This window comes from Rhipicephalus sanguineus, chromosome 7 (genome assembly GCF_013339695.2).
Source record: "Rhipicephalus sanguineus isolate Rsan-2018 chromosome 7, BIME_Rsan_1.4, whole genome shotgun sequence".
NCBI lineage: Eukaryota > Metazoa > Arthropoda > Arachnida > Ixodida > Ixodidae > Rhipicephalus > Rhipicephalus sanguineus.
This window is the reverse complement of record NC_051182.1, coordinates 163,938,246-164,082,424: the sequence shown is the minus strand read 5'-3', so window position 1 is coordinate 164,082,424 and position 144,179 is coordinate 163,938,246. Positions and strand designations below refer to the sequence as shown.

Below are 144,179 nucleotides of genomic sequence, written 5' to 3'. Positions count from 1 at the left end.
TGTGTGTGTGTGTGTGGGTGCACCGTATATGCTTTGAATATTCTTTCTGCGCTTGCTTATACTTTCTTTCACTTTTATTCCCTGCAGCCATAGGTCGGCAAAAAATGTGGAGCTCACTCAGAATCACCCATGGAATATATTTAGCCCTTAGGGCTCACTCGGACTCACCAGAATTTTCGTCAACTGGACTCACTCGGACTCAAACTCACCTAAATATTACTCACTCGGACTCACTCAGACTCAGACTCACGGCTCGATCTGAGTCTCAAGGCCCGCCTCTCGTCAATAAATATTGAGCTGGCGTATGAAGGCTAGTGTGTTGAAGTATCTGTGAGTAGAAGTGAGTATAAACGTGAGCCATCATAAGGCTGATAGTAATGCATAAGTTGCGTAGTTATTAATGCTGTTAAGTTATTAGTTAGTAATGCTGAAGTTGCGTAGTATCTCAGGTTGCACGCCCCCCCCCCCCCCCCCTCTCTCTGTGGTTGAAAGTAAAGAAGCTTCGCAATGGATGCAAAAAATGAAAGCGGAGCGTGGTTCTCGCACATGTTCCCACGTCGTCACAAAACTACGACGCGCTTCCCACAAATGTCCCCGGCAGTAAAGGTGGGAAGTAAACAGTTCTTGGAATGCAACATCAGGTGCTACTTCTGTGAAGGCGCGTTTCGCGTTGTACCGATTCCTATAACTGAAGGATCAGCCACGTTTCTTTCTTAATAAGTAAGTTCATGAGCTGCACAGACGTGACAGGTCTGTGGGGGACCCCATACGGTCACCTTGTGTTAAATCACAACCGTGGAACAAAAGCTCTATATTTCAAAATCGGCGTCCAGATTACAGTCACTCTGAAGATCGGTGTCGATATGTTTCTCGAAACCTGACGTAAAATTGCCTTCAGAAATGACCCACATATGAGACCTTTCAGATGGCAACGTCAGCTGCTAACATTCTGTTCGAACACCGATGCCCGCTCCAGCCTTCTTCACTATCCCGGCCCATCGGGATCGAGACTAAATTTTGTAACTGCAGCCCGCTAGCTGATGTGAGTTTGAGACCCCTGGTATTGCTAAATAAACGCTTCACATATTTAAAACGATAAATGCCGAAGGGGCCCGAGCAAACGCTTGCACTTGTGAGGAGGCAGCGTTATGACGGCAGTCGTCTGAACGGCGTGATAGTTGATACAATGAAACAACGTCAGAGTTCGGTGTGTACAGGGGACGTTCTAAGTGCATCCACTGTCTCATGTCTCATGGTCACGCAGTGGTTAATGCAGGCCTAAGCCAAGGTTAACATTGCTCAAAACCAGTGCAAAATAAGCTAACAAGGTCTAAAATATTATAAACTAGAGAAATAACCGTGAATTAACCGCAATAATATACCTAAAATCGAGGAAAACACTTCTGAAGCATCCGCCTGATAGCCGCGCCGCGCAAGAGAGGGCGCCACCGCTTCGGCAAGCGCGCGATTGGCAAGGGAATCGCTGGGTTGCCCTAAAGCTCCTCCATCGTGTCTGCTGCGGCTTTTTTAAGTAGCGCCATTTCCTCGCCGCCCATTTCCGGTTCCGGAGCTTCCGTAAGGAAGTTCTTGAGCCACTTCTTTCAGCTTTTTCCTTCCATCTTGTTTCTGCACATGCATGTGTACACGCGAGAAAGCAAATATTCCCTTGTCCATTTCGCAAGTGTTGTTGTTTTGAGGTTCGTCCTAAACTGCCGGCCACCGAGTGAGTTTTCGCTCGGTGTTTCTGCGTCGCGAGGGCATGGGCCGGTTTGGGGCGCGTGCATGAACCGGAAAAGCCGCAGAAACATCATGGCGGCACTACGCATTTCCTCAGGCTTCACGGTAGCGGAGCTGCATGAAGCGCGGGATTTAGAACTACACCGAGACCTACACAGGAACTACGTTAATGCTCCACTAAATCAGCGCTGGATTGGAGCAGAATTAGCGCTACATTAAGCGCCAGATTTAGAGTTTCTTTTGTTGCGCGGGTGGAACGAACTTGCAGGCGGCCGAGTTGACCGTCCCATAATTAACCATCCAGACAGACCGAGTGCCAGCAAGGTTCGGAGAATATGCGCAGATGGAAGGGAACTCCGGTGAAGTAGGAGAACGGAGAGGGATGCCTGCACGGGAGCAGCTTTGCGTTGGGGCATCGTCCGACAGATGTCGCCTTTGCAGAAGGGCGGCTTCGTTGGATGCGTGCAGCGGTACGCGAGGCTGTCGATGTGAGCGCGGTTGGGAGTGAAATGCGTGATCACGGCAGCGATTACCTTGAGTGCGAGCCAACAAGCAGATATGGTGGCTCTCAATTCAGCACCGAACAAGCGGCACGCGTGGTTTTTCCGAAGATAAATCAAGGAAAGCGGAATGCTATACCGAGAAAAAAGATCTGGCACTAGACTACCAGTTTGTGTTCAATTGCTCACCATTTTTTTGTTGCGTAATGATAGTGTATAATAGGGCTAATTGCATTGTTTCAAGTACATATATTCGTGCTTTTGTACATGCAAGCTTTTTCAATATACTTGATTGCATCCTTCCGCCTCTATACGAGTTGTTTCAACTAATGACCAAATAACCTTATTTTACATGATGGTGACGTGAAGAGTGCAAGACATACACCAGAAAAAAGAAAGAAGGTGAAAATACCGCTTTTTTTTCATACTCTTTTGTCCTTTTTTCCTTTTTTTTTCCAAAGTCGATATTGCGCTGTCGACGTCACCATCATTTACTACAACTCACTCGCCCAGGGCTCATTTTATGGTTGATGTGGATGGAAATAACTTTATTTAGATGTCATACAGGTTTTTGAGACCCAGGCTCAGGTCTCCCGCGACGGTTTGTCGACAACTTTTCTGATACATTAAAAACATTTAGAAAACAATGTCAGCTTGTCACGACTAACATGAATTAAATCGGTGCAATGATGCGTGTTATCCTTCTACGGTGGACAAAAAAGAAGAAAAAAAAAGAAAGCTTCTTAACGGGACACTGTAGTGAAACAACGAATCATTTTCCAGAACAATTGTTTTTTTGAGAATTCCACTCTTGTCAATTTCACCATCATAGGTATTACTAATACAAGAGAAAATGACGGTCAATGTATCATTTTTAAATTTCACGCCGAAATCTCCGCACATGAATGCCAGCGTGACGTCGCGGCTTTCAAAGTATTTTTTTCAGTTTTTTGGCCACATTGGCTCAATAGAATTTCCTTAACCTTTTTATGTCTCTTGCCCCCTCAGAGGTCAATGTAAACCATTTTTAGCGATTAGGAACTATGTTGGTCCTAATAGACGCTGTCAAAATCTGTGACGTTACAGCGAGTTAGCGCGGCAACTTTATGCTGGCGTTGCCTCCTGCATTTTATTTATGAGCATTGGCTTGCTTACCAAGCATCTTCTCGCGACAAGAGGTCTGCTTTTGGTGTTGTGAAAAGGTAATTTACTAATAAAAGGGACTTTTCTTCTCTTTACTGTCCATATAACGATTACCGATATCTGAATAAGCACTGCCTCTCTTGGAAGTAATAAAATAGATGGCTTCAGAACGGCGCAACAAGGAAGACGAAAAGACGAAAGATCACACGAACACAAACGCCGACTCACAACTAAAGTTTATTTTATATCACAGAGCAGATTTATACACGCACGTGGCTACACACAACGCAAAAAGGATAACCAAAAGCCAAAGCACGTTAACCACTCAGGTACAGGATTTCTTTATCCTGTAGCGCAATTGAGGGAGAGCTGATACAAGACTGTTTTTTTTTTTAGTGTTCAATGCTTCGATTATTTCCCGAGTCGTCTTATCATGAAGCCTCGAAATAATGTTTGTGAGGCTAAACTGAGGCGCGCAGCCGCACTTCTGACAGTGCTGAGAAATGTGCGAAAAACTATCACAACGTACGTCGGCCGCGTGTTCCCTTAATCGCACGTTAACACATCGGCCCGTCTGGCCTACATAAGCAGAGCAGCAAGACAACGGCAGACTGTAAACCACATTCGTGGCACAACTGATTGCCGGATTCTTGTGCTTGACACCACAACCTTCTTTCTTCTCTTTCTTGGCCTCTGCCTGTCTCCCTAGTCCCTACACGTTCGCAAATAGCCCCTAATTTGTTTGGTACAGAAAAAAAACCACTTCTACCTCATATCTACCTGCGACGTTTTTCACACAATGGGACAAGGCATGAACATACGGTACAACAGCAACACATTTCCTCTTTTCCTCTTCGATTAGTTATTTTTTTTTCCCTACACTGACCTTGTGTTACTGCTCGAATTAACTTTTCACAAGTTCGTGTCAAAACGTGATCCAGGAAACCCGCACTTTTTAACCTACCCACCTGTCTTGACACACTCTCATTTATTCTATGAAGGCACGTCTTATTAATAGCTGACCGTAGAACAGAGCCAGCAATGCCATCTTTTACAATTTTTGAATGGCCAGAAGAATAGCTCAAAAATTCTTTTTTTGAACTTGGCCAAAACTCCCAACAAACGTTATCGGGAGAGGCGGACAACATCAAATCAAGAAACTACAGCTCGTTTTGCTGAGGAACCTCATACGTGAATTTTAGACCCCTGCCAACCCTCTTGAAAACGTGAAGTACGTCATGCAAAGTTCTAGAGTTTTTGCTTTCATCTACGATTACAAGACAGTCATCTACATACCTAAAAATTTTTACACCACACCCACCAAGTTCCTGTTCTATGTCTTCATCAATGCAACCAAAAAATATATGGCTCAGAACCGGGGCAATCCTCGACCCGATACAAATACCCTCACCTTGCAAGTACAGCTTACCCTCAAAACCTACAGCAGTGGATCTTAAATAACACCTTAATAATTCTAGGAAGGAACTGACAGAAACACAGCACTTATTAACAAATTCACACTCATCATTGTACAAATCAAAGCATCTTTGCACACCTCCCATCAATTCCCTCTGTGGTATAGAAGAATACAGATCTTCTGCATCAATACTAAACATACGGTATTTTCCTGGTTTGCAGTTTGCCAAGTAATGCACAACTTCCTCTGAATTAGACACCATGAACGGATCCTGAACGTGTGAACGTGCGATTAAGGGAACACGCGGCCAACCTACGTTGTGATAGTTTTTCGCACATTTCTCAGCACTGTCAGAAGTGCGGCTGCGCGCCTCAGTTTAGCCTCACTAGCATTATTTCAAGCGTCATGATAAGACGACTCGGGAAATAATCGAAGCATGGAACACTCAAAAAGAAAGAAACAGTCTTGTATCAGCTGTCCCTCAATTGCGCTACAGGATAAAGAAATCCTGTACCTGAATGATTGACGTGCTTTGGCTTTTGGTTATTCTTTTTGCGTTGTGTGTAGCCACGTGTGTGTATAAATTTGCTCTGTGATATAGAATAAACTTTAGTTGTGAGTCGGCGCTTGTGTTCGTGTGATCTTTCGTCTTTTCGTCTTCCTTGTTGCGCCGTTCTGAAGCCATGCATCTGTACCAACTGGCCCAATTGTCAGTGCAATAAAATAGAACTTCGTCGAAAATTAGAGCCTCGATATGGACCACGGCTTGCACATAACAATGACATCGAAAGGAAAAGAATAGGGAAAAAAAAAGCCAAAGAATTTCTTTGTGGTGTAAGACTTCCGACTTATCCAAGTGCGCGTAACAGCAGAGCGATAGTGGCGAGGGAAAAAACAAACAAAGGAAAACACTGCTACTATCAGCTGCCAAAGATAATTTCCTGATGCTGTAAGTGATAATCTACGTTCTTGCACATCTGCTTCACTGGTGTATATACCAAATGTAAAACGTGTTGACTATACTTATTTCATACTACAACTTCAGTCCGCCTCGGTGGAACAGTGCTTACGGTGCTCGGCTGCTGACCCGAAGGTCGTGGGTTCGATACCGGCCGTGGCGGTCGCACTTTGATGGACGTGACATGCTAGAGGCCCGTGTACTGTGAGATGTCAGGGCGCGTTAAAGAACACCAGATGGTCGAAGTTTCCGGTGCCTTCCACCACGGCGTGCCTCATAATCATATCGTGGTTTTGGCACGCAAAACACCAGCCAATTACATTATCATGGTAGTAGCACTTACGTACAATTTATATCTGTACAGCGCAGTGGCGTAGCCAGGGGGGTGTTGTTGTTCGGGGGGTTCAAGCCCCCCTAAAATTATGCCATTTTGCATGTGCACATATACCGGTACACATACAAAAAGGGGCAGGGTCGGCCCCCCTCCCGCGCGCGCAAGGTTTTCTGATTACGCCTCTGGTATACAGCGCATATCTCCACTTCTCATTTAACACCCTTTTTATTAGTGGTATTCCAGAAAATAAAATGAAATCAAGTAAGGATCACGCAGTATGTGTACTGTACTGCAGACGGCGTTTCCTCAGCACTGCACGGTAATTCAGAGCGGCTGCCACGGAGGACGCCGTCTGTGCTGCGACGCCGCGGATTTACGGCGTCATTTATATGAGGACGTCATTCGATCATCCGCCTCCAGGTGGCGCGCCACCTTTTCCTGCGCCGCTCGTGTCTCTATAGCGTATGCACCACATAGCTGTCGGTCCAGTAGCGCGGCATCGCAGACATCCCCTTAGTTTGCGTGGGCCACGTCGTAACCAACAACCTTTATGTGGTTGACCTCTAACGACCCCGCGCGAGTGTTTGTCAGTCGCACGGGCGTCTTCTCTTCGGGCATCATGCCTCGACTTGCGTGGCCGTTGGAAAAAAAAAAAAAGAACGATTGAAGGCGCCGCCGCTTTGTTCTCTTTCGGCCTGCGGACGTCCGACACGACTTATGCCGTCGAACGCCGCGAACGTTCAATGGAACGCGTGTCGGAGGTCGCCGTAACAGAGGTCAGATCAATGACCGTCTGCGCGGCAGACGTTAAGTCAGGGTTAATGCCTGCTACAGTCTATGTTGACTCTGGAAAATAAATACTACTCCCGGCGCTATTGCATTTGGAGTAGTATATGTGGAAGGAAGGGCCTTCGGTTACATCATTTCATTCCTATAGGAAATATAAATTTGCTACAAATAAATGAGCAAGAAAGATTATTACAAAGTGATCAAGCATATTTGCTTACTAGCGTTGAACGTTGGGCGAATTGGTACGCCACTATCTTCTTAGCAAACTGCTCAGCAAGACAGGACAGGTCAACAAAAGTGTGCGTTCGTCTGTCTCTTCTTTCCTTGTGTCCTGTCTGGCTGAGCAGTTTGTTTGCTTATATCCTCCGTGATTCGGCCATTGGTACAAGTGGACTGCTTTGTTTTATTAAAGTTTATTAAATGCGAAGCATTTCTTAGCGAACCTCAGGCACTTTGGGCGTTTCTATCTACGTATCTATCTATCTATCTATCTAGCCGCCTACGTCTGGGCGCTCTCCCGGTCGTCTCCATAGGTTGTAATATACCAAAATATGCATAGCATAGGATGAGCATATGACGAACTCGATTCACTGGTGACGACATGAATAACCCAAAATACCTGACGCGTACGTCATGAAACCCTTTCCCTCAGTCACGTGTGGCACATACCCGCATACCAGAGTTCATGCTATGCGGGTATGTGCCACAGGTGATAGCAGAGTCTAATGAACCCAGTAACCGCGAACAGACACATTGACACGGAAGGAAAGTGATAATAATAGTAATTGCTGGGCCTCTATAGCATTTCAACTCCATCTAAATGCGACCGCTGCGGCTGGGATCGAACCCGTGACCTTCGGGTCAGCAGCCGAGCACCGTAACCACTACACCACAGCGGCCGACCCAAGGAAAGTTAGCGAGCTGACGAAAGAGCACCCCTAGAAGACGCTGGGCTACCATCCACACGTCCACGTGGTCCGCAACGTCGACACGTGAATTAAGCAAAAACCAGGGTCAATGCTTCCTACAGTAACTCTGCCGAGAGGACCACGTCCTTCATGATTACCGGTGACTTCAGCATTGATTTATCAAAACCCAACCACGCCTGGTTCTTAGACGGCATGAAAGAGGGCTTCGATGTGGGCAGGGCATCACAAGATTTCGGTGCACGTCCAGGACAGGAGGCATCATAGATCATTTCTTCGTAAAAGCCATCCGCGGTTTCCACCAGCTCTACTATACCTCGCACTTCACAACACTTAGAGCGTTCGTAGCCGCGATAACGAACGGATCCAATAACAAGTCCTGTCCAGCTGCTGGTGTTCACTGATCACGGTGATGATGACCTTATTCAAGAACTACCAAGAACCCCTTCCACACATGCACGCGGGTTCGTGAAACGTGCGTGTGTTCTCCGTCATAACGGATAAGTATTAGCATAACAACTGTAACGCAGCTCAAACAACTGCAACTGTGATTGTAACGTACGTGCACAGTGCGCCTGGGCGTGCCACTCGGCTGTGTATATATCTAAGGAAAATTTTCTGAATAAAGCTTAGTTGCGAGTAGCACCTGTCCTGTGCATCCGTGTTCCTTCATTGTCCTACTCGAATTCGCGCTATCCAGTGTTGAAGGATATAAGCACTACATATCAGCTTACTGCGTCTGGTGTTGGTAACACCTATGCTGCTGTTGGCGTCGTTAAGCAACTGCAAACTAATTATATAACACATGTGCGACTCTTCAAAATGTGTGTGTGCGTATAACATTTGCACACTTCTCTAGCGTCCTTCCGTAACGTTTCGCGCAATGTGAAAATTTTCGACACAGTCACCTTCCTGCACATGCTTCGCATAACATCGATTCCCACGGTACGTGGGATCTGCCAAATTTTTCTCTCAATACTTGTGGCATATATGCAGCATACTTGAGAGACGCATGTCTCAGATAACTGCAGTGATGATCTTCGTGGTTACCCGCTGTGGTAGCCTAGCGGCTAAGGCGTTAGAGTGCTGACATCGAGTACGTGGGTTCGATTCCCGGCCACGGCGGCCGCATTTAGATGGGAAGGAAATTGATAAACGCCCGTCTAATCTTGTTCCAACATGTCTCAGGAATTTTGAAGACAGTGCCTATGCCGCTTCCACTCACATTGTGTAACGGATTATGATGTCGATTTTGCACCGAAATAAAGATCAAGAAAAGCAAAGCTAAACAATAAAAAGGAAGTGATGTAAAGATACAGACATCAAGAGTAAAAAAAAGAGATGAAAAAAAATACAAATGCGACGAGGTTGCCGAAGGCGACTAAAAGATTGAATATTTCAGTTGTCTGCAAATTTTCAGTCCTCTATTGCTTCACCGCAGTTTATGCAGGGTGCCCCAGCTAACTTTAGCCAGAGCTTAAAAACATGACGACGCGACCAAGTGCATGTTGCTGGCTATTGCACGGAGTAAGTAACACTGTATTTTGTGTTCTGCCTAATTGCTTAATTAGACAAGATTGACTATTGTTACGTTATTGCGCACCGCTTTGAAGACGCGAACACAAGCGCGAACTTTCAACGGCATTTATTGGACGGACACGTTATGCTTTTATACAATCGCGTATCATAGTTACATACAAACAAACCCAAAACATTTATAAAAAAATGATTTACAAAAATTATAAATAGTACAATACCGATAACCACTCATGCCGAGGAAACACGCACCTATCGCATATCCCTGCATTGCGAATTCAGATACGTTATTTTCTTCTGCGTTAGTCCCAAAGATGCCATACTGACGCAGTCATCCCCCAGGCGAACAATCTCGGACGCCTCAAAGATTTCGCGCGTCATCTGATTATTGTGCCCAGCGACAACCTTGGTTTCACGGAACTTCGGCTGGCATCCGCACTCTCGACAATGCAAGCCTAGGTTTCCTTGCACAGATTTATGCACATTGTTGTTGTGCTTCCGCAGTCTTTCATTCAGGCACCTTCCTGTCTGGCCTACGTATTTCTTTCCGCATGTGAGCGTAATCTCGTACACCACTTTTTCGACGCAATTCACAAACTTGTTTCTGTGGTTAGTTGTGCAAACACTTGTTCCCGTCACCTTTTTCTTTTGTATGTTGCAAAGTGACGACAACTTACGGAGTGCCGTAAAAACCACTCGCACTCCGACACAGCCCACAATATTTTCCAGGCGATGGGAGATGTGAATTTACGGTGTCGCAGCGGTCCTACGAAAATTCCCGTTCTCGCTCTGGGATTTTTTCTGCACTCGCTCCTTGTGGGTCTTCTTGACTGCCTGCAATAGAGCGTAACAATGAATAGATACCAACTGGTCCAAGTACCCTTATAAGATTGATTAACGAACTTTTGGAGGAACGAAGCTAGGCAAAAAATTCCAATGAGAAAGTTTAAGATTGGTTTGAACAACGTCCAATTAGACAGTTTCGAACATTCTACCCATTAAGAGTCAACACAAACGCAAAGAATGAGCGGTCCACTTTTGTTTAGGCGACTTGCAGTTTTTTCTGACCATATTCTGCTGCGACGCGTCCTTTTTCAAAATTCGTGACAAGAACTTCCTGTCTGACGTAAGACAGCGGCCGCATTTCCTGCGCGCCCGGGGCGCTCACTTTTGTATCGCATGGATCGAGGCCTTCGCTATCGATGATTAATATCTCAAGTGGCGTGTGTTTTTCTAGATTTCTGATAAATGGGTATGCTGTCACGTCCTACAACTTTTCCATATAAACAACTTCCCTCAAGTTCTCAACTAAAAAGTTAATGAACGAGTTTTGTTAATTAATCATTTTATGGTAACTTCAGGTGTGGCAAAGTATTTCAGACTCGACGTAGAGCTCTTGCGCGAAGATGATAGGTGTCTGTTATAAAAGATCTGTCAAAAAAAAAAAAAGACAGCCTGTATAACAGCCAGATGCGTATCATCTCGACTGTCCGCAAATAAGAGAATATTTTTAGCATAAAATAAACGTGGGAGCTGCTGCACTATCATCAAGCCGGCCTGTCTGTGTCACAGATTAAAACCAATGTTGCTACCTTCTAGCTCTCTTTCTATTCTCACCATTGGCAGACAGCATGAATGACAGCGGGTACAACAGATATCCCTGCCTCAGCCGCTTGGTAATAGCAGCGTTATTCGCACTGCTCAACGCTGCTCAACGTTATTCCTTCCCATTCTACGCAAACTCTATTTTCCCGGCGTACCTCCCTCAAAAGCTGTGTACAGTCGTCGCCTATGCCCGCTTCTTTCAATATATCCCATAAGGTTTCCCGATTAGCGTAATCATGAGTACCATTGATGTACAGAATTCTACTGAAACGTCCCGTGTGCATTCCAATAATTCCTCACGCTGTCCGTAAGATAGTTACGGAAATTTAATGGAATTAATATGGAATCTGCGTATACTGCGTTCAGTTATGAGGCCGTCGTACATACTTGCTGGAATGGCCAGCGGAACGTTGTAGTACGGAAAGACCTCGCATAAAGGTCTGTTTTCTTTTTTGTATATTTCCTTGAAAACACTAGGCGTCGTATTCACAGCGCACATATACTGGAATGAACATGTTAGCTATGTTTGTTCGAAGATGCGATAAGTTGTCGGTCTCTTAAATCGCTGCCGAAATACATTACCCTTTAAAATTAAACGCCTCGTTTATCATGCTCTTTCCCATTCAGTTATTGCTCACTCATAACACCACCGCGTAAAATATTCAGATGCTGGAAATAGTTCAAAAGAGAGCAATTAGAACAATAGCAAATGTTTCTTTCTCCGAACATACGAAAGAACTTTTCCGGTAAGTCAGAATAATTAAAGCTGGCGATATGTGCAAACTGAAAAACTACAGAGCTACAAGAGTGCTATGCTAGGAAAACTAGATCCATTTCTAACCCTTGCGGGTCTACATGAAAAAATGCTTCGCATTTAATAAAAGTACATATTCATATCGCCGTCAGGCGCCATGGCAAATTTATTTTTCGCGCACTAATTATGGACAACAACGCCTTTGTCACATACTGCCTTCCCTACTTAACCACTTTAACAAACAAAATATTGATGTGTTACCACTAAACAAAACTAACATGAAGGACTTCCATATTTCACAGCGCAAGACGACAACACAGTAAGGAACACAAGACACACGGAGCGCTCCGTGTGTCTTGTGTTCCTTACTGTGTTGTCGTCTTGCGCTGTGAAATATGGAAGCTAGAAACCAACTCGCCCAACATATAACCTTATGAAGGACTTGTTCTTGTAGCAGCTTATTAACATGTAATCAGAAAAAAAATTAAAACGATTTTTGATAGTATGTTGCTCTTACTGTACTTTTCTTTCTATGTTCTGTAATAAAAAAAAAAAAACGTTTCTCGATCGTATTTTGCTGTTGCTATATATTTCTGTTTTAATTTATTTATTACACTTTCATTCCTACGTTACGTCACATGCAGTTGAAATGCATTGTATTATCGTATCGCACTACACCATGTAACACGCTCTTTACCATTTTACTGAGACCAACTTCACCACTGTCTACCTGGGAGACCGCAGCGTTTTCAAGCCAAACAACTTTCGGATTTTTTTCCAGTTCGCCCTTTTTCACCTTATGTATGTAATGATGGAAAACAAAACATTTTGTTTGATTGATTGATTGATTGATTGATTGATTGATTGATTGATTGATTGATTGATTGATTGATTGCAGCTGTTTTTTTACCGCTTCCGACAGTGATTATTGTTTGCTGTTTTCGCCTTACTTTAGTAATCAGACTAAAGCCCCATCTGGCCCTTTGGCGTTGCGCTGTTTGAGGCCCGTGTACTTAGATTGAGGTGCACGTTAAAGAACCCCAGGTGGTCGAAATTTCCGGAGCCCTCCACTACGGCGTCTCTCACAATCATATCGTGGTTTTGAGACGTTAAATCCCAGATATTGTTATTCTTATTATTTCGGTAGCTGGTTGTGAGATGTGGCACGACAAGCTCGTGTACATAAAGGGGCAATAACACGAATTGTTAGTCAGGGCTTGTGACGGCCTTTATTGCCTCGGTCCGTCTGCAGTTTTGCCTATGTGAACGGGACACTAGAAGAAACGATTTTTCTCATATTAGTAAACTACACTCTTTCACGATTCCATAATCACCACGCTTGCCGCAAGAAGACGCTTGGTAAGCGAGAAAACGCGCAAAAAGAAAATGCGGGTGGCGACGTTACCTTGAAATTCCTGCACGAAACGCCATGACGTCATAGATTTTGACGGCGTCTGCTAGGTCCTACATAGTTCTTAATCGGTAAAAATGAAGTGCATTGACCTCTGAGGGGACCATAGACACACCGTACCAAGTTTCAGGAAATTTCGTTCAGCCAATATGGCCAAAATGCGAAAAAAAAAAAGCTCTTTGAAATTCGTGACGTCCAGCGCGAAGATTTCGGCACGAAATTTAAAAATTAAATGTTAACCTTTGTTTTCTCCTATGTTTAGAGGCCTATGATGATGAAATTAACGACAGTAGAGTTTTCAGAGTACAATTTATCAATATAAATCGGTTGATAGCTTTCCTTTAGTGTGCCTCTAACAGGGAGCTTGGCGTATCGTAGGGATAACCGCGTCTGTTCAATCTCCCCGACGTTCTTTGTTCCCACTGACTTCTGGTGCGCGGCCCTCGGGCTCAGTGTGGCGAGAGAAGGATGCGGTGAGGGCGGGTGAGAAAGCGGTCAGGGCCCCGGGCTCGGAAGAAAGCCAGGGGCCTCTCGAAATGCTGGCGTCAGCGACTGCGGGATGGCCGAAGAAGAAAAAAATATATGGAGGAAACGGAGTGCGAGGTCGCGAGGTTCAAGGAACCCCAGCACATCGCGCCGCGATGCGGGGACAGATTGAAACTGGCGGGAGAGAGAGAGCTGGCAACGCCTCCGAGATCCAAGGCTGGAGCGGTATATCGTGACTTATCGTTGCTAAATGTACGGGACCGAATGAGCACATGAACGGGATATTCGATAGCTTGATGCTTTAACAAGCGCATACAGTGTTTTTTTTTTTTTTTTTTCAGGTTTTATTCGGGCGCTCAGGGCACTTGAAATTGCTTAAAACCTGGTTGGTTCATGATAGCTTATGGCAGCGTGCATCAAAAACACGGACAAAAAAGAAAGAAAGAAAAAACAAAGAAAAGATAAACAATTACGTCAGCGCTTACGTCATTGTCTCTCTTTTGTGTGTGTGTGTGTGTGTGTGTGTGTGTGTGTGTGTGTGTGTGTGTGTGTGTGTGTGTGTGTGTGTGTGTGTGTGTGTGTGTGTGTGTGTCCGTTTCGTCCTTGTTTTTGACGCGCGCTGCCATAAGCACTTAAAGATTGCCGGCGAAGGGTGCCACGTAGCGCGAATCTTTGAGGTCGTATAAAAGGTGCGCGTAGAAACGAAACCGCTGGCGAGTGCCCACTACATGGTTGAAGCGAGATGTTTGTTGCTTCGAGAAGATCCCTGCGACCATTTCTTTTTGAAGACAACTAACAGTGACGGAAGCTGCGATTGAGCTCATGGCAGAAAGTAATTCCTTATTTCGTGAGGCTCTCGTGTTCTACACATAGTTTCGCACACTTTTAATAATTTTGTAGCCATTACCTGTCGAAAGCTTCGGGCACTGTATGATACGTATGTACTTACGATGTGCTTGTGATCTACCTGCAAGCGTTGATGTAATCATCTTTCTATGCAGTGTGGAGCCGTTAGCTCGATATATTTGCACTCAGCACGGATTAAAAACAACGGGAAACACAATACACAGTGAAAAGAAAACGACGGAACAGGCTGGCCTGTCCCGTCTTGTGTTTCCCGCTGGTTTTTATCCGTTTTGACAATGTACCAACTAGCCCAGTCCAACGCCTTGATATTTGCACTATGTGAGAAGAATTTAGTAAACAAGCACATACGCCTTAGAACTTGAACGCACATAAAATACAGTTAGGATCGGGGGGAAATGGCGAAGACAGCGAATAATTTGCCACAGAAGCATTGACATTTTGACTAGTTGGTTTATGATTTGAGTGGAAACGGAACGCAATAGCACCGTGAAGACACCACAAACGCAATATGCGTTTGTGCTGTCTTGACTTCTCTCGTGTGTCCGTGTTTGCACGCCCAGTCTTTATAGAAACACCTACTAACTAGCTCAGCTCTCTGTTAATCATAGCACCGTTGCCCGTTTCTTTCCTTATACATACAGCACAGACGATGCGGGAGCAGGGGCTGACGCCTCGCGGATGAATACTGTACCGCGGATATGGCGCGCTCGCTCTCCGGATTGGCTGGCGTCGACACTGAGCTTCCCAGTGGCAGCGTGGCTTAGGCGAGCAAACGCAGCGAGCTCACCGAGGAAGGAGCACGGAGAGCGACTTCTGTCTTTCCTCCTCGGCGCAGCATGCGGTCAATGCTCGAGAACTCCGAGGCCGGGCCCCGGTCAATGATCGCGTCTAGACTCGTTAAGCAGGGAACCCGAATGGCTTCAGATGGGCGTGGCTCGTTTGGAAATACTAGTTCGAAAGCGCCTCTACTCTTTGGGCTAATGAGCCTAATTGATTTCCGCGTTACTGCAGCGTCGGGTTCCCGACTCACGTGTGAGTTTGCCATTGCATGATAGGCTGGCTCAAGTTACATCAAGCTAATGCGCTCCGAGGCTGTTCAGGCGCCAATTATTTGCTGTTGCATTAGCGCTGCTTCCGCTAGCCCATTTTGGTCTTACTGCTGAGCTCTCGGTTCACTTCTATGACGTAGGTCACCGCGAAAAACCTGCCCGCTAAAGGGGCTTCCTTGTTGGCTCCTCAGTGACGTGGCGCGATCCACCATGGGGGAATCGGCTATGAATTGGGCGATACAACGGTTCAGAAAAATGAAGAGTAATATAAATTTAAACAAAAATGGCCGAATAGTAAATTGCAAAGCGTTAAATGTTTCACGACGAATGTCTGTAGTAATTACTCGTAACAGTTACGAAAAAAAAGAGGAAATTGGTGAATGAAAAGAAAGATGAAATTTTGACAAGCTTTAACACTTTTTTTTTTTTGAAATGTAAGGTGAGACGACGACAACGGACAGCTGGAGAGTCATACACAACGGAGAGGCCTATCTCTAAATGAAAAGGCTGATGCGCTGGCGAAAGCGTCGTTAGACGGACCAGCTATTAATATTATCCCTACACCAGCTTTTATCGTAGCGGCTAGATTTCGGAGGCAAATGATGATGCGAGAATTCTCTATACCGTCTCTAAGAAATGTCCCGGATTGTAATCACGTATTGACGCCCTGGAAAAGTACATCATGTAATACTAGGGGTCTATAAGTTATAATTACTAGGCTATGCTGTCGTATACGATGATTGAATATTTATTTATACAGAGCTGGTTTGGCACCCTCCCCGCTTTGTTCTTATTGTAGGGAAGATGAAACAATAGAACACTTTCTGATCTCTTGTCGAAGGTTTTCCGCATTGAGAGAGCGACCTATAGAAACACCGTTACGCATCATAGGATTAGATATAACACCTTCAAGTTTGCTACATCCCTCGGTGCACTGACCCTTGGGCACAGCAACGGGAAAGTATTCGAGGCCGTTCAAGATTTCATAGCACAGTCAATGAAGGAAGGAAGGAAAACGGGAGAGAGGAAAGACAGGGATGTTAACCAGTTTGGCATAACCGGTATGCTACCCTGTACAGGGGGAAGTGTGTTCCCCTCTCTTTCTCTATTTCTTTACTCTTCTTTCAATCTCCCACAGTCAATGAGATTTACACAATAACCACGGTTCCAAAGCTTCATAGTTAACCAAAGTAGTCTCCATTATATTTTCTTTTGTGTTATTAATATAATTATTATTTTCAAAATAATAATTCTGACAAAACATCTTCGTATTAAACAAAACGACAAATTATTGTCTTTTCTATATTTTAAATGTTTCGGCTAAACTACCCGAATCTTGGCCAATCCCCAGGGTAGGTGTGAGCCAACATTTTAGGATCTGCAGCTACATCTACACGTAGCCAACGTTGGCCAACATTCGCGTGTGCTGAGGAGTGCCGATAATTGGTTGGTTGGTTGGTTGTTCCTTGACAACCTGGCGCAACCTAATGCGGGGGATCGGCAGCTAATTATGCGAGCACGCAAGGCGGTCCAAGTGAAGCTCACACTGTTCCTCAGAAATCGGACATTCCTTTCGTTGATCCGCGCCGAGATCTCGTGGGTGAAGGTTTGAGTGAGCGAGCAAACAACGCGACCAATCAACGATCACTCTATAGATCCCCCATTAAATTTATATTTACACAGAGCTGGTCTGGCGATATCTCCCCTCTGCCCATTCTGCGAAAAAATAGAAACTATACTGAACATTATTTTTTATCATGTGGCAGACATTCATTACTTAGAAAAAGACTTCTAGTTATTCCGTTTTCGAATGTTGGTTTAGGTTTAAGTGCGGAAACTGTGCTAAACTTCGGTGCCTCCGTTTTGGGACACAGTGACGTATTTGATTGCGGTATGCAATTTTATTCAAACCACTATAACGTATCCCATTTTAAATCTGTACACTAATACAATAAAGAGTGCTTAACAGCGCAAACGACAGGAGGGGATGGACGAGAGGAGACAGAACGCTGATAAATACTTGTGAATACTAATAAATACTAATAAATACGCTAATAAATACGCTGATAAATACTAATAAATACTTGTGAAGTAGTTTTAAGAATGCGTTAAAATGTAACCCATATATTCCAAGTTGTGCGAGTCAGGTCTGGTCTGTTCAAAATTTCAGAATTTAATTATTTAGGAGCTGTTGTTTCCTTTTTTTTTCTCTCTCTGTAATTTGTTTACATATAATTATTAATATTTTTATTAATATAATAATAAGCGCCGTTGTAGTTCTCATCCAAAGGTTACAATACGTTTCTTTTGCCAATCCCCCAGTGTGGGTATGTGCCACAGGCTTGAGGATACAAACAAACAAACGAATATCGCGAGCTCGTGATCACCGTGTCTCGTGCTTCGAACGTTCTCAAGAAGCAGCCAGCAGCTCCCTGCATTCCACGTCTCCTTTGGACAGGTAAGACCATTTCTGTCGGTAATGCAGCGAGGCGATGTATATTGCTCCTGGTGTGTCCCGAAATCCACGGGGACGCTTTCTAGCTAAACTTCTTCAGATTTAGCCCGTGCCTAGCCGCGTCGTTAGGACGATAGTGAAATGAACTTGAGCTGGACAAACTCGAAAAGGTGTCACAGCAGTGCCACACAGCGTTCTCGGGCACGCGGATGAATGCATATCTAATCATTAGGTGAGCTTGCGCCAGTCTTAGCAGTAGCACTTGGGCGAGTTTGCTCATACCTGGTTACGTGCAGCTTGAAAATAAGACAGAAGACGCAGACAGATTCGAGCGCTGTGTCTTTGGTCTCCGTGTCAGTCGCGTTCCCTTTAACACACATTGCTAGGCCTAATTCCGGGTCCAGATGCGTCCGATACGAGCGAGTCTGATGAACTGAGTGAGTGCAAGCCCCCGACGTTGCGAATCGGTGGGAAATTTTAATATCTTGTTCGTACAGTCAAACCCGCATATGTCGGCCTCGCTGAAAAACGGGAATTAGTTCGATATATCGTGTAATTCGATACAAAACTTTTAAGGAATTTGCCGTATTTTCAATGCGAATTTTGATGCGCAAGTTGGCCTCACGGCACTGCTTTACTGCCGCGACAACGAATCATAGGAAGAAGCATGCGATAGTTTCTACTCGCTGTGCGCTGCACCCTCCTATTCGCACCGCTCACGCGTTCTGCAAAGTTCCTTTCCGTGAGAAAAAGTGTGAGGGAAAGCCAACATTTTGGGACGTATCGCATTGCCCGATGTTTGGTATATCCAGTGTTGCGGCTATTTTTGTTCAAGTAGCCGTAAATTTTCCTACGCATTGACGTTAAAAAATTGTTGTTTTCGATAATAGTTCGATATAGACGAGAATTCGATTTATCCGAGTTCGATATAGTCGGGTTTGACTGTATTCAGTCGGCTTATGCTTGAAACAAAATGAGACCGAAGGGATCGCAGCGGGTGCGTGAATGAGTTGACGTTTTCGCTCTTCCCTTTGCCCGTGCCTGCATGCCTGCTTTTCAGTGACATGAATCATTGCGAACTTGCTCAATTCTAAGTCTTTCTCAATTGGAGCGAGCCTGGCTGTGCACTATGTGCTATCCGAGTGAGTCCTGAGCTCTGTATTGCGAGCCTCGGGGTGACTTGCTTGTTTTGCCGACCCGTGTTCCCCGTCGCGTATTCCTAAACAAGATTACGAAGCCTTTTGAGCGGTTATGAAGCTCATGCATTGTGGTCGCAGGCAGTGACAAAACGAGCGCTCGAGCAAACAGTGCTTTCGCGTAAAATTCACTGTGCCTGAAACCATGAACTTGTAGCAACTATAGCACGTTTCCACTGTTTGCAAGCAGCATTGTAGAAAACTGCGCTCGGTGTGTCTTCATTCGACTTGTTGGTTTTGAGAGGCGGGACACAGCGTTGCCAGCTGTCTGAGATGTTCGTTGCCGTAGCGACGCAACGCTAGTCGCTACAGGCCACAAAGACGGTAATGCGTTTAAATCCAGACAACAACGAAATTCGGCAACGTGAAAGGACAAGTGACCTCGATAAGAGATCGGATTAGAAACGGCTGATCGCCGACAAGTCCATGATCGAGTGAGCATCAGTTGCTGGAAAAGGGCGCATTCCATGTGGCCGGCGCACCTTTGAGGGCTGTGTACACTCGCCGGGTTTTTCGCGTGCTATGCCGCCGCCAACGAAACCTGTAACTCGACATGAAAATCTCGAAAGCGCGTATTAGGTCTGTAGTAACGGGTAAATCACGACAGCGCGTTAGATGACCGGAGCAACAATATTCACAGCATTGTTCGCCCGGTCGTCCAATGCTCCGAGAATTGCTTCGTGCGGGATACTCGATGAATGGGATTACCTGCCCGCGACGTCCTCAATTCTTCGCACTCTCTCGCTTGTGATTGTCTGACACTGCGTTGCAGTGTCGCATCGGTGATTACGTCATAAATTCGGTGATTACGTCATCTCAATTGCGTAGTTAACTGTAATCAGCTCTCAATATTTTTGTAATTTTTGTATTCAAAATTTATTTTTTTAAAGATATGACTGGTAATGAAACGAGTTGCATTTGTCACGTTGTGCTGTTCATTAATCTCGCTATTTGATATTCCTGTTTTATCACTTGCTTTTCATTATTTAAGCTGTAAATTTTTGTTCACTAGTGAGTATTACCATTAGGTTATGTGTTGATTTTATTGTCATTGTTAATCGAGATTATGTTCACACGTCGATATATCTTTGCTGTACTATTGTAATTACCCCACTCATGTAACCATGCGAGGTAACCCTGTCAGTTTCTCCGAAACTTTGGGACTCCTCCTGTAAAATGCTAACCGTGTAACTCAAATGAAACATTAATAAACTTTGACTTGACTCGTTGACTTGTTATATGTTGTTGAAACGATGCTCAATTTGCCACCATCCCACAATCGATCATATCCCACTTCTTCAAGTTTGCGGGAAAATGCCCCGTTTGTGGTTCACTCATCACCTTTTAACTCACACACTAAACATACCGCATCGCTCAGTACTCAAGCAGCTGTCGCCCAGAATTTTTGAAAGAACTGAAACTTTCAAACAGTTTTTTTCCGCGGATGGTTTCCTACTGGAACTGTATTTCTGGGGTCGTTTTGCAGTCCTCCAGTTTCGTTAAACCTACAGAAAAAAGGTTTGTTTGTGTGAACGAATTTTGTATATTTACGTATATTCTGTTTTATTTATAACGATTTCTTGAACCAGCATAATTTTGTGCCATATATTTTCATTCATTGTATAGCCTCTCCTGATATTTGATGAAGCAGCGCACAAAAGGACACGATCACGCACACATAAAGTGGCGCAAACACAAGCGCTGTTTGCGTCATTTTATGTGTGCGTGAATATGTCCTTTGGTGCGCTGCTTCATCAAATATCGCGGCTCACCAACAAGCCCATCAGCACATATTAAGCCTCTCCTGCTTAGCCAGAACTCTTGGCCTGCACTATCTTGAAATAAATTAATAAAATACTAGAGAGATTAGCCCAGCGTTGTCCCCTTTCTTGTTCATCTTTCTGTACACAGGCAAACGGCTCGTTGTACTTAGCTAATTTTGTTTCATCTTGCAGCAAACATGCAGTACAACCCCGCAGGTAGGTCGACAATACAGATTGCATGCACCATGTGAAGCGGTTCCTGCAAGAGATAACTATGGCGCGGTGACCGTTCGGTTGCCATGGAAATTATGGGTACACTACGTGCACGAGTCTTCTAGGCGTTCTCGTGGCACGCTTCATCTGAAGTTTCAGATCAATCGCAGTTTTCTCGGTAGGGCTTGGCTTCTGTGCATGTGCTTAGTGGTCGGGAAATGTGGCATTCAAACGCGATAACGTGTTGAATATTAAGAATTTGGAAAGTCAGAAAGCCGTTTGGAGTCAGAGGGATAAACGCCCTATAGACACTAGCGACACCCGAGTTCGCTGTCGCGATTTCCTAGTGATCTGTGTACCAGTAATGTACCCCTGTCGTCTTTTCTATTTTCTTCGTCTATCCGTTTTCATATTAGCACGTACACTAAAGAAGCGATGAATTGAATGACTCTGGAGTCCTCTTAGCCCGTGCTCTCTCTGGAAATGAAGTTAGCGTGAAAGCAGACGTTGCGATTATGCCCGTACAAGCGAGGCGCGCTTCTTCAGGTGACTCCTCTGAAAGCATCAAGAATTGGTCCACCCTGCAGGCGATCTCTGCAGCAGTGTTTGGTAACATCCTTTGCCAAATGACGTCGATGAGGATGATGGACTATTTTCTACTGTGGCAACTCAATGTTCCGAATGGGGAAAAATAAAGACAACAGCCTAATTTCTCTATCGTTATCACATCGTATGGAAAAAAAAATAGACAACCTAATTTCGTAGTTGTTATAAGATCAGAAAGCTGCTGTCTTCCTATAGAAAAGCCGCTTCTATACATACTATGTGCGGCGTGTCCTTACATGTAGCGATAAATGAAGGCGCACATATGTGCCTTGAAATGATATACCTGGCCATAGCGCGTAAGACGGTCGTTAAAGTGACATAAGAACAGACTGAGTTAAGTGACACCAACACTTCTCTGTGGGCGCGTCTAAGGAAAAAAGGACGAAAGGAAAATTGCCAAATTTTAGCGAAGGACACAATCACCAAGGAAGCTTCAGCCTTAAAGGCTAACGGTAGATGTACACCAAAGCTGGATCGCGGGCTTGCGGGTTCTAGCTAGCGCCCGCAAGCCCTGTTAATGTTATATGTGCACAGAAAGTTCGATACAGTTGCGCTATGCGGGAGCAAATGAGCCACTGTACAATCTAACAATTGTGCAGGAATTGCATGTGCTGAGGTATGTGGACGTATGGAAGGGAATGAGGCAAAAACTTACAGGTAATTAGTAGATTTAGGAAAAAAAGTTTGTTTGGTCGATACATCATGATACATTATGATACTCAAAGCCCTGAACGATACACTTGGCAAGGAAGATAATATTACCATTACAACAAAATATGATACAATGAAGCCAAGAAAAAAACATATGCAAAGGCCGAAAAAAAATATGTGCACAAAGAAAATGAAATGAACGGCTCTACATAAAATCACTTTTACACAACGTATTTTAAAGGGCCCATAAACCACGCAGAGGTCGAAATTTAGTTGTGGAGTTGCTGCTGTACACGAGCCCAGAACGAACACGTAAGCGTGCGAATTTTTCGAAATCGGGCCGTAATAGCTGGATTACACGCGTTTGATGCCCTCACTCGTTTCGCTCTTTCCTTCGCTAAGCTCCGTTCATCGGCTCGTCTTTCCTCCTGGCCGAGTACTCCTCCACGCCGTGCGAGGAGGAAGAGCGGCGGGCACGTGTACTTACGAGCAGACAAATAGGTTCTTTTTTGTGGGTGACATGAGCGGACGAGAATGTTGACGTCACGGCGAGCGCCGAGGGTTACCGAAAGGCCCGGAGAGGAGAAGGGATTATTTCTTGGAATTTCGTAGCGCTATCGCGTTTGGCATTGTTGATCGTGACGCCATTCTGAACTCGAAGCGCACGTTTTCTTGAAATGTTAAACAATTATCGGAGGTGGTTTAGGGGCCCTTTGAGACGAAATCAATGCGACATTTGAATAGATGAAATCTGAACAGAAAATGCGTACTAAAGCAGTCGGCCATGTCCTCAAACATGGGAAAATAGCCTCGAATTGTAATGTAAACCAAGATTATCGGTGCTATATAAGAAAAATGATATTCTGAACGCGTAGCACAAAGGTTCATTAATTGTAATTAAGGATATACAATAACGAATCAGAGTAACTTACTTAAGAAAACGCTGTCACCACAACACACCGAAACGTGTGATGCCCAAGATAAGAACAGTTGGACAGACATTCTAAATGTTAGGTATTCTGATAAGCAACCATCTGTAAAGCACAACTGGTGCGGCCCCTATAGACCTGGCAGTGTAGATGTCTGAATGAATAAGTTGCATGCGTGTGCCAACGCGACGGCTGACCAATGTGCTCTTCTTTTTTCTTCAGGCCACGGTGCCGGCTACGGTGGCGGTTACGGCGGCCCGCCACAACATCAGATGGGAGGTTATCGTGCTGCAATGCCGCATCAAGCATACGGCGCAGTGCACAGCGACTCTTACGCCGCACCTCAGCATCCAGGGGCATACGGCGTACAGCATGCTCGTGGGTTTTACATTTTCATTAGCCTACAATCAACGTCAAAATATTCCACGACGCACACAAAAAAAAGCCGAATATTCCCTCTGATTCGACTGGCAGCCTTGGTTTTAGATTTCCGGTCTGTTCTAAAACGCGCTAGCATGTCGACCGAACACATTCGCAAGTTCCAGGGAAATTCAATTTCCTCAGACCCAGTGGCCTCTAAGCTTTTTGCACCGACTGTACGTCTTTTTTTGATAAGATAATCACCTCCTTCCCAGGATGCGGGGGCATCCATAAGTTGCGCCATCTCTCGTCGGCGGCAGCGCCACCCTGCGATGACTGAACAGGAAATAGGCAAAAAAAAAAAAAAAGGTCAGTGGAAAATTACCAAGATTGATTCCCGGTTCTGTACAGTAAATGCCTACTGGAGCATTCTGGTAATATTCCAGCTGCGTGGCAAAACATACTTGGTTTACCAGAATGTTGAATATTTTACAACGGGGACCGCGGTTGCTCGTATAGGTTGTTTTCCAATGTATTGTAAAGCCACGCGCTTTGTATTGCGATACTGCAATCTTACGAGAATGTAGCAGTGGGTCTATGCTGTATAGAACCGGGAGTCGATTTCCTTACCTTCATCCGTGTCCCGCTGTGAACCAGAAGGTATGCATACATTCCAGCTCGGCCAGCTCTGCACCTTAGTACACGGGAGAGAGTATATTTGCACCGCGACAGCTTGGGATCACGTGACTTGAGCAGAAACGTCACGTATTTATTTATTTATGTATTTATTTATTGACCCTCAGGGTCAATAGGCATTACAGAGGAGAGTGGTTATACGTGCAAGGAAAGTGGTCATTCCTATTTATACAATAATAGCTTAAAATGAAGTTGCGCATATACACGCATTAAAAATACAACATAGCACAGTGAGCAAACCGCAATAGTGTTATACAATGACATTTGAAGAGCAAAAGAAAAAAAAGAAAATGAAGAGTAATACAATAAAGCAGTGAAAAAGTGAAGTACCGCCGTACACAATGTAAAAAGAGACGTAGCAGTTACGCTGCGTACACTAAAGGCAGCAAAGAGTGGTAAAGCACGCACGGACAATTCAAAGACGTGGTATGACATCATGCCGTACAGTGTGCATGAAAGGCAAGGTTCTCTCTAGCATCGTAAAAACATCGCTATTTTGCCAGTGCGAGTGGTTTGGCCGTGTCACTTCGCGGTTCTCGCGATTTTTCCCGCATCACTGCTGCCAGAACCAGGGTCGACAGCGACCTCCCGCTCTACCAGTGACGTTGTACGTAACGTTTCTGCTCTAGTCACGTGATCCCGAGCTTTTGAGGTGCAAATACTATCCCGAATCGCTGGTATTAGGCCACTTCAGCTCGGTCAGTTTTATGCCTTAGTAGTTAGTAGAAACCGTTATTACGAACGAACCTTTAATTATTGAGTATTTACGTAAGCCGAGAAAAATTACTCGAGGTTCGAGCGGAAACCAGCTTAGTACGACAGTGTTTCACAGGTGAAGGGCATGCGGTTCCGTGGGCGGAATTGCTGCAATTTTTTCTTAGATTGTGACCGAGCGTGCTGTGTCGTGCGCCGATGACAGTGTTGCGTTCCTTTTTTACTTCAGCCGGCTTCGGTCCATCCTCATCGGACACTGACGATTCGGGTAAGCGAAAATTATCGCCTATTGTTCATCGGTCATTGTACTGCGCTCGATATTTCTCTGTCTCTGCATTCGTGGTTTCCAATTTCCCAATTTTGAGCATTTAATATTCAGTCAATAAGGTGGAACCCACATATATCGAACTCTCTAAAATACTTGAATTAGTTCGATATATTGTATAATTCCATATAAAGCTTTTAAGGTATTTACTGCATTTTCGATGCGAATTTTGGTGCGCAAGTTGGCTTCACGGCACTGCTTTACTATAATGCAAGAAAAGCGGCTTACGGCAATACCGGGGAAGTTTTTTAGTTTTGATTTTTCCGCGGTTTGTAGTTAAGGATGCGGGTTATATGCAGGGTAGGTTGTAGGCGAGAAAAAGCGGTATTGATGTAAGCAGTTACTCAACATCTTTAAACGCAGCTGTGCGTACTCGTCGGGCACCGGAAGCCTCGACTACTTTGTTGTTTTACATTTTGTTGTAACAAAGTTGTTTTACATTTTGACAGAAATCTGTCTGGCTGGGTGGAAGATTTAGGAGGTTGAAATGGCTCCAGCCAAGTTTGTAGAGAGCCTGACGTTTCGGGACCGATTCGGTCCCTTCCTCAGGGGGTGACTGCGTTGGTCATGGAAGCAACTCCCCGACTTGTTTCCCCACGGCTCCGGATTTCCCTTTCCCGCATTGTTCCTAAGGACCGGTCCACATTTGCCGGTGTGTTTTGAATGTGCCACGACTGCTGTACGTAGCGGGGACGTCAGACTTTTCTCAACGTTCGACTGCGTCGATTATCGCCAGCTTCGTGGAAAACAACCAGGTTCTTCGGAGGAATCGCGGGAGAAAGCGCGCGATGGCAAGCGATGGTTTCTACTCGTTGTGCGTGGCACGCTCCTAATCACACCGCTCAATCTCCCAAATGCATGCGGGAAAATACACTACCGTAAGGAAAAGCCAACTTCTTGGGGTGTATCGCACTGCCCGATGTTTCACTCGGTGCGTTTATTTTTTCACCAAAAGAGACACAATGGCAAAAAAAAAAAAAAAAAATGGGGAGGCGGCAGAAAAGCTGCAGTTACTGCCGCTTGATTAAGCGCCGTCCACCCTGCGGCATCATTGACAGGGTAAAAACAAAATAGAGATGCGAAAAATAATAATAATAAATATAAAAAATAATAAAATAAAACAAGTAATAATACAAGCAAAAGGCGAGATAAATCACAGGCCGAGATATGCAAACAAAAAGGAATATTTCATAAACACATGAACAAAATAAATCGTAGAGCGTATATCATCGCTTTTGTACATAAAAAGAAAACACAACGACATCGTAGTTCTACACTTGGTGAGAAAAAATGATGCAAAGCAAGACAAAGTGAACAATGTAAACAATGCACACCTACAAAAATAATGTTAGTACATCGGTTTTTATGTCTTGCTGCTCATATGAATTGAGTGGTAACACGTGGCCAAGCCTCTGGGTGCCGTAAGTGGTAACGGAATTTTCCAAGGGGGTTTATATCGATGGAAGTGAATGCTTTGAGCGTGTTCAAGATTTGCAAGTGTCAGAAATGCGTCGAGTTTCCCTCGGTTTGCGCTAATGTAGGATTGTAGCAGCCTGAATTTGTATATGTCGTTTGCCATAACAATTTTGTGTTTCACAAAAAGTTGTCTTGTGTGCTCAAGGTATGGTTTGTGTCTTCTATTGCCCTAATTGCCCTAAATGTTGCGGCTATTTCTGTTCGAAGTAGCCGTACATTTTCCGACACATTATGACGTTAAAACGTTGTCCAGTTCGAAAACAGTTCGACATAAGGGATAATTTGATTTACACGAGTTCGATATAGTCGAGTTATACATACATTGCTCATGGTTGCAAATGAGTAGGGCATGATCGGCGTCGTGAGTTTCAGTTGCGACATTTTGTAAATTATTGCATTTCTGATACGTTAATTCTATACCCTTGTAAATTAACCGCATGGTGATTATTACGGGTGCTCTTCAGTAGGAAGCTAGATAAATTGATTTTGTGGCCCGCCTTATACGCTAGGTGTTTTACCCAGCCTATAATTAAGCGATCAACGATGATATACATTCCCCCTTTCGTTCAAAGTTATGTTAACGGGACACGGAAGTGAAAAAACAAATCAGTTTAGAACGATTAATTACACTTTGAAAACTGCATTGTCGTTAATTTCACCACCGTAGGTTTAGTAATATAATTGAAAATGAATGTCAACGTTTCATTTTTAAATTTCGCGCCAAAATCTCTACATGCACACGACGCCACAAATTTCTAAGTTTTTTTTTTTCGTATATTGGAGACATTGGCCGAACAAAATTTCCTGCAACCTGGTATGTTATGTCTCTGGCCCCTTCAGGGGACAACGAACTTCACTTTTGCCGATTAGGAACGACGTAGGCCCTAGTAGACGCCTTCAAAACCTATGACGTCACGGCATTGTGTGCGGAAACTTCAAGGTGGCGTCGCCACCCGCATTTTCTTTTTGCGCGTTTTCTCGCTTACCAAGCGTCTTCTCGTGGCAAGCGTGTTGATTTTGGTATTGTGAAAGAGTATTTACTAATACGATAAAAATCGTTTTTTTCTTCAGTGTCCCTTTTGGTATATTCATGCAATACATGATTTGATTAATTCATCTATTCATTGTAGGGCGCTAAAAACACAGGTAAGAGAGACGATACAGGCGCTAATTGCGTCTGCATGTAACGATAGATACAGGCGCCTGTATCTATCGCGCCTGTATTAGCGCCTATATCGATAGCGACTGTAGACAATGCAGGTGCTGTAGCGCCTGTATCATCGCTCTTGCCTATGTCCCTGTGTTTTTTGCGCTATTCCACAACGCGTTCATACCAAGCAGCTCGGATTTCCTTACTACTTCACTCATCTACAACGACCTCTGATGGTTTCAGGGATACCGTACTACCCGGACCAGTACGGGCCTCAGGGTGAGCAAAGCATTCCGTCTCTCTTTTTTACGTAGCACGTGCATGCATTGTTTGAGAAACACGTGCCATAGCGATGAATGAAAGGGTGAAATACTCCTCTGCCTGGTTATGACACGGAAAGAAACCCTTACGAATTTGTTAAAAGGCTAAAGGAGTGACAACGTAAAACTAATCTGTTGTTTCTGTACCGTACCTCCACCCCGTGATTAATCGAAATCTTCGGGGCCGTGCCCGATACGTTTGTTAGTCACGGGATGCAATGCAATTCGCGAAAGCGCCCCATCCATGGGCGTATGCACAAAGTGGGAGTGGTTGGGGTGGGGGCGCTGCAGGGGGCCCAGGACGGGGCGGTGAGACTCCCACGCCGGACGCCTGCGGCCCCATCGCCCCAACATGCCGAATAAAATTGAAAACCTTTTCGGAGTGGCGTAAGAATGCCCCGTTCCGAACGTAATGCAAGATGACTGCTCACCGATTGCTCTGGCGCTTGGTGCGCGTATAGCTGGCTGCAACAGTGAATTGATTTCGCGTATAATAGTATTTCGCGTGCTTGTATAACGTCCCTTGACTTCATTGAGGGTGAGATTCACCGCCATTTTCTTCTCGTTTTTGGAATGGGGACACTTGCCGCCTATTCTGCACATTCTTCAAGTTTGTTCGATTGAGAATAACCTCTGCGTATACTGGTAATTTTGACGTCGTCGGTTTTTGCGGTTGCCGCTTGTTTGGCAGGCAACATGAGCTCGACACTTAAATTCTCGACCAGTGAGGCGAATTTTATATAATGACGAATTCAGAATAAGGGGATGGTCTGCTTCGGGTGCAAGCCTTACAAACGAGCAGAGATGGTTTCGTGTGCGCCGTTTAACTGGGTGTCTAGATTGCTCAGAGGGACACTAAAGTGAAACAATAAATTAGTTGCGACTGACAAATTATATTCTGAAAACTCTAGTGTCGTTAATTTCACCTTGGTAAGTTTATTAATAAACGAGAAAAAATACCAATCAAAAGTTACACTTAAGTTTCCCATGGAAATGTCCGATGTTGACGTCACGGATTTCAGAGAGTTCTTTTTCGTGTTGAAATATTTGCGCAGGTACACGGGGACACAGAAGAGACACACACACGTTACGCCCGTGTGTGTGTCTCTTCGGTGTCCCCGTGTGCCTGCGCGAATATTTCAAGATGAATATGTTCCAACTAGGCCGAATCGCAGTTTTGCTTCTTTTTCGTATTTTCGTCAAATTGACTTAACAAAATTTCGTGAAACTTTGTGTGTTAAGTCTCTGGCTCCATCAGAAGACAATGTGTTTCATTTTTGCCAGTCAGTAACTACTAGGCCCCAGCAGACGCCGTCAAAATCTATGACGTCACGGCGACTGGTGCGGGAACTTCAAGGTGGCGTCGCCACCTGCATTTTCTTTTCGTGCGTTCTCTTGCTTAACAAGCGTCTTCTTGAAGCAAGCATGTTTTCTTTTTTCTTTTTTTCGTATCATGGAAAAGTAATTTACTAATACGAGAAAAATTGTTTTTCTCGGTAGTGTCCCTTTAACGCATTTCATTTCGATGAAGGGGCAACGCGATGCACCATGCTGTGATGGCGTGTGTTAGCGGTCGAGTGACGTCTGTTCATCTTTGAGCGTGCTGCATTAAGGTTTTTATTTAGTAAGTGACTGTATACGGCGCTATACGCACAGCTGATGAAACCACGAGCATTACCTTGTTCGCTTGTCTAATGCGCTGTTATCGCTTTCGGCCCGATAAGTGCAACCACGCGACTAACTTCTTTAATGTGATTTCAGGTTACGGAGCCCAGGGCTATGGTGCAGTGCCGGGGCAGCGTGAGTAAAAGCCTTTAAGAATTTGCATAGCGTCAAACAGCTTCACCGCTCTGTTTTAGCGTGCCAAGTTTCGGAGCTGCTCTTTGCCCTGGTTAAGCTTGTACTAGTTAACATTGACGACAGAGTGCTTTCAAAAAGAGCAAACCTTAGTTCCGGGCACCTGTGAAAGACTTCTGTCGCTGCAACCGAAGGTTTCACCTTCGACAACCTACCTAATAAACTCTTCGTAAAGGGGCCATGACACGGTCGCCCAACAATTTGCGCTTTTCAGCGAAAAAGAAAAGTAGAGGGTCCACTGTGCCCATACGTATATGAAAGAAAGGGCTGTAAGAGAATAATGGCAGTGCAAAATAAGCCCTGGAACTCGCCGGTTATAAGCCCCGCCCACTGTCAGCTACCACCATTTTGCCATGGCGTGTGTGACGTCATGTGCTGCATGGAGCGGAGCCGTCGTCTTCTACCAAAGTTTCAGCCGCTGCTTATGGTTAAACTTCACTGCCAAGCTGAAGAAAGCTGAAATAGCTCGACTGCACGTGCCCACGGAACACAATCATTCGCCGGAGTGCAGACGATCGCACTGCAAGCAGCTTGTTACGTCACTGCTCGAGTGTGCGCTAGTGTTGCCAGACTCTCGAGCCGATCGTGTGTTTATAGACATATTTAATTATAAATTAAGTGCTCGAATAAACGTGGTAAAATTTTGCTGGCCTATTCGCGAACGCACAAGGATTAACCCACATAACACCGATTATGGTAAGAATTGGGTGTCATGACCCCTTTAACATTGGAACACTACATTTCTGAATTTATTATGGGCTGTGAGCCTGAAGTGTTCGCTCTCATCTATGCACAAAGTGTGGTAATTGCGTAATACACGCGGTAATGTTGCAACGAGCGTGTCTTGTTTTATTACAGAGCCGCAAACGGGCGCAGATTACGACCAGTCATGTAAGTTCCCCGTTTTGCGTATATGAAATGTCTTTTGCTTTCTATGCCAGCCGAATAGCTTTGTGAAGTGCGAAGATGAAAACGACTTTTCCTTAACACATTATTAGCCGAGCACGTGGTGACCGTTACGAGGTGCGTGATAGTGAAGGTGACTGCGTGTACTTCAGCATGCCGCTTACGTGCGAACCAAAGAAGGGGAATTTAAGGGCTCGTTCACGAAGTCTGTTAGACACAACCTTAATGAAAACCAACAGGAAAAGAAGCCGAGGAAAGTATAAAGAACGTTATTTGTAGTAATTACGGTGTAAATGCGGATAAATTAAAGTGGACGAAAAGACAACTTGCTGCCGGCAGGGGCCGAACCTGCAACCTTCGGAAAACGCGTCCGATGCTCTATCAATTGAGCTATAGCGACGGTCGTCCTCCCGTCCACTTTGCCGGGTATATATGTGCATTTAAACCTGGGGGTGTTAGCGCCGCTCGTAGCCATGACGCGAATGTGGAACACTTTTTTTTTTGCCTGCGGGGGTGACGTAGCGCGTGATATTTTTACGAACTGGCAGCTGACCTACAAGGCATTCCCAGGCTTGCATGCACAGAAATACCCCTGTCAAGTGGACGGAAGGACAACCGCCACTGTAGCTCGGTTGGTGGAGCATCGGACGCGTTTTTCGATGGTTGCAGGTTCGGTCCTTGCCGGCGGCAAGTTGTCGTTTCGTCCACTTTAACTTCTTCGCATTTATATCATAATTACTACAAATATCGTCCCCTATACATTCCTTGGCTTCATTGCCTGTTGGTTTTCATTATTACAGGCTAAGAAAAACTTGTGCCACTTCAGATATATTTGGGCTCGTGCAGACTACACGTTGGTGTGCTATATTTAGATTGGTGCTGCGTTGCGTGAGGATGCGTTTTTCAAAATTTTAGCAGCACTGCCTTCAGAACTTGCCCGTAAGCTTCAGGACGTATATATGCAAGAGCTAACGCGCCAACTCGGCGTATTTTTCTCAGACGCTTGAACACTGACTGTCTCTGCTCGTTTCTTCCTTTGCAGCAACGTTATACGGTACTAACCAGGACCTCTACGGAACCCAATGTAAGGCTGCGGCGCATGCATTCATTTCAGTATCGACTCAACGCTCGCGCTTCGATTTATATTTATAGTTCAATTTCCTGAAGCCAGCAAGATGGCGAGTTGGGCTAGTTGGTTTGCGTTCATCTTTGGAAAACTAGGTTGAAGCGCACTGAAAAACCGTGGACAGTAGAAGTGAACCCTAAAGGCCCCTCGAGTGCATGATGTAGGGGGGAGTCAATACGCGGGTGTGACAGATAAATGGAAACATAACAGTTACGCAAAACAAACTGGCAGAAAAGGGTTTAAAAACGTGAAAAGGCATATTACAGCAAAACAGTATACAAGAAAATAACGTGTTTACGATGCATGTGTATGTATAAGGGCAGTGAGGATAGTAACGAGATGTTTATGCGCTAGTTAATGCAAATTATACAATATCAACAAACAGCAGGAACGACAGTGAACGTAAACCAATCAAACCAGTTCTGTGTGCAGCAGCTCCAAAAACTTGCTTATGCTAGTTTCAGCGGCGATGTCATCATGATGTACCAGCCTGTAGCGTAGCCAGAAATTTTTTTCGGGGGTAGGAGGGGAGGGGGAGGGTTCAACCATATTTTATGTATGTTCGTGCGTGCGTTTGTATATGCGGGTGTATATATACATATGCAAAATTTAAAAAAAATTGGGGGGGGGGGGTTGAACCTCACCCCTGGCTACGCCACTGGACCAGCGTATTTTTCCTGGGAATTTACGGTTCTGTTTCTGGTTTTCAGCCGCGTCTGCAGTGCCCCGCACAATGGGTGAGTGCACTCGAGAGTTGTAATTGGGAATTAAAGTTAACTCCTAATATACAAATTACTTCTGGAACACTTTGAATAATGCTGCAACATGTGCGCACATGATCGTTTATTATACCTACGTATGCCTTGCAGCCACCGAGTGGCAATGCCTAAGGGTGTTTAGGGGCGTATTTTATACGAACACGTATTTCTTGTACTTGGTATGCCTTTGTGTTGTGTTTTCACTGCAAATCGTGTTAAATTGGTATGCACTTTGCTCGAGTTTTAATCCCTTGTTGGACACAATGAGGGAACAAATGTTATCGTGCTAAAAACATTTCTCGTGAGGTACTGATCACTCCTTGTTGCCGAGAAAGCCAATCCGAAAGTCGGGAAGTGTTTTACTGCGAACAAAAAAAGGGGGACTCATATGTCAAGCAATTAGCATGTAGTGGAACGTTACATACAATGCACATGTACTTCGTGTGAACTTCTTTTATGCTGGTTGAGCACCAGCGGCACCGCCGTCGCGTGCCAGTCAAGTTCGGGTTGTGAGTGTTTCCGGGGAACCGATGCTCATTTGGAGCACCAGTCATCGCGTCATCAATGTTGTTCTCTGGCAAGCTCCAGAATAGCTCAAATGCTTTCTCAGCAGTAAGACGCCTCTTTCTATCTTCAGAAAAAAAAAGAAGAAAATTGGGCCAGCTACGCACTAGTGGTGCGAAGACTGAGAAAGCAGCGGAGCTGGTGGCGTGGCCCTCCTCCTCACTTCCCTTTCCCACTCCTTGCTGTGCTGCACTATAGAAGGCTGTTCTATGCTTTACCCTCTCCCCTCCTCCTCACCCTCACTTTCCTTGTTCCTTTCCATCTTTTTCTCTCCCTGTCTACTTTCTCTGTCTCTCTTTTTCTCTCTTTCTTCTCTCTCTCTCTCTCTCTGTACTGGCTCAGGCGCTTTCAAGCGAATTTGTAGACTTAAAGCTCGGGCCTGTCCGAATCCTTGCGTTTTAAATAAGACGAACTTGCCGGCTGTTTTCTGTGCTGTCGTCCTCACTTTTTAGGTTGTGATTGAGTTTCATTTCTCCATCATTCGGAAGTGAGCGTTGTAGTTCTCTGTTCGCATTGGTGTCGACCAGGAGTTTGCGCGTGTGAGACACTTCACGTGCTTAATGCGTTGAACCTTTTTTCTTCTCTGCGTCCCAGCAAGCAGCACGATGTCGGGAGGTGAGTACACTGCGCAAGCTATATTAGTGAGGCCGCACTTCTTCATAGTGTACTGTCCTCAAGCTGTGCAGCTGTTTGGAGAGGGGGTCTTGAGAGACACTAAAATGAAACAATAAATAGTTTAGACTGAAAAGATTTACTCTGAAAACTCTATAGTGTCGTTAATTTCACCACTATAGGTTTATTAATTGATGAGAAAAGCACTGTCGAAAGTTTCCCTTTCAAATTTCCCGCCGAAGTCTTCGATGGTGACGTCACAGATTTCAGTGTTTTTTTTTTTCGTGTAACTAGGTATGTTAAATCTGTCGCACTCAAAAGACGATGCACTTAATTTTTACCGATTAGGACCGACGTAGGCGCTAGTAGACGCCGTCAAAATATGTGACGTCATGACGGCTTGTGCGGGAACTTAAAAGCGGCGTCGCCACCCGGGCTTTATTTTTGCGCGTTTTCTCGCTTACCAAGCGTCTTCACGCGGCAAGCGTGGTGTTTTTGGTATCGTGAAGGAGTAATTTATTAATACGAGAACAATCTTTTATCTAGTGCGACTTTAAGAGACACTAAAGCGAAAAACTATTTTTCACGTATCGGTGAATCGCCCTGTCACAACACCAAAAAGCATCACTCTTTGCGGCGGTACGCTTGCCAAGAGAAGTGTACGTTTGCACCTCAACAGCTCGGGTTCACATGACCTGAGCAGAAACGTCATGCATGACGACGTCATATTACCACCCTACAATGTGAATGAAAATCAGAAACGATTTGTATTGCAAGAGACAGACACAAAAGATGAGGCGACATACGGGCGCTCTCGTCTTCTTCTGTCTTTGTTTCGTGCCCTACGAATTGTTTCTGATGCACAACCAACAGGCTCAAGGTTCCGCCTGACATTGCACAAGTATCGCTATTTTGTCACTGTCAGTAGTTTGCCCGGGTCACCTTTTTTGAGGGGTTGGGGTTGATTCACTAGACGCGAACAGACGTAGTGCGATATTCTTGCAGAATCGGTAACTGCTTAGTTTGATATTTTATTCATCTTTTCACGACAATTTATGAATTACGGGCTTCACCTTAAAGCTATGACTTTGATAATATATTCTAGCTGTCCTCCACCGCCCTTGCTAACTTTATTTTTAGCACTTTTGTGGAGCGCACCGACTCCGGTGCCAATTTTCATGTGCGACTTTCCCCTTTTCTGATAAATAAAAAAGAAAAAAAAGGAAAAGGTCAATGGCTACAAACCGGGCGCACAGTGTTTGGCGATAATTCCCATGCTTCTTGTAAAATTGTTTTTACGTCGTTAATATAATTTTCTTGAACTCTACTCGGCTATCTTAAGTTATAAATTGTCAGGCTGCATATAGCTATGCTGTATCGTAGTTCACTGCTATGTAAATGTATGATCACAGTTTCTTGTTTCGGCTGTACTGCGCAGGCACATGAAACGTTTCGCATTCCTGTACTCGTTTCTCTGAAGCCTGCTTTATCACGCCATACGTTATCGTTTTGACAATAAGGCCACCTGTTATGATCTAGATGCAGAGGTTGGCAGTATTGAAGATAAATAAACATAACGCGCCTGCCAATCTTCGACAGGGCCTTCTCGCGTAATGCACCACTTGAAAGTTCTAAAGTTCTTTTGTTTTGAATTTTTCAGCTACCCAACCGTCATCGTATTCAACACAGGTTGGAGGGACGAGTATAGGTACAGTATGCTGTTAAACATTCGCAAGTGCTTAACTTGACACTTAATTGAAGGGCAGGTTTTGCATGGAGACACTAATGTGTGATCTGGGCATTTCCTACCTATTACCATGCCTTTGAGCTGCGCTTAGCGGACCACAGACATGAAAACTTCAAACACGAGACGTTTGTCTACATGGCTCCTATAGCGGAGCTACTAAAGGAGTTAGTGTAAACGTTTATAATCGAGCTACCTAAAAAAGTTACTGCAGATGGTTCATAAAGGAGTTGCTATATAGGGCTCATAAAAGGGCTACTCTATATGAGTTACTGTATATGGCTCCTAAAGAAGCCATGCACAGTAACTCTAAAAAATTCCTGCTTGATGCACACTCAGTGTCGCATCAATAAACCTGTTTCATTAACGTCTCGTAGATTTACTTGTCAAAACACTGGTATAACATGATAGAAAGTTCACTGGTCAGTAATACGAGATGTAGTAATTCTGGTGACAGTCAGGATATATCCGTGTACGAACTTTATAAAATGTTGAGCTGTGGGGAGTTTGATGATCGGGTTTTGGATTCCTGTTGTTAGATGAGCTGTTTTCCCTGTTCCCAATTTCTTGCTGTAAGGAATTCGCCCATTTCTATTTGCTGCTTAATTCGATATTCATTAATTACTTAGTTGCCCCGTTCAACCTTGTCGCAACGTTGGGAATCCGTGGAACATGCGCCGATACCGCTGCATATGAACCCACACTTGACTAACTTAGCTACTTCAATAAAGGCAAGAAAGAAGATTTTAAACTTATTGGCTTTATTGCTATAGCTTGATATTCTCTTTAATAATAATAATAATAATAATAATAATAATAATAATAATAATAATAATAATAATAATAATAATAATAATAATAATAATAATAATAATAATAATAATAATAATAATAAATAATTTATTGGGTTTTACGTGTCAAAACCATGATATGATTATGAGGTGCATATTACCCGTGGACTCCGGATTAATTTTGACCACCTGGGCTTCTGTAAAATGCATCTGAAATGCACCACGGGTGTTCTTGCATTTCACCCGCAAAGAAATGCGGCCACAGTGGCTGGGAGTCGAACCCACGTCTTCGAGCTTAGTAGCACGGCATCTTGCCCGCCAAGCTACCGCAGCGAATTGACGCTCTCTTTGACCGCTCTGTTCACAACACCAGCACCACGGGTGCGCACCGGCTTTTCGGTGGGACTAATGAACGTGGGTGTTCTTTGTGAAGCGTAAGCTTTGTGAAAGAAGTTCAAGGCCGAAGTAAAAAAAAAAATCTACGGCGGAAACATCGCGCCTTGGGTAGCTCTTCCCAGATGCACGAAAGGAAGGACAGCCCAGCACATTAAATAAGGATACGTTCGCACTCAATGTACACTCGAGCGTGGTAGTTGACAACACAGCTAGCAAAACGCATAATGGCTGAACGCAAACAAGCTGAACAACGCGAGGATTCAGTGGTGGTCTGTTGTCGTGCTTCTTGATAGGCTAACGAGAAGTGTTGTGTGTATTCTCTTATTTGTAATCAAAGCGAAATAATGCTTAGACGTACCACAGTGAAAGATAAACTAAACTGACAGACGTTTGTGGGAAATTTGATAGAGTATACACAGTGCCATGGTATATTATACTGGGAGCACCAGAGGCGACACGTGCCAGTTCGTCGCCCCTTCTCTGTGTGAAGCCGTGTCGTGTGTCGTATTTCTAAATAACGCGGAATACAATAATGCCCCTGACACACGGGCAAAAGTAAAGTGCTTTGAAGTAAACCACTTTTGTCGCCCAAAGGGACCATTTGCAGAAAGGAGTTGCGCCGATGACACACGGCGCTGGACTACTTCTTTAGGTGGTTTCTCAGAAGAACGCTGAAAATAAATGGCGCTTCTTGTGCGAGCGATGTATTTTTAAAAAACCTGCGCACGTAGATCACTTTTAGCGATACCAGAACTCGAAAACGTTTGTTTTTAATGTTTGACGGCTTAAACTGCTCACGTTCGTATATTTTCTTTTCTTTTTTTTGCATTTTAGCAGCGACCTCGATTGGTTTTGCAACTATGAACAGCCGGTGTTTTGGTACCCACGTTCTTGCAGTCCTTCCTCACGTTTGTGTCAGTGCCGGCGTGCCGCGTTTTATTCATAGCGTTATTCACACAACTGTGACCACGTGATAGATTAGCGAAGTAATTAGCGGTAGCGATAAAGGAAGAGTTGCGGAAACCCTGACGCTTGTTGCTCTCGGATTTCTTGATGGTTAGATTACCGCAGCGCAGGTGAAAGTCAGACGACTACTCGCCAGCGAACAAATGCACACAACAGAGGCAACCGAAGCCAGCGCACACCCGACGCACTTCTCGCTGAGCGCTCTCGTGGGACGCGGACCGCGTATGGCAAACACGCCGATGCGCGTCCCTTGCAGCTCACTCGCAGGTAGCGTGGAGTCGCGTGTTCCTCGATAAGCGAGTTGACCGTGCAGATCGGGTTTTGCAGGCACGGTGATAACAACACACACTGAAGACGCCAGCGTGGCGGCGCCAGTGACGTGATGCGGCCGTGCGAGAGTATAGCTATACTGTAAACATTTACTGTTTAACAAATCGTTTCACTACTGAAAATGAAAACATTCTCTCGAGGGGAAGAAATCACGGAGCAAGCTAGCGTTGTGACACGCTGTCTTCTATTGATCAGCTCTGCACACTGTGTGCGAGAGTACTCCCTTACTGCCAGAAAAGTAGATGCGGGATCTGCTTTTCGGAAAAGAACCTTTGCCGGAAAGGAGTTACTCCTTTGTCGTGTGTCACTGCGCCTGAACGCCTTTCCGGAAGATGTCCCCTTGTCTAAAGGACTTTAGAGTGCCCGTGTGTCAGGGGTATAACTCGGGAGGCAGCGGTTTTTATTCGCCAAATGCACGCCACACGGCACCACAACACTTCAAGGAGCTCAATGACGTCTGCAGGAAGCAGCGTCACTATCGCCATGTACGAGAAAGGCGGTGGTTTCTCTTATCTTGTCTGCAGCTTTATTTATTCTTGCGTCGTAACGCTGTCCATCTAATTGCGTGCCCTGCACGACTTCTAAATACACTTATGATAGCGTGGCGCTGTTGGTACTCAGCCGTATAGATACAGACAGCTGCTCTGCGATAAACTGTAAGCCCACTGGAAATTAGCAATCGTTGACTGACTCGCTTTCTTTTGTTTATTTCAGTGAAAGAAGCTGCCGGTAAGAAACTCGTTGCTTTTGCTTCCTACCACAGTTTTTTGTCTGTGCGTGCTGCCCTTTTCTTTTGCTATTTTTTATATGTCCTAGTTTCCGATCTACAAAAAACGATGTCATGATTCAAAAGTAAAACAAGATGGCAATCAGCTGATGAGGCTGCATGAATGACCTTGGCGTACCTCAAGTGAATGAAGTAAGACAGTTACGTTTAGCAAGAATCGACTTAGTGCCTCTGCAAGGGCGGTGTCGTGAATATGGTCCCGTACAAGAGGTCGTATGCAATGTGACGATACGATTGATAATCATTTTACTGAATGAATAACTTCAAGAACATATGTTGTACTGACGTTTCAACCAGCAATGAGAGCACAAAATTTCGTTGCAAGCTTTGTACAATAGCACCGTCGAAAAACAAACAGCAATATTTGTAAATCCATAATACCATTGTAGCATATGAAATATACTCTGGTATAAAATTTCATGCCCATATCATATCATGTTAAATTATATATGTGTGTCAAACGGTAGATGAGAATATTGAATGCCCACATAAGGTATATGAGAAAACACGTGTCTCATGGGAGTTGCATTGCTTCGTAGGAATTATCCAATATAGACATATTTTTGCGATAGAGTAGCACCGCCTTCGAGAAGGGCTCTCAACGAGCCTTAGTGTAGAGTGCTGCTCCAGCTAGGTTGTTTGTATACTCTGTCCTCGTATAGAAATTTGCGCCCGATAATATTATGGCAGCACTTCCGCTAAGCACGGGCACTCTAGTTGTGCGTGTGTATCTTATTATAATGCACGAGGATGGAGAAATTCAATGTTCCGATCAGGCTACTAGTAGCGCTTATAAGAAACGGGTTAAATTGCATATATGCTTTCTTTTTATTGTTGCTACCAGCCTTTTACGAAAGCAAACTGATCAAATTTAGTTTGCGACCCTCAACCCAATAATAATAATAATAATAATAATAATAATAATAATAATAATAATAATAATAATAATAATAATAATAATAATAATAATAATAATAATAATAATAATAATAATAATAATCAATCAATCAATCAATCAATCAATCATTTATTTAACGTGCCCAGGAACAACCGTAAGGTCTTTGTGCAGGCGCACGCAAAAAAAAACAATAAAAATAAACTATACAATACAGACAGTCTTCAGAAATAAAAAGAGCAAATACACGTAGACAAAGAGAAATGAACACAAAAGGGGAGGAGTAAAATAAGACAACACGAGAAATATTGAAGGGGAATGAAAAATTAGATTGCATATATACAACTATGCGGAAAGACGGAGAAGGGAAGACTTTGTACATTGTGCCATACTATGTCAAAACAGTACAAAGCTCGGATAAAAACAATGATTGTGGACTATGAAAAATGTCAAGATCAAGAAAATTAACATTATAGAGACTTTGTATTCTGTGAACGGTAGAGTGTTGGAAGAAGCAGGCGGGTACATGAAACGGTCTGTTCTCTCTGGTTAACTTACGCGGAATTCGAAAATTAACACAATTGAGAAGTACAGGGCAGGATATGATACCGTGGACTAGCTTGTAAAGAAACAAGAGATCAGAACGATTTCGTCGGCAGTGAAGTGATGGCAATGATAATAATTCAGCAGTATTTGAACGAGATTTTTTAGCAAAGCGATGGTTATATATGCTAAGGAATTTTTTCTGGACTCGTTCAATGGTGTTACCGCTGGATTGAGCAATGCCATTCCATATCACGGACGCATACTCCAGTTGAGGAACACATAGCGCGGTGTACAATTTTCGGAAGGGCATAGGAGAACGGAATTCTCTAGACAATCTGCAAACACAGCCTAGGGTGCGAAGACCCCGCAAAGCAACACGCTTAGCGTGAGCAGAAAAGTTTAACGTGCTATCAACAACAACACCAAGATCACTGATCTCATAAACCTTGCATAAGGACACAGAATTGACAGAGTATTGAAATGACACGCTAGATGTTTTGCGAGTGATAGACATGAATTTTGTCTTCGAGGCATTCAGAGAAAGGTTATTAGCGTTGCACCATTCGGAAAAAGAGCGCAAATCTGACTGCAGCAAGCGACAGTCGTTAACTGAATGAATTTCCTTAAAAATCTTGATGTCATCGGCATACAAGAGGAAAGAAGAATTACGAATGGCAAAAGAAACATCATTAACGTAAATTAAAAATAGGAGTGGGCCTAATACTGACCCTTGAGGGACCCCACTAGTCACTTTATACAAAGAAGACGTTTGGCCATTTACCGCTACATAACAATATCTATTGAGCAGATAGCTCTGCAGGAGATTCACAACCGACAAGTCAACATCAAATTGCGCAAGTTTAACCATAAGCAGTGTGTGGCTGACTACGTCAAAAGCCTTGCTCAGGTCACAGTAGAGTACGTCAACCTGTCCTGTCTGAGAAATAGGTGTGGAGATCTGCGTCATGAAACTAGCAAGATTTGTGGTAGTTGAGCGGCCAGCGAGAAAACCATGTTGATTAGGAATCAATGAGCTTTTAACACTGAAAGACAATATTTTGTGAAGAGCCAGCTCGAAGATCTTTGATGTGGCACATAGTAGAGAAATCGGGCGATAATTAGAAACATCTGTTTTAGAGCCCGACTTAAATACTGGGAAAACACGAGCAGTTTTCCACATGCTAGGAAATGTGGAAGTGTCCAGGCAGTTATTAAATATCGTAGTCAGTACTGGGACAAATATACTACTATAAGCTTTTAGTATGGCGGAGGGGATGCCATCTGGGCCACATGATAAGGATGGTTTTAAGCACTTAATGCATTCGCAGATAAGATTTTCATCCAGCGACAAAGCACTGGGTGAGCGAACGGCCTTAGGCTGTCTGATATCAGTGCTAGAGTCTGAGGCCTTATAAACGGATGAGAAATGTGCGGCAAAACAGTCAGCGACGGCATGCACTTCTACCCCATTTGAGTCTAGTAGTCTGAAAGACTCTCCGCTTTTGCTGGACCGTTTACGTACATACTTCCAAAACTCAGCTGGCCTGTCAGAAGCGCTTTTTTCTAAGAATTCAATATACGAACTATGATCCCGTTTATATAGGCGTTTAGCGAGAGTTCGAAAAAAGCTGAACTCTTCCTTCCACTCGCTCGATGGAGAACATTTAGATTTCCTGTGTGCGCGATCTTTATGCTTCAGTGCACTGATAAGTTCAGATGAGAACCAGTGGGGATATTTACGTTGTTTATGTGTGTATTGGGGAATAAAATTACGCATGCTGCTCAGTACAAGCTCCGCAAACTGATCAACCTGGTCATCAACATTCGGTTTGTCAGTAACCTGTGACCAGTCAACGGTGGACAAGTGATGATAGAGGCCCGTGTAATCACCTCGCCTGAACGCAAATCTTGGAGATTTGTTTACGTAACTGCTGTAGCTCGTTGTTTCGGCTGATGCAGATAATCTTACGTTAAGTGGTGGGTGGAATTTGTCCGGACGTACTAGAGAGATGTTGGAGCGGGAAACTTCAAGGGGTTGATCGTTTGACACACACAGGTCTAAGACGTTGCCACTGGAATTGACGACTGAATTATGTTGCACTAGGGAATTAAACGCCAGAAAGTCCAAGAGCAGGCTGCACTTTTTCTCTGTGAAATGATTGTAATGAGAAAAGGTAAGCGTGCTCCAGTCAATTCCAGGTGCATTGAAATCCCCAAGAACAATAATTCTGTGCCCACTATGAGAAGATATCACAAGTTCAATAGAAGACATGACATCGTGAAACGAGGCAGGGGAAATGCTGGGCGGTAAATAGAAGCATCCAATCAACAATTTTTCACGGCGCTCAAGGTTGATTTCTAGCCAGATCGATTCTTCGATAGTTTCTAGGTCTTTCCGTCTAACGGATTTCAGTGAATTGTCAATGGCAATCAGCACGCCACCGCCTTTCTAATAATATAATAATAATAATAATAATAATAATAATAATAATAATAATAATAATAATAATAATAATAATAATAATAATAATAATAATAATAATAATAATAATAATCAATGAATCAATGAATCATTTATTTAACGTGCCCAGGAACAACCGTAAGGTCTTTGTGCAGGCGCACGCAAAAAAAAACAATAAAAATAAACTATACAATACAGACAGTCTTCAGAAATAAAAAGAGCAAATACACGTAGATAAAGAGAAATGAACACAAAAGGGGAGGAGTAAAATAAGACAACACGAGAAATATTGAAGGGGAATGAAAAATTAGATTGCATATATACAACTATGCGGAAAGACGGAGAAGGGAAGACTTTGTACATTGTGCCACACTAAGTCAAAACAGTACAAAGCTCGGATAAAAACAATGATTGTGGACTATGAAAAATGTCAAGATCAAGAAAATTAACATTATAGAGACTTTGTATTCTGTGAACGGTAGAGTGTTGGAAGAAGCAGGCGGGTACATGAAACGGTCTGTTCTCTCTGGTTAACTTACGCGGAATTCGAAAATTAACACAATTGAGAAGTACAGGGCAGGATATGATACCGTGGACTAGCTTGTAAAGAAACAAGAGATCAGAACGATTTCGTCGGCAGTGAAGTGATGGCAATGATAATAATTCAGCAGTATTTGAACGAGATTTTTTAGCAAAGCGATGGTTATATATGCTAAGGAATTTTTTCTGGACTCGTTCAATGGTGTTACCGCTGGATTGAGCAATGCCATTCCATATCACGGACGCATACTCCAGTTGAGGAAGACATAGCGCGGTGTACAATTTTCGGAAGGGCAGAGGAGAACGGAATTCTCTAGACAATCTGCAAACACAGCCTAGGGTGCGAAGACCCCGCAAAGCAACACGCTTAGCGTGAGCAGAAAAGTTTAACGTGCTATCAACAACAACACCAAGATCACTGATCTCATAAACCTTGCATAAGGACACAGAATTGACAGAGTATTGAAATGACACGCTAGATGTTTTGCGAGTGATAGACATGAATTTTGTCTTCGAGGCATTCAGAGAAAGGTTATTAGCGTTGCACCATTCGGAAAAAGAGCGCAAATCTGACTGCAGCAAGCGACAGTCGTTAACTGAATGAATTTCCTTAAAAATCTTGATGTCATCGGCATACAAGAGGAAAGAAGAATTACGAATGGCAAAAGAAACATCATTAACGTAAATTAAAAATAGGAGTGGGCCTAATACTGACCCTTGAGGGACCCCACTAGTCACTTTATACAAAGAAGACGTTTGGCCATTTACCGCTACATAACAATATCTATTGAGCAGATAGCTCTGCAGGAGATTCACAACCGACAAGTCAACATCAAATTGCGCAAGTTTAACCATAAGCAGTGTGTGGCTGACTACGTCAAAAGCCTTGCTCAGGTCACAGTAGAGTACGTCAACCTGTCCTCTCTGAGAAATAGGTGTGGAGATCTGCGTCATGAAACTAGCAAGATTTGTGGTAGTTGAGCGGCCAGCGAGAAAACCATGTTGATTAGGAATCAATGAGCTTTTAACACTAAAAGACAATATTTTGTGAAGAGCCAGCTCGAAGATCTTTGATGTGGCACATAGTAGAGAAATCGGGCGATAATTAGAAACATCTGTTTTAGAGCCCGACTTAAATACTGGGAAAACACGAGCAGTTTTCCACATGCTAGGAAATGTGGAAGTGTCCAGGCAGTTATTAAATATCGTAGTCAGTACTGGGACAAATATACTACTATAAGCTTTTAGTATGGCGGAGGGGATGCCATCTGGGCCACATGATAAGGATGGTTTTAAGCACTTAATGCATTCGCAGATAAGATTTTCACCCAGCGACAAAGCACTGGGTGAGCGAACTGCCTTAGGCTGTCTGATATCAGTGCTAGAGTCTGAGGCCTTATAAACGGATGAGAAATGTGCGGCAAAACAGTCAGCGACGGCATGCACTTCTACCCCATTTGAGTCTAGTAGTCTGAAAGACTCTCCGCTTTTGCTGGACCGTTTACGTACATACTTCCAAAACTCAGCTGGCCTGTCAGAAGCGCTTTTTTCTAAGAATTCAGTATACGAACTATGATCCCGTTTATATAGGCGTTTAGCGAGAGTTCGAAAAAAGCTGAACTCTTCCTTCCACTCGCTCGATGGAGAACATTTAGATTCCCTGTGTGCACGATCTTTATGCTTCAGTGCACTGATAAGTTCAGATGAGAACCAGTGGGGATATTTACGTTGTTTATGTGTGTATTGGGGAATAAAATTACGCATGCTGCTCAGTACAAGCTCCGCAAACTGATCAACCTGGTCATCAACATTCGGTTTGTCAGTAACCTGTGACCAGTCAACGGTGGACAAGTGATGATAGAGGCCCGTGTAATCACCTCGCTTGAACGAAAATCTTGGAGATTTGTTTACGTAACTGCTGTAGCTCGTTGTTTCGGCTGATGCAGATAATCTCACGTTAAGTGGTGGGTGGAATTTGTCCGGACGTACAAGAGAGATGTTGGAGCGGGAAACTTCAAGGGGTTGATCGTTTGACACACACAGGTCTAAGACGTTGCCACTGGAATTGACGACTGAATTATGTTGCACTAGGGAATTAAACGCCAGAAAGTCCAAGAGCAGGCTGCACTTTTTCTCTGTGAAATGATTGTAATGAGAAAAGGTAAGCGTGCTCCAGTCAATTCCAGGTGCATTGAAATCCCCAAGAACAATAATTCTGTGCCCACTATGAGAAGATATCACAAGTTCAAGAGAAGACATGACATCGTGAAACGAGGCAGGGGAAATGCTGGGCGGTAAATAGAAGCATCCAATCAACAATTTTTCACGGCGCTCAAGGTTGATTTCTAGCCAGATCGATTCTTCAATAGTTTCTAGGTCTCTCCGTCTAACGGATTTCAGTGAATTGTCAATGGCAATCAGCACGCCACCGCCTTTCTGTTTGGTTTCACTGAAATCTCGGTCACGGCGGAAGGTGGTGTAGGTCGGGGGAAAAAAGTCCGATGAGGGAATTTCAGTGCCGAGCCAGGTTTCAGAGATAGCAATAATAGGAAAAGCAGACGAAAGAACATTAGAGAAAAACTCGAGTGTCTTGGTACGCAGACCCCGAGCATTTTGGTAGAATATGTCTACGTCACACGGCACTTTGGATTCCAGTCACTATCTCAGAGGGATGAAGCATGTCATCGCGCAGCTCCCCACGAAATGGCTTGAAGAGGCATCCGAGGGGCCACATCGAAGGGTCATTCAGGCGTTGTAGTGTTTGCTCGTCAACTTCAATATAGAATGAAGAATATGACTGGAACTTTGTTTGAAGTCGCCGGCAGGAGATGGGAGACAGATCCAATGAAGCAATATGTTTCTTAATGTCAGCAGTAGTGGTGTCCGGGCTCAGCTTCGTAACAAAAATGGCCTTTGGCCATTGTGGCCTTTGTGGCCGTTGAGCTACAGATATAGTGGATGTTTTCATAGCTCCAAACGAGGCGGGTTTCTTCTTTCTTTCACCCTCAGTCACCGCTGCAGAAGAGGCTGTCACAGGCATCACACTGACACGCTCCGACGTGTCTACGTCAGCTGGCGGCGAAGTCGAAGATGAAAGAATTTTGGAGAGGGGTTGTTCGGAGAACGCAGGTTGCTTGGAGGTCACAGACGGGTCAACGGTCACGTGCGCTGGGGGTTTCACAGGTGCCTTCACTGCCACGGCGGCCGTGCGGCGCGTCAGCTCCTCACGCAGGAAGCGGACCTCTGCACGAAGGGAGGCGACCACGCGAGCTTAATAATAATAATAATCAATCAATCATTCATTTATTTAACGTGCCCAGGAACAACCGTAAGGTCTTTGTACTGGCGCACGAAAAATAAAATAATAATAAACGATATCGCATGTGTAAAGTTCAGTTTCAGAAACCTGTGTAAGCTCCGAGATGTGCCACTCAATTGCGAATAAGACTTTTGTTAAATCTTTGTGAACTTCCTAACACTTTCACTTAAACTTGCTCTTAATGACGCTCTCTAGTTAGTGTAGGTATTTTGGACAAAGTTGCCAATTTATGTGCTGTGCATCACAATGCTTCAAGCTTGCGACTTTGCAGTTGCATCGGTAAAGAATGTGAAGTGCGAAAGAAAATTCTACCTCTGTATCATTGAATAGTATTTAGCTTTGTTTGTTCAATACAAAAATATCATTAATTTTTTTTGTCTAGTGAGAGGAATGTCGCACTCCACATGTACAAAGTAGAACGGGAGTTACCACCGACGTTTCCTATAGTGAGGTTATTTGTGACTATCAAGATGGCGTGTTGTAATATTCTCGCAAGCAATTTTGAATTATTTCCGAAGGCAGCAAACGATAAGGAGAAATATTTTTATATTTTATTTCAGGCCCTGACGTACCGGAAATAGTTGTCGGTAAGCTGCACATTTGAACATCGTAATTGCTTCGGAAGCCGCCATCATCAGCTCAGCATCCTTAGGTGATCTACCTACTGCATGCATTTCCGTTAATGAATTCTGTTGGCCGTCTGGTGGAAACAACGACTTTTTACTTATTCGTTCTTGACAGAAATAATCTACATGCAATAACTAACGATATCATAATTGTGCAATCGACATTCGATACAAGTTGCAGAGTCCTCGGCCGGAAGCATTCGAGCCTCAGAGAAAATATACGATCGTGATTTGTGCTGTTTTCGATAGCTTCGCTCGATTCACGTTCAACGTTTTTCAGGAAGCAAGAGCAATGAAATTTATTTTCTCTCTGTCTCTCCACACACACACGCACACGCGCACGCAATGCGCATGTGGAGCCTTTCCCGCTACCGGGCAGTTCATCATGTAAGAATGTAAGGCGTACACAGAGCTTTGACACCATCGATGGGTGATCTATCTTTTCAGCGCCACCAGCTACCGGGTAAGCAGTACTCTGTGAATATTGTGTTTTGCTCTCGCGTTCGTCAACTGCAAGATTAAAAGCTACTTTATAAGAGCCTATTCGAAGTTCGCCGTTAGAGTTTTAAAAATGCTACGATTATGCTACCGCTGAGCTGGATTGAACGAAATCGCAGTTGTGGAAGATCGGTGATTTTTATTGGCTACACAGGAAATTACGTGTTGATTTCGGAATGAATATTTAGCGCAGAAGCAACGCAAGGACGAAGGGACGCAACACGAGCGCTAAATTTCAACAAATGGTTTATTGCGCCCGAGGCACAAAATCTATTCTTTTTTTTAGCGTTTGCCAAGCTCGGCCAGGGGGCGCTGCGTCGCACGCGTTTCGCCGCCTTTCTTGCGAAAACCGGTCGCTTCTCTCCCCGCGCGTGCCTTTTGACAGCGCTGTCTCCGCACGTTCGCGCACCCTGCACGCGCTGTTGTCTGCTCGCCGTGCACGTGCAGCTTCATGTGTCGCTTGCTCTGAAGGTTTATACCCCTGTCACACGGGCACCCGTGAACTCCGTTTAACTCCCTCGTCTTTTCCTCGAGAGAGATGGGGTTCATGTCACACGGTCACCATTTCGCTGAGGAAGTTAAAGGGGTACTGACACAAAATTTCGCGGCCGAGATAGCCTGCTGGATCGATTCCCGTGTACGTGCGTGTACCATCTGCAAAATATCGACAGCGAATAAAGCTTGGAAGGTATTTTATATGAATTTTAAAATTCGCGAGCGCGATCCAGCATTATAGGCCGCACCTAGTGCATTGACACCCTCGGAGGTGACCCGAGGTGACCCCCCTACTTCCCCTACGTAACCGTTGCAGCCGGTACAAGTTACGATGACGTCGTAGCCGCCATTTCTGTTTTGACGCGCTTCCCGACGAATCGCTCCTCGCCAGCGGGTCAAACCTGAAGTGATTCGCCACGTCGAAAATTCCTTCGATCCCCGCCGCAAGAAAATCGTCGCCATCAGACGACGATGAGCCCGACGACAACAGACCGCGCGGAAATGCGCCACCGTTCTGTGTGCTCACGTGACCGAGCGTTTCACTCGCTAGGTGGTGATAGTTGCACCCGGCGGCTTGCCGTTTTTGGAGCTCTGTCAAACCGAAACTGAGTCTGTGTCGGTAATGAGGAGCTTGTAATTAATTATCTGTCGCGCGCTGCAGCGAACGATGTGCCGTGTTATGATTAACAGGCCCCCAGCAACACACTGCAGCAAAAAAACGCGGGGCGAAAATTTTTGTGTCAGGACTCCTTTAAAGGCCAACTCCGGCGATTTTTCGAGGTCGATGGATCTCAGTGAAATTCGCTGGGTACGTTCCTTTGCACGTTTCCGTGATTTATGCCAAATTACAGGCTTGAGACATGCGCAGATTGTTTGCAAATGAATTTTAAAGATTGTCTGCAAACGCCCTCCTGGCTTCCCACAATTATTGGCAACATTGCGTCTGTGACGTCAGTATTGGCAAGGCGGCGGAAGTGACGCAGCCGAGGGCACCGCTAACTTCGGCGCTTAGGCCGCTACAGCGAGCGTCTGCTGTCCACAAGGCAACAGACAGCGTTGGTTTGGCCGGCGCTTCGCTGGTCGTCCCGGCTGTCACAGTTTTCATACTCCGCGCCGGCGTGACCGGCATGCCTTGCACGACTTCCGGTTCGGTCGTAACAACGTCTACGTCATACGTAGACAGTACACTCGGTTGGGTTTCGGTTTCGGTGTTGCGCTTTTTTGCCTATTTAAAATTATTCTCCAATTTGCCGAGTATTTCTGCTATCGGGCCCGTAACAGGAGCGTCTCGGGAACATAAAAGCACCATTACTTTGACATGGCCAAAAAATCGCCGGAGTTGGCCTTTAAATGGAGCTTTTGGTGGAGGGAGTTCGGTAATGACCATCTCGGCTCGATGGAGCTACTGCTACGCTGAAAACCACACTAGCAAAATTGTCCTAATGAGCTCAATTATAATTTTAAAAACTGTGCTCTTTTTTTTGCGTAGCATTTCACACCCCGTAGTGTAAGTTTTAGTTGTATTTTTTCGGACGTCAGCCTCGCCAAGCCGCCGCTGTGAAGCGTCGCGCCATATTTGTTTCTGCACGTGTGAGGCGCATGCACAAGCACTGTGACAGCAATGGTGATTCCGAGCACTTCATCAACACACAAAAACACGTTTTTGTTGCTTTAAAGGCGACTGCACAGGCAAAAAATTGGACGTTTCGACGAGCGCAGCAGCGCTGTTTCTGCCCCATGCGGCAACCGTCGAAAGCTTGCACCGAGCCATGTAGCACGGCCACAACTCCATTCTCGTAATGCTCCATCAGGGAGTTAAATGCCGAACGGAGTGAAATGGAGTTCGGTGGTGGCCGTGTGACAGAGGTATAAGAAAGATCCCAGAGATGGAAAAAACGTTTCACGGTGGGAATCTCACCAGAGACGGACGGTTGATCGACCACCTTTTCGGGACTGAGCAGGTCGTCAAGGACGATGATGTTTGTGCGAGCGCTACGTGCGTGCCGATGCTGAACGGGCACATTTCTTTGACATGAATAGGAAGGTGACTGCGCGAGTTCTGTAATTATGTTACCGGTAAAACGCACATTCATTGCGGCAGTCGTGTCTACTCGGAGCTATCAGCAAACATCCAGCACGCTTTCGCGTGCGTTTTCTATTGATAACTTTTCGATTGCTTGAATGCCAAGTTTGTCGTGCGGCTTTAAATTTATTATGAGCTCAGTGTGAAGAGCATAAATTTACATCTGCCCTGTTGAGTCACCGGCTGCATCGCAATGCGCAGTGTTCAGTTTCGTGGGAGTTTCACTTTTGCCGAGGTTTGCATAGGATGACGACGTCGGATCGTAAGTTTAATGCCGCCTTGGATTTCTTTAGAGCTCCCTTTGACAGCATAATGATACGCGCAAAAAAAAAAAATAAATATTTCATGCCCACTTCGACCGTGCATGTTTCTTGCAGAGGCGTGTTTCATTTCGAATAATATCGACGCCTGATCACGCACCGTGTTCGCTTATTCGAATGTCGCGTTGGTTGTTTCGACAGCTCGCTTGGCCAGCATCATACTATACAGGGGCGTCGCCAAGGAGGGGGGGGGGGGTACGCAAGCAAAATTTTCAATTTTGCTTGCGTATATGTACAGGCACACGTACAAAGCACGCACGGACATACATAAAGTATGGTTGGACCCACCCCCCCTCCCCCGAAAAAAATTTCTGGCTACGCCCCTGATACTATACAATACCCACTGGGATCGCGCATGTTTATGATTATGCCGAGATTTGTGCCCGATGATATGCGCATCTGAATTCGCGAAGCCATCGAAAATTTAATTGCCGCCTTGGTTCTTTTTTCAGCTCGTTTCCAAAGCGGCAACTATATATTGCCCGCGGCTCACGCGCATGCAAGGCTTTACATTACGTGCCGAACGCATGACATTATTACGAGGCACGCCGTGGTGGGGGACTCCGGATTAATTTCGGCCACCTGGGGTTTTTTAACGCGTACGTAAATCTAAGTACGCCGGTGTTACTGCATTTCGCTCCCATCGAAATGCAGCTGCCGTATGCGTGAATCGAACCCATGAACACGATCTTAGCAGCGCAACACTTCATGCCTGCTAAGCAATCACGGCGTGTCGCATGCAAGGTCAATAGCTTAATTCTGTTTACAGGGAGCCGCGATGGGAAATGTACCGCAATCAGCTGAATTAAACACTTAGTACCCACGGTAAGTTATTTAAACTGTGGTGTAATAAGCCCACATGCTCCGCTGCTGTCGCATTACAAATGGTTGACTCGGAAAGCCAGCGCGCAATCTCGAAACGTACAGCGGCTGTCTATTTGTTGTAGCTTCGGTTCACAAACGCACTTCTTTTTCAAATGAGCACGATCATCGCGTTTCTCCCCGTTAATAGTTCGTAATACTGTGTACGACAAAAATTGCTTCAAGGGGACAAGACCGCGAAAGCATCGCTGCGAACTGCCATAATCCACTCTTGACGCCTCTACTCCTCGCATTGGAAACGGCAGAACTTGACGAGCAGTTTTCGGCTGTTCGTCATTTTAAAACTTTTGTGACAGTTCACAATGCAGCAAGACTGCATGCCTGCTTTCGAGTACGGCGAAGGAACGGCACCCATAGCGTGAAAAATGCGAGATAAAAGCCCCGGGGAGCACGTTCTCCGCGCGCGCAATGGGAAAACCAAGCAAGAGCGACCCGTCCGAGCTACCGGAGTTTTCCCCTCTCTCCGCTGGGGCGGCGGACGGCGCTGCGCAAACTTGAGCGTTGGAGGCCTATAGCTGTCGTACCTTACTTGCACAGGATTTGGCGCAAGTTAAAGAGGCTGACGTCACGTGCTAAAGTGCAAGCACTTTTCTGGGCTCCTTGCAAGCTGAAATAAATTTGTAGAATCAGCAATCAAGCTCCACATAGAAGACACTTGCTTGCAAGAAACGGCATAGAACGCGGTTTGTAGAAAAGCTGTGAATTCTTTCCTGTAGACGAGAAAACCTGGGCCAGGGGGTGCTGCTGCACCTTCCCGAAAAGCGCCCCCTTTTTCGGAAATCTCGTTATGCGGTCGCGCACGGCGCTCCGCCGAAGATTTGTTTACATTGCGGGTGCGTGCATTCTGTTTCGCTGCAACCGCGCGCGTGCTTTCTCCCTCTCCCTCTTTCTCGTTTTCTGCTCGCGCTACGCGTGCGCTCTTCAAGACGCTCGTGCGCGCGTTGTCTCCTCGCACTGTGCTGAGCAGCTGTGCGCGTGCTCTTGCTCGCGGTGCTCATGTGAGCGAGCTTGCGCGCTAACCTCGCGCTGCGCTTGCTGTAGTGTTGTATTTAACTGCATGTCGTGGTCTCGCTGGGTCGGTGGAGATGGTGTACAGCGCGTTTGTCAAGAGACCGGCAAAGAGAGCCACCCTTTTGGCGACGGTAATGGCCAGGTGGCCGAGAAAGTGAAAGACTGAGAATAAATTAGTGCGCTATGCTTTTATAGAATGGCGAAAACAAATGGCACCATGATCGCGCAGAACACTCATGAGGAGAAAGTTCTGCGAACTAAATATAAAAATAAACACACACAAAAAAATAAAATTAGTCACCCTGCTTCAAAACGTGTGTGGATGTGAGAGAAGCGTTTATAAATGACACAACCAGCATGAACTAATTCATACCAACCCAAGTTTGGCATGAAAACCACCCGAAAAGGGGCGTGTCACCCGAAAACCGATTTTAAGCTGGGCTTCTTGGTAAACGATTTTTGGGGTGAACTGCACAAGGGCTGATGATGAAATACCACGACGTGAACAGGGACAACAAGGGAACGAAGACGATCGGACAAGCGCTTCGTTCCTTTGTTGTCATTGTCCTCGATCGTCGCGCTGTTTTTATTTATTCTCTGCTCTAAGTATGAACCGACTAGCCCTCATCAAGTTGTTACGAATGCATAAGGGCGAAACAAGAAACAGTCGTTCGAGTTTGCTAGCTTTACTGTTCGGTTTTTGCACATATGTTCGCCCCAAATTTGAGGTGGCCTGTTTTCGTGGTCCTGCGATTTCCGAAAATTGAAGAGTGCGGAGAAAAAAACACGACTGCTGTTTATTTCTTTCCGATTTCATTTCAGAGCAACATAAGAGCCACAGTGCTGAAATCTCTGAAAACGAAGATGCTTACACACACACACACACACACACACACACACACACACACACACACACACACACACACACACACACACACACACACACACACACACACACACACACACACACACACACACACACACACACACACACACACACACACACACACACACACACACACACACACACACACACACACACACACACACACACACACACACACACACACACACACACACACACACACACACACACACACACACACACACACACACACACACACACACACACACACACACACACACACACACACACACACACACACACACACATACACACACACGCACACACACACACACACACATACACACACACGCACACACGCACAAACAAACAAACACGCACGCACACACACACAAACACACACAAACACACACACACACACACACACACACACACACACACACACACACACACACACACACACACACACACACACACACACACACACACACACACACGCGCTAGCAGCACTTGAGCAAGTGGTAACATTTTGTGCTGCGTTGCCTCAGAAACTAGAGCTGTGCGAATAGCAAAAATTTGGGTGCGAAGCGAATCCGAATAATAAAGATTGAGTGCGAATCGAATCGAATAATTTCGAATAATTTTCGAATATTTCTCAAACATTTTTCGAATAATTCGAAGTGAAATTACAGAAAAAGTTGCAGAGAATCCCTAAGTATGTTCTTGTGAGATAGCAACATGAAAGTGTTTCTTTTCGCTAGGTTGATGAAGCGCTGGTGGGGTCATATTTCATAGTTGTCTTTCTTATCAAGAATGAGGCAATGTAGAGGCCGAATTGTATTTATGTACATGATTTGGTGCAACCAAAGTGTTGCCGACAACACTTTACACGTGATAGGCAGAGATGCCATTTCCTCAGCCTCTCCTCCTCTTTCAACTGCTGTGGAAGGCCAACTGATGTGGCGGACGAGGGTGTGCTCCCTTCAAGTCCGGAGTTCCAAATCTGCCTCGTAGACGTCGATATATAAGAACATCTGAAATTTTGGATGCTAAAAAGCTTCGGCGTCCGATTTTTCGGACTTCTTGCCCAAATTTCAGGTCCAAAACAGCATTAATTGAGCCCCCAAGTCTGCCACATCTTTCATCTCCATAGTGGAACCAGCGTTTTCTTGAGTTAATACATTTGCGACCGTAGCGGAGCTTGAAAGGCAGCTTATCCGCAATACGGGAGTGTAATGAGGTGAAGCATATTGAAAATCTAGGGACCACTTCCAAACGGACGTTGACTGTCTCTCGACTAAGTTCGACCTTAAAGGAGCACTGACATCAAATTTCAAGATCGAGATGTGCCCATCATTCGATCGCTTGGTATGCATAGGTCTTCTTGGCCAAATTTGAACGGCATCCGTCGCGTGGAAGTTATTTTAATTCGATGTCAAACAGCGTAGGAGAAAAAACAAAAAATCGGCTGCCCTGCAACATCGACACTAGTGCTACGTGTTCGGTGTGATACATTGCACAAAAATCACCCTGAGTGACGATACGCTAGTAACAATGACGTCGACGATCTCTGAGTGTGTTTGGAGCCGACTGCCAGCCATGCTTTCACTCTCTTTGCTGTGTCGAAGCGTGCGGCGTGCGTTTGCGGGGCGCACATGCACAATACGACGACTGGCACCCGGCGAGGCATATTGTTTCGCACCCCTCTCGCTTTGTTGTCGGGCTGCTCTCGATTTAGTTTTCGTGAGGGGTCACGCGCTTAACAGGTTTAACCCATACCGAGGCACCCACATACTTTCAATCTCTACCGCGCGCGGGGCCCCGATTTGAAAACTGCGCTTTCTACGTCACCACAGCTTGAGTGCACGTGGTCTTTGACGCTCCCCGCATGGGTCGCTAGTTTCTTGTGGTTTTTAGGCGGGCGTTTTGAAGTGACGCTAAAATGGTCACAATTAACTACGCTAGAATTAGTTATACGATACGCTAGAGCATTTACGATTTAACTTAGGGATTACCAGACCCAAAGCTACAAATTACAGTAAAAAAGTCACCAACAAAAATTTTGCTGTCAGGGGTCCTTTAAACGGACTTTGAAAGGCAGCTTTGCCGCAATACGGGGGTGTTAAAAGGTGAAGCATATTGAAAATCTAGGGACCACTTCCAATCAGACGTTGACTGTCTCTTGCCTAAGTTCGACCGTAACGGAGCTTGAAAGGCAGCTTTGCCGCAATACGGGGTTGTGATGAGGTGAAGCATATTGAAAATCTAGGGACCACTTCCAACCGGACTTCGTCTCTAGGCTAAGTTCGACCGTAACGGAGCTTGAAAGGCAGCTTTGCCGCAATACGAAAATGTAATGAGATGAAGCATATTAAAAATCTGAAGGGGTCACTTTCAACCGGACGTTGACTGCATTTGTCTTTGGGAAGTTCGAATAGTTCGAATAGTAAAATTTCAGTGCGAATCAAATCGAATAGCAAACACTATTCGAAAAATATTCGAAATTTCGAATATTCGCACACACCTATCAGAAACACGGGTGAGATTTCTTTGTAACCAATTACAGTGGCTTTGTACGCAGAGGTCAATGTCTAGAAAGGACGGACTGCCGCAACATCCGTTGCACCAATATGGCCTCCTTACGCGTTTGAAATAAAAAGGAAAAGTTAAGTAGCTTGAGCGCCCGCTTTTGCGAGGTACAAAAATGTTTGTCATATAGTGGATGAATGACATATATAAAACGATCAGAAATTGCCTTTGTTTTGGCGAGGACTGCGTAAAATAAGCGATACAAGGACTTTCAAAGGCTTGTCAGAATAAACTAATCGAGTTAGTAATGATAAAAAATACAATCGCCATTTGTGAATTTATGGGATGAATCTACAATACAGAACCCGTTCTATCACGCGGCTGCCTCACGGGCTCGCAGGCCGCAAGTAGGATTATCGGAGAGCGCCAGTTCAGATACGCGGTCGCGATCATTGTGCTAAATATTTCACGCTATGCGTAGTACCACAATGGTTTTTCACATCAGCTGGTGTTCCAGTGTGATCTTTCGTGAAGGTACTGAAGAAAAGCGAAAAGCCGATTCGTGTGATGACTATATGACAGGTTCCTATTGATTAAATTGTTCACTACATCTTCTTTTTGAACAAAACATGAAGTAAACTTGCTTTAAATGCGAAGCATTTCTGAGCGAACCCAAGGCACTTTGAGCGTTTCTATCTATACCTATCTATCTTTCCATCTATAGCCGCCTACGCCTGGGTGCTCTCATGATCGCCTCCTTAACTTGGTGTAGACCAAAATTCGCATAGGAGGGCAAGACGGTTTGACAGATATGACTCTCTGGTCTTGACATGAATAAAGTGAAAAGCCTGTCGCGTACATCGTCAAACCCTTTCCTCCAGACGCGTGTGGCACATACCTGTATGCTATGGGCCGTGGTATACGGGTGTGCGCCACAGGTGATTGACAGTTTATATCTACCCAGGAACGGCGAGAACAGACATTCGTAATTTAAATGCGAGAGCGTTAAGAAAAAAATTGCAGTGACTTAGCTCGGCTATGCCAGGATATACGTAGCGTTAGCAAAGGTTCAGTTGAATATTCTTAGCTTTCCAGATTGTCCAGGATTATTAGCCTTCTTCTGTTCATTCTTCGTACGCTGAACCGCTAACTGCCAGGCAACTACTTCGGGATCCGATGAGATAAGCTTCTCGGCTCTTCTGTGCCGTCGAGCAGCATTTGCGCTCTTCTTCATGGCGTTACCCACCTGCAGACGCCAGTCAGAGGCGCTATCAAGCGGCCCGAGCGCAATGTCAGACGGCGACTGCACAGCGAAGGCGAATAGCTGCGCGCGCGCCGGCGCCACTCCTCTCGAATGCGGCGCAGACCAGCAGCGGCGGTGGCGGAGCAGCGTGTCTGCCGCGCCTACGACGCCACTCCGCCACTCCTCCCGAACGCGCAGACCAGGAGCGGCGAACCGCGCGCGGCGGTGTCGGAGAGCGCGTGAGATGCCCGCTCCGGTGACCCAGCTGTGTGACATCACTGATCCTCGCACATGCGCAGCACGGCTCATGACCATCCACGCGAAATCGGCCCCGGCTAGGCAAGTGTAGCTAACGCTACAAAATGGACACCGGCAACATTGACCCGACGAATGCAAAGAATAAAAATTAAAACCCCAGCAGGAATCAGGCCCAAGCATTCTGCGTGGCAGTCGGGTATTCTACCACAGAGCCACGCCAGTCCTAGAAATTGCTTTGGAAAAAGACTCTATATGCAGGCGTAATCTCTGTGCAACGTAAATTGTGGTTGTGGGGCTTGCTATCTGATCTTATAACAAAACAATAAACACTGCATATGTTGCAGTAAGACTTTGATCTGGGCGAGTTGGTTCATATCAATGGGAAGGCACATCGCAACTGAGACAATGGACAAAAACACAGCGCTCGTGTGTGGCGTTTTCTTGTCCATTGTCGCAGTTGCGCTGTGCCTTGCCATTGACTACATATGTGCACCCGCGCACAAAAGTTTTCGGAACGTGGGCTCCACTGAAAATGCGAATTTTTGTTCTGGCTTCTAACCTATCGGGTAGCTGTACAGGTCGCAGTCACTGCTACAGGCTGGAACACTTATATGTTCGCACACAAAGCGGGAGCTTTCTCTAAAATTTCGCGTTCCGCAAACTTTTGGAGGCGGGGGTACTCATACGATACAGGCGTCATGTCGGGTTATCGTCAATCAACTCCGCTTTTACAGCAGTCTAATAAACATTACACTTGTATTCCCATGATTCAGCAAGCTATATACAAGCGTTGCTCGGCCCCGGAGGAACACGCTAACGAAAGTTACGTATGGTATTCACATAATCGCACCGTAGCGTGCACTTCGTTTCGATAATACTGACGTATGTGCTCTAACGTGAGTGCTGACGCTACGTCAGACCGTAAGTTACCCTTTAGACGCCCGTGTTGTGGACGTGCCTGGTAAGCTCACGATGTGCACATAACTACTACACTTACAAAAACACGTCGATCCACCTCGTAACGCTTAGCTAAAAGCCAAAATATGCAGCATAGAACTACTGGCTACCTGCTTCGGATGAATCCGATTCCCATAAGGTGTGGGACCTGCCGTATATTTTTAAACTTTAACTCTTAATATTTCGAAATCAAACTTCTTTTGTTACTTAGTCCCATTATCAAAACAAATAAAAAGAAAAAGGATGATCTTTTGCCAAAATAAACCAACATCGATGCAAAGCTTCTGAACTAAAAGGGTGTACGTATGCGGAATAGTTTTCATTTTTTTGGGGGGCAATTTTGTTAAAAAAATAAGCACAAAAATTACTTGCTTTGTTAAAAAATGGCAAACATGTCTACAGTTGAAATACAATTGCAATTCTAGCTCCATTGCAAGAAGAGACGCCGAAGGATAAAATGAAACAAATCCGAACGCTTTACGCATAGCAGTTTCAGAGAAAATGGGTCTTAAAGAAGCCTTAAAATACATGGGAGGTATAGGGCCTGCCCTTAAAGGGACACTAAAGAGCAAAACGATTTTTCTTATATTAGTAAAGTACTCTTTCACGATGCCAAAAACACCACGCTTTCTGTGAGAAGACGCTTAGTAAGCGAGAAAACGCGCAAAAACAATGTGGGTGGCGACGCCACCTAGAAGTTTCGGCACTATTCGCCGTGACGTCACATGTTTTGACGGTGCCTACCAGGGACTACGTAGTTCCTAATCAGTAAAAATGAAGTATATTGTCCTCTGAGGGGGGCATAGACTTAACAGACCAAGTTTGGGTTCATTTTGTTGAGCCAATGGCGCCAATATACGATAAATACCCTTTGAAATGAGTGACGTCACGCGGGGAGATTTCGGCGCGAAATTTAAAAATGAAACTTTGAACTTTGTTTTCTCCTCTATTAATGAACCTATGGTGGCGAAATTAACGACATTAGAGTTCTCAGAGCACAATTTTTCGATCTAAACCGATTCATGGTTTCTCTTTAGTGTCCCTTTAAGCGTCCTCTAAGTTCTTTGGGCATCAATTCTTCCGCCTTTTCATGCTGATGAGACCACCGATAAGAAAAGGATATGCGAAAGGGACTTTTTTCTTTTCTTTTTGCGGGTTGGTGCTCAGATTGCTTAGGTATGCTTGACTGTGGCGCAAACTACATTATCTTGACCATGTCGTTCCCCGTCGCGCATTGGCTCTTTACGCATGTGCGGAAGGTGTCTCATTTTTCCTGTACGTTCCTGGGAGTGTCAATGAGTAGCTCTTAATTGGCGCTTCATATTCATATCCCTTTTCACGAAATGTATTTCGCGCCACAGTAAAGCACAACTAAACAAGCAATCACCGATTCGAGGGATGCAGCCATGACGCGATGTGCCCTACGGAAAAGCACTTGTGGGTGCAGCGATAGTTTCCTACAATATTCGCTAGAGGGAACTGCCGTAAAGGGCACAGAACGGAGCTGAAAACTTAAGGTCTTTTTTTTTCTTCTGGAGTAAAATAGTTTTAATTGAAGTAAAGACACTAGGCCAACGCTAAAGAAAAAAAAAGAGTAAAGGTTTTTTTTTTTTTTTTCGAGCATGGTGGCACACTTGTCACCGCCCCGTCATAAAGGCGACGCTCATAGCATCCATCCATCGTTCAGCCACCATGGGAGTGGAGAGAGTAGTACATGGATTTGCCCAATCTTCGTGCTTGCGGCTTCGAACGCGCTTGTGGCTTTGTTTATTGCTGTATTTTGGCTTTTGTTTCAGATAAAAAAGATGGATCATTGTGATCTTCGTGGGCCTATTTGAATTGGCGAGCCTAAAAAGGTTACGGGGGTGAAGTGGAACTGCTGAACGTTTGTTGAACTTCGTCTTGCGACAAAGCGGCTGCGAACCACTCGGAGCCAACCGGAGCCGATAGAACGAAGCTTAGGCAAATCCATGTACTACCCCCCATTCCCGTGCTGGCTGAAGCGCCATGCGTTGCAGCTCCTGTAGACACTACCGCGAGATTTCCCTCTAGTGTATAGTTACGAAGCTCTATGGCAGCCATGACGCGATGTGCAATACGGAAAAGCACTTCAGTGCAGCCGACACTTTTGCGCAAATCAGCTCCTCGATCGAGATGGCCGAGCGTCGGTGTTCGTCTCGGTGCCGTCCGTGTGCCAGTCTGTGACGAAGATGACAAAGTGTGGACGATTGTTTGTGCGTGCAGCGCAAAGATGGCCTGCACCGTCCTGCTGGTCGGCTCCTCGGTCCTGCTCATCGGCGTCGTTGCTTTCATCGCGGCTAAGATTTTGCGTGAGTGTCTTTCCTGACTTTCATCGATTGTCACGAGCTGCGCGTCTACTCGAAGTTGGCGGATTCAGTGATCAGTTTTAATTGAAATTAAAATTGTTGTACACAACTCAATAAGTGGGCTGTGATTGAGTAAATGAAGACATTTGCATTATATTGCACAATGATGGTCTTATATAACATTCGCCAACACTGGCAGTTATTTAGCCAACATTAACTAGCACTATACAACTTTAATTAGTGCTAACGAGTGCTGCTAGCACTGCACTCGAGGTGAAGTGGCGTAGCGATACGCTGTCAAGGCTCATGCACACTGGCGCCTAGCACCGGTCGCACGACCAAATTAGTCGCAAATGGCCGCAAGGCGACTGCTTCGGTTCAGTCGCGCGGCTGCAGTAGCAAAAGTGAACCAATCAGATACGCAGGAACGGGACGTCCGCTTATTTTACGAGGTCGTGGCAGGGTGATGGCGGAGACGTGAGCGGCATCACAATCGCGAGGCATTTTGATGATGCGACGGGCAGTTCGTGTGAGTCATTGTGAACACTGGTCGCGTTGATGGCCTTTTTGGTGGTCAGTCGCAGACGGGCGTGCGACCCTTTCAAGTCACCGGTGAGGATGAGTCATTAGAGTGCGTTTCCTTTGCGAGCTGTGATTGATTCTGCATCGTCTTGTCAGCCTCGTTTCAAAGTACGACAGCGAGATGAATGTTGCGTAAAGGGGCCATGGCACGGTCAACCAACAGTTTGCCGTTTTTACCGAAAAATAGAAGTAAAGGGTCTGTTGTACCTATACATGTATGAAAAATGCGCTGTACAAAAAAAAAGTTACACCATCTCCCGCTAAAGGGAACCATGTGTGGATGCGAAGCAGCGGGGAGATGGTGTAATTTTATTGAGGACGAATGAAAATGTATAAGAGAGACAACGCCGCTCGACGTTGACGCCTCGATTCGGCTTCGCGATGCCGCGCTGCCTCGAGATCCGCCGCTTGACGTTTTGATTCGGCTTCCCGAGCCCGGAGTTCAGGGTCTGCTTGCCGGCGTCCACGTTACCTTCAGGCTTCGCGAGCCCGAATTCCGGGATCGCCACGTCGCCGCTCCCGTTTCTCGGCAGCGGCCCGAGCGCTCATCGCGGCACTGCACAGGAGAGAGAATGAGGCGCGCGCGCTCCGTCGTTTTCATACCGCGGAACTATCGTGGCGCCCCCAGCAGAGTATGCAGCTGTCGCACCACCTGTCGTGCGCATGGAGGAAGGAATACTAAGGAGAGGCCCTGACGTTACATTCGTGAAGCCTTCACATCGCAAACACCCGCATGGCCTCCTAGCGAAGGAGGAGCGAAACATTTCGCGATTTCCGTCGCGTCGTTTGCAAGCGCATGCACGCATCGCGAAACTTTGCAGCCTTTTTTTGTTTGTTTTTCGCCGTGCAAGCGGTGTAGTCGATTCACGCATGCTGCTCTCTCTGTGTGTTCTTTAGGAAAGCTACGCAATGCCCAGCTGTTGCGTATACCCGGTGCAAATCGCGTGCACTGCGGAAAGTACCGGGTGCCACTTTTCATGTGTACGTATACGTTCGCTTCATTGCTGATTACCAAGGCATGGTATTTGCGTGCGAAGCGCTCGGATGCGCGCTCTGTTGCTTGTTACTCATTCTGTCAACTCAGAACTTGTGGCGTCTGACGCGCCGTACATAACATGCGCTGAAGGTATCGTACGTTTTAGAGGCTGTGTCGTTCAACGAAAGGGCAATAAACTTTAGTTGTTCTTATCGGACTACGTGATATATGTATTGTTCGGTGTGCGCTTGCTGCGTGCTTGTGTTGCGTGCGCACTGGAATTACAAACTTTACGTGCACGATCGCGTGTACAATACAGCGGTGTCCTCTTTTCGACGGGAAGTTACGTCAACTATAGGTTGGCGTTGCGCCGAATAGCTACTACGCTCACTCCATATACACGAGCAAAGAACCGCTGATCGGGAAATCGGGCTACGAGAAAGAAAAAGAAAGATCTAACGCCCAGCAGAACGCGTAAGTCACTGCTAGGTGAGTTCGCATACGGTGATGGAGGGGCTGAATGTTTTTGATTACGGCACGTACCGGTACTTTCTGTACTGTTGCACAAAAACGCTCCACGAAGAATTTCAGCACGCAGTGCTCGGGCCTGCCACGCATGAACAGCCTGGTAAACGTCTGCTTGCAACGTTTTACTACGTGCGAGCCGCACAATACGCGCTAAGTTTACGCCGGGACTACAAATCTGAGCAGAAGCGAACCACCGCGGAGAGCACGCCGCGGGGCGTCTGCTTTTTTGTTTGCCCCATACCGGTTTGTTTGCCCCATAAATCTGACGTCACTTCCGCCAAACTTTTCGCAATGCATTGGGATACGATAGGGCCTCTCCTGAGTATTCCTTCCTCCATGGTCGTGCGCGTCCCTCCGTGGGGTAGATTCCTAGAGGAGAGGGGGGAGCGTAGGAGAAGAGAGAGGAGGAGGGGACGCGCGCGCCGCTCCGTAGAGTAGAGGATTCCTAGAGGAGAGGGGGAGGGGACGCGCATGCGCAGTGGGGGTGGACGGCGCCGGACGCGGGAATGAGGGACAAAGCCCCCGCCATAAGTTGCTTCGCATCTAAAATATTTGAGAAAGAAAGAAAGCCCTGGAAGTCACCGGTTATAAGCCCCGCCCACTGCCGGCGCCTGCCATTTTACCATGGCGTATGTGACGTCGTGTGCTGCATGGAGCCGAGCCGTCGTGTTCTACCGATGTTTCAGCTGCTGCAAATCGTTCAATTTCACTGCCAAGCTGAAGAAAGGTGAAATAGCTCAACTGCACGTGCAGCTGAGCACGAAATGCAGACGATCGCACCTCAAGCAGTTTTTTACGTGACGGCTCGCGAGGGCGCCAGCGTTGCCCGACTCTAAGGCCGCACGCCCCCTTATTGAATCATAAACTAGGTGATATTCAAATGCGCTAAGGTATCGCCAGCTTATTAGTGAATGCACAAGGATTAACCCACATAACACAGATTATGATGGAAAATTGTGTGTCATGGCCCCTTTAAAAGGGCACTACGTAGAAAAACAATTTTTCTGTTCAGTTGCCATTTCACAATACGAAAAGCACAGCTGTTGCCGCGGAAAGACGCTTGGTAAGCGAGAAAACCTGCAAAAAGTTTTTCGCTCAGAGTTTTCGCAGAACAATTTAATCATTTAAGTAGATTCATCCTTTCACTTCAGTGTCCCTTCGCTTTCACACTTGTAACTTAGCATTTTCTTCGTTGCTTTTTGTTTTTATGCTAACATTGCGCTTTTGTATTCATTCACGCTATTACTTAGTACAAAGCTAATCAGCCATCACCACTTACGCAATTATCAGGAATGATAAAATGCAGCGTTTCATCTGTTTATAGCCTTCTCGAGCGATTTGATGCGGTTCGGTGATTAGATTTGGTTAATTTTTTTTGTTCTCTTTCTAGTTCTCAAGAAGGCAGAGCTTGGTAAGTGGAATGTGCACCAGCTGTTCCCGTCGAATTGTTCTCAAATCGTTCCTAGTAGCTCGTTTATTTTCGCTACACTGCTATGTTGTGCACAATTTGTAATGAAATGAGTCACTTGAGTAGCGTAGCGAGCCCCGCTCGCCCACGTGCACATACAGTAAAAGCTCGTAAATTCGGGACCGGAAAAAATGTCCAAATGAACCGGATGCCGAATTATCGAAAGTACCAAGAAAACAAGAAATGAGTGTCTATTACATCAGTGCATTTTTCATTTTCTTGATGAACACATATATCCAGTACTTATTTTTCATAAGAGCAGTGCAAAAGCCGCAATTTTCGTATTTCGTGACTTTGTTCATAATGTGACCTCGGCTCGAGACCCCCGTGTCTTAAGCCGAAACGTGCTCTGATCCCATATCTTATTACGTACCGCCACCATCAACACCTCCACGCGCACGTGACGATAATTCTTTCTCCGGAAAAGTGACCGGCAACTGATCGTTCATCCATCGCAACGTAGCAAGCAAGCTTCATGCCAGCATGCGGACCGCGGCTGAAGCTCTTCATCTTCAACAGCTTCCACCATGTTGGAGTCTTCGGACATGCGCGTGCGTTTCCCGAAGTCAAAATGAAGTGCCGCATCCGCCGAGGACGAAACCGTGGTTGCTAACGACCCGATCACAGCGTCCACGTAGTTCTGAAGGCGCGAAACTGGGCACCGCATCTGCTGCTGAATAAACCTGGCGCGCTAATGCGCAATTATGGGTGGCGACTACGCAATTCTGAAGGCGAGCGGTGAAAACGAAACTACTGCTTGTCGCAGCTTTTGAGCCTAGTCGCTCTCGACGCGATCATAGGCAGAGCCGACGCAGTTCGCATGCGCCGAGTAAAATCGAAAATGAAAGAAGTTTTCTGCAGCTGCTGATGCCTTGGTCGCCAACAACGCGATTGTGGTAAAATTGTGGACCGCGAGGACGGCGTCCTGAAGGCCCGCGGCCGTTTCGTTTGTTCGCGAACGATATTTTGGCTCCTTTGCGTCGCATATTTACGGGTCTTCGTGCTTGGCGCGCTCCGAGTATCGTCCGAATTGACCGGCTTGCGGCCAAATATGACCGAATAGAAACGAGAGTTTGATGCCATTAAGCAATACGTATGCTTGCCGGGACCAGAAATCAAGCCCGAATGATCCAATTTTTCGAATTAACGGGAGTCGAATTAACAAGCTTTTACTCCGTGCTCAAAAGTAGAACTTCAGGATATATAAAAAAAGAAAAAGAAATAAAGAACTGTCGGGCGATTGAGCTTCGCCTTCAAGAGATAGCATAATGGGGCCCCGTTCGCATCGCCTTCTCAATCGGCTTCACTTCTCGGTGGACACCGTGCGACAAGGAAAGGAGCGCCTGTACGCGTAACATTGGCAAACTTTCCTCAACTGCAAGCGCAGTTGTGCAGTGCTCACTACGCCATAACTCGTCCTTTTGCGAATCAGCGAAATACCCACTATACGCGCCCATAAGGCAACACACGAGCCTACGCAGCTGCTCACTTTGTGAATGCTTTCGCTGCTGCTGATGGTTAATCATGCCTGAGCGCTTTGTAATGGGTGGGCCTTTAAAACTCCCACTCGTGCAATTCACATGTCTAGACGACTGGCGCGATTCCGCGCTTCTGCTACGCAACATTACATGCGCTAACGCTCGAGTCTCCTCGCATTATATGATAGTCGTATAGAGTTTCTTTCGGAAGCAGTTCCAAGCAATGGCGTGGCTCTGCGGTGGAACGCCTGCTTGCCACGCAGAAGGCCTGCGTTTGATTCCTACTCGAACCGAAGATTTTTAATTAGTTATTCATTTGCATCTATCTCGAATTTTCACTCACGGACAACGCTGACTTTTCGCTCACAGCCAAAGACGCCGCCGACTCCTACACCGGAATTTCTGCTAAACGAGCTCTTTAAAGGGGTCAGGAACGACCCCTCGCGCTTGGCGGGAAAAACACCTTGGAATGAGTCGCGCATGCTTACGTCCTCTGTGTGCGGCTTGTTTTCGATTGTGCGCGTACGTCGGCAGCAGGCGTGACAACACGCCGATGGATCCCGCGCTCCGAGCACGGATTGAACGTACGACACGGGAAATGGGTGTCGACCCTTATAGTGACACACCACTAAGGTCTACAACTCGGGAGCCGGCGACTGCCACTGACCGTGGTTGGACCGTGGTGGAGCTACAGGTTGTGTGTGGTACACTGCAAACGCAAACTAGTCTAATTGGGCGTTTTAAGACATTCAAAACTAATTTTATGACATTCAAAACTAATCGAAACAAGCGAGGCACAAAAGGCTGCGATACCGAAAAGGCAGTGTGGCCGAATTTAGGTTACGCTCGAATGTGCGGAGGCGCGCTGTGTTCAGCAGACGGCAGTTGGCCTCTACCGGAAGTGAGTCATCTTTCTGAAAACTCGCAACAAAGTTTTTCCATATTTCAGCCTGTTTATTTAACTACAGCAAGTAGTATACACAGTGTGTTGTTCCAAACACCGCTCTTGATTTATGTCGGCTATTGGCCATTAAGAATGCTATGTTTCTTGCGACGCTGAGAAACAGATCCGTGACGTCAACTGACAGGCGCCCCGCCCACCGACGAGAGTGAGAGCCAGCCTCTGTTTGAAAAGAGGGCCCCTGAGAAAACAGCAACTTCGCGTTCCGCTTGTAGCCTTTACGCGGCGCGCGACTGCAATATTTGGCTGAGCAGTTCATAGCCGTGCCAGCTTTCCGCAGGATGTTTTTTCAACAAGCCCAAGGGGTGCTTCATGACCGCTTTAACGCTATCGCGTTAAAAAGACCGCCGGTTTGTTTTTACAGATGCTTAAACACCTCAATATTCCAACGTCACCTAACCTAACTTAAACCGGGGGCAAATTGAAGGGAACAGCGCGCAAAGGCGGAAGGCAAAAAACGACAAACAGTTTAATTTCTGCATTGTACAGTGCGATTGATGTGTTGCGTGTACACTTCTAGCCTGATTTTCTGATAAAAATGTTCATTTAACGCTTCGCAAGCGTTTTTTTTTCTTTATTTCTGCATTGGATGAGCCACACATTAATAGTTAATGGGAATACACAATGCAGAAATCAAATGTCTCGTGCCGGTTGGATAAGTTCCTGTGTTTGTGTGTGTGTGTGTTTAGACACACACACGTACGCACACAGGTGCACACTTTATGAGCCGAGATTGTTTATACATGTTTCATTGAGAACGCGTGCGCTGCCGCAGCGAAGCCCGAGGTGACTGTGCCTGCGACCACCACGGTGGGACTGCCCTTGCGAAAGCCGCTGCTGTTTTGCACTGTCGGCTACAACTTCGAGGAGGCCGAGGACTTGAAGAAGAAGATGCCCTGCGACTACTTAATCTACTCGGACGTGATCGCCAACAACAAGACATTCGTGCCCCTCTACGGCCCCCGCAGCTGGAGCGCCTTCAAGACCGTGAGTGGTGTTCTGCCTGGGAAAATGATGCGCGTCCTTTGGCGGCCGTAAGACGACATGCTGCAGTTTGGCTGAATTTGGCATATTAGCAGCTCTAAAGACCACACTTTTGGTCAGTGCCCATCCTGATTCGTTCGTGTGGTCTGTTCGTTGTTAATGCGTAAACAGTATTTACTAGGCACCCAGAGAAGAGTGCGTGCATGTATCACAGGGCAGAAAAATAGTTGGGTTAGGTTAGGTTGACGCAGAAAGAAAGCCGACAAAACACATCGATATGCGCGTGCTGTTGCGCGTACGATATCGTGTAAAGAACCGCCACTGTTTTTCAGAGTTCGCACTGGATGTTACTCGAGGTGACTGTGCATAAAGTACCACCACTCGTAATATCCGCCCTTCAAGCATAACATTTGCGTCACGCACACATGTGTTCAATTTCACACATAATCGCAGCGTAATGACCGCGCTCACTTACGTGGACCAAGATGCGCGACGCCGAGGCCTAAAGTACACAATGAAAATTTTCAGGTGGAACCAACTCAAGCTGCATTCTGTGTATGTGTTATGTGCATACTGACTCCACCATATCTTAAACGACACATGGTTTTGAAACATAATCATGCTTTGCCTAGGTCTACAGGGGAAAACGCGCGCGTGTGTGTGTCACAACGTGAAAGCGTTACCAAAAACTGTCGGCACAGAAAGAAAGTACTCCACGGCAGTTGAAGTCATTATACCATACAGAGGGCGAAACGAGTATGCTACGCAGTCGGCGCGACAAGGAACTACATGGCGTAGCCTGTGAAAGAAGTAACCGTGTCGTAGAGTCCTCAAATAAAGAAAACAGGGCATAGCTTCTGGCGCAGTAGGTAACCTTATCGTACCATACGATTTGGCCCAGAAAGTGGGTAAGCAACTGCAGTTGCCACAACAAATAACCAAGACATACGGGATAGTCAGCTAGATTTCATTAAATTACAGCTATATACGCGTATATAGATATAAGCGGCTTGTTGCCTAATGCAAAAAAACGGCAGGAAGGGAAAGATGGAAGCTTGCGATGAAAAAATCCGTAAACAGGGGCTGGGTGCTCGAGCCGACGTTTCGGCAAGTGGACTTGTCTTCTTCAAGGCTGGAATCAGTTCCAGCCTTGAAGAAGACAAGTTCACTAGTCGAAACGTCGGCTCGAGCACCCACCCCCTGTTTACGGATTTTTTTGTTCCCTAATGATGGCTTCAAGGTGATGGTGAATGTCGGGTAAGCGTAAACATTTCTACAGATATCTGTGTGGCTGGGTAAAAGATATTAGAAAGCTGAAATGGCTCCAGCCACAGCCAAACTGTTGCTGGCGCCATTTCAGCTTTCTAATGAATTTCAGGTAGTGTTGCATAGCGTTCCGGGGCGTAGTCGGGAATCTTTTTGCGGTGAGCGGTTCAACCATCCTTCATGTATGGTCGCGCGTGTGTTATGCATGGTTGTGCGTGTCTATATGCCCATGCAAAATTGAAAAACTTCGGGGTGGGGGGTCCTAACCCCCCCTCCCCTGGAAAATATTGCGTGAAAATGAGGTTCAGTGACATTTGCTGGCAGGCTAGTTGGTGATGCATAGCTCGATCATCACAAAACACAAGGCAGACACGGGACAGAGTGCTGCAGCACTCTGTCCCGTGTCTTCCTTGTGTTTCGTTTCGTTTGTGCTGTTTTTTTTTTACCTATGAACTGTGAAAATGAGGATAATTAAAAAAAGAGAAAGAGAGAAAGATCACTCCTCAAAAAGAAGTCACTACATCATCAGCGGGATGGGAAGGCGATTTTCTTAGCGAGGAGTGATGGCAAAGTCACGCACAAGTCACCCTTTTTCCATGCAGAAAGCATCGCATATTCACGGCACAATGGTCCTTATATTGATAGTATGTTGCACAAGTTATAGTCGGATACATCTTTAGAAGTCTGCGGCATTTCTCCTTAAAGGCCAACTCCGGCGATTTTTTGGCCATGTCAAAGTAATGGTGCTTTTATGTTCCTGAGACGCTCCTGTTACGGGCCCGATAGCAGAAATACTCGGCAAATTGGAGAATAATTTTAAATATGCAAAAAAAGCGCAACACCGAAACCGAAACCCAACCGAGTGTACTGTCTACGTATGACGTAGACGTTGTTACGAACGAACCGGAAGTCGTGCAAGGTATGCCGGTCACGCCGGCGCGGAGTATGAAAACTGTGACAGCCGGGACGACCAGCGAAGCGCCGGCCAAACCAACGCTGTCTGTCGCCTTGTGCACAGCAGACACTCGCTGTAGCGGCCGAAGCGCCGAAGTTAGCGGTGCCCTCGGCTGCGTCACTTCCGCCGCCTTCCCAATACTGACTTCACAGACGCAATGTTGCCAATAATTGGGAAGCCAGGAGGGCGTTTGCAGACAATCTTTAAAATTCATTTGCAAACAATCTGCGCATGTCTCGAGCCTGTAATTTGGCATATATGACGGAAACGTGCAAAGGAACGTACCCAGCGAATTTCATTGAGATCCATCGACCTCGAAAAATCGCCGGAGTTGGCCTTTAAGGGCGGATGCACACAAGCCTGCACCAATGGGTGGCACTCAAGAGTGACGTCATGAGCCGGACGGCCGGTGACTCCGCCTTCAGAGAACATGGCGTAGTGCGTGATTGGGACTATTTATTTTGTCGCGGATGAGATGGGCTGCCACGCTTCGGGGCGGGGCCTCTCCGGACTTTTTTAAGTTGTATCTGACGATAAGTATTAAAGCTTCGCAACCACATCTGGAGCATCGGACTTCTGTAGGTGACGACCTACACTGCCTTTTCATTAAATACGTGTTTGCAATGAAGACACCTTTGAGAGTGGGTTTTCCTCCCTCGTGTTGCGTCGCGTACCAGTCGACCGCAGTCTATACATTGCGCTCTTTTGGCAAGAGCGATCTTTGTGCGGTGCTCGCAGGTTCTCGGAGAAGCTCCGTCATCGGTCACCGGCGGCCTCAGCTTCAGCCTGTCGGAAGGCATCGGGCCAGACAGCACTTTCGACATAATCAATAAGCAGCAGGCGGCGCTGCAAGCGTTCATCAGACTGCGCATGATCGCCATGGGGACGTTCGACTACGAACCCACCGCCGGCGTCCCCATTTCTTCGCTGAAGAGTTTTTTCAAGGTGAGTGTCTTATATACTCGGAGGACGTTTTTTTTTGTTTCGGCACTTTTCAATAATGTATGCGATCTGATCTCCCAATACCCGATGCTTTTGTAACAATCGCCTGCATAATTCTTTCGTGCCGAACGGGCTTGGTACGAAGAGAGCTTAAGCAGATTAATTGTCCATCGGGGATGGTCTAGATGACGAGAGAATATAATCTTTCGCTCACTGAAGTTATTCAAATCGATTTAAAAAAAAAGCGTTTCCACGGTTCGGTCCAAGATGTATTCCGTGAGGGGGCGGTTGTTAGCACTGTCGAGAGTGGCGTTGTAGTTAGTACAAATTAGTTGCAAGTATAGCATGTAGAATAGTACCAGCGTCGGCTACAAACTAGCGATAACTACATAGCATGCAAAAAACATTCTGGTTCGTAGCAGCAAAACCTTTGGAGTGCTGAGTGCATCGCCTTCTAGAACTGTCAGTTCTGCGAGACTGAGCCTCGGCGATCGTCGAAACGGGCAGCTTCGAACATTTATTTGCCGAGTACAAAAAGACCGTAATGTCGCGGTTAGCCACCGTCTTGCTTCCGTCGCAACAATAGGCCGCCAAAAAAGTGGAGCTCACTCGGACTCGCTCAAGAAATATATTTTACGCTTAGGGCTCACTCGAACTCACCATAATTTCCCTCAGCCGGACTCATTTGGGCTCAGACTCACTGAAATTTTTCTCAACCGGGCTCACTCGGGCTCACTCACCAAAATGTTACTCAGCCGGGTTCACTCACTCACGGCTCAATATGGAGTCTGAGTCAGTCGGCTCATGAGCTTGCCGACCTACGGTCGTAACGCACACGCTCGCGAAAAAAATTGCTAATTTTACACAGCCGCGTTGGTACTGTTTGATGAAACTCCCAAAATGCTACGTGTGTTTCTATTAACCGTTTTCTTCGCCTCGTTCTGGTTCCGACTTGCGCGCAAGTCACAGGACGCAAGTGCGCTTTCGAGTAAAAAAACACCGTCACTGCGTGCCTTCCATTGTGCCACCCGTTTCATCTGCGCCTTCTGCGGCCGTCTCTCTCTCTCTCTTTTCTCGACAGTTCCTCAACAAGACGCTGCCAAGAAGTCCCAATTCGATGGTATTTCTTGGCGTCTTTCTCGCCACCAACATCATTGCCGACGCTTTCATCGCTGACGTCTCAAAGATCACGTGAGCTCTTCAACTTTTCTGTTCGATTCATTGTCATCACAATTAGCGGTCAAATGATCTCGCTAATCGCGCGTTACGATTATATTGCTAGCATAAGTTGAGTTAGACTAGTGCTCTGTAACGTCCCCAAAGCAGGCTCCGTCGTCTCCCCATCTTTTCCATACAAGTACAAGCGTCCTTGCTGTATCTCGCTTTGTCGTAACTCCAGGTTCTAGAACAGTGGTTCTCAGCCATGGGTGTTTCGGGGACCCCTTGAAGAGAGAGAGAAAGGACGGGGGGGGGGGGGCATAAATTAACACAACATACGGCGTGAAATAAGGGCCTTTTATTTCTCCCTGGTAAGGAATGGTCGTGCGCCAATTCGATCTCAACAGCTTGTCAGTAAGTTCTGCGGTCTGCAGCCCCATTAAACCTGTTTCTAGCTATGTTTGCTCTTCAAATATGCAAGCCTAGAAAAAGTATGCTCGCGTGAATATGTTGTAGAAAAACTTTAACAAAAGCTTTACAGCCATTTCATAAAAAAGGGGGGACACGTAAGTCAGCTTCGCCGCAATGCAAATATGATGTGGGTGAAGCATACCAAAACTCAGAAGGAGCCGCTGTCACGGGACACAGTGTGCATCCAAAAATGCGTTTTTTTTTTCCACAAGGATGAGTTTCACGGACCCACAAAAATGTCTTCGCGGACCACCATTTGAGAACCACTGTTCTAGAGCAACCTGAACTCGCTTCTAAGGCAACTCTGCCTTGCAGATCTTGCAGATCAAGTAGCAGCGCCGCCATACCGCGACGCGATGGTTTCTTGCACTTAACCTAGAGAGGTGCCGTTGTATGCGTGGGAATTTAGGTTAGTCATCGTAAGCCAGTGTGATCCCCCGATTGCAGCGAAATATCCACCCTCATCGTGGAGACGCACATCACGCTTAGGGAGGCGCATCTCGGAGGCCACACAGATTGCCACGCCTACCCCATCAGCGCCGTTGGCATCAAGAACCTCGCCAACAACACTGTGCCCAGGCTGGTGAGTATCGCAAATATAGACACACTGCATCAGTTTAGCGCGCTATGTCGGGTTAGTTGGTACGTAGCGCAATGTTGAAGGCGCAAGGACAGAAAAGGCACCAACTTCCAACTAAGTTTATTCAGCGAGAACAGCCTCAATACAAAGGCAGGAAAACATGCGCAAAGCCGTACAAAAAATTGAAAGTAACGCACATGAAAAAGAATTACTAGAGATATGAGACGCAGAGGCTGTCACAATCAGACCATCAGCAACAGTAATTTAAAAGCTGAAATGTGCAGGGTTATCGAGGGATACATGATTCAGCTTTTTGGTATTCGTAGTAGGCCTCTAGCACTTTATTTTCTCTCCTCTGTTTTTCTTGCGTATACCCTCGCGCCATTCACCTTCAATATTGACCCTGCATCGCATATTCCAAGTCAAACGACCTTCGCCCGTATTCGTGGCCGATTGCTGCCGGACTGCGGATGCAAAGGCATCGAAGGAGTCTCTGAACGCCGACTGTTTAAAAGAGAGAGGGACAAATTAATTCCGCAGATTGCCCGCAAGAAATAAGGCAAGAGTTGTTATGCGCCTGTTAGTAGCGTGGCACCTCAATGAAATCGAAATGGATTTAACGCAAACAAAGCCTCCACGCTGACGAAAAATAGTACTGGCCTAGAATTTCGGATGTTTTTAACTAGGACTCATTGTTTGTCTAGTGTAGCCTGATGCTATTAACAGGCAGATGACAAATTTTCATGTTTGGTAGAAAGAGCCGGAATGTGTAGGGTTGGCAGGAAGGGATTCCCCACTGCTGACCTCTCCTTTGTTCAGCAACTTGGGCTTACTTGATGCGAGCCGCTCTTTGTTTGTACATCCAGGAACCCTCCAGAGTTACCTAAGCAGCAAAATAAGGTTGTCGCTTTACATTTTCTCATAGTGTAAGGTGTGCCACGATAGCAATTAGAAACAATTAATTTAATGGGCCTGTCGACAGCGTCAGAGGGAATGTTACCATATTTTCTCGCGCTTAGCCCGCTCCTGCATATAACCCGCTCCCCCGAAAAACCGTAACACACACACACACACACACACACACACACACACACACACACACACACACACACACACACACACACACACACACACACACACACACACACACACACACACACACACACACACACACACACACACACACACACACACACACACACACACACACACACACACACACACACACACACACACACACACACACACACACACACACACACACACACACACACACACACACACACACACACACACACACACACACACACACACGCACGCACGCACGCACGCACGCACGCACGCACGCACGCACGCACGCACGCACGCACGCACGCACGCACGCACGCACGCACGCACGCACGCACGCACGCACGCACGCACGCACGCACGCACGCACGCACGCACGCACGCACGCACGCACGCACGCACGCACGCACGCACGCACGCACGCACGCACGCTAATGGCTGTAAAGCCGCCTTTTTCCCTTACCGCAAAGCAGAGCCGTGAAGCCACCTTGCACAACCAAATTCCGGTGTAATCGGCAGCCCGACTTTAGCTCCGAATTTTCTGTACATCTTGTGCTGCTTATACGCGAGAAAATACGGCACGCCTGAAGTCTGAGTGTATTGAAGTGGGGCAACGGAAAGGAAGCCAGCTGTGCTACTATTTCGAGCACCAAAGGATGAGCGGTTTCAAGGCAAATAAAATCACTGAGCACTGCTGTTCAATTCTGTATGAGGCCACGCAACACTGTTACTTCAGAAACTGCGATAAGGACAAGACAGGCTACAAAAACAGCGCTGCTCAAAACGTACTTTATTTGGAGTATACACAAGTCACATGTACTGTACGTATACACGAGGGGGCATGCGCAGAAAAATGAAAGGCAAGGAGAACAGAAATCTTCCTAACAGCATGTCAACAGCGCTGTCATATATTTTGTTGAAAAAAAAAAAGAAAATTAGAAAAAAAGAAACAAGCGCACATTACACGACGTGACTATGAAATGTATTTCGATACATGACTTCATTGGTCGTCAGCGAGATAGAAGTTCTAATGTCAGTGATTCTGGGCGTCTTAGGTCATAGGTATTAATGTCTTCAGTCTAAACCGATACTGCCCAGCACTGACAAGCAACAAGCGTGAATTCTGATCGATGCGGCCGGTATACGAGTAACGCTCCATAAGCGACCTCTCGCTATTTCGCGTGAAGCGAGCAGCTCTGTATAGAAGCTACTTACGCAGAGGAAAACATGGCGGTAGTTCGTTCAATTCGAAAAGTGCCACGTTTCGAAGGAAGCGAGTCATATGCTGGCTACAGCTGTGTATACGTATGCGGCATCAATCGACGCAGGAAGTACCAGCCACGGTGGTCGAGTCGTGGGGATTGACTGCTGACCCGAAGGTCGCGGGATCGAATCCCGGTCGCGGCGACTGCATTTCGATGGAGGCGAAATGCTAGAGGCCCGTGTATACTTAAATTTAGGTGCACGTTAAGGAACACCGGATGGTCAACAATTTCCGGAGCCTTATGGTTTTGGGACGTAAAAGTCCAACACTTACGAATACGGACGCAGGAAGTTGCCGAGCACGCGGTGAACGTGAGTCGCAGCCGGGGCGACCTGTTCCGCATGGTGTTCTCGTCTACGATGGGCGTGATGGTGTACAAGCAGATTCAGAACAAGCCCATCTCGCGTTTCCGGGACCAGTGCTCGACGTGGAACATGGGCGACTATGACGTCACTTGCGACCCCGACTTGAACAAGCAGCTCGAGGAGAGCGACATGGCCTCGTTCGCCATCGTCAACAGTGGCCAGTACCTCTTCTCCTTCGAGGACGATAAATCGCTCAAAAGGAAGGTGGGCTTCGCTTAACCGCCCTCTCAAAGTAGTGCCCTATTCTAGGTTACAACCGAAGAACAAACTCCGCCCCGTGAATTCATCGGTGCGAGGGAGTCGTGTAAGGTTGTTTCTGTTCTAACCGTACGTACTTTTTCTAGGCTAATGTAAACACTATAGGCGTATTACGAACCGAAAGTTTGAGGTCGCTACTTAAAATGTTACGTTTGGCTGAGCAGTGATGTCGGAGTCTTTGCTGAAATATGTCGGCAAGCTCAAGTTTTCGACCGAGAACCAGTGACACGAATACGTGTCTGAATAGGAAACTCGCCTTACAGGGCCCTCACCAGAGCCGCTTGACGTCACCGGAATGACCGAAGGAAGTTGGATAGGGTATCCGTGCAAATTCTCTCTAGGTGGGACTTACACTCTAAGACAAAATGGAGTGTTTGGGGAGTATTTCTGCCACACAACAATAATCGTCATCTGGCTTGCTCGCGTTTCCTTTCTTAAAAACCCAGCTCTCGTCACTTTCCTGTCAAGAATGCTATGTCACGCTGATAACACGCGTGCCGTTCGTGGCCGGGAAGTGCCGCGACCGCGGTGATAACGCGAGGAAAGTACGCGAGGTGGATGGCGATTGTTGTTGTGTGGCAGAAACACTCCCAAAATACTCGATTTTGTCTTAGAGTGTACACTTCGGTTGTAGCCGACTACAGGTTGTTTCGACCGTTTGCGACGCGTTAAACGGGCATCCAGTTGAGTTTTCGTGACGCCATTATGGGTTATGTGTGTGCACGTGCGAGTTAAGCAATCGTCGCGCGCATGTTTTTCCTTTCTCCCGACAGAACTAAATGTGACCGATAATTACGATTTATCGATACTAAACTAGCACCAGCAAGGCTTAAAGGTCGGACACAAACATTATACAAGGGGTGTGCAAATGAAAAGGTACGAAACGTTGTAACCACGTAACCATTTACATCCATGCCTATGCCGCTATGGGAGAACGTAGCGAGACATCTAGATGCGATTGGAGTCTCCGCAGTGGATCGGAGCATGCCGGGGCGCCCGCATGCGCAGGAGAGAGCAGATGCTCCCATAAAGAGCTCCGTCCGGTTGACGCTGCAGTGCGTCTGAGGACAGGGTAGCGTTCACATTGCAAAATTCTACGATTGAGGAGCAGCGAGGCATTATCCGATTTCTGACAGCGGAAGGTGTTCAACCGGCCACCGTTCATCGCCGGATGGTCACCGTATACGGGGAAGACTGTGTGTCCGGCAAGTCCGCGAGAAAATGGAGTGCCTGTTTTCGTGCAGGCCGTGAGAGTTTGGTCGATGGCCGAGACCGGGCCAGGCAAACACATTCATCACGGCTGATCTCATCGATGAGGTGGACTAGGCGTGTTGCGAACGTTGGCGGTGAAAAAAAAAAACATCTGAAAAAGAAAATTCGGCAGATCCCACGTACCTAGGAATCGATGTAATGCGAAACATGCGGCGGGAAGGTGACTGTGGCGTAATTTTTTACATTGAGCGAAACATTACGAAATGACGCTAAAGAGAGGCGCGAATGGTATATGCACACACATATGCTGAAGAGTTGCACGTGTGTTATTGAACCAGTTGTTTACAGTTGCGTAACGATGCCAACAGCAACATAGGTATTACCAGCACCAGACGCGATAAGCCGGTATCTAGTGCTTATGCTGGTCGCACGTTTCAAAAGGACTGAGTGTTGGGCGAGTTGGTACTCCATTACTACAAAAAACTGCGCAAAATAAACAGGGACAAGTGAGACTTGTCCCTGTGAGACTTGTCACTTGTCCTTGTTTATTTTGCGCAGTTTTTTGTAGTAATCGCACGTTTCACGAACCCGTGTGCATGTGTGGAAGGGGTTTTGGACAGTTCTCACGTTGATGGCGGCGATGTCATAATGGATATGCGCAACGCAGACCTCGTGGATTCCGCTGCTTGTATGTGTGTGTTCAGCGTCTGGCGACCGGCGAAGTGGGATGCGGGCCTACGTTGAAGTTGCGCATCGCCGTGTTCTTATATGTGCCCACGTCGCCGTACATGCAATGAAGCCGCTTCCTGTGGACGACGCATTGGAATCCCGTGATTGCACTGGGCTCATCGCCCCAGGTTTCAGAAAGTGCTAACACGCCAATTTCTGTGAGCAGAGCGTTCTTTTTGAAGTCGTGCACGTGCGCGCGCACAGACTGTACGTTAAGACTTTCAAAGGGCTCCAACCAAAAAATGGGTTTATTTCCCGACGTTTCGGAATCAACTCGATTCCTTCTTCAGGGGGAGTGACAGCGGCGGTCTCGAGGTGCAACTCTTAACTTCTCTTTCGAACCAGCTGGGTAGAAGGAGGGAAGGCGCGTCTTCTTTGGTGGTGAGAGTGTTGAGGGGGTTGTGGTTGCCGCGGTTGGTACGGTTGCGTGGGATTGATGGGCCGGGGGCGGCCGGGGGCGGCCGGGGACGGTTTTGCTCACTCGCGACTTTGTTTGAATTGGTTTTTCTTGCTGTGGCTAGTCCGTGAATGTATACTGGCGGCAGGTTTCCCTTGCATCGGTTTAAGTTGCCTTCGGTGTTTTGAATGAACCACGACTCCAATAACAGCCGTTTTTGTCGGTTAGTTTCTGTTGTTAGGATTTCGGTTTTTTGACTTAGGATTGACTTAAGATTGACTTTGAAAATCCTGCTACACTGACCTGTCAATCCTACTACAAAGGAATCCTCGTTTATCGATGGGATCGTTGTGCTCAAGCCTGTGGTGTATACTTTAGATGAAGTTTTCATTTAACCCAGAGTGTCGTTTCGTACCTTTTCCTTTGAACACCCCTCGTACATCCTTTTTCTTCTGGTGCAATAAGTAGGTGGCGATCCACTTACCACTGGGGGAAACATCGTTTGCTCGAGTGCACGACGCTTAATTGAGTGGCGATTTGTGTAGAGATTTATACTATACTTCCCCGTGCTCTAATTCCTGGAAGGACGATGCAGGTACCAAATAACTAAATAAATGAATAACTAAACAAGTGGGCGTACGCATCATTACGGGCAGCGCTTTAGGTTGTATGGCTTAGAGGCATGCAGTACGAGAGAAAGTGCTTTGCTGGGTTGTGCGAGATGGCGTTGTGCTTGTTCCAGCTGGAGCGGTACCTGCCTGCCAGTTCGGACGGTTGGTGCCTGTTCGACGTTCATCGGGACGTCTACTGGACTTGTGGCATAAACATTCCACCGAGTGTTCAGCCCAATCAAGCGATTGACATTTCCAATTCACCCCAGCCCATGCTGCGCGCCGAGAAAGTCAAGGCGCTCATGAGCACCATAAAGCGAGGGAATCAATAATTGTTGAGTAATAAAAACGTTGTTTCGTTGTCAGCCAGCCTTCCTTCAATCACCACTGTGAATTAGCGTTTCTTGCAGATAACCCAACATCTTTTGTCCTCGTGATGAAGGATGAGTCTGAGCGTGCGTTAAATAATATCAAGGTTTCACAGTTTTCCTTTTAACTACGTCACACGTTTCTTGAGTTTTGGTTCTGGGGGTCCTTGCGTGATGATGTACTTTGTCAACTGAGTTGGTAAATAGGCGTGGATTTGTTGGAACAAACTTAGTTCGAAGTTAGCGCTCGCCTGGTCGCTCTTGCGTCCTTCTTTTCTTGGAAGTATGAACTCCTACAAACTCGCCCAAAGTTCAGTTCCGGTTATCGTGAAAGACCGGTAGAATTAACTGCGTCCCGAATACTCCAGGGCGGTGCGTGGGGGTAAGTGCCACCGGTAATGGAAAATAGCCACAGCAACCAACCACGCGATCAAGACTTGTGCCTGGATTTGATCTTGTCCGCAAACGTGTCGAATGGAGTCGATGAACCCATCGCACTTGGTTCCAGCAACACGAAACGTTTGCTCCAGGAACACCCCATGTTCAACGATTTTTCATCTCTAGATTTTTTTAATCACGTGAGCACAGAAAGGATCGTGACGTGACGTTTCAGTCTTTAGGCAATGAGGCGCCACTAAGCCTTTCGCCTTACAGAGTCGTCTTAGCGACACTAAGAGACCCCGGAAGTTCACGAGCAGGTAAGAATTTATGTGCCGAATCAACGAGAAAACAAGACAGTTTTAGTGGGGCGTCCGCCTTCTAGATTACAGATGAATTTATAGCTAAAATTACTCATTTTAATATAGAAAAATAATAGTTCATAACATTGAACATTCAGCGATTGATGACATGAATTTGCAATCATTAAGGACAATTGGTTAATGTGTCGGTGTGATTGTGATAATTAGGTCTCATTCGGTCAAATAGATTGCATGTTCAAATAGATGCATGGTCAAATAGATTGCATGTTCACCAATGGTACAGCCAATCTTAATGCCGAGCACATTATTGAAAGTGGCTGCTTTGTTGCCAGAGTTGCGAGCGCAGCCTGCGGCATCAAAGCCACCGAAGAAGCCGCTTAGCTGTGCGTCATAAGGGCTGTGTTCCAGTGCTGCACGCCAGCATCGTAGACAGTCTGCGCGGACCGATTAGAAGACAGAGTAACCGATTGGGTTCGCTAGACGTCGGCGTGACGTCATGTCACGTCGTGTCGAGAAGGAAAAGGTAAAAAAAAAATGTCCCATGAAATCGCTACGTTTTTAACTTCTTTTGTGTTCAAACCTCTGCGTAACTCAACGTAGCTTACGTTAAGCGCGAAAGAAACCGTGGCTGTCTTCCGGTGAGCACGCGACCTTGCCGGGGAGCTTTCATGCCGTGCTTAGATTTAGGTGCACGTTAAAGAACCCCAGGTGGTCAAAATTTCCGGAGCCCTCCACTACGGCGTCTCTCATAATCATATCGTGGTTTTGGGACGTTACACCCCAACAACAACAACAACAAGCTTTCATGCCTTTTGCTCAGCCGCCATCTTTTTGGACAGCAAAGCGTTTTTGACTTGTCAATTGTCTATTTTTCCGGCTACGTCACAATTGGGATCAGTCTTACGATGAGTGCTGTCCAATTAGCTATTTAGCTGTATTCCGTGAGTATTGGAACAAACCCTAAGGAGAGTATAGTTCGACGTCAGAAACGTTCTTCTTGAAATGTCTTGTAATACTTACCGGTACTTACTTACGGAGCAGAAACCAGGAGGCTTATAAAGAGGGTTCAACTTAAGTTGAGGACGACGCAGGGAGCCACAGAAAGTAAAAATTATAGGTGTAACCTTAAGGGACGAGAAGAGGGCAGAGTGTGTCAGGGAACAAACGGGTGTTAAGGACAGCTTGGTTAAAATCAAGAAGTGGGCATGGGCAGGGCATGTAGCGTGTAGGCAAGATAAGCGCTGGTCATTAAGAGTAACTGACTGGATCTCAAGAGAACGTGCGAGGGGCAGACAAAGGCCAGATGAGATTGAGAAGTTTGCGGGGACAACGTGGCCGCCGCAGGAAGCACATGACGAGGTTGATTGGCGAGCCATGGGAGACGACTTTGCCATGCAGTAGGGCGTAGTCAGGCTGATGAAGGTTATGATGATGACTTGGTCATCATCACTGTCCGCACATTTGGGTCTGGTTTACCTCTGCCGCATCGAGTTGATGACGATGATGACCTCTTCCTGGTAGCGCTCACCCAAGCGCTACCAGGAAGAAACGTCACGTCAAGAGGGATGGGCCAAAGACCGGGCGAATTACGTGAAGCGCACAAACCAGTTTGAATGAAGATGACGTTGCATTTTTTAGTCTTCGTGGAGTAGCCTCGTCGCATTTCTATCTTTAAATATAATTCTTGATTTTTATTTATTTTTTCTTTTCCTAAATTTCTGCTTTATATTTCCTATACTTATTGTGTAATTTTTCGTTAAGGTGAATTAATTTTCCCCGAGTTTTATTTTTCGAGTCGTCGCTCTCTCCTGCGTTCTTTTAAACTTTTCTATCACTTGACGTGACCGCTAGCTCTTCTGTATTGTTTGCCCGGTGTGTCATTCTGGTACTTGATCTTCTAATCCTAATCTTAGCGGAACAACTTCTTTCAAATTCTTGGCAGTGGGTACGCACCATAAGTATGGTTTATGGTCATCATTGACGCAACGTTCTAACTATCCCGATCGGCTCCCTGCCCGAGTACAGATAAGAACTGTTGCTAACATTGTTCTTGCTTGCGTCCGGGAATTATTTTGAAGGGAATTAGCACGTCTCTCATGAGCTTGACCAGAAGGGTCCGCCCTGTGTAAGGACGTCCTACGCCGGCACCCTTGCAGGTGCAATGACAGAGCACAGCGTCTCGGCCGCCTTCCTGCTGTCTTGGCTCGCTGCAGCGTCTGCACGCCGCTACGACCTTCCGCCATATCCGGCGGATGTCGTGCACAAGCCAGATCCCACATGTGAGTCGTCGAACGAACTAGGCCTAGTGGTCGCACATCCTCTCACACCAGTGCTGCAATATATTACGCCGATGAATAACAAATATCGAGCTAGTTGTGTTGTTCATCATAAGGCAAAAAACAGTGCTCACTTTACGAAGACAAACAGAGGGGACCGCAGTACTCCTCTAGTAACTTTTAGAAGAATTTCTAGTACATCGAGCATTCCTTCTTATCCAGCGCCTGTGCCTTGTGTTCCGTCTGGCCGTCTTCGTAAAGTTTGCGCAATTTTTTTTTGCCTTACGCTGATGGACAGAAATGCTTTGAATAGGAATTGCTGATTGATTCAGTTGGCTTGGATGGATTTCACCTGAAGCATTTGGTGCAAGAGGCCGAATGTACGGGTCTACACCTAAAGTTAAGGCTTAGCATATACAGTAATATCAGCGCGCATAGCAAATACACTGCTCCCTATTGTTTTAGCGTATGTAGTAGGGCTAGTTGGTATACCAGCTATAGTTGGTAGGCAATCTGTAAATTGGCTACACCTGTTTTTAATTTACGTGAGCGACTCAGGGTTGTCCTAGAAAGGCGAAACATTAATAACGGTAGAAACGTCTCAGACAACTGTTGAAATTAACGTTGGTAGTTTTTTCCTTTGTATATATTAGGGTAAACACTTGTTTAATGAATAAATTAACAAACATGTCCAACGTATGACCGCGAACACTCGCTGACACAACGCTGACATAAACAGCGCAGGCAGAGGCCAGCAAACGCATCGCGTTGCCTTTCGCTTCAGCGACCTACGAAGCCTTCGGATAACGCAACGTCCAGGACAAGGCGTGGGAGAAGAATAAACAAAAAAGCGGGTTCTTCACTATTTTCTTACCTTAAACGCTGCTGCCATGCGGACCAACACCCCGCGCAGGCATTTCTCGCGCTTTTCGCTCGTAATGAGGCTTTTGAAACGCCTTAGGCACGTGCTATATGAAATTCGGACAAGATGGCGCAGCATTTGTAGTGTGGACGCTGCTACTCTTCTGTTTTCGCACTTTAATACCGGCATGGACTACGTGGAGTCATAAGCGAAGAGCACCGTTGGCCGCGACAACAGCTGAGCGATTGTGCGCCTGTTCATTTCTCTGCCCTTTTCTCCTCGAAGCCCTTGTTTACTACATTGATGCAAAATCCTTAGAACACGGGGTGTCGCTGAAGCCAAATTTACTACATTGTGGCTCATTGAGCCGCCGTGTTGCGCAAATATTCTCGAGCATGACAGCGCGTGGTAGTGCACCTGGAGATCTCCTGGAGATCTCCTGGAGAGGTATTCCTCACATATACGGTGAGGGTGAATAGGCTTATAATGCCGAACGAAACACTAGACGCCAGAGGTCTATGAATATTTGCTGTGAGTGACGGAGTTATTGGTAGTTCAAGGAAGTCCAGCGGTCTTGTTGGCAACTGCTGCAGACTGCCTGACACCGGTCAGCCTGCCGTTCTACAAAAGCCTTCGCATGTACGACTTCGAGACTTCCGAGGACCAAAGCGAGCCTCGAGCTATGAACCTCATCTACGGGTACGGCCGTCTCGTCGCCTCCATCTTTGTGCCTGCCAGGATTCCCAGGGGTGAGCGATGCATTGCCAATCATTGGTATCCGTGCTAATGTGGTACTTCTGAGCTCCATAGGCACGTCATGAATAATAATTAAAAGGGCCCCGGAGCAACCTTTACTTTACTATTGGACTCTGTTGCCTCGTGGACCTGATGTCTAGATATTTGTTTTCGAGAGCCAGTGATCTGTTTTTTTTTCACGAAATTCTAAATTTAATCCTCTACCCTGTCCAGCAATAATTGGTTCACATGTTCGCACGAGCCTTGGCAATAGATCAGCAACGTTTTCTTACTGCGTTAAAAAATGATGCCTACTTAAAAGTATAAAGGGTTGCACGATATGTGAACAGGCGCTGCCTGAACAACAGAGAGTATGCCGTATCGCTGAATGATCAGTCTCACTTCCGTCTCTTTGACGTCTTCCTTTTGCTCTACTCACGACGTGTGCCTCCTCGAAAAGTGCTGCACAGATAAGGTGAGCCATAGCTTCTTCGACCACCAGATTTCCCGCCTTTTAGCTTCGGGTTTCCCTTCCACCTTGCTTGTTGCCGTGGCATCCTCCCTTCTTAGGGTGCTTCACCTTGCGTTTCACCACGACAGAGTCCTAACAAGTATGTTATCACGCCCTACATTCACACCATTTCACACAACCTTAGGAGGATAGGTTTAAAGCATGGCGCAATCCTCGTCATCACGGCACCCTTTAAGATTTCCCGTTTGTGTGCTCTTGCCGGTGAACAAACCAAGAAGTCAGTGTGCGAAAAGAAGCACAAGAAGTCATTTGTTCCCTGCGATACGGAAGTGGTATATAAAATCCCACTCAGTTGTGGCAAAGCTTACATTGGCCAAACGGACCGATGTCTTAAAGTGGTCATGAACCACTTTTCCAAGTAATGATCTAATGACCTCAGTATCGGAGTTTACTACCTCCCAAATCGATTGCCACAAAAATTTCTCGAATCCGTCAAGAATCAGCGGAGTTACGGGGGTTTGGCGCACGCTCCCAGCGCTTTCTCTCTTTTCTCGTTCCGACGAGCGCACTGGAAGCTAGGCAGGGAGGGATGGCAAGGGGGAAAGAAGTTACGTCAGCACGCGTCATGAAACGCGATCGCTCTCCCGCTGTGATTCGCTTGCGCGAGTGCGGCTACCGTGTACTGAGGAGTGCGGCGCCGGCAAGTGGCGGCACCCCGCGGCAAGAAGCGCATCTGATCCGAACGCCGCTCTCGATTTACGTCGGCTATCGGCCAATGAGTATGCTGTCTCTTGCGACGTAAACTGGCAGATCCGCGACGTCAACGTGCAGACGCCCCGCCCACTGACGAGAGTGAGAACCGGCCTCTGTTTGAAAAGAGGGCGCCTGTGGAAACGGCAACTTCGCGCTCCGCTTGTGGCCTTTACGCGGCGCGCACGACTGTAATATTTGGCAGAGCAGTTCATAGCCGTGTCAGCTTTCCGCAGGATGTGTTTTTTCAACAAGCCCAAGGGGTGCTTCATGACCCCTTTAAAGGGACACTAAAGGCAAATAACAATTTGTCAGAGTGAAAGCTCAATGTATGACAATGTCTAAAACGACAATATTATCAACAGAAGTGCCCTACTTGCCGAGAAATTAAGCTAAATGTATCACACGACGTGCGCCACGAGCGAGGAATTCTGGAAATGATCCCGATGACGTGAGAGAGTCCGACTACAATTAATCACTAGTAATCAAACTAGCTGCAATAAAAAAAGAACCTTCCGTGGATAAAGAGACGTAATAAAATGCTGCTTGTTCGTTTATGTTTGATTCATGGAAAAAAGAACCTCTTTTGGCGCTGCCATAGGCAACGGCGCGCGTGGGTCAAAGGTTCCGTTTTCGCCGAACTGTGCTTCGCCCGGCGCCCTGCTTCGCTCACGCGGTCGCGTCTCAGTGGTAGTTTCGGTATCACGTACTGCCGCATGTGTTTTGCACGCTCGTGAAAGTCGCTCTGACAGAAAGTTCGACAAAATGCCGCATGCATGTGATGTTGCCGGATACCCGAATGGTGCAGGCCGCCAGTGCGCGCCGCCGCGAAGTAAAGGCGGGCAACGTTGGGCACGGCAACAATGACGTCAGAAAGACCGCTTTCAGGCGGGTGATTTGAAGTGCGCTAACGTAATGCGGACACTAAAACGTGATTTTATTACAAAATAAGCACTTTCTTGGCACAAAAGTAGCACTACGAGGTTTCTGGACCGCTATTTCAACAATCAACGTCGACTTAATATTTGCCTTTAGTGTCCCTTTAATGATATAGTTAAGAAAGCACGCGACTACGCTGATGGCTCAGAAAGACGGGGCGCACCTTCCTGCGCATTGCAGGAAGTGCTGGTGCACAGCACTTCTCGAGGAGGCAGGCGTCATGAGTGGAGCAAAGGGAAGGAGTGAAAGAGAGATTCTAGAGGCGGACCAGGTTAAGATTGCAGCAGACGCGTGCATCAGTGCGCCTTCGGTGCATTCGACGATGACAAACTTCCTTCACAGCAGTTAATTACTTGAACTGATCATATGTAACCCCCTTTAAGATATATTAGATTGTTACCTCATGTCCCAACGATTCGGCAATTTTTTGTGCCAGTGGCTGTTGTGAATGCGCCTGCGCATAAGCTTTCTTGGTGTGAAGTTTTTTCGAATAAACTCAGTTGCAAGTGAGCGACTTTTCTGTCGTGGGGTCTATCTTCCTAACCAAATCCGCGCTCCCCTATGCAAGTAATGGCTACTCGCTGTCTTCTCGTATTGGGAAAGTCCAGTTACGGTTGTAGGTGAAAGAACTTTGTGTTTTGATTCCCCGTGTTCGTGAGACCTACCCGTCATTGTTGAACGTTCACAATAGCGTTATACCGCAGTTAGCTTTGCGGGGTTGGTTGAATTCAACCGAACTCGGCATATTGTTTAAAGTTTGGCACCTGCAATTTACGAGTCGGGAAAGCTGCTTTATCACGCGGGAACGGACGTCTGTGCATTTTCAGCAAACTTTGACATCGTTCTGCTGGTTTGCTTAGTTTTTGTCACTTTATTAGGGTGCTATATATTCAAGCCGCTAAATATAACTGGCACTTAATACACGCTTTGCAGTAACAACCTTCCGAGCTTGTGCGATTTGCTAGCCGCTTTCGCGCAGCAGGTTTTATACGCCTGCAAAGTCGATATTCTCATAGAAAGAGAGTGCAAGCATGACGCGAGAGCCGAAAACACGAGGCGAGCAGTTCAACTTGCTTCACAGTGGTTAAAACTCAGCTAGCTGCCTCGCGTCTAAATCGGCGGGTGATGCGCCAGCGGCACGGATGACTTGACTCTAACTTTCTCAGGCTTTTTAGTGCCATGGCGGTATAATTTCTTTTTTTCGCACGCCGCAAACGTTTGTTCACGGAAGTACACGGCTGCTACTGCAAACATGCCATATCAAAACAACAATCCGAACAACGCAGAACATCGATAGCGTGCACGGCTTCATTTCGCAGTGCATATGGACCATCAGGTATCTTTAACATGACAGAATGAGACTTACCTCGAGCTATACGCCCTACACAGTGTTATTGCGACCTGGGAAATGCATTTCGCGTTGAGTCGGCGTCGTTGTCGTCGATCGTCTGCTCTTCACCGTAAACGTGATTGACGATCCTTTCTCCTTTTATCAAGTTCGCTTTTGGAAGTGCCTGTCCAGCTTGAAGATCTTTTTGAAGCCGCACTGCAGGCGGTACATTTTTGAGGCGCCGCAAGTGCACCGCGAGAGCTCTTCACGTGCACGGAAGTGAGCGGGAGCGCGGTGGCGAGAACGGAAAACGCGCGTTGTATCGTATGCTCCCAGTTTCTATTTTTCTGGCACTGCCTGCCAAGAGTAGCAGCGCCACTAAGCGATGCTTGTGGAGCCTATACCTTGGCCTACAGTCGGTCACAAACCAAGAATAAATGTAAGCTCACCCGTCGCTGTCTCAACCACAGAGAATTTGCACAGATGACCCATCCGATTGCACCTGCCCATTCCCGTGACGTGAAGCACCTTTCTAGCGTTTCAGGTGATTGGTTTTCCCACACACATGTTGTTGTCGCTGGTTTTCGGTTAAAAAAAATGGAACTTCTTGGCAAATTTCAGCAAAGATTCGGAATAACTGCTTGGGGAAACGTAATATTTAAGTAGGGACAACGAACTTTTAATACTAACATGGGTAATGTTTACATTAGCACCGAAAACATACTTACGATTACAACGGAAACCACCTAGCACGGCTGCCTTGCACAGATGAATGGCACGCGCGCGCACCGCAGTTCTGGGGGAGGAGCTTTATTAAAGACGATAGTCCTTCTTGGGATACTTGAACGCAGAAATTTTGGTATGTCTTTCTGTCTGTCTGTCACGATTCAGCCAATTCAGCCACCCGGCCAAAGCTTAGGCACTTGCTGAACGCCCAGCCATCTTGAACTGGTAACTGCGTTCATACTTGTGAACATTGTCGATCAAAAAGCAAGTATTACGCATATCTGAGGCGCAACATCAATACGTAAGTATTAGGCGGTGTGTTCCTTTACTAGAAAATACATAGATACGTAATTCTAAAGACACTAGAATTTCTTAGGCTGCGCTGAAAATGCGATGCTATGCACGAAAAATCCCTCTTCCGACGATATGGTGCTGCCACCACCTGGCAGTGGCCCTGGGAACAGCATCACTGGTGGCCGCGGATGAGACCAGGACTCATGTAGTACGGCCGGCAGAAGACTATTGTTTTTAGACGACACTTGCAGCGAAGCACGCAGATACGCGGCCAATTTTTCTATTCTTAGGCTGTAACCGACTATTCGCCCCGTGCGCCACCGATGGCGGCGCGGCGAACGGCGCTCCGGTGACGCAAAGGCGGGGATTTGGCTTTTGTCGTCTGCTAGGCTCTGGCTAGAACAGCAGCATTTTCGTTATAGTTCGCTCGCGTCGCACGGCGTTCCTCGGCTACTAGCTGCATTTTCTTGTAATTATAGTTCTTTAGATGGCTGCTAGCATTACAGGAGGCTAAGAAACGTTAACATTTAACGTATCTTCTATATACCCACGGTCAGGATCATGCCCCCGAGTTCGTTGCGTCACTCACTGGGCTGGATAGCGTTGAAATAGCTTACGTGAAAGCGCGAACGTCCCGCCAAGCGAGTTAAAGAGAGTCTACGCTGCTTTGGAAGCGAAGCGCGATCAAGAAAAGTTAGCGTTGTGTAAACAGACTTGAACTGAACGAAAATTCACATCCACTCCCAATTGTAGTCATGTGGACGTGTGTACACAACGTTTGAGGACAAAATAAAATTGATAACATCATCGACCAGCGGGTTATTGCGGACAACTAGTGTAGATTGGGCGAGTTCGATGCACATTAAAACTTGTTACACGTACTATCGACTCCGAATGAAACGCCAGCAGTGGTGCGCGTGGTACAGTTCGCACCGTTATGATTAGAGATAGATACACTCTTGCGGTTTGTCGCTCGTGAGCCAGATTCATGCTTTCGATTGCGCAGTGCTGCCTAACCGGGTGTGCGTGCCTGTGAATGGCGATGACAGGACGGCGCGCACTGTACAGTTCCTAATGCTTGGGCAACGCGCTCCGCTGTTCGTATTTGAAGTTTTAAGGCGCGAATAAGACACGGACGAAGAATAGGAACACACACATTCGCGCCTTAAAACTTCAAATATGTTAAACCAACAAGCCCAGTCTGCCATTCTCCCGCTGTTCGTGTTTCATTTGACACCGATAGTACAGCTTGGTATGCAGTAGGAAAAATCGGCGAGTGTGTTCAGGAAGAGGAGAAAGAGAGCTCCTTCCCACCATTCTTCTGGCCCCTTCGGCTGGTTATTGCTATTCGTTAACGCGCCGTAACAAGATTGAATATTTTAAGGTGAAAGCCTTGGGTTCCTGGTCAAACGCGAAAATTGACCGTCGGCGACCCGAGTCGCAGCGTCAACACGAGTGATGCAAAAAATCATCACATGATGACGTCACCTTACGACATCCTCATGACACCGCAGACCGCCAAAATTTGTGACGTCATAACGTCACGTCACATGATGACGCCACCACTTGACATCGTCAATTTGCATTGCCTCCGTGATTGGTGGGTTGATCGCGGAGGCAATGCAAAACCAGGAGATGTGTAGAAAGCTTGCAATGCCTCCCATCCTGGAGGCAGTGCAAAACCATGTTACGTCCAGAAAGCATTCGGAAGGGGACGGGGAAGGAACAATACGTCGACTGAAAAAAAAAAGAAGATGGCTTTCGCATTCAAGTCATCTTAGGCAAATCCATAAGGGACGCTGTGAGTCTTTTTAGTACAGTGACCGCATCAAGCCCTATCGGGAGTCGATAGTTGAGTGTGATTTACACTATTTTGTTGCAAATACATCTTATTACGACTTTCGATGAGAAAGCTTTGTATTTATCTACGTTAGTATGATTACACTAATTCTGTTCAGCACACTTTCAAACGACCGTGAACGAGTCAGCAAACGTTGATTTATTAACGTAGGGGTTAAAATATGCTGCAAAAAAAAGACAACTCCGCACAACCTACCAATATTTCATATCACCGTCGTGCATCCCCCTTTGACACGCGCTCTCAACATTTTTCTTTCTTGTTTAAATTTCAAGTTCTTACGACGCGCTTACACGGCAGCTGCTGAAAACTTGAATTTAATCAAAGGTTGTTGCCTGTAACGACCACTTAATTTGTTTGAATGGCATCACACGTCCTTTGTCATGCGCTTAAAACTCCGAACATAAGAACTGAACCGAAGGAGCAGGCTTGGTAACCGAACACGCGCAGCACGCGGTATGCGTATATTGTGCTTTAACGCAGACACGGTAGCCGAAGCCCGAACGCTGAAGCTAGTGATCGAAAACGGGCCGGAAAGTCATTTTGAGTGCGCCACGGTCATAGAACAGTCGCGAAAAGAAATCGCCGCCATACATGCAGATTTACACATTGATGGCTAGCAGACGGCACCAGGAGTAATCGACACTGAACGTGCTCCTGACGTCAACTCCGCTCGATTTCGCTGGGCGTTTTGCTTGAACATTCAGTACAAATTGCTTTATGAACTTGCCCACTAATCTATCGATAACTCGAGCAAGAGAGATTGGCCGGCAGCGTCGTGCAGCCTTCACGTAGCGTGCGCGCGCGTGAAGAGCGTGAAGAGCGCGCGTGAAGAGCTTCAACTTAACAGCAGCAGCTTCAACTTAACAGCAGCAGCTGTAACTTAACAACGATCGTAGCTTAACGAATTATATTGCTCTATGCAGCTAAATAGTCCCCACGCAGCCGTTTGATATAGTTTCGCTCTGGAACAGCGTTTCTTCTTAACAAATGCAACCGTCAAGCATTAACTTTCGAATGTAACTGTCGCTCTGTTTCAGTCTTTCTCTCGGAAAAGATGATCACAGACCCGAAGCATTATTTCATGGAGAACGTTCTTTCGGTAAGCTTTTATCGGTAATATTGAGAAATCGTGTGATCAAGTGCACTTCACGATCTGTAACGTTATTTTGAAGGCCGAAAGAGCCAATTTGTAAAGGTAATAATTATTGAGATATTCATCTCTTTGTTCAGTATGAGGTGCTGTTATATATATTACTTTTTGTTGTCCGATGTCTAGAGAGAATATTGTTGAAGTCATTTATTCATTATGTCATTAATTGTGGAAACAGCCTATTTCAAGACAACGTTTGTTGTTCGATGTTTTCACTGAGTGTAAATTGAAGGAATAAGTATGGTAATATCAAAGTCAGCACGCTACGTGAAAAGCCTCGCGTGTGAAGACGATGCTAACGACAAGGACGTATAGGAGTGTAACTATAACACGACAGACGAAGCGCTGCTGTTAGTTACTCACCTTCGTCCTTGTTGTTTCCGCGCTGCTATACATGAGCGTGTTCAACCAGTTCGCCCAAAGAGTTACTCCTACACGAAGAATAGTTTTGTATTTTGCTGTGTGGGAAATGTTTTTCGAGTCAAAAGGGGAAGGGTCCTTTATAGGCAACGCTAAGGAGCTCTCACGAGACACGTATGAGATCACACCCCTATGCACCTCACGCGGTGTACCTCCGGAATCAAGCCACCTTTGACCAAGCTTTAATCATTGCTGAAGTAGTGCGACGTAATCTTGGTACCATTCTGCGTTGTGAACTGTGGACGCCGCCTTTTTTTAGCATATAAGGCTTTCGCCGTAATAATATACGTGTAGCTAGCATTTCTGCAACATGGCTGTCTTGATTACTCTGTGACTTCACGCGCCTTCTGAGTAAAATAAGACGACCAATAACGAACGAAATTTGCATATGCATGGTGATGGCTGCGCGTGTGAGGAGAAATTTTCCGATATTAGCATCTTCGGCGAAAGCAAAGAAGCATCAGCGCATGAAATGATAGAAGCGCATCGCATCAGAAAGAAACAGATCTTTGTCAGTGATACGTCCGTGTTTTGTGCTTGGCAGTGAATGTCTAATTATTCGATACTGTCTAATCCAGCTTCAGCTTATACGAAATTTCATCCAATCTATCGGGACGCGATGCTCAATGGTTCTCTCCTCGAGCTTGGCAAGGCTGTAATTTATAGCACGCAGTGTTCTTCTGAGAATAATGCTAGTTGCGAGTTAACACCTTGTCACCTTGCCGAATTCTTATGCGTGTAACTTAGTCGGACCGAATATCTCATTTTTGCACGCGACCATACGAAGCCGATGGATAATTATTCCAAGGAATGCATATAAGGCGTTATTTTTAGATTGACTTTTACTAAATTACGCTTATAAAGAGCGGGAATTTGAAGATAAAGACGACAAAAAAAAAAACAACTGGTGGGGACCACAGCCTGGCATAAGGCGTGCGATGCACTACCAGTCGCGCTATGGCGGCGGTCGTCCATTACCGCGTGTACTTCAGTATGTGACTGATGACGTGTAGAAGCGTTAGCCAATGCCATTCGTAGCCATGACAGTGTAGGATTCTGTTTGAAGTTCATTGGGAATATTTACCAGCCCAGCGCCTTTGTTCACACCAGGTGCTCGTCGATTTTCCCGCTCTCATGTTGCTGGTCGTGGTGTGCACTGTGCTGGCGGTGGTCGTGCCGGTGGGCGGATTCTGGACGCTCTGCTGCCGCCACCCGGACGTCGCCCCGTGCGAGGACTCCGAAGACGAGTTCAAGAGAGTCGCCTACACTGCCGGACTCGTCTGCTGCTGCATCCTCATGCTGTTGGTGCCCTTATCACTTGACATCCCTGGCTGTGCTAAATTTCTAAACGACTCTGTTACGCCCACACCTATAGACAGTAGCCGTCGATGATTTTTCTATTGGCGTCTTCTTAGGAACGGCGCGGTCACAGAGCGTAGTGCACTGAAGGGAGCATCAATGCGAATCATTGTTTAGTAATGCGGAGATCTTACTTCAAGAAAAAAAAATTACGTGTTACTCTTTTTCGCGAGTCCTGACTTTCCACATATATTACTGTCTTTCAAGGCACACGTCGACACAAGAAAGAGTAACAAGTAATTTTTTTTTGTTAAAATATGGAGGCATATAACATCAGCCGTAAGAGTGCCAAGTGCTTCAGCCAGCCGTCAATCGACTTAAGCCAGTGGTCGGCAACCTTTTGAGGCGTAGGGCCAAGTTGCATGAAGGCAACACGGCGGGGGCGGCACAGTAAAAAAAAAAAAGGGGGGGGGTGTTCGCAGAAAAAGAGAAAAAATTCGGTACAAAACTGGAAGAGAAATCGTGTTTATTTTCAGCACACATGTCACAAGGTTGCCTGTCACCTTGTGATATTATGACAGCATGTATGTTACAAGGTCGCAAGGCTGCATGTGACAAGGTTACAAAGAACCTTTCTCCCCCATTTTTTTTACCTGTGCAAATAAAGGGAGCGAGGACGTTACCTGGCTAAGTGTGAAGATGGGGGACAATGCCAACTGGATGTGGTCTTTCTTTGTTCATGTATAACCCTATCTGAGGTCGAAACTGCCATGTCGGCCATCAGATGGGAACTTCTGATGGGAACCAGAGGGGAGCTGGTGTTCTGACGTCGTTCCAGGGGCCGCATAATACTTCCCCGCGGGCCGCAGGTTGCCGACGCCTGACATAAGCGATAAAGAGATCGAGTCCGTCACACCCGAACACAAGCGTTAAACTGATTGCCGAGCATCTTGAACTTCATTTGGGTTTTGCAACGTGCGATGGAACGAAATGTGATAGGTGTAGCTCCGAGAGATAGGAAGATAGCAGAGTGAACAAACAGGGGTTGCCGATATCCTAGTAGGTATGCATCATCATCGTCATCGTCATCATCATCATTCTCAGCCTGTTTATGTAAACTGCATTACGAAGGCCTCGCCCAATGATCTCCAGTTTACCCTATGTCCAGTGTGAGCTGATTCCATTTTATCCCTGCGAACTTCCTCATTTCGTCACTCCATCCAACTCTCTGCCTACCTCGACTGCGTTTAATTCCCATCCCTTGGCAGCCATTCTGTTTCTCTTACTGGCCACTGTCCTACGCATTACGCGGCCAGCCCAGGTGCATTTCTTTCGCTTGATGTTCACTAGGATGTCCGCCACCCCTGTTTATATTAAGAGCAAAAAAGTAAACCTGGGCATTCGGACAGACAACAGACGGTCACTTAGAAGGACGGAAGGGATGGAACGAAATGGTGAGCGCGGCTTAGGACGGCAAGAGGCTAGGTGGAGCGACGAGGCCTCAAATGGAATCGGCTACCGCAGGACAGGATGTGTTGCAGATCATTGGGAGTTTAGACTTCGGGCACTTTATTTGTTCAAGAATAATGTACTTGCTTACTGTACACGTGGGATAATCGCTTACCGATGATGGTGTCCCGCTAACCCTGTTCGCAGGGTCTTCGCATCGTTTACGCTCTTAGCGCTGCTGCACGTGCCCATGGGTGTGAACAACATCGTGCCCCAATCGCATCGTATCATCAGCGACATCATGCTCTTCTTCGACAAGACAAGGAACGTAAGTACGCTGTCTTCTAATGTACAAAAATTTTCGCAGCGCTCCAGTACCTTTGAGAAAGTGGTTGCGTCAGGAACTGCATATCCTTATTGTAAACGCACACCGCGGATACACCTTTTTCTTGATTGTCTGTTAGAAGCATTCGGTTGTGCTTAGCAAAGGAACGAGCCCCTCGAACAATTCCCCTTCTTTCGTTCCCTCATAGAGAGGGCCTCTTCCCGGCATACTTGATGCCTTTATAGGTTACCGTGCGAGGGTTTATTGGTCAGCTGCCACTTCGTGCCAATATGACGTGCCACGTGATACCCTCTGGCAAAAGTGTTTCGCATTCGCCGCCTTGGCTACCAATGGCGCTGGCTGACACTCCTAGTGATTACACGCACAGAAATACCCATCAAAGTGGACGAGGAAATGCCCTCCGTCGTAGTCCGATTGGTAGAGCATCGGACGTAATTGGAAGGTTGTGGGTTCGGACCCCATCGATGGAAAGGGTGTTTTTCTCGTCCGCTTTAATACATTTCAATATTTGTCATAATTACTACGTCGCGGTTAAGAACAAATAACGTTTCCCATGCTTTACTTGGCTTGTTTGTTGGACTCTTTTAGTCGTATTATAGTTGTGAACAAGAAAGGAAAAAGAAATGACGCTTGGCGTACTGTGTGACGCGTAGAGCAGGTAAGCGGCGTTTTTATTAAATGGCGAAGGAAGAAAAAAGTCACAGTTTCGCCGCAAGGGCGAAGCAATTAATGCGATAGCAAGAAACTAATGCTATACGAAGTGAGGCTCGCCAATGGATACTCTCAGTTTGAACAACGCTCCTGTTGCAAAGGCGGCCGAAGCAGCGAACGAAACTAGCGTGCTTCAAGTGCCGAGCTGTGACACTTGATAGTTCGCGCTCATCGTCTGTTTGTTCGTTTAGCGGCGTCCCTTGCTCGAGTGACTTTCGTACGCTCCGTAACATCAGCGCGGACACCACGGTGAAACCTTGAAACAACCCTTTTCCCCTCACCACCAGAAAACCGCGCGAGCAGACAGCGGAAGGGCAATGTTCTCCTTGCGCAAATATAAGAAGCGAGCGAGCTCGCCGACGACTTTTAAATGCGCCCGTCGTACTCCTAGCGCCATCTCGCTGGTAATGAAGAAACGCTTATAAGCGCCGGCCGTCTCTGAGTCCGTCCAGCGGTAAAGGGTGTGTACATAATGCTCGCCATTAGCTACGCGGAGGATCTGCGTTTCGTGGCGTAGCGGTTAGCGCCACTCGCTGCGGAGCAACAGGTCCATGTTTCGATTCCGCGCTTCGGAAGCATTTTTCTGAATTATTTTTCTTTGGGGCTTTTATATATATATATATATATATATATATATATATATATATATATATATATATATATATATATATATATATATATATATATATACATATACATATACGGTGCATGACGGCGACGGCGACGGCGAAATTCAGCCGAGACTGTCCATATAATTGCTATCGCAATAAAAGAACGCTGTAAAATACTGATAAGCAATACATATATGTGTAATTGAATAGCCGGGGGTGTGTCACTAATCCCTTTAATGGGGATGGCAATCGCCGTGCGGATTCCAAGGGCGGACGTATCGGCCCCCCGAAACGCACCACGAAAGCGCGGACAATTTAGAGTTGGTCCTTTTAGTGCGCCAGCGAACGCCGGTCCGAGTCAGAGCCGAGAGTCGATAACACAAACGAAATATATTCTCAGTTAAGGCAATACAAGCATCTCAAACACATGCACACTCGGCTGGTACCAGTTACAATTTCGCAATCTAACACAGATGGTGTTAACACAACGGGAACTAAACAAACAGATCACGCGCTACAAGTGCAATCTCATGCATTGCAACTATTCAAGAACAGTTAAAGTCCTGAATATTCAACGGCGTGTCCAGTCCACAATTCTTGGACGGTACTTGAACGCTTGTCTTCCAGGAAAGACTCACGCCAACTCCAGCGCAATCTGTCGTTGTTCCTTCCGTCGACGTAACTTGTTACGGCTCACACGGCGTCGTCATCCCATTCTCCCAGATCGACGATCGACTGACCGCACAACACCATAAACGCGTCTTCTTTGGCTGACGGAGCCACACTCAGCATACCTTCACCATCTCCGGGCCGACTGCCTCCCTCACTCACTGACTGCTCGCTGGTCGTCGTCGCACGCTTTTATCCCTTCTCCCCCGGGTTCTAGAAGCGTCGGGAGCATTCTCCGACGTGCAGCACAGCCAAGGCTAGAAAAAGGGCGAGAGCTTTCTTGTAGGTTCGAATCGCGGCGGCGTCGCTCGGCGATGCGTCATCCTATCCCTATAGAAAGATCCAGGCTTTGCCGGGCGTTTGATCTGAGACTGCTAGTGGGCGAGGAGGATGCGGCGCGTCGGCGTCTTTTGATACTTGCTTTTTCGTTGTTCGCGCTTCTTGGGCGAGCGGTTGGCGCCGTGTTATCCCGCTGCCGTTTGAAAGTGGCCGCGCGCGCGCTTTATTGACGCGCTCGTTTGTGACACGGTACAATTCGATTTACATATAAATTTCGTGGAAGAGAGGCAGGGAACAGTGCGTCGGAAATAACGAATATGGCTAGAAAAGAAAATCGCTTCGCGGCACTCGAACGACGATAAAGGTAGACCGTCATCGTACTTATGTAAAAACTTTGCATTTCGTCACGCTGACCTCAAAATCAAAATGAAGCAAAAAAAATGAAGATGAAAATTTTAGGGCTCAGCGCGAAAATACTGAGTATGGGCAATATTTGTGCAAGTAAAATGTGAGAATGTGCCTAACTTCAGTACCGTTCTTCTAATTCTTCAAGCGGTATGCACAGTGAAGATGTCGATTTTTCGCGGTGAGACATGCGGCGCCATGGTGCGATCTCTCGTGGCCTCTAGTTTAGATTATCGTGTAGCCCAGAATTACGGTTACGGAAATTACATCTTATGACTGCATCGATCACTATGATCATGATTATGTGTGTCTATCGTGCCCGGGTCCGCTCGGCATAGCTTGTACTCGCCTGAGACGTGACGTGATATCTTTTTTTATCTTTTCGTGTCGTCGCCGCTGTGTTTGTTCGAGCCATGTTCGCATGATAAATATAAAGCTTCCTCATTAAAAATCCTGGATTAGCGCCTGTTTGCACAGTCAGTGTGTATTCGGTTGATTTTTTCCCAATTTCGTGCAAAGGTTCTGCTATTGCGCATGGACATTATAACCGCATTGCGGCTTGCTGCGTTTGCGTGCAACTTACTCGCTTTATTGCGATAGCAATTTATGGAAACTCTCGACGGGTTTTTGTCTACGCTGTCATGTCCCTCATAAACTTCAAATCGATAACATCGCCGAACGCGTAGTATGTTTTACTCGCGATTAAAAGCTCACGAGCGCTAGCGACGAACGCGGCTGAAGCAGTGATGAAACGAGCTGGCCATCTCCGTCACACGGAGGGCGCATGCGATAACATCACTCCGCGTGCGAGGCCTGCGTCGACTACTGCTCAAGCAGAGAGGAAACGCTCCGCCTGTTTTTCCTCGAGCGAAGGAGCACGAAGGGACGCCGTGGGAGGGGAGGGGGTGGATGCGTCGCTCGAGCAGTAACTGCGAACTTTGATAAGAGCGCGGTGTTACAAAGCAGATACGAAGGTCCTGGGCCAGCTGTCTCCAAACGAGTTTTCCTGCTTCTTGGACACCCCCCCCCCTCATTTCGGAGGACGGATTTACCTACACCTGCTGTCTTTTCCCTGAACTGAGCGCTTCGGCGGGAAGCTGGCTGCTACACGCGGGTCCCCTCCGTGGGACGCGTATTTGCATCGAGTGTGCTTTTGGTTAAAGCTGGTGCCTTTGTTCGTAAAAGGATTATCAGTTCCCCGAGGTGGCATTGTCCCCCCCCCCCCCCTTTTCTTCCGAACTGGTCGGACGTGGAGAGTGAGAGCGCAGTGGTCCCTGGCGTGCCATCCTGGGGGCGGTGACCTATGTGTCGAAGAGACGGACCCTCCAAAGGCATGCATGCTTGTGATTGGACGTTTGCTAGTTATGCAGCTTCAAAGGCATGCACGTTTGTGATTGGACATTTGCCGATTAAGGAGTTTCCCTATCTTGGGAATGAAGCGTATTTAAGGAGCAGCAGAGCGTCTGCTCGGGACGGATCGATCGGACTAGATGTCGCTCTGACGATCCTGTCCTCTATGATGTTGTAAATAAACGTCTGTTAAGTTTTCCTCAACGCCGGTCTCTCTGCCTCGGCTTCCTGCTGTTCTGGACGTCCCTGGGCCTGCGGTACGACTCCCGCCGCTCAGCTCCACGCTACCCCCGGAGTCCGCGTCGGCCAACGACGCCGCACGTAACAACTGGTTGCAGCGGTGGGATGGATCCAAATACCCGCTCGTAACAACTGGATGGCAGCGACGCGATTCTGCTCACGCCAAGTCGCAACAAGCTCGGGCCAGCATCGGGATCGTCTCCGCCGAGATCGTGGCTGCAGGGTGTAGTGAGTGCTTGACTTTTCTTCACTGAGATTTTACCAGGCTTTGTCTCGAGTTTTGTAATAAAGGTGGTAATTTTGGGTAACTACTCTACGTTGACCTGTGCATAGGAACGTAGCGTCTTAGTAGTAGTGAAGTTAGCAGCACTTGCAGCAACCATGAATCTGAAGGCACTGAAAAAACCGCTTTTGCTAGAGTTAGCTAAAAGTTTGAATTTGGATGTTCGAGAACAAATGAGAAAGCCAGAGATTATCGAGGCTATTGAGAACCTTAAGGCAGACGACGACGAGCTCTCAGAGTGTCTAGAGCTAATTGAGGAAGAAAGAAATGAGAGGCTAAGGCGCGAAGCGGAAGAAAGAAATGAGAGGCGCGAAGCGGAAGAAAGAAATGAGAGGCGCGAAGCGGAAGAAAGAAATGAGAGGCGCGAAGCGGAAGAAAGAAAAGAAAGGCGCGAAGCGGAAGAAAGGGAGCTTGAGATGAAGCGCCTTGAAGTCGAGCTGCTCAAGGCTCGAAGTAATAGTGGAGGTAACGAAGCGTCTAGCGGAGTAGAACGGAAGTCGTTCAGGATGAAAGACCTAATGCAACCCTACCGCTCCGGAGAGGACATAGGTCTGTTTTTGGTAAACTTCGAGCGCACGTGCGAGAAGGCGGGTGTTACCAAAACGATGTGGCCGCAGTGCTTGCTTACCTTACTACCGTGTGAGGCTGCCGATGTAATTGCCCGCTTGACAAAAGAGGAAGCAGATGATTACGACCAGGTCAAGTCGAGCCTGCTGAAGAGGTATAGATTGTCAGCGGAAGCATTCAGGCAGAAGTTCCGGAACGCCGTAAAGCAGAAAGACGAGTCGTATGCTGACTTCGCATACACGTTAATGTCTAACATGAGGGAGTGGCTCAAAGAGGCTAAGGCGTTTGAGGATAAAGAGAAAATGATGGAGTGCTTCGGACTCGAGCAGTTTTACCGTCGTTTGCCCCAAGACGTTAGGCTCTGGGTGCAAGACAGGGAGGACGTAACCACTGTCTCGAAGGCCGCGGAGCTTGCTGAAGAGTTCGTCTCGCGCCGCGCGCTTGATAGAAAGGAGATTCCCCAGCGGGAGGGCCAGAATAGAAGGGCGACTGAGTGGAAAGGACACACCGTCCAAGATAATCGAGAGCGCAACGCTGAACCCGTAGAGAAGGGGGAGGCAGTAAAAGAAGCCGATCTGGCTCAGGAAAATCACCAAAAGAGGGCTTTTGAAAAGAGGCGTCCGCTTGTGTGCTACAATTGCCACAAGCCTGGTCATATGGCGGCGTACTGCGAGAATCCAAAGGTTGCTTGCCTGTCAGTTGACAGCGGGAAGGAAAGCACGCAACTTTTGGAGCCATATATCCGAGAGCTCAGAGTAAATGGAAAGGAGTGTCGCGTGCTGCGAGATTCGGCAGCAACAATGGACGTGGTGCATTCCTCGTATGTAGAACCGGGGCAGTTCACAGGAGAACGCGCTTGGTTTAAGCAAGCAGCGGAAGCGCGAAACGTATGCCTTCCGATTGCTAAGGTTTGCATCGAGGGCCCCTTTGGCGTTTTGCATACAAAGGCTGCTGTTTCTGACTATCTGCCGACACAGTATTCCTATCTGTTTTCAAACAGATCAGATTTGTTGCTGCGGCAAAAGAACCTCACGTTCGGGAAGAGGGTTATGCGCGCGCTCACTCGCTGGAAACCACGAGGGAGACGCAAAGGTTGTTTAGGCGACAGTAAGCTTTTCGGAGAATGGTGACGTTGGACATCTGAAAAGGGATTTTTTTGAGGGTAGTTGTTTGGTTATTTGTTTGTTTTCTTAAGAGACATGGGACCGTTAGGGCTCGAGTAAAGAAGAGCTGTTCGTAGTGGTTACAGAGATGAAGGCTGAATGTTAAAGGCCTCTGTTTAACGTACTCCTGATTTGTTTTGGCGTTATGTGCTAGTAAGCGTGTCAGTATGGTTTTAACTTTTCACTTTGTATTATGGTATACGTGTGAGTTTGATTTTCAGTTTTATTTCGTATTTAGTTTGCAGCGTTTTGTTTTCTTAATGTAGTACTCATTTGCCAAGTGCAATGAGTAAAAGGGTTTTAGCCGAAGGCTAGGGTTGTGTGCGATTCAGGGAACTTGATGGCGTCGGGTACTCTGGCTTGGTATTTAGGTTCATTTTTTTATGTGACAGGTTTGCAATTGCCTTTTTTTTGTTGTTGTGGTCGTGCTTCATCACGACATGGGTTTGTGGATTTGAGCAGCCTATTTCAGGTTTGGCTGTTGGAATTGCTGCTACTATTGTAATTGAGAACAGGTTATTTTGTTTGAAGTAAAAGCCTGGTGGGTCTCAGGGAGAGAGTACGGGCGCTTGCCTGCTTGGCGGTTGTGGTTCTCGCGGGGTCGACACAGGTGCTGTCTTTCGAGAAGGAATGTGGGCCAGCAGAGCAAGAAGCTGTTCTCCGAACTTGGAAGACGCTACCAGATATTCGAGATCACCGGAGGTGGCGGAGGAATGCAGCAGAGCAGCATCGGGGTGTGCACGACTTCGGCATACCAGCATTGTCTTCATCGACCTCTCCCCACAAAGGTGGTTGACCTTTGTACGTCGAGGTCTCGGCCTGCCGCCGGGGAAGCTGTTACAAAGCAGATACGAAGGTCCTGGGCCAGCTGTCTCCAAACGAGTTTTCCTGCTTCTTGGACACCCCCCCCCCTCATTTCGGAGGACGGATTTACCTACACCTGCTGTCTTTTCCCTGAACTGAGCGCTTCGGCGGGAAGCTGGCTGCTACACGCGGGTCCCCTCCGTGGGACGCGTATTTGCATCGAGTGTGCTTTTGGTTAAAGCTGGTGCCTTTGTTCGTAAAAGGATTATCAGTTCCCCGAGGTGGCATTGTCCCCCCCCCCCCTTTTCTTCCGAACTGGTCGGACGTGGAGAGTGAGAGCGCAGTGGTCCCTGGCGTGCCATCCTGGGGGCGGTGACCTATGTGTCGAAGAGACGGACCCTCCAAAGGCATGCATGCTTGTGATTGGACGTTTGCTAGTTATGCAGCTTCAAAGGCATGCACGTTTGTGATTGGACATTTGCCGATTAAGGAGTTTCCCTATCTTGGGAATGAAGCGTATTTAAGGAGCAGCAGAGCGTCTGCTCGGGACGGATCGATCGGACTAGATGTCGCTCTGACGATCCTGTCCTCTATGATGTTGTAAATAAACGTCTGTTAAGTTTTCCTCAACGCCGGTCTCTCTGCCTCGGCTTCCTGCTGTTCTGGACGTCCCTGGGCCTGCGGTACGACTCCCGCCGCTCAGCTCCACGCTACCCCCTGAGTCCGCGTCGGCCAACGACGCCGCACGTAACAACTGGTTGCAGCGGTGGGATGAATCCAAATACCCGCTCGTAACAGCGGTCGCAAGGGCTGGCGCGCGCGCTATCTCGACAGACATCAGCAAACGGCCCGTATGTCCGTCTACGTGTTGTGCTCTCACCGCTTCGCGTTCAGACGACAGGCTGCACGGAAACCGCTTCTCTCCCTGGATGCGGCCGTATTCCATTACACCAGCGTTTTGAAGAGTCACGCGAGATCGGATCAAAGAGAGTTAGCTGCTAGCCTTATATACTTCGTATAACATTACGCTTTGTTGCTACAGCTTTCGTTGCTTTGCCCTAAAGCGAAATTGTGATCTTTTTTCTTTCAGTTTGCCACTACAAGTCTTTACAGAGTATAGGAACATAAATGCTCGTTGACAAAAAAAGTGCAAAGATTGCACTAAGCCGCGCAATGCTCTCTAGGCAGAACCTTTGCTTGAACTTTTGCTTGAACTTGGCTTGAACTTGGCTGTAGCGATGTTGAACTTTTACTTGAACAATGCATGCTTCGTGCCAGCTCCATCAGAGCATCGCGAGCTGTACACTAGCTTTTATAACCGCAAAGTATCACGTCACAGTGTTGTGACTATGGTAACGCACATGCCATTTGTTGGTCTAGCTGTTGCCTTCTTCTTTTTAAGTGGAGGTCGTGTGTAGTGGGACTTACCCAATTTATGTGGCACATACGCGTTCATGACGATGATAGTTTTCTGATAGGTCGCACAGATTTGTGTGGCACATACCCGTTTGTTGGGCTAACTGTTGCCTTTATCATTCTTAGTGCACGAGCGTTGAGTAGTGGGATTCACCCATTTTCTGTGGCGCATACCCGTTTATGATGATGATAGTTTTTTGGTACGGGATGGACAAGGGACGATATGCTAAACAGCTTCGCTGTTAAAACTTAGCGACTCATCAATGATACCGGCATTCTTGCTTACAATATCTTTAAAAGGCAGAAATCGAAATTAGACAAACGGTGGTAGATAGACCAATTACGGAGGATGGAATATTAAGAAAGCTTGATTTGGGTAGCTGGACTTGGGGCGAAAGCTCCATTCCAAGCCTAACGGAGGACAGAAATGTTTTCTTTGTGTCTTCTTACAGGAAATCGATGCTCTGCTCGTGAGGGATTACGACACTTTCGAAGCCGACTTCGACAAAAGGATAGACAGTGAGTGAATGGAGCCCAGCTTTGCCATGCAGCTGAAACTCGGTTTAACGAAGCGATGAGGGCGCTATAATTGTTTCGTTGAATCGGGAAGTTGGTAAAATCGAGGCAGAGATTTTTCGGGGCTTTGAAATCTAAAATTGTAACGTAGCTAGCGCGGCATTTTATTTACCACTATTACACACCAGCGCGTGTGAAAAGTCTGAGATAGCAGCCCGAGCATTAATCACTCCCCCGTCCGGGCGATGCAGGCGAGGTAGACGGTCACGTGAAGCTGCGACAAGCTGCCGATATTCAAAGGAAGGAAGAACGAATGCAGTCAGTGTGCGAGCAGGCAGAGCAAGAAACTTCCAAGGAGACGATCAGTGCCATCTGTCGCATAAACCATTAAATAACGAGAGTAACCACCATGTTCCTGTGAGAATATTTGCACGGACAACAATGAACCACTACCGCCCTGCGCCATTTGATACGTAAAAGCGCTACCGACTATGGCGTGCAGCCTCGTCAAAATAAAACTAGCGTCGTGACTAGGGCCGCTAGATGTTTTAACGTGATTGCGTTGCAGTGCTCGTCCGAAGCAAAGTCGTCTGCGTAAAAATTGGGAAGAAATAACTGCATTTTTGTTCGTGTATTTCCGGAAAAGGCTTTGTTAAATCGAGTTCAGTGCCATGAAAGCTTCGTCAGTTCGAGTTGATGACAACATTGAATTCTATGGGTATATGCCGGGGAATGGAAATTTCTTCGTTAGATCGGGAAATTCGTAAAATCGGGTTTCGTTAGATCGAGTTTTAATTGTATTTCCAACTCGCTTAGTTCAGTGTCAGCGTGCAGTGGAAGAACCTGCTGCTGGTGAAATACCGCCATCCACATTTGATGCAATTAGAACATTGAATAGTTGCAAAAGAGACGATCGTTTGGCCGGATTGCAAACAACTTCAGCATGCATTACTGACTTGTCGCATAATGTCAAAAAAAAAAAAAAGAGAGAGAGAGAGAGAGAGAGAGCGACAGAAAGCGAACATAGAGCGTTGTTGCATCAAGACTTCATGAATGCTGCAGCTATGCCGTCGTTATTTGGCGTGTGTGCTTGCACAACAGCACGAGTTAGCGTGACCTGAGCAGAAACGTCATGCATGACGTCATACCACCGCCGCATTATTTGAATATTTGAATAAAAGGCAGGGGGTGCTATCCTAGACACCGTCAAATTCCGCCATGTCAAATTTCATCGGAGAAGCCGTAGCAGCCCTCCGGGCCAATCAGACTTGACCAATGGCGGAATTCGACAGCATGGCGGAACTTGACAATGTCCAGAATAGCACCAAATATTCTGCCTGGCGTTGCAAAAATACCGGTATTCAGGCAGTGCCAGTGACGCATGTCGCTGAGGGGCCAATAATCTACTTCGTACCGCTTCGCGGTTCTCGCTATTTTGTCAGCATCACTAGTGCTAGAGCCAGGGTAGAATGCGACGTACCGCTTTACCAGTGACGTCATACGTTACGTTTGTGCTCTGGTCACATGACTCGGAGCTCTTGAGGTGCAAATAGGCTCGTCGGTATACTGATCACAGAACAGGCAATCGCGTCGTACAGAACACTCAAAAAGCGGCAGCACGGCCGGTGGTTCGAGACAAACAACAACTCATTGGCGGAATATTGTAGCGACGAATGTGATGTGCGTCGGTAGTGCAGTGGGTAGAGTGCCCTGCTCCTGTCGTTGCGGACCGAGAGGTCGTGGTTTCGACTGCCAGGTCATGCACGCCAACGAAACTTTTTCTTCTGGCTTTTCTTTGTCATTTGTTCGTGTGAATTTTACGGCGTTTGTGGTGTCTTGACTTCTCTCTTGTGTCCGTGTTTGCACGTCAAGTCTTTTTAACATGAATAATACGAATTGGCTAGCACATACGTCTGCCATCACATGTCGGTGGCGAAAATGCATACAAGTTGCGAATATGGACAGCAAGAAGAAATATTTCGCTCGTAAAACTTACGACAAAATGCACGACCAAGTTTACTAACTTTAATAAGAAAATCGTGTTGCAGCTTTGACAGAAAAATAACATTCTTCAAATTGAATAAACCTCTGTGAAGTGTCCGTTCAAAGACGTTTCTTGTTTCAGTATAATTTTCTTATTCTGTTTTGTCGCAACAACGGTACTGCAGTGATTTTAAAACTTAAGCGCAATGACACAAGAAACAACAGAATTAGGCATCGTGTCATCTGTTGCGTATTGCAAATTTTAATGCATACCTACGTTTCCAGTCGCCCAATTTTCTACGGTATTGGAGTGCTATAACTAGGAATTGTGTTCCTTGTGTAACACATCTTTGGATTACTCGCTGGCCGTGGTTGGCACAGCAGTCGACGAGCGTTAACAGTTTGAGCTTTGTGTTCACTTTCTCGTGTACGTAAGAAGATATTTGCAGAGCCCGGACGGAAAAATACGAAAATTCGCCTTGAACTTTATCAATAAAAGAATGCAATGACTCACCCTACAGAGTTGCCGCAATGACACCGTATTTCATTCATCATTGCTAAAGTGTCTAGACTCCTGGCACTCTCAGTAACAGGTCTGCTCTCCCAGAGCTCTTATTCACATCCGTTATTTTGTTCTTTCTTGTGTGTGCACTCTTGCGAGACTGTTTATTCTTGTTACTACGAGTATAATAATAATAATAATAATATCTGGGGTTTAACGTCCCAAAACCACCATATGATTATGAGAGACGCCGTAGTGGAGGGCTCCGGAAATTTCGACCACCTGGGGTTCTTTAACGTGCTCCTAAATCTAAGTACACGGGCCTCAAACATTTTCGCCTCCACCGAAAATGCAGCCGCCGCGGCCGGGATTCGATCCCGCGACCTTCGGGTCAGCAGTCGAGCGCCATAACCACTAGACCTCCGTGGCGGGGCTTACTACGAGTATGTTTCAAGGCCTGCTTTTGTCGATGAAAATTGTGTTGCCCTTATTGCCCCCCCCCCTCCCCCAGTGTAATGCTCCTAGTTGGCCCTTGGGTTACATAAAATAAATAAATAAATAAATAAATAAATAAATAAATAAATGAAGAAACAAACGAACGAACGAACCAACGAGCCAGCGAACCAACCAACAAACAAACAAACAAATGAATAAACAAATGAATAAATAAATAAGTAAATAAATAAATAAATAAATAAATAAATTGTTTAGAAAGTAACGGTCAAAGCGTCATTGCGATGGGCAAAACTTTGTTGTTTTACTTGCATCACGCTGCGCATTTTATTACGGAGGCTATATTATTCGTTATCACCTGTCAAATAATGTTTTACAATGAGGTTTATCTGCTTTGCAGGTTGCGTCGTTAAAATTGGCGAAGATTTCAAAGGAATAGTCGGCGAGTCGCCCATCGAAGAAGTTCAGAAGTCCGTACGCCGTGAGTCTGCAAGATATGCTGCTCTTAAATGCCACCACTGTTAACGGGAGAGGGTTGAAAAACGCGCTTTGTCTCGTATTGGTAAATCACCCTCTCACAAGAGCACAACTCTTGCCGCTAGAAGACGATTGGTTGGCGAGAAAGGAAAAGGGAGTTAGCTACAGTAAGAGAGCAAACAGCGCTGTACACGGGACGGAGAAGAAGAGGGACAGACACAAGCGCTGAACTATACAACCACTGGTTTATAGCTTGGATATGCAATATATACGGAAGCACTGCGCAGAGGAACAACAAAAACACAGTAACTGCGCAATGCGCAAAGAGGGGTGAGAAGTCATCATAATAACTGTGTTTTTGTTGTTCTTTTGCGCAGTGCTTCCGTATATATTGCATATCCAAGCAATAAACCAGTGGTTGTATAGTTCAGCGCTTGTGTCTGTCCCTCTTCTACTCCGTCCCGTGTTTAGCGCTGTTTGCTCTCTTCTTAATGATGTACCAACCAGCCCAGTTAAGCGCACTCCTGTGTAGCTACGCTACCTTTTCAGTGGTTGTCACTCTTGCGCTAGCAATTCATCACAACGTGTTATTTAAATTCAGGTGCAGAACAGTGTAGTAAAAACACTACGAGCTCCTCGTAATTACAGTCCAACTTCGATAGAAAGAATGCGCATACAACGAATTGTAGGTTATAGCTAATTAAATGAAGAGTAGTCTTGTCATTTATATTGTGTAGCGAATACACGCTTGTAACGAATTTTCGGTTATAATGAACCCATTTTCCTATCACATGCAACTTCGCTAAAATGAGGTTTGACTGTAGATGGCCGCGCCGCATTGTTTGAGAAGATTCGCGATTGTTTGAGATCAGACTGCGCGCAGGACGCGAATAACCTATAAAAAAATGCTGGCAGCTTACGCGGCCAGCAGCGATAGCGCTGAAATCTTTGACAGTAAATGTAACGCGCCTTACCGCTTGGAAGATTACTCGACGGCCGGCTACAGTTCTCGCCGCTATCAGTGTACAGCGTGAATTGCTTATACCACAACTTTTCCGGGCACAAGTTCGCCCAAATAAAGAGTTTCGTCCTTAGTAGCCGTCTTCTTCGCCGTCACGACCACGTGACTCTATATATACCTTGGCCACGACACAGCGCTTACTCCGCTCCCCTCTGGGCACTTGGCCGTGCGTCCACACGGGCAGCGTAAAACAGCGTCTATTTCCACTCCTTCCTGAATCGTTCAGATAGCGGGCTACATATGCGGCAACACGAGCGGTCAGTTTGCTCACGCGAAACGGGAGCGCATTTCCTCCGCGCGCTAGTGAAGTGTTGACAGGCCAAGTTTCTTCGCCGTGTGCCATGACGGGAGGTTCGCGCGCAGACGTGGCTCTCATCGACGAGTGCCTGAAGAACGCGACGGCCGTGGGTGCCGAGCTGGACGCCATCATACTGCAGCTGAAGCAACAACGGGTGGGCATCCACGCGCGCATCGCGGCTGCCGTGGCCGAGTGCGTGTCCAAGACGCCGGCCGCCGGCGACTGCATGGAGCTGAACAAGACATTCGACCTCGTCCCCTCGCAGGCAGCCTCACCTGACCAGGTAGTGGAATAATAATAATAATAATAATAATAATAATAATAATAATAATAATAATAATCAATCAATCAATCAATCATTTATTTAACGTGCCCAGGAACAACCGTAAGGTCTTTGTGCAGGCGCACGCAAAAAAAAAACAATAAAAATTAACTATACAATACAGACAGTCTTCAGAAATAAAAAGAGCAAATACACGTAGACAAAGAGAAATGAACACAAAAGGGGAGGAGTAAAATAAGACAACACGAGAAATATTGAAGGGGAATGAAAAATTAGATTGCATATATACAACTATGCGGAAAGACGGAGAAGGGAAGACTTTGTACATTGTGCCATACTATGTCAAAACAGTACAAAGCTCGGATAAAAACAATGATTGTGGACTATGAAAAATGTCAAGATCAAGAAAATTAACATTATAGAGACTTTGTATTCTGTGAACGGTAGAGTGTTGGAAGAAGCAGGCGGGTACATGAAACGGTCTGTTCTCTCTGGTTAACTTACGCGGAATTCGAAAATTAACACAATTGAGAAGTACAGGGCAGGATATGATACCGTGGACTAGCTTGTAAAGAAACAAGAGATCAGAACGATTTCGTCGGCAGTGAAGTGATGGCAATGATAATAATTCAGCAGTATTTGAACGAGATTTTTTAGGAAAGCGATGGTTATGTATGCTAAGGAATTTTTTCTGGACTCGTTCAATGGTGTTACCGCTGGATTGAGCAATGCCATTCCATATCACGGACGCATACTCCAGTTGAGGAAGACATAGCGCGGTGTACAATTTTCGGAAGGGCATAGGAGAACGGAATTCTCTAGACAATCTGCAAACACAGCCTAGGGTGCGAAGACCCCGCAAAGCAACACGCTTAGCGTGAGCAGAAAAGTTTAACGTGCTATCAACAACAACACCAAGATCACTGATCTCATAAACCTTGCATAAGGACACAGAATTGACAGAGTATTGAAATGACACGCTAGATGTTTTGCGAGTGATAGACATGAATTTTATTCTTTCTTTCTTTATTCTTTATTCAAAGGTTACCCCGCATTGCCCAAAGGCGTTACAGCAGGGGGGTTACAGAAACAACATAAACAATTCTTCGTTCTTACAGCACACTTGCATGGCAGACAATCCATTCCACTCTTTAACAGTTCTAACAAAAAAAGAATTCACGAACAGGTTCGTCCTGGTGCGTAATTCTCTTATTTTAAAAACATGGTCAGTTCTAGATGAACGGTAATGAGGTTCCTTAAAGTATTTTTCTTTATTAATTCCTGTTTTATCATTGTATATCTGAAAAAAGAACTTCAGTCGCAGCTTTTGCCGACGTGAGGAAAGCAATTCCCACCCAAGTTCATTTTTCATCTGAGTGCAGCTCTCCCCTCTCTTGTACCGTCCCAAGACGAACCTGGCCGCCCGGTTTTGAATTTTTTCAATTTTATCAATCAATGTGGCTTGCGAAGGATCCCACACGGCACAAGCGTATTCCAGTATAGGTCGTATACATGTTAAATAGGCTGTCTTTTTTAAGTTCAGTTCCGAAGTTTTTAAATTACGTTGGATAAAGTTTAGCGCCTTTCCAGCTTTACAAACCACATCATCTACATGCGCATTCCACGAGCAGTCAGATGACAAGACTACCCCTAGGTATTTATAACTATCTGCTTTTTTTAGACGTTCATTGTTTAAAGTATACTCTGCTTCCATTGGTTTCCGCTTCCTTGTAAAAGAGACATGGACACACTTTTTATTATTTAGGTTCATTTTCCACGTAGAGCACCAATCTTGAACACGTTCCAAATCAGTTTGCAGTTGGGTAAGGTCTCTGTCATTCTTTACTTGTCTATACACAACACAATCGTCTGCAAACAATCTAACATGTGATGAAATACCTGCTGAAATGTCATTTATGTAAACTAAAAATAAAAGTGGCCCTAAAACTGAACCCTGTGGAACTCCCGATGTCACATCAACATAATCGGAGCTTTTGCCGTTTAAGATGACGCATTGCCGGCGCTGGCACAAATAATTTTCAATCCAATTTAGGACAGCAGAATCTATATTTAGTAATTTAAGTTTGTTGCAAAGGAGTGAATGTGTTACCGTGTCGAATGCCTTGCGGAAATCTAAGAAGATGCAGTCAGTTTGCCCCCCTGAATCGATGGTGGATACCAGATCATGATAAAATTCAACTAGTTGTGTGGTGCACGACAACCCCTTTCGGAACCCATGTTGAACATTAGTTAATATATTGTTTTCAGTGAGGTGTTTCATTATTCCAGAGTAGAGAATGTGTTCCATTACCTTGCACACTACTGATGTTAGAGAGATTGGTCTGTAATTCCCAGCATCCTTTTTCGATCCCCCCTTGTGGATTGGAACAAGATGGGCAGTTTTCCAATCGACAGGTAGGAGGCCTGATTTCAAAGATTGTTTATAAATTATGTGCAAGTAAAGAGAGATTGGTTCGGCGCACCGTCTCAGAATACGCGGAGAAATCGCATCTGGGCCAGTTGCTTTCGTTTCGTCTGTTTGCTTTAATAGCTTTTCAATGCCACTTACGCTGAACTCAATTGGGTTCATTGGAGGTATGCTACTGGCGTCGAACGAATAAGCAAAGTCCTGTATTGGCAAAAAGATAGATTTAAAATAGTTGTTCAAACAATTCGCCTTCTCTCCATCATCTGTGATAGTTTTGTTATTATAAACAATTTCATTTATACCGACACTCTCAGAACCGCAACTCTTGATATATTGCCAGAAATGCTTAGGATTTGCTCTCAGCGTGTCGTTCAATTTTTTAAAATAGACGCCTCTGGCATTTTTTATACCTTTTTTGTACTCTTGCGTAATCTGAAATAACTTTTGATAGTGGCTAGTCCGTTTAGTTCGTTTGAATTTGGCGAATAACCGCTTTCTCTTATTGATTAGCCGCAACAGACGTGACGTCATCCACGGCTTTCTTCGTTTTTTCATTTTGGAGGAATCGGCGCTTGGCACGTGTGCCTCAACGAGTTCAAGTAGCTTATTTTTGAACAGACGCCACAATTCATGCACATCCTTATCATCCGCCAAGCATTCGAAGACTGGTAGATAACTATACAGTTTTTCATTTATGCTAGAATAATCGCCTCGGTCAAAGAAGAATACTCTTCTATTCCCGCTGTGCTTCACGCGATGAATTTTCGTTTTTATAGATGCGACTACAGCGTGGTGGTCACTTAATCCCGGAATAACAGTTGTTGAGTTTACAAGGTTTGGCGAGTTGCAGAACAACAAATCTAAGATACTATTTTCACGGGTTGGCTCGGTTACATATTGTAACAGACCGTGGGTATCAATAATGCTCTTCATGTTCATGTTAACTTGACTACATTTTTGGAATACACAGGTATTATCACTCCAGTGAAGGTCTGGTAAATTAAAGTCGCCACCTACCAACATAACCTGACCTGAAACCTCAGAAATAACTTCACCGAAAGCATGTAGTGGCGCCACGTCAGAGCTCGGTGGCCGATACACCACCCCGGCAGTAAGTGAAAAATAATGAGATAAATGCACTTTACACCACACTGCTTCCACCGCATCATGGCTGACATCAAGGACAGATGAGCGTAAATCAGATCGAACAAGCAAAAAAACGCCGCCACCACGGCTCAGCCTATCTTTTCGATAGACAATAAAGTTCTCTGGAAAAACTTCACTGTCGCTGATGGAAGGATTTAGCCAAGATTCCGTGCCGAATACTATATCCGCCTTTACAGACTCTATTAAGGCCGCAAGTTCATCCGCTTTGTTACTCACGCTACGGCAATTCACAACTAGAGCAACCAGGTCGACATGAGGGCTTACCCTAATTTGGGCACCACGTCAAGGTTTCGTGACAGGAACAACTTCTTCCTTTTCTTTGTCCCACCTAAAAACCCTGCCGTTTATGATAAGCTTATCATGACTTAACTTCACTTTGTTATTTGTATCTTCCTTTTTAGCTTTCGCGTATTCCCACAGGCGCTTGCGCATTTCACGTGTCTCAGGCGAGTAATCCTGAGCAACGCTGAAATTGGTCCCTTTAAATCTTTTGGCATTTAGTAGAACGTCTTGTTTTTCTTTGTAACAGGAGAAATTTACAATAATTGGTCGCTTAGCCTTTCCAGTGAAACGACCAATCCGGTGCGCTCTTTGAACCGACTTCAACTGTATTCCCAAGTTATCTTCACAAATCCTGTGGATTAGTTTTTCTGACTGGTCCGAATTTTCAAACCGGTCAGTGTCGTCCACCCCATAGAAGACTAAATTTTGTCTCCGGCTTCTGTCCTCTATTTCGACCGACTTCCCCTGTAACTCATTAACTTGTTTCAGAAGCCCCTTGATTATATCTGCCTGCCTCGATACCAATTCACTGACGTCCTCTACATGCTCCTGCGTGATAGCCAGGTTTTTACTTATTTCTGTTATCATGGTTTCGTGCTTTGCGAATCCAGTTTCAATTGCGTCTAACTTGTTCATTATCGCCACCTGACCATTTTGCAGACTTCTCAGGCAATCTATTTGAGCAGCATCATCATGACTTGACAAGTTTACTTGGACAATACCATCAGGACCGGGGTTTAGTTCCACGTCTCCGGCAAGGAGCAATAGTAAGAGTAAATACAGCACACTATTAGAAAAAAGGCGAAAGCGCCTTTTGGACACCTTCGCCCGGACATGTTTATCATTCACGGGAGCAGCAAACGCCATCGTGGGAGGAGCCGGCAATACAATAATGTTTGTTCGACTGTGAATGGAATAGTAGAGACTAACCTGCACAAACAAGAGCGATGTCAGCTGCATGTCGGCAAGCGTGCCGGCTCCAAATCCCACGAATGCGTAGTGCTGCTCGCTTATGTAGCCTTGTCCTTTGTCACGTGGTTCATTCCGCTCGTAGTTGGTCGGTCGCCCGTCGCTGTCAGCGTCGCCGTCCTCGGAAAATCCGCCGTGTGCGATCACCGGCAGTGCAAATGCACCACCGCATGCTGATGTGTCCCACGCGAACGCCGATGTGGGCGACGACACAGGCATGCGCAGAAACGACGTCTCTTCGCCTACAGCACCATTCAGGATCGTTGACCAAAGGGCAGCAAAAATCTGCACAAACAAGAGCGATGTCAGCTGCATGTCGGCAAGCGTGCCGGCTCCAAATCCCACGAATGCGTAGTGCTGCTCGCTTATGTAGCCTTGTCCTTTGTCACGTGGTTCATTCCGCTCGTAGTTGGTCGGTCGCCCGTCGCTGTCAGCGTCGCCGTCCTCGGAAAATCCGCCGTGTGCGATCACCGGCAGTGCAAATGCACCACCGCATGCTGATGTGTCCCACGCGAACGCCGATGTGGGCGACGACACAGGCATGCGCAGAAACGACGTCTCTTCGCCTACAGCACCATTCAGGATCGTTGACCAAAGGGCAGCAAAAATCTGCACAAACAAGAGCGATGTCAGCTGCATGTCGGCAAGCGTGCCGGCTCCAAATCGAGGCATTCAGAGAAAGGTTATTAGCGTTGCACCATTCGGAAAATAATAATAATAATAATAATAATAATAATAATAATAATAATAATAATAATAATAATAATAATAATAATAATAATAATAATAATAATAATAATAATAATAATAATAATAATAATAATAATAATAATAATCAATCAATCAATCAATCAATCATTTATTTAACGTGCCCAGGAACAACCGTGAGGTCTTTGTGCAGGCGCACGCAAAAAAAATCAATAAAAATAAACAATACAATACAGACAGTCTTCAGAAATAAAAAGAGCAAAAACACGTAGACAAAGAGAAATGAGCACAAAAGGGGAGGAGTAAAATAAGACAATATGAGAAATATTGGAGGGGAATAAAAAATTAGATTGCACATATACAACTATGCGGAAAGACAGAGAAGGGAAGACTTTGTACATTGTGCCATACTATGTCAAAACAGTGCAAAGCTCGGATAAAAACAATGATTGTGGACTATGAAAAACGTCAAGATCAAGAAAATTAATATTATAAAGACTTTGTATTCTGTGAACGGTAGAGTGTTGGAAGAAACAGGCGGGTACATGAAACGGTCTGTTCTCTCTGGTTAACTTACGCGGAATTCGAAAATTAACACAATTGAGAAGTACAGGGCAGGATATGATACCGTGGACTAGCTTGTAGAGAAATAAGAGATCAGAACGAATAATAATAATAATAATAATAATAATAATAATAATAATAATAATAATAATAATAATAATAATAATAATAATAATAATAATAATAATAATAATAACAACAACAACAAACTTGGCGCGAAAAATACGATCAGCGACAGGACGTGTATCACAGAACGGGCGCCCTTGTTGTCTGTGTGCCGTCCTTGTAGTAGTGTCTTTGGCGCTCAGTCAAATAGTAATATTGAGATGTTCGTCGTTGCGCATGACCACACCTGACCTCTCATGACAGTGCGTGTTTTGACATAGTGTGGACGCGACACAACGAGGAGGAAATGATCGACGAACACTAAGTATAACAGCCACGGTTTGTTTTCAGCGACACGGTTTTAAACTCAAATAGCTATTTAACATGCGCTGTTGACAAGCTACACTCGATGAAAATAGAGGGTTACCTTATACTCTTTTTGGTGCGTCCTGACTTGCCACATATATTACTCCCTCTAAAGGGCACGTTAATTCTTTTCTGGAGATCACTATGCTCTCTTTAGGGATTAGTGGGAGGCTCGACTCTCCAAAGAGAGTTAAGGGGAATCTTCAAAGAGAGTTTTACTGTATGTGGCAAGTGAGGACTCACAGAAAAGAATAACTGGAAATCTTTCTTTTCTTAGACATGATCACATTAACCCGGTAAAGTTTAGTCGATTGGGCTAGTTGAGCCGGAAGCCGGTTGTCGTGTTCACGCACACACTAGCGTTCGACCGAACGAGCGTTGAGGCAAGTGAATCTTCATGCAAGGAGTGAGTTGACTGGGCGTACCAACTCGGCATAGGCGTGTCCCGCGCGGTTCCATAGTCGAATGGCACCCCCTACCCACTTTCCTAACCTACTTACCTTCGGCGCTGTTCACACAGAGGAACAAAAAAAGAATCACAAATAAGAAGGCAATTTTCACCAACTACACATGATTTGTGTCACGTCATACGTGGACTTCAAATCGCATATTTTACTGCAGTTACAGCGCTATGCACAGAAGCTACAGCGCTTTCCTAAAGTTCCAGTACATGCACTCAGCGTGTTCAGGGCTCGTCGTCGTCACTTCAATGGATGTATGTAAGCTTCCTCGTGCTTTGCAAAATAATAAAAATACATGACCGAATTCCACCCCCCTCTTCTTCTTCTTTAGTGCGCTGTCCTGTTTAGATTACTGATTCTTGAACTAGTTGGAAGGCGCTCCCGTCTTATTTTTTTTTGTGCATTGCTGTGTTTGTCTTTAACGAGGCAACGCAAAAATACTATTTGTATTAGTCTGACTCAATCTGCTTGTGCAGAGTTCACGAAAGTGAAGCCTTTCTAGTAAACTCTTGAATATGGGCATACTTACTACGGCCGAATGTCGTTACTTTTATCTATGATATTGCATTTTGTCGTGCTGCGATGCAAATCGCGCCTCAAACTCAAACTTTTTATTTGCCCGGCCATGCAGTCGTTCACGCAAATAAGAAAATGAACCCGAAGATGCCTCGCTTTTAAAATGACGACGCGTACGGGAATCGCTTGTGTTTGGACGCAGATCTACCTGGGCGACTTGAACCGGTTCGTGGCGAAGCTGGATGTCGTGAGACCGTCCGACCTCATGAAAGAAGTCGATGTGGTGCGTAGATTTTATTCTCAACTCGGGCGATGTTTCCAACCATTACCGATTTCAATAGATTTTTCAATATATATGTTTTCATTGGTACGCTAATGATCTGTGCCAAAACTTTACGGCTGAATGTCATTTATGGTTAAACTTGTAGCGCCGCACAGTTGACAGGGACACCGCTCTCGTTCGTCTCTCTTCTTTGTGTCCACCCTACCTGTTACAGGGCTGTCCTTGATAAAGACGACATCATGATAAGCAGAGGGGCGTGATACAAGGGTACACAGAAGGAAAAGAATGGACACGGGACGACATCATTGCATGGTTTGATGCATACTGAACAAACATAGGGGAAAAAATGACGAAAACACAAACTATCACTCGGAAGACGCGTCTGCTCCGATGAACAGTTTATTTCACATACTTTTTGCACAGTTGGCTGTATTCTTGGTGTATATTCAGCACGCCGCGGCTGCACGCCAGCGCGAGCGGTACTGCGCATCTACGGCCGTGACGTCCCCGCGGCGAATGCACTGGTACGCGTTTTCCTGTCCTTCTTGCTCGACCTCTCCTCCTTGCACAAGACTTGCCCCACACGAGAATATTGTTCGTTGCCGGTGTAGCCCCGTTTTATAAATAAGAATTTCTGTTGAAGTTTGGTATATTCGAAGAGCGAAAAACCAGCGAAATGGCCTTCGCGCAACTTTTTTGCGAGGCACTTCTAGCAGCGTATCTTTCTCGCAGGTTGCTGAGCTTCCTCTGACCACGGAAGGCGTACAGCACACTTTCAGCACAGATGCCAAAGGTAGGCACACATCCATGCAAACGAGACTGAAAAGTGTTGTCCGCGCTGTGGCGTCAGTCGAAGCAGTGAAGCTGCGCCTGTAGGTTCATCGGGTCCCACAGGGTATGCGGGTATGTGCCAATACGCAGAAAGTTGTAAAGAAAGGGAAACACACACACACACACACACACACACACACACACACACACACACACACACACACACACACACACACACACACACACACACACACACACACACACACACACACACACACACGCACACACGCACGCACGCACGCACGCACGCACGCACGCACGCACACACACACACACACACACACACACACACACACACACACACGCACGCACGCACGCACGCACGCACGCACACACACACACACACACACACACACACACACACACACACACACACACACGCGCGCACGCACACACACACGCGCGCACGCACACACACACACACACACAAAGCGAGAGAGAGAGAACTTCAAGGGGCCCTGCAACACTTTTCTAAGTAACCATCGAATGCCTTCATTCGAACGCCGCAAAAATTTTTAGAATCCCGTCAAGCACGAGCGGAGTTGCAGAGATCTGTCGCACGCTGTAATTGCTTCCTCTCTTCTCTCGTCCCAGTACACGAGTGCGCTGGAAGCTAAGCATGGAGGGATGGCACGGGGAAAAGAAGTTACGTCGCGCGCACGTTATGACCTTGAGTACTTTCCCGTTTTTTTTTTTTTCCCTTCGAATGCGCTTCGGATAGCTTACTTTCAGTTCGATTGCGAGCGCAGGCACGTGGCGGCCTGCCACGGCGGCCACGGTAACTATGCAGCTCACGATGTCCAAATCAGCCAATGGTCGTGAATTTGGGTATATGGCGTGGTCATTTGGTTATATGGCATCATTTGTCGAAAGAAGAGGGAACGATTTCTAGCTGACTCTGAGAATAAATTGTGGATTACAGGCCGCGTGCTGCGCTATAATGTCTGGCTCGCGTGCTCTCAGGAGCCTCGACTACCGATCGGCAGCATTTTCTGACCATGCCGAAAAAGTGTTGCCGTTCCCCTTTAAAGATTTAAGCGGGCGGGGATTGAACCTCCCTCAGGCTACGCCAATGAGCAGCACGGACGCAGGCGGAGAAAATAAGGAAACAGGATGGTGCACTAGCTGAGTCTCAACTACACCCTATCGAAAACAAAAGCAATATGCGTTTTTATAAAGCTCTATAATGACGCTACCTGGAGTACAGATAACATAAACGGCATAACAATATAGAAGGAGGAAATAAACTGGAAAGGCATAAGTGGCAATAAAAGCCTATGTTCACATGCATACCGATATTAGGAGGCATTATGAGGCAGGAAAATGTAAAAGATAGACAGATATTCGACTTGACCGAGTGTTAGATGCATTCGTGCTTGGCTGTTAAAAAATGTTAAGTATGAAAGGCCTCAGTAATTTCTCGATGAAGTTCGCTATGTCGGCGGGCGAGAATAATGGTTTCAGTGTGTCAATGCAAACGAGGGCAATTCAGGTCGTCCACTACAACTGGTTAGAACCTAAGAAAAAAGGTAAGCTCCGCCCACGGAACGGCGGCGCGCCGGCCCTTCACCTGTGAAAGAGAGTCGCGCTAGCTGGTTTCTGCTCCAACCGTGAGTACTTTTCTAGGTTAATGTAAATACTACGCATATTAAGTTTTATAGTTACGAGTGAAAAACAGCGCTAAAAAGACGGGACAAGAAAGGACACGAGGCAACGGCGCCGTGATCTCGTGTCCTCTCTTGTCCCGTCTTTTTAGCGCTGTTTTTCACTCGTAATCACGAACCAACCAGCGCAAATGCGTACCCTGCTAAGTTTTATAGGTTCTTCGTTACCGCCTAAAACATTACGTTTGGCTCAACAACGATGTAAGAATCCTTGACGAAATTTACCAGCATGTTCAAGTTTAGAATAACAGAGAGCTGAGCTAGTTGGTACGTATTCATTCTAAAAAGAGACAGGGCGTGCAAACACGGACACAAGAAAGAGATCAGGACACCACAAACGCCGACTAACAACTGAAGAGACGCACAACGGCTGAAAAGAAAGAAGGCACGAAAACTTATCTGCGCATGCCCATGCAACCGGCGAACCTATCAATCCGGCACGCGTGGCGGTCTACGTGGAAGATAACTGTTAAGGCATTTGATTTCATCTTTATGCAAGTTAATCGACGGTTGGCTCACGCATGCGCTACCACTATTCTCAATATGCCATGCTTCAATCATCAGGCGCGTTTCTTCATTTCTATGCCGGTACAAAACTGCGCATTCATCGAATTTTGGCGTGCACTTACAATCTCGACAATGTAAAGATAGATTAGAAGGTGAGCCTCCTGTTAGCGATCTCTTATGTTCCAACAATCTCTGGTTAATGCATCGGCCCGTCTGTCCTACGTAGAAGCGGCCGCAGCTGAAAGGGACCTTATACACCACACTCGTACGGCAATCAGTGAATTTGTTGGTGTGTTTTACGAAACAATTATCGGCCCGCTTCTTGTCTTTTACTCGCTCATTCTTCCTCTGCACAGCGGCACAAATCTTACCTAGCTTACTGGCAGCCGTGAAAACAACATTAACGCCGTATCTACTTCCTACTTTCTTTAGCCTGTGAGATACGCGAATGAATGTACGGAATACCTACGACACGTTTCTTCCTATCGCTTTCTGCAACTATGCTCGGACTTAACACAATCTTAACACCTTTTGTTAAGACACAATCTTGAGAGAATAGCTTGTAATGTCAAGAAGGCTAAATCACTTACTTTAGAATTGTTTTTTTCAGCCAAAACACATAAGAATGAGATTCCGTTTCGAGCAATCGTTTTAGAGCAAGGCACCTGGCAAGTCGCTGTATCTAGTTATTTGCAGAACTGCTTAACCTCTTTGAGTTTTTCAGACCCTTTTCGTATGCGTAATTCTCAGGCGCTAGTTCAGTTCCTCTCAGAGGAGAACCCCGGCTGTTGTAAAGCTTTTAGTATGGATATTGAAGACCTATATTATTCTTTGCCGCATAAGGACTTGTTAAAATGTGTTAATGAATGTATTAACGAACAAGGCGACCAGACGGTTTTCACCGATAAATGTGGTGTTTCTACCGGGGCATTTCTTGAAATCCTTTCCATGTATTTAAAGTCGACGCTGGTAGGTTGGAAGGAAGGCGTTTATGTGCAGAAATCAGGGATATGTATTGGTTCTAAGGTTGCTCCGGTTCTTAGTGATTTATACCTTAGCAAGATTGACAATCTTTTGGAAGGCGCCTTAGGTAATTCGGTTATTAAGGTTTTTCGTTATGTGGACGACTACTTGATTTTTTGTAGTGATGAGGACTTTGAAAAGGTGGTAACTTCCGTGAGCGAAAAATTTGAATTAAATGGAGGAGGGCTGAGCTTTACTAAAGAGGTGCCTCAGAATAATGGAATACAATTTCTAGACATTTCCTTACCGTTCCAGAAGAACCACGTGTGCTGGCAGTATTCTCCTAGATCTTCCAAACCGCTGTTAAATTTTTCGTCGAAGCACTCGAAGGTTGTAAAAAACGGCATCGCCATGTCTTGCCTTAAGTCAGCCCTCACCAAGTCGTGTGAGCACAAAATGAGTGATAGCTTTAGCGCACAGGTTACGCGTCTTTTAGATGTAGGGTATCCTCGTGATGCAGTGGCCACGGTCGCTGAGCGTTTAAAGAAGTCTATTGTGTTAAGTCCGAGCATGGTTGCAGAAAGCGATAGGAAGAAACGTGTCGTAGGTATTCCGTACATTCATTGCATATCTCACAGGCTAAAGAAAGTAGGAGGTAGATACGGCGTTAATGTTGTTTTCACGGCTGCCAGTAAGCTAGGTAAGATTTGTGCCGCTGTGCAGAGGAAGAATGAGCGAGTAAAAGACAAGAAGCGGGCCGATAATTGTTTCGTAAAACACACCAACAAATTCACTGATTGCCGTACGAGTGTGGTGTATAAGGTCCCTTTCAGCTGCGGCCGCTTCTACGTAGGACAGACGGGCCGATGCATTAACCAGAGATTGTTGGAACATAAGAGATCGCTAACAGGAGGCTCACCTTCTAATCTATCTTTACATTGTCGAGATTGTAAGTGCACGCCAAAATTCGATGAATGCGCAGTTTTGTACCGGCATAGAAATGAAGAAACGCGCCTGATGATTGAAGCATGGCATATTGAGAATAGTGGTAGCGCATGCGTGAGCCAACCGTCGATTAACTTGCATAAAGATGAAATCAAATGCCTTAACAGTTATCTTCCACGTAGACCGCCACGCGTGCCGGATTGATAGGTTCGCCGGTTGCATGGGCATGCGCAGATAAGTTTTCGTGCCTTCTTTCTTTTCAGCCGTTGTGCGTCTCTTCAGTTGTTAGTCGGCGTTTGTGGTGTCCTGATCTCTTTCTTGTGTCCGTGTTTGCACGCCCTGTCTCTTTTTAGAATGTTCAAGTTTTCGAGCTAAAACCAGCGACACATAAACGTGTGTCTGTATGGGAAAGTCGACTATCTGAAACTCTGGACAATTGCTTGACGTCAGGAAAATAAGTGAGTGCTATTGGATGACGCATTTGTGCGAATTCTCTGTGGGCGGGGCAGGAATGGCTGTGGGCGGAGCTGCCATTTTATCTTAGGTCGTAACCGACTATAGTTCTTCGAAGCCTGCCGCTGTAGGGAGCAAGTACGGCAACACTTTGCTGCAGCCATCAAGCTCGAGGTGGAGTACTTTGGCAGCGACCTCGAAGACCTGGTGGACCGATTCACTGCTTCGTGGGTCCGCGACCCGGACCACCTGAATTCGATGGTGCGCCAACGTTACGGTCGCTACGTGAGCATCCTCCAGCCCCTGGTGCATGTCAACAGCCTCGTCGGCGCATCACTGGGCACGATTCTCTTCTTGATTGTCACCTTCTACTCGACCGGTGTGGCCTTGTTCCACTGGTCCAGTGATCCGGTACGAATCGCTCGCATATGTCCCCTCTCCTTTCGAAAAATCAGGTGACAGCTAAGCTTATCTGAATGCATTTCGAGGACAGTGGTCTTAACTTTTTGTCCTTATGGCGTGCTTTCGAAGGCCACACATTATTTCCAGCAGCATACTCTAATAATATCTGGCCTTTTACGTGCCTCAACGACGGTACCATTGTGAGGCACGCCGAAGTGGAGGACTCGGGATTAATTTCGGCAACAAGTTCACGGGCCTCTAGCATTTCGGCTCCATCAAAATGCGACAGAGCGTACTCTCTTGATGTTTATTTCACAGCCATTTGGATGATTGCGATTCAAACTGAATCGCATTTTCACAGCCGTTGAATGATTGCCAGACCTCCGATCTCGCACGCCGGAGTGTGACATGGTCTCGCGTGCGAGTGTTAGTGCGCACGCGCACTAACACTCGCTACGTGACGTGTGCTATTGTGCTGTATAATTAAAAAAATCACAGCATATCCACGTGGCGAATGATGATGAGTGGGGTGAAGTGAACTCGCACTGCAGCACGGCGATGGCATTGGCGCGAGCGTGGTCCTTCTTGATGGAAGATATTGTGACTAGATTGTTTGAGAACCGCAATCTGTCGCACACACCGCAACTATGGCCGAAACTGTTATGAAGGAAAGCGCGCGTCGGCGCCCTCGGGCAGAGCCCGCCTGATGCGTTTTGCAGCCACTTCACGTGCTCGCACAGCCTCGGGCTCTGCCTGCCGGCACGCGCGCTTTCTCGCCGCTTCACGGTGCTTCACATTTTGAAGATCCGATTCGCGCCGCAGCCGTGCAGCTTCGGCCTCGCGGTCTCGAACGGCGGGGTCTTCGCGGCGCAGCCGTGCAGCTTGTCGAGCAGCTTCGGCCTCGCGGGCTCGAACGGCGGGGTCTTCTCGCCGCAGCCGTGCAGCTGGTCGAGCAGCTTCGGCCTCGCGGGCTCGAACGGCGGGTCTTCCCGCCGCAGCCGTGCAGCTTGTCGAGCAGCTTCGGCTTCGCGGGCTCGAACGGCGGAATCTGCTTCGCGGCGTCGACGTGCAGCTTCGGCCTCGCGTGCTCTCACCTCAGGATTCTGTCTGCGAGCGCGCGCTGCCGCCGCCTTCCGTGCCCTCCGTTCCGCAGCCTTGTCTTCCATCTGGCGACTCCGAGCTAAAGAGAAAGCGTGCCAAGAGGGAGCCTCATGGCGTGTTACTTCTGAAATGTTGTCTTCGGGTGTCGTTGAAAACACGAGACGTAGTAAAGAAGAAAGAATGCCACACAGGCGAACACGCACGAGAGTCTCACTCGTCAACGTCGTCTTCTTCTTCTACTGCATACCAGAACGCGCGCTTCTCACGAACTAGAGGGGGCTACTACAAAGAAACCGACAAACGGAGGATGGACAGACCCACGGCATAAGGAGCTTCGCCCCTAAAATAGTGATGGGCTGTGTGGGGGTGCTATCACCCCCTATAAAGTCGTTTTCGCCTCACGGGGCCGGGCGTCGTAGTTAGCTTTTTCGCTGCCGAGCGAGAGTTGGCGCGGTGGTGCCAGTGGCGCCGCCTGGCGGGAGGAAGAGCACTCAGTCTCTTTTTGGGCTTGGCACGGCCGGCGACGGTCACCTCTCGGCGTAGGTCCGTGGGGCCGATACCGCGGCTCGCACCCGCGGGCTCCCGTGGTGAGTCCGCCGCATTCGTGACACATTGTGTGTGTTATGTCGTTAGTGTATGTTATATTGGCATTATATGGTGTTATTTGGCATGTTACTTTAGTTATTTGTTAAATTCGGCTGGTGGGCTCGCCATTATGTAAAGGCTATTAATAAATGTCACGTGTTCGCCACACTGCAGTGTAGACTGCATCCGTGTGTTCCGTGAGCGCCGTTTTTTCAGACCCCGCAGCTGCTGACCTGAAAGTCGATGGTTCGATCCCTGCTGAGCCGGTCGTATTTCGATGGAGGCGAAATGATCGTGGCCCGTGTACTGCACGATCTCAGCGCACGTTAAAGAACACCGATGGTCTCAATTGCCGGAGCCCTCCAGTACAGTGCGTCTCATAATCATATCGTGGTTTGGCACGTAAAACCCCGCAAATTGTTACATTATTATGGAGCGGGGCCTAAGGCAGTGCTTATACACTCAGGCCCTTCGCACGTGCAATTTCTCGCGTACATTGATCCTCATTGTAGGCAGTTATGTTGCAGCTTAAACAACCACAATCATTGCAATATGTGCACAGGTGCGCATCTTTGTAACGTGCAAATGTTTGTTTACATTCGCTTAATCCATCATCTACACACACTGCCTATGTATGTTCTAGGAAATATCAGCGGTACACTATAGACTGCACGTTCTTCGGAGAGCACGAACAGTTTGTAGTGTTTCTCCTGACCCCCTCTGGGATTTTCAATGTCAGCGTACATGATCCAACAGAACTAGTTTAGATTTTCTGGTGCAAAAAGAAATTACTCTTACGACGACTTGGTTTTGTTGTTTTGATAGTGCACCTTATTCTTTTTTTTTTCCAGTTTTCGAAATCGCAGCCATACCACGATGATTGCAGTTCTGACAGATCAGTTTTCCTTCAGCTGTGTTCAGCCTTGTCGCAAGGTGTCTCCATAAGCTGGCCTTCTAAAATCAAACAAATAAGTGTATGCTGGGGAGAGTGCATACTTGTACCTGAACAGCTCAGGGTCTCGTGAATTGAGCGCAAATGTCCTTTATGACGTCATACCACCACCGCACAATTTCGAAGTCAAGTTGGGAACCGGCAGGTGGAAACTGAAAGTGCGCATAGGTTGAACGAGTAGGAGAAACTGCCTCATACAGGCTGGCCGATGTTTCCATAAAAGGACCTGTCGTTGTCAAAGGCGCCTTGTCATCCTTGGCGTGTTAGTTTTAAGGGGGTTACTTGACGTCACGTCCCGTGGAGTCTCGTGTGACAGCGACACGGGATATGACGTCAACATTAAACTGCTTAAATCTAACACGCCAAGTATGACAAGGCGCCTTTGGCAACGACAGTTCCTTTTATGGAAACGTCGGCCAGCCTGTCTGAGGCACATTCTCCTGCTCCTTCAACCTATGCGCACCGTACAATTTGAATGATAAGCAGGGTGCTGTCTGGCGTTGCATAAGTAGCGCTCTTTTGCCATTGTCATGGCTGACACGTGTCACTGGGCGGCCAGTAACCCACGTCGTGCCGATTTTCGGATCTCACTACTTTACCAGCATCACTAATGCCCGAACCAGGGTCGACAGTGACGTGCCGCTCTACCAGCGACGTCATACGAGACGTTTCTGGACAAGTCACCTGACCCTGAGCTGTTGAGGTGCAAAGAAACCCTCCGTGTATGTTGTTGAAAACATTGCGTACTTCATGAGCGTGACACGAGGCTTAACAAACGTACGCCCTGCGTTGACAGGAAAACCTTCACGTGAGAAGCAGGTGGTGCCTTTATCTGGGCATATTCGTGTTCCTGCTGCTGTTCAGCATCGCTATGCTGGCAACCGCGGCTGGCCTGACCGTGGGGTTTACGCTGCAGCGTTGCATTTGCGACGTGGTAGCGGACCCTACGACGCCTGCCTTCACGGACATGCTCAGGTGCGCCTGCATTTGTGGTTGAGGTCGCGGAGCATAACAACACTACGCAGCTTCGTGTTCGGGTCGTCGTCCTTTTTCAGGGTCGCCGAGATACTAGTGGAGCAAAACCGGCCATGTGCGTCGTGTTTTTTTTTTTTTTTCGCGGAGAAGAAACCCTTTGGGCGAAGCAAACACATCGCGGTTACACAACGTAGTTCATAGCTGACGCACACTGCCACGCCAATACGATACAATTGAACGTTTATTTCACTCGATGTTGCATTAATGTAGATATATATATATACGTCTAGGCAGCAAAGTGCTCTCATTCATGTGAGGCCAGTCTTTTAATGGTAAACGAATTTCTGAACGAATAGAACAATGTTTAATGTGGCAATCAACGAGGCGTTCGATGTAAAGTCCGAAGGCGTTACGCATTACATGAGAAGCAAAACGGAAAGGCGAGCTAGTGGTTGCGGTGATGATGTGGTGCTTGTGGTGTTCACTTTCTTGTCTTCGTCTTTTTTTTTGCGCTACTATTACACCTTTATGAAGCACTACATGAGGGCGGTGACTGTGCATTGTAGTGTCCATCGCGAAAGGTCCCAAGCTGGAATGTAGCGTCACTAAAACAGGTTAAACTGCGCCCCTGTGCCAACATGTTTTCCTTTGTCCATACGCCATAAATACCTTTGTCGAGACCTTCGTCTCGACAGTACCGTTAAGTCGTCGACGATTGCGATTGCAACGCACGTGTTGAGACGCAGGCGCTGGCTCTGACTGTGTCGTACAGCCAACGACTGCATCTGGCTCTATAATACACACCGTTATTGTATACTCTATGACACAGACCTTTATCGTGTCCCGGAACGGGAATTTCACGTGGCCACAAAAGTGAGCCTATCCAGGTGTTAGCGTATTAATGAACTTCTGTTTACCGGCAACAGACTGGCCAAGGCGACACAAAAAAAGTACAAGACCCAAAAAGTAGGCATGCAGGAGCTTGCCTTAGCCAATGAATTTTGCTTTTTGTCTCTGTAATCGTTGCAGTGAGGGTATTCAGGTACAATTTGTCGGTTTACTGTGCAGTCGTGAAGAAGAAAAATTTAGCAACCAGCACACATGTAAAAGTAGTTTAGTTTTGACTATGTATTTACGACATCTAAGTCGAAGTCAAGAAGAAGATGTTGCCAGGATGCGAGATAACCGCTGCTGAATAAGAATGGCAGACTGGATTCCAAGAGAAGGCATGCGCTCGAAGGAAGTTTGGTGGGCAGGTGAGATGAAGAAGTTTTGTGGGGATTACGTGGCCGCAGCAAGCACAGAAGCGGATTGATTGGAGAAACAGAGTATAAGCCCTCGCCCCGCAGTGGGCGTAGTCAGGGTGATGACATATGCACAGAAATTGAGTGTTGCGTTTTCTATTGTGTTCTTCCCAGTGAGCCCAAATTCCAGCGAAACTTGGCAAGACTGTCATGGAGAGCTGCTGAGACAGAGTTTCCGAGAGCTTTAACTGTTCGAAGGAGGCGAAAGGCGCACGATGGTCGTGTCTAGCTGCGGCAATTGACGTTTGCTGAACGTCATCCCAGGTTCGGCATGAAGGTTGCTCGAGAGTGGGAAATCGTCAACGGCACCCGGGAGGCCCTCTCTCATGTCGGCGTGGACGTGGTGCAGGACATCTTCAAGCGCTTCGTCAAGTGCCACGAGCATCCGCTTAGTCTGTACAAGCTACTCGGAGACCGGCTGATGCGCAACATCACGAAGTATGTGTCAACGTATATCTCTTGTCGCTTGCAGTATGTGCCAAGAAAGTCCGATGTTATTGGTTTACTTGGCGTGCAGCCATCAGTACAGCAGCATCTTAACTTGAACGAGGGGGCGGTGATTTATATACGAAGAAATTTGCGACGTTGCTCAAGTTGTACGATGGAGAACAACGAATGCTTCTGACGGTGCTCGCGTAAATCTGAAGTACGATAAGCTGTTTTTAAATGGGCAAATATATGTATACGATGAAAGTAGCGGACAGGTTGTGCAAACAACATGACTCATGCGCAGATCCATGGCAGATGTAACTTTCCTCGTTGTCATTTGCCGTAGCATCAAAAACAAAGTGGAAGATTTCCATAACGTAGTATGTATGATAAAACCAAGCGTTGTGCTTGGGAAGGAATCGTGGCTGGATGATGACGTAACAAACATGGAGGCTTTTTCCAAGCTGTTACACCTGCTCTAGAGATGATAGAAATCGTCGGGGTATTCATACTTGTTGACAGTTCACTTTCTTGTTCCGCACTCGACATTGGTGGCGGCACTTGCGAGCATGTATGGTGCAAGATCAGATTCATCATCATCATCAGCCTGTCTACGCCCACTGCAGGGCAAAGGCCTCTACCATGTTCCGCCAATCAACCCGGTCCTGTGCTTTCTGCTGCCACGCTATACCTACAAACTTCTTAATCTCATCCACCCACCTAATTTTTTGTCTCCCGCTCACGCGTTTGCCATCTCTTGGAATCCAGTCAGTTACCCTTAATGACCACCGGTTATCCTGCCGACGTGCTACGTGCCCGGCCCATATCCATTTCTTCTTCTTGATTTCAACTATGATGTCCTTAACCCCCGTTTGTTCCCTGACCCACTCTGCTCTCTTCCTGTCTCTTAAGGTTACACCTATCATTTTCCTTTCCATCGCTCGCTGCATCGTCCTCAATTTAAGTTGAACACTCTTTGTAAGTCGCCAGGTTTCTGCTCCGTAGGTAAGTACCGGTAAGATACAGCTGTTATATACCTTCCTCTTGAGGGATAGTGGTAGATTACCATTCATGATTTGATAATGCTTGCCGAATGAGCCCCATCCCATCCTTATTCTTCTAGTTATTTCACTCTCATGGTTCGGCTCCGCGGTTTCTACCTGTCCTAAGCAGACGTACTCCTTTACAACTTCCAGTGTCTCGCCACCTATCGCAAAGCGGTGTTCCCTGCCAAGATTGTACCGCATTACTTTAGTTTTATGCATATTAATTTTCAGACCTACTCTTCTACTTTCCGTATCCAGTTCTGTAATCATGAGCTGCAATTCGTCTCCCGCGTTACTCATCAATGCAATGGTTGCATCAATGCATCAATGCATGTGTACCAGATCAGATTACCAACCGGAAAACCATCATCAGAGTGTTCATTTTATAGGCCTCCTGCAAGTTCTACCACTGCCATGACCGATTTTTCAAAGAGACTGTGAATGCTGATTATCTCGTCATAGCCGGAGACTTAATATCCCAGAGCTTTCTTGGAATGGGCAATCTTCTAATGCGAGGGCTACATCTGCAGTAGCGAAGTAAATGATGAACATGCTGCACAATTTTTCCTTAGCTCGGATGGTAATACAGGGCACGAGACAAGATAGTATCTCAGACTTAATTTTAACTAATCAGCCAGATTGGATAAATAGGATTTTGGTGGTACCTGGTATTAGCGACCATAAAGCTCTGTTGTGTGAAATTAAGCTAACGTACGCAAAGACGCAAACATCAGCGTCAAGAAGAATGTATAATTACAGCCAGGGAAATGTAAATCAGATATGCCTTGCATTAGAGAAATTCTTTCCAGAATTCGAACAGCTTTCAAAAGCAAGCAGTATTCAAGAGCTATGGCGCCCTTTTAGAGCAAGAATGCTTGACCCACAAAAAAAGTACGCGCTCTCGTGGGCGCAGACCCCACGTCGTACTAAATCTAAGCCATAGTTCAACGGTGGCGCCTTACTGGTAAACGGAACAGGATATATAAAAATTTAAAAGAAACCCCACCTCTGAGACTTGCGAGCAACTTGAAATCATCACAAAACTTCTGCACACAAAAATCCGTCGGACGAAAAAATAATTTTTCGACGATTTGCCTTCTCGATTCAAAACAACGAAAAAGTTATTCTGGAATTTTGTCAAATGTAATAAAAAAGGCATTGTGTATTCCCTCACTTCAGCATAACGGAAAATAAATAGAAAATAGGTTAGACAAGGCCAGCTGCTTCAGTGCATTTTTTGCCTTCATCTTCTCATCGTGTTCGTCGAATGGGGTTCTGCCTTCGCCTTCTGACGGAAGCGTGGCAAACATGGCGGACATAATTATCGATGAAAACACAATTCAGTCTCTTCTCGAACGCTTAGACCCCAGCAAAGCTGGAGGGCCGGATGGATTGACAGGCGGCTTTCTAAAATTGTGTGTGCCGTTCATCGCATCCTTCCTTAAGGTGTTATGCTCTAAATCATTGAGCACGGGAAGCTTGCCGCGCGACTGGAAGGTAGCACGCGTTGTGCCTGTGTATAAATCAGGCCCTCGGGAACTGGTCAACAACTGTGGACCGATATCTCTAACAAGTATGGTCTGTAAAATATTAGAGCACGTCTTGTGCAGTAACATAATGACACAACCAATTAAAACCTTCTTAATCCAAAACAGCAGGGTTTCAGACAAGGGCTTTCCTGTATAACACAATTAACAGAATTCGTTCACGAAGTTTGTGGTGCGCTGGATGATTGCTCCTGTGTTGACTCGGTATTTGTAGATTTCAGGAAAGCGTTCGACCTTGTAGATCACAAGTTGCTTGTATGTAAGCTACGTTGGTTTAATATCAATGAACAGATAATTAGATGGATTCAGGAATACTTGTCCTTGCGTTCTCAGTATGTGGTGGTAAATGGCGCAGAATCTGGTGTGGCTCGCGTAACATCTGGTGTCCCTCAGGGCTCAGTGTTGGGCCCATCGCTCTTTTTGGTATTCATAAATGACCTTCCCGACACCATCGCTTCTTCCGCCAGATTGTTTGCCGATGATCTAATAATATATAGTGAAATTACAAGCTTTGGTGATACCGTTATCTTACAGAATGATTTAGCTAAAATGGAAAACTGGTGCGGCAAATCACAAATGCAAATAAACGTACAAAAAAAACTGTCCACATGCGTTTAACAAAAAAAAAAAAAAGCGTGTGCCAGCGGCAGCTTATGCTCTATCTGGTTCTCCGTTGCAGACTGTTTGCGAATATAATTACTTGGAGATATTCCTCACACAATCCATGTGTTGGCACAGGCACGTAGATTTCATTACAGGAAACGCATGCAGGATGTTGGGATTGTTACGGCGTAACCCGAAGCTGTTTCCTCAGCAGGCCCGCGATCTTCTCTACAAGAGCCACGTGAGACCAATGTTAGAATATGAATGCACTGTATGGGACGCTCGCACGAGTACCCATCGCGACAAACTTGAGAGAGTTCAGAACATAGCGGCAATGTACGTTATCGGTGGCTATGAAAGAAACCTTAGCATTACTGCTACAAAAGAAACATTAAAATGGGTGCCTTTAGAAAAAAGAAGGCAAACTTTACGCTTAAAGCTTTTTCACAATATATTTTATGGCCACATTGGAATAGACCGCAATCAGTACATTTTTCAGCCGCATTACATATCCAGACGAACAGACCATAAACTCAAAGTTAGAGGATATAGTTGCAGAACTAATCATTTTAAAAGCACTTCTTTTCCCAGAACAGTTTGAGAATGGAATCGACTGCCTGCTACAACAGTAAGCATATTAGATGACAAAGCTTTTACAGCCGTTCTTTGGCATCTCGTACTGTATTCGGCTGGAGTTGGTTTCTATACAAAGTTTATTTCTTATTACATATTTTTCCTTTGTTTATACTTGTACAGTGTTGTTATCTTCTTTGTTTTTCTCTCCGTCTAAGAAAGTTTATATTATGTTGTTCATTTACATTGACATTCATATATGCTAGTCAGGGGCGTAGCCAAGGGGGGTTGGGGGGGTTCAAACCCCCACCCGAAATTTTTGAATTTTGCTTGCGTATATATACACGCACACATACAAACGCACGCACGAACATACATAAAGTATGGTTGAACCCCCCCCCCCCCCCCGAAAAAAATTTCTGGCTACGCCCCTGATGCTAGTGTTGCTTCTTAGTGCTCATGATTGTGCTTTTTTTTTTTTCGTTCTTGTCTACCGATGTTTGTTGCAATGTATGGCGTATATTTCATCAATATTATTGTAACTGATTGTTTATTGTGAACTACCATTGGGCGTTCAAACTGCGTTGTATACCCCCCCCCCCCCACTGTAATGCCTGATTGGCGCTGTGGGTACGGGAGTAAATAAATAAAAAAAACAAATGAACAACACAAAAAACGCACATACACACACACGCACGCACGCACGCACACACACGGGCGCGCAGGATGGACGAAAAACTTTTGAGTAATAATATTTCGAACTAGAAAAAAGATCAGATGGTTTGGCATTAACACGACTCCATGGCGACAGCCTGCTTCATCTTTTCATTTTAGTTGAGGTGTTGGAACTCGCAGCTTGGCGTTCGCATGCCCTGGTGCATTCCTTGGATAAACTGTGTTTGTTCGCACTGCCGAAGCGGATTTCAGAGGCCACGTAGAAATATGCGCGTAGTTGGGATTCGCTCCGTCAGGCGCCGCAACGATCCCAGCTGGTATAGTCTTCCTACGCTGCTCACAAGAAAACCATCTGCTTTTTCATTGAACTCGATCAATTAATTTTCAACAATTATCCCGACAATTAATTTGTCCTTACTTAAGTAAACTTTGGCTTCAATATCATGTGTAATCCAATATAACTAGACGGAGTACGTTTTAACTCTATATCCACCCAGGTGTATGTTTGCGGACTAGGCTACATGAAACCCTGGGTTTCAGGGCCTGTACTGGAACGAACGAACAAACAAAAAAGCAAGCAAGCAAACAAAAACAAACAAACAAACAAACAAACAAACAAACAAATAAATAAATAAATAAATAAATAAATAAATAAATAAATAAATAAATGTAACATGTCCACGATAGAAACAGCATGATTGGAGGATTGGCGGCAGAAAATGTAGGGAGAAAGGGCAAAAGTAAATGGTGGGAAACCTATAATTACTTTGACGTAAGGAACAGAAAATTTTGCAGTTGATTTATGAACCTTTTTCTGTTAGAAGAAAATTTTAATTGATGTAGAGAAGGCATTAGGCCGCGTTATAAGATAATAATAATAATATTAATAATAATAATAATAATAATAATAATAATAGTAATAATAATAATAATGTGTTTTTTCGAGCTGGTGGCTGCCTAGTTCACCAGCCCTCTGTGAAGGGAACACTCGTAACATCCATCCATCCATCTAGTATTAACTATTACAATTTGCAATGTGGACTGGTGAGGGGCACTTTAAGGAAGCTAGAGTTTTTCGCAGCGTTGTAGGACTAACAAAGGCCTTTTTGAAAGAGTTCCGTGACCCGCCACGTTTGTCTAGTGGTTATGGTGCTCGGCTGCTGACCCGAAGGCCGCGGGTTCGAATCCCGGCTGCGGCGGCACCGTTTTCGGTAGAGGCGAAAATACTTAGGTCCGTCTACTTACATTTAGGTGCACGTTAAAGAACCCCAGGTGGTCAAACTTTCCGGAGCCCTCCACTACAACGTCTCTCTTATTTTGGTTTTGGGACGTAAAACCCCAAAATTAATAATAATAATTATTATTAAACAGTTCCGTGGGCACCGACTGGGCCTTCTCGTGGCTCTGGTCGGGCGCTGACAACCCTCGGCTCTCCGAGAAGCTGGCACATTTCATCGACCCCAAGGTGCCACTGTTTCCCAAGCACGTGACAATGCTGACAGACATCGAGACCAAGATGAATGACGTCAGATCGGTCAAGTTTGGCGACCTGAACACACTGTCCTACCTGCGAGACGTGAGTGATTCGCGGGAGGAAATCCTTGCTGCTCTGTTCGTAGCGGTTGGCACAACCTCAGGTGGCAATGAGGAAAACGATTCCTGAAAATGATTCCGCAGTCATTAAAGGGAAGGGGTTTTAGAATTCAGTACAAAGACATACATTATTGTCGACGATGTCGCGATTATTTGCGCGGTTATTGCCGCAGGAGCTTAGGAGTACGCGAAACAAAACTTTGTCTTGCTCCGCCCACGCGAGCGCGCCGAAAGCGTGGGCGTGGGAATTATCTAACCGGGTTTACGTCATCTTCGGTTCCGTTGTCGGAGCCGCGCTGCACTGCGATCCGAACTATCTGCGAGGGCGTTGTTTATATACCGGAGGCTCAAGTAAGCATAGAGACACTGAAAGTTCTGCAGCTGGATTAAATGTCTATCGTAACGATAAACCGCCGAGTGCAATGTGAACGAGCGTCTCTGGTATTTTCAACTGTGGCCTCCGTGACTAGTTCCGGCTGCGCGCCGTTGCCGGTTGCCGGAGCTGATCGCAGAGGCCACGCTTCAACAGACGACGCGGCATACCGAAGATGAGGTCACCACGTTCACTCAGCATCTCAAGAAGCTCTGCGGCCGAAGTCAGTGGCTTTTGCCAACAAATTTTTTTTTGCGTTCACTTTTGAGAAATCTCAGATCGGTTTATAAATTCAGCAGGGGTCGAACTGTGATTACACACTGCGAAGTTATTTTCTTTAATAGAGTGCTGCAGCCTCCCTTTAATCGCGTTTGTTTTAACGGGGAAAAGAAATACATGAATACCTTACCTACTGGTGCACTCACGTAAAAGTAAAACATCAGTTACATCTTTCAGCGTGAAATTTCAATGTAATTTTATAAATTGCTTCGTCGCGTTTTATCAAATATGAAGGGATTGCAAGTAGCAACTTGCGCTAGAAAGAGAAAGAAGACAACGAGAGTGGCAAAGTGCTCGATCATTAGAAGCAAATGGTTGCAGCGCGAACTCGACGCAAGGACAAGCGAAGGCGTGTGTGTCCTCTTCATGCCTTCGCTTGCCTTGTGTCGAGTTCGCGCTGCAACCATTTGCTTGTAGAGAAAGAAGAAGCGCTTGCAGACTCCTACTCACTACGTGATGCCGTATAGCGCGTAGGCAGACACATTTGCCTTCAGTGCCAGATGAAGTTACCTTGAATGCATACGTTATGAAAGATAATGCGGCTTCTTGATCTGTGGTGAGAGTTGGTACATCGCTAAGAACTGCAACACCATATTTCAATGAATGCGCGGTTTTATACATGCACAGGAACGAACAAACGTGTGAAATGGCTGAGGCTCGGCATATCAATATTTGTCTGGGTGGATGTAGGAACCAGCCTTCGCTGGCTTGCACAAAGAGGAAGTGCCATGCTTAGACAGCTATCTCTCACCTATACCCTCGCGTGTTTTAAATTATACTGGCGCTGCCAGTCCCGAGTATGCCTAGATAATTGCTGAAAAAAAGAGCAAGAAACAGGACACAGGAAGAGAAGACACAGCTACGGCGCTGGTTATGTCCTATATTTTAAAAGGGTCTGGGAATGAGCCTGTTGGTATGGTTCCATCACTGCAAAACAGCGCGAAAAACGAGGACAGTGGAAGAACAGACAGGACTAAGCGCTGACTACCAACAATGTGCTTATTTGTGCGAACACGAATGTATACGCTTTTCACGGAATGGGAGGGTAGGGGTTTCGGAAAACGCGCATGCATCCTGCCCTATCTCGAACATGAGGAGCTTGACAGCTAATCTTTGTCGGTTAGCGCTGTTGAAACATGTCCTCTATTCTTCTGTCCATTTGCTTTTCGTTGTTTCCCCAGCAAAAATGAACCAACCAGCCCGAATACGCCTTAATTTCTTCCGCGATGAAATCCCCGCCAACTGTCTCAAATTTCTGTTGTTACAAGAACTGCGCGAATTTGAGCTAGTTATTTAATAATAATTAAAAGTATCAGTCCGAAAATAAGACTTGCACACAAGAGAAGGAGCGTGTTTGTCTCTTGTGTCTGAATTTTACTGATCGCAGAGTTAGTAGGAAGTAGAACACACAAGCTTAGCGGCAATACGTGTACCACTGATAATTTAATTCAGCAGATGCACTGAAATGGAAGAAACATCAGACGTATTGTTTATAGAGCCGACATATGATGGATCATCGGTGTGAAAAAATGGAAATAAAATGAACTCTAAAACGGGAGAGCCTTATATAGGGTGAATATGAAGGGTTTGGTTAGTTGGCCGGGTAATGCGTGATCCTGATGGGTTTTATGTGATCCAAGGGGAATCGGTTGATCGTTTGTACACGTGTTGTCTTTTCATTGGTGTGCCTACGTAAAAAAGTCAGTTTCCCCGCAAGGGCGAAGCAATGAATGCGATAGCAACAAATTGTAGTGTTACACGAAGTGTGGCTGGCAGCTAACTGTTTTGTATCCGATCTCGCGTAACTACAAGACGCTGGTGTAAGAAAATACGGCCGCTCCAGGGAGAGGTGATCTCCGCATAGTCACTTCGCGTGGAGAGCGCAGCACGTACAAGGGTATACGAGCCGCCCGCTGTGATGGCTTTCGAGATAGAGCGCAAGCCAGCGATCGCGACCGCGCCCTTAGATTCAAAGTTCAAAGTGGCTGCTCGCGCGACAACCCCCCCCCCCCCCCCGCCCCCACCTCGCCTCTTTTCATGGTCGTTAAATACGGGTTGGGCGTTTCCTGTCTGCTTTGACGGCAGGCCTCCCGAGCGGGGTGATGTTATCGCATGCACTCTCCGAGCGACGGAAATGGGCCGGCTCGTTTGATCTCTGCTTCGGCCGCGTTCGTCGCCCCCGCTCGCGCTTTTACCCGCGGTAGAACATACAGTACCTGGGGAGATCTTATCAATTTGGACTTCATACCGGAAGGACATGACGGCGACGGCAAAAACCGGTCGAGACTGTCCATATAATTGCTATCGTAATAAAATTACTATTGTAGGAAAAACGCTATACGCGGTTACGTCTCATTTGTTTTGCACCGTCTCCTCTCACTGTGACAGGTTGATAGCCTTGACTTCACCACGGACGCTTTCGTACCCCTGTCGACCAAGCTGACCGATATCCAGGAGTCTGTGACAGACGTAAGTCCACTTTCGGTCTCTTATATCCCGAATGCGAAGATTTTATTTAATTGGTCCGATATGCTGTTGCCTTCGAGCGTGTTTTTAGGTGCAGCAGTTGATAGGAGGCCCCCCTTTGCAGTATATTTAGAACCATCACATTGTGACGGTGAAGTAAAATGATTAAAGCGAAGATATTTTTTTTTCGTTAGCCGTATCGCGCTGTGCTGCTGCTGCGCCCTTACCGAACAGCTCGCACTTGGCTGCAAGATGGCGGGATCATCCACAGGAGCGCTGGCTCACACTACTTCGCCGGCACCATCTGAAGGCAGAGAGGAGGAAGCCGCGCTATTAGCGAACGGGCTGTTGCGCATGCGTTTTTGCGGAATAGGTCGCAAAGAAGAAGAAGAAAAAACTTGACTTCGGTGTCTGATCCATGAATCGAACGTCTGTCTATGAACAGAGCAGCCCTCTGATCTATCAAGCCACATTTTTTTTAACGGCCGATATATTATTTAAAACATTTTAGTACAGCAATGATCCACTTGGCAGGGATGTTGAAGAGGGGCGTATCAGATCGGATGCTCGCCTGATGGCGTGCAGGTTAAATGTAATGGATTTAGTCTATAGGCCACAATACACTAAGCAATCTCCTCTGGAAAGCAGGCCATTCTGCCATAAGATTTTTTTTATGGCAGGACATAGCTTTCACAGCAAGATTCGTGGGTATTGATGTATTAAGGTTAGGAAATCCACGACATAAATACAGGCGGTGGCCGGGTGGGGAACACTGCAGCTGCTGGACAGACGGAAGACCTTGTTGGACGCACGATCGATTAATCTACGATTTCACAGTATTAATTACGTCACGTGGGTGAAAGGCTTTAGAGAAATCAGCAGCGAGCGATAAACAGGAGCAGTGTGGGAACTTGGTTAAAATTTGCACGAAAAACGTATCGTATAATACGATGTTGATTAACGCTTGGTTAAAAGCATGGTTTAAGTTTATTGCCATAACGACAGCAGCATGGTGTTAAGATATATATAGCTTGCACTGACGTCACTAAAGCCGCCATGATGAAGCACAGCGTGGTGGCACGCGAAGTTTGTGGATTCACGTTAATCTTATCAGTTCATCGCATGTAGGCTCTTTCGCTATTCACGCACAGGCGCCAATAACGTTCTTGCCGCGTCGTTATCACACTGAAGCAGGTTAACTGCCGTCACAGTACGTCAAGAACCTGCGTCCATGACATCACGTGCAAGCTATCTATTCTTGTGATAAACTCTAACAAGAGAAGATATACGTGTCGCGTGAGCTGGTCTCTGCGTGATGTGTGACATACATGAATGGCTTATGAAATGGAACGGTTTCGCAGCGCTGCGCATGCTTTGGTTGCGACGACACTGGTAAACATAAGCATTCGTTCACACGCATGTGAAGGACACTGTGAAGCAGAAGATATCTGATATCCTGGAGCAGGTTAAGACAACCGTGGACGATTACGCCAAGGGCGAACCGAAAAAGGTGAGTATTTCAGTGACTACTCTTCGTCGACGGTTTGATCTGTCTGATGGAGAAGTTGCACGACGAGCGTATAAAGGTATACGGTAGACAACTCGTGACAGCTAACTGTCACTAAAGCGGAGAATGTTGCAGCCATTGTGTTGTGCCAGCTTTAACGCAGAAACCTGGAGAATAACAGAGCACAAGTTGAGGACCACACAGCGTGCGATAGAACGAAAAAAATGAGAGGCTTAACTCCTGGAGAAAGGAAAAAAAACCATGTCGACCAGAGAACAAACAGGCATGTCCGATATCGCAGTAGATATTAAGAGATGGGCCTGTGCAGGTGACGTCATGAAAAGAAGGTATAACTGATGGTCAGTTAAAGGGACGGAGTGGATATTAAAGGAGTACTGACACGAATTTTAAATATTTTCGGATTGTCGCTCTGAATAAAAACACTGGTGTCTATAACCATATAAAAAGAGTATTGCTATGCCTCGGAATGCATCGAATACACTTTCAATACCGCTACCTTAAATGAAAACGCTTTCGGTTTCGATATCGAGGGGGTGGCTACTCAGTGACGTGTCATCGCAGTGTGACTTCACGGGGAGACAGCAACTCGCGGCGTACTAGCGGCAGATCCGTCATCTGCTCGTGGTGCCGTAAACAACGATGAGTTAATTGTCGTCCAGTGACTTACCTTGCGCTGCGATCACAGTGACAGTGATTTTCTCGATTTAGGCTGCATGCAGGACGCCGGGTTCGCGAACTCAGTGGAACTGTGTTGACGCATCGGGATTATGTCCATTGCTGCGGGGCTTGCTTGCTAATGCTCAATGACGAAAACTTTAAAATCAAAGTAAAATATTTTACATGCCTTGTCTGACTCCAGTGTGTGGAGAGTGTTAACACTGCATACCAAGGAAACGAAGAAGGTCCCTTCTGCGATGCCTCAAAGTACTCCTTGAAGAGATGGAAGGCGCGGCCGTGGACGGCGAGGGGTTAGGTGGAGCGAATAAATTAAGAAATTTGGAGGAATAAAACGGAATAAACTCGCGCAGCACTTGATGAGTTGGAGATAATTGGCAGGGGCCGTCATCCAGCAGTGGACATAACATAGGTTGGTGACTATAATGACCAATGCAAAAAAAAAGGATGAAAATGTTCCGACTCCCCTGACGGCAGCACTGTTCGCAGTCGCAACGAACAAGGTCTGAGCACGGGTATTGCATTTCAAATTGCGTCTTCGTTGCTCTCGTGTCTTACCTTGCGCTGTGATCACAATATGAAACAGGAAACAAGGCTGCTGTCAGGGGAGCCAAAGCGTTCTGTTTTTCTTCGGGAGAGCAGGCGTCGTTTTTCGATTTTTGTCCTGCGCTTTGTCTATATTTTAATGGTGCCAAACTCCTTGAAGGAAATGAGCTGTACTTGATGCACATTCCAGATTGAACTGCAGCTATTGAATGGGTGCAATTATACACGCAGACTAGGGTTCAGTAACACCAGCCGACGCACCCCGCATATGATGATTTGAGAGCAATTGTTTCCGTCACTTTTCACTTGCTTCGTCACAAGTGCTTTGTACCCTTGACTAATGCCTTAATAAACGCTGACATCGGAAGCTGACGAATACTTGTAACTCGGATAGATGTTTATTCGCGTGCGCGTAATTTCACAGAAAAAAAAAAGAACGTGCGCTTGTTTTGCGCACGGTATTCATCTTCTTAAGGAAATACAGCGCGGATGGTGCTGTGGCATTATCAGTATTGTACTCGAGTACTTGATATGCTTGTCGCTTTGAATTTGAGTGATATCGGCAGCGGCAAATACTGTAGCTGCGTAGGTTACAATGTTCTTAGTAATATTGCATTGCCATGGAATCCACAGATGCGCTATCGTGCGATTCTTTGCAATCACTTTTGTGCTAGCGTTCTGCGTTTGTATTCGTTAAAATTCTATGAATTCTTGTTTATACTTGGTATTAATGCCAAGACGCCTTACGATTCGCTTAATGTGGCCTTTTATTGGGCTGTCTCTGCTGATGCAGAGAAGCACGCGTGGCCGCATATAGAATCCGGAAGTGTTCAGCGACAGTGGAAGATGAATAAGTTGAATGCTTGACCAATAGACGTGGCGCGCACTGCGCTTGTCTCTTTCTTTGCAGAACGAGCTCATGCAGATTCTGGAAGAGCTTTTAACCCTGCAGATTGTCGACGGCAAGAGCATCGACGTGAGCACGCTTGATTTCGCGCAATCTGAAAAAACGAAAGGTCTAGACTGTTCGGACATTCAAATTTTCCTGCCTAATCCAAGAAGATTGCATGGTGACTGAAAAACAGCGCAAAATTAAGACGTTGGCAAAGAAAAAAGCATGACGTAACAGGCGTTGCAGTCAGTCACCGTGCAAGTGTACCAACTCGCCCAACGTGGCTCACCAGCCAGTGTAACATGGTTATGCGAGAAGAGCAATATTTTATTATCGGTGGGTTTTTACCCTAAGGAAAGAGCAATGTAAAGTTGTGTATAGTCAAGAAACTTGCATCGACTGCACTTACGTCGATCATTTGTAAAGAAAAGAAAGGAAGAAAAACGAAATCCTTGGGTTTACGTAGCCAAACCGTCATCTGATTATGAGACACTCCGTACGGGACGGGGAACGGACAAGATAATAATAAGGGTGCAGGCAACATACGGAACGGCACCGCTCTCTGCTTTTTGTTTTTACATTTCGCAACGACGCATCGCCACATGTGCGGTATGAGGCTATTCGCCACGCGCTCGCGTGTTCTCTTTCATAAAAATGACGGCTGTACATTCCAGTGTCCGTGCACTTTTGCATTTCCCATTAACATGAACATGTTAAACAGCTTACGTACAATAACGCATGCTGTCGGGCTAGTTGGTGCATAACTGGTTAGAAAAACGTTGGCGCAAAACAAGAACGTGGACGAAGAAGTAACACGGACAAACGCACACTCGCAACTGACCTTTATTAAATCCATGCTCACTTCTGAAACCCTCACGCATGCGTACAACACACACAACAACAAAAAATGCACACTGACCTATCATGAAAACCTCTCAGATAGGAAGGCAAACTCGTTTTCAAAAAGCGACAAGGACGGGACGCTGATGCATTGGTCTCCAAAATGCTTAGTGCGCATCGCCTTCGCTAGTTCACGTGCCACCTGGTCTTTGCTTCTTCGTAAGATACTTGTGCCGTTCGGCAAAGGTTCACACGAGCACTCCTTGCAATGATGCGGCAAATGCGGTCCTGTGCCATTCCTCATTGACAGCGCGTGCTCCCTTAGGCGATCATTGATACACCGGCCCGACTGGCCGATGTACACCTTGCCACAAGTGATCGGAATCTTATAGACAACGCCTACTGAACACTTCAAAAAACATTGTGTGCATGCATCTTGACACACTCAGTACTTGGTGCGCCACCCGAACGAGCACAAATGCGTGAAAACCTCCGAGGTGCCGAAAACACGACAGGGACCTCAAAGCGAGAGGCCACGTTCTTTAGCGAATGAGCCACTCTGTGCACATACGGAATGACAACAGGGCGCTTCCTCTTAGTCGTTTTGCTTGTTTCTGGAGCACTGGTGGCCTCACGACGAAATTTCCTCAATAAAGCTTCACACACCGAAGTCAACAAAAAAGAAGGAAAACCCGCAGAAACAAGCCTGCAAATTTGCAACTTGAAGCTTCCCTATCTGAGAGGTTGTCATGATAGGTCAGTGTGCATTTTGTGTTGTTGTGTGTGTTGTACACATGCGTGAGGGTTTCAGAAGTGAGCATGGATTTAATAAAGGTCAGTTGGCAGTCTGCGCTTGTCCGTGTTACTTAATCGTCCACGTTCTTGTTTTGCGCCAACGTTTTTCTAACCAGCTTGCGTACGACACGTGTTATGCATGCGTCATGTATGTACCGCGTAAGCTACTGCGTGTCCATTCAAAGTAATGCGCATTCGAAGGCCTAACTCAACGCGCCAATGGAGGCTCAGCACCTCATTATCTTGTTTTCAATTTTTCACTGCGCTCCACGATATCACAGCGAAACTGCCTAGTGCTAGGATAAAACAAATAATCACGTAGACAAGATTTAGGGTGGCAACACGTCCGGCAGAACTGTCATGTTGTGTCGGAGCACGCAGACGCGCGCTATGGCAGACGATTTCAGTAAGAGTTAATAAGGCTTAATGAGACGTCGTAGTCTTTCTGCAATACGTCTCGTTAACCATTGGCGTTTGTCCGTTGTATCGTGACGTAATAGGTCGCGCTAGCGCCCCGCCGCGGCGGTCTAGTGGTTATGGCACTCGACTGCTGACCCGAAGGTCGCGGGATCGAATCCCGGCCGCGGCGGCTGCATTTTCGATGGAGGCGAAAATGTTTGAGGCCCGTGTACTTAGATTTAGGTGCACGTTGAAGAACCCCAAGCGGTCGAAATTTCCGGAGCCCTACTCTACAGCGTCTCTCATAATCATATCGTGGTTTTGGGAAGTTAAATCCCAGATATTACTATTATTATTAGATCGCGATAGTGAAGTGCTCGGTTGCTCTATGTCCTCGCCATGGGTCGGACGCCTGTCGTACGTTCCAAAGAGGAGCATTGGCTGTACGAGGAACATAGGCGTGCCCAGAAGCGCGAGCGTGCGCGTCGCCGTCGAGCCAATGCCACCGACAACAATCGGGCAAGTGAAGACAAACCCACGAGCGTCGCTTCGCCGCCGGAATGCTTCCGCGGGGCTACCTCGAGATTCCGGCGAAAGTTTATCGAGAACCCCTTCGGTGCCGAGTGTGCAGTTCTGTCAGACGGTGATCCAAATCAACCCCGAACTTTCACTGTATGTCTCTTTAATTTCGAAATGCAGGCAAACATGGTGTCCCAAAAAGTACACACCCAACAGCTTCGCTGGTCTTTTCTTTTCCCAAACAGCTATAGGGGCTCTAAATATTTGATCGGAGTACCGGAGGATGTCACGCGTGCGTAGAAATTTTCATTCTTGACTTCGTAGCGGAATGTTCCTTGCTCTGGTTACGCTTTGTTCACTGCCTACTCTGTTAAATTAGCTGTGCGGGGCGTGAGGTATGGCAACGCGATTTACGCAGGACTACAACCGCGACACAGGCGCCAACCTGGCGTCTCGCACCACGGGTCTCAAGCCTGTGCTGATACGCGTGCTGGGGGGATCAGGCCGCTACAAGCAGCAGATGAGCCAAGTGGTCGGTACCTACGTCTCT

General features: G+C 46.3%; 3 protein-coding genes across 3 annotated transcripts; all 3 read left to right on the top strand.

The window, feature by feature from the left end:
- The first annotated feature begins 60,982 nt into the window (after positions 1 to 60,982).
- LOC119401011 (uncharacterized) lies at positions 60,983 to 79,657 on the top strand. Its single transcript, XM_037667861.2, has 8 exons — positions 60,983 to 61,061; positions 64,535 to 64,555; positions 67,827 to 68,038; positions 70,995 to 71,201; positions 72,280 to 72,389; positions 73,275 to 73,410; positions 76,027 to 76,308; positions 79,443 to 79,657. Exons 1-8 carry the CDS (start codon positions 60,983 to 60,985, stop codon positions 79,641 to 79,643), a joined length of 1,248 nt encoding a protein of 415 aa, XP_037523789.2. The 3' UTR covers positions 79,644 to 79,657.
- A 2,845-nt stretch (positions 79,658 to 82,502) lies between these two features.
- Positions 82,503 to 126,569, top strand: LOC119399234 (uncharacterized). The gene is made up of 12 exons (XM_037666050.2): positions 82,503 to 82,659; positions 84,112 to 84,267; positions 91,663 to 91,724; positions 93,306 to 93,496; positions 95,151 to 95,271; positions 104,240 to 104,306; positions 107,642 to 107,722; positions 109,103 to 109,320; positions 117,089 to 117,169; positions 117,902 to 117,962; positions 122,693 to 122,943; positions 126,369 to 126,569. Exons 1-12 carry the CDS (start codon positions 82,542 to 82,544, stop codon positions 126,567 to 126,569), a joined length of 1,608 nt encoding a protein of 535 aa, XP_037521978.1. The 5' UTR covers positions 82,503 to 82,541.
- Positions 126,570 to 128,063: 1,494 nt separating this feature from the next.
- Positions 128,064 to 140,147, top strand: LOC119399233 (uncharacterized). The gene is made up of 5 exons (XM_037666049.2): positions 128,064 to 128,289; positions 134,096 to 134,300; positions 137,358 to 137,438; positions 138,862 to 138,945; positions 140,085 to 140,147. Exons 1-5 carry the CDS (start codon positions 128,123 to 128,125, stop codon positions 140,145 to 140,147), a joined length of 600 nt encoding a protein of 199 aa, XP_037521977.1. The 5' UTR covers positions 128,064 to 128,122.
- The last annotated feature ends 4,032 nt before the right edge of the window (positions 140,148 to 144,179 follow it).

Coding starts and splice junctions, on each gene's coding strand:
- LOC119401011 (XM_037667861.2), top strand. CDS start 60,983: ATGGCCTGCACCGTCCTGCTGGTCGGCTCCTCGGTCCTGCTCATCGGC. Junction 71,202..72,279: donor CGCTGAAGAGTTTTTTCAAG/GTGAGTGTCTTA, acceptor TTTTCTCGACAG/TTCCTCAACAAGACGCTGCC. Junction 72,390..73,274: donor GCTGACGTCTCAAAGATCAC/GTGAGCTCTTCA, acceptor CCCCGATTGCAG/CGAAATATCCACCCTCATCG.
- LOC119399234 (XM_037666050.2), top strand. CDS start 82,542: ATGACAGAGCACAGCGTCTCGGCCGCCTTCCTGCTGTCTTGGCTCGCT. Junction 107,723..109,102: donor AGTTCAGAAGTCCGTACGCC/GTGAGTCTGCAA, acceptor GTTCGCGCGCAG/ACGTGGCTCTCATCGACGAG. Junction 117,963..122,692: donor TTTCAGCACAGATGCCAAAG/GTAGGCACACAT, acceptor ACTTTGCTGCAG/CCATCAAGCTCGAGGTGGAG.
- LOC119399233 (XM_037666049.2), top strand. CDS start 128,123: ATGAAGGTTGCTCGAGAGTGGGAAATCGTCAACGGCACCCGGGAGGCC. Junction 134,301..137,357: donor CACTGTCCTACCTGCGAGAC/GTGAGTGATTCG, acceptor TCACTGTGACAG/GTTGATAGCCTTGACTTCAC. Junction 138,946..140,084: donor CCAAGGGCGAACCGAAAAAG/GTGAGTATTTCA, acceptor GCAAAAAAAAAG/GATGAAAATGTTCCGACTCC.